This window comes from Salarias fasciatus, chromosome 6, assembly GCF_902148845.1.
Source record: "Salarias fasciatus chromosome 6, fSalaFa1.1, whole genome shotgun sequence".
NCBI classification, from domain to species: domain Eukaryota; kingdom Metazoa; phylum Chordata; class Actinopteri; order Blenniiformes; family Blenniidae; genus Salarias; species Salarias fasciatus.
This window is the reverse complement of record NC_043750.1, coordinates 19,961,015-20,104,354: the sequence shown is the minus strand read 5'-3', so window position 1 is coordinate 20,104,354 and position 143,340 is coordinate 19,961,015. Positions and strand designations below refer to the sequence as shown.

The 143,340-nt window shown below is 43.2% G+C and overlaps 5 protein-coding genes, 1 long non-coding RNA gene and 1 pseudogene across 11 annotated transcripts; 2 read left to right on the top strand and 5 right to left on the bottom strand.

Annotated features, from left to right (window-relative positions):
• The first annotated feature begins 47,153 nt into the window (after positions 1-47,153).
• On the top strand, positions 47,154-89,199 carry lef1 (lymphoid enhancer-binding factor 1). 6 transcript variants are annotated; one of them, XM_030093244.1, is made up of 12 exons: positions 47,154-47,157; positions 48,362-48,593; positions 49,754-49,786; positions 50,552-50,618; positions 51,846-51,973; positions 70,321-70,450; positions 73,634-73,724; positions 75,261-75,380; positions 76,208-76,370; positions 77,208-77,315; positions 79,097-79,145; positions 88,343-89,199. In XM_030093244.1, exons 2-12 carry the CDS (start codon positions 48,384-48,386, stop codon positions 88,420-88,422), a joined length of 1,179 nt encoding a protein of 392 aa, XP_029949104.1. In that variant the 5' UTR covers positions 47,154-47,157; positions 48,362-48,383; the 3' UTR covers positions 88,423-89,199. The 6 variants fall into 6 exon arrangements, with proteins under 6 accessions (XP_029949104.1, XP_029949106.1, XP_029949105.1 ...); XM_030093248.1 differs by lacking the exon at positions 47,154-47,157 and adding an exon at positions 79,716-79,757 and having other exon boundaries at positions 47,805-48,593; positions 79,103-79,145; XM_030093247.1 differs by lacking the exon at positions 47,154-47,157 and adding an exon at positions 79,716-79,757 and having other exon boundaries at positions 48,347-48,593.
• LOC115389719 (uncharacterized) lies at positions 77,471-90,659 on the bottom strand. The gene is made up of 3 exons (XR_003931627.1): positions 90,650-90,659; positions 78,043-78,053; positions 77,471-77,544 (listed from the first exon to the last, which is right to left on the bottom strand). It is a non-coding gene; the product is annotated as an uncharacterized LOC115389719 (long non-coding RNA).
• Positions 90,660-91,564: 905 nt separating this feature from the next.
• On the bottom strand, positions 91,565-95,825 carry hadh (hydroxyacyl-CoA dehydrogenase). The gene is made up of 8 exons (XM_030093976.1): positions 95,618-95,825; positions 94,563-94,691; positions 93,112-93,269; positions 92,683-92,809; positions 92,391-92,480; positions 91,959-92,031; positions 91,765-91,881; positions 91,565-91,690 (listed from the first exon to the last, which is right to left on the bottom strand). The coding sequence occupies exons 1-8, from the start codon at positions 95,732-95,734 to the stop codon at positions 91,572-91,574; spliced, it is 930 nt and encodes a 309-aa protein (XP_029949836.1). The 5' UTR covers positions 95,735-95,825; the 3' UTR covers positions 91,565-91,571.
• Positions 95,826-96,566: 741 nt separating this feature from the next.
• On the bottom strand, positions 96,567-101,364 carry cyp2u1 (cytochrome P450, family 2, subfamily U, polypeptide 1). The gene is made up of 5 exons (XM_030095085.1): positions 100,818-101,364; positions 99,659-100,309; positions 98,291-98,452; positions 98,041-98,208; positions 96,567-97,933 (listed from the first exon to the last, which is right to left on the bottom strand). Exons 1-5 carry the CDS (start codon positions 101,230-101,232, stop codon positions 97,728-97,730), a joined length of 1,602 nt encoding a protein of 533 aa, XP_029950945.1. The 5' UTR covers positions 101,233-101,364; the 3' UTR covers positions 96,567-97,727.
• Positions 101,365-102,815: 1,451 nt separating this feature from the next.
• On the bottom strand, positions 102,816-104,314 carry LOC115389772 (uncharacterized; annotated as a pseudogene).
• A 412-nt stretch (positions 104,315-104,726) lies between these two features.
• Positions 104,727-112,880, bottom strand: sgms2a (sphingomyelin synthase 2a). Its single transcript, XM_030094232.1, has 6 exons — positions 112,767-112,880; positions 109,188-109,691; positions 107,972-108,089; positions 107,334-107,487; positions 106,828-106,994; positions 104,727-105,353 (listed from the first exon to the last, which is right to left on the bottom strand). Exons 2-6 carry the CDS (start codon positions 109,634-109,636, stop codon positions 105,168-105,170), a joined length of 1,074 nt encoding a protein of 357 aa, XP_029950092.1. The 5' UTR covers positions 109,637-109,691; positions 112,767-112,880; the 3' UTR covers positions 104,727-105,167.
• Positions 112,881-113,381: 501 nt separating this feature from the next.
• papss1 (3'-phosphoadenosine 5'-phosphosulfate synthase 1) lies at positions 113,382-133,717 on the top strand. The gene is made up of 12 exons (XM_030094714.1): positions 113,382-113,629; positions 115,904-116,018; positions 116,189-116,424; positions 116,903-117,041; positions 119,088-119,206; positions 119,471-119,584; positions 119,757-119,868; positions 121,446-121,651; positions 127,415-127,550; positions 127,764-128,032; positions 130,109-130,338; positions 132,635-133,717. Exons 1-12 carry the CDS (start codon positions 113,570-113,572, stop codon positions 132,771-132,773), a joined length of 1,875 nt encoding a protein of 624 aa, XP_029950574.1. The 5' UTR covers positions 113,382-113,569; the 3' UTR covers positions 132,774-133,717.
• Positions 133,718-143,340: the final 9,623 nt, after the last annotated feature.

The following is a 143,340-nucleotide window of genomic DNA, read 5'->3' as shown; positions in this document are numbered from 1 at the left end:
AAAATGTTCCTTTTATTGTCACTAAGGGCTTTGCTCCCCACTAAGCAGTACAGCTGTACATGTTTTTCATGTGTGAATTTTGTTGTGTCTTTGTTTGTGTACAAGTGAGACAGGAAGACGGAATCTGTTCAATTCGACACACAGGTTTCAAAATACCTTACTTTCCTCACTTGTCAAGTTAGCAAACATAGAGGATAAGTATCAGACTGATCAGATATCAATGAATATATAAGCAATTGTGGGGAATTTAGTGGAAAACAGCAATGTGAGGTTATTGATTAGTCAATTGTCTTGAGAATAGCTGGAATTTTTTCGTGGTCACTTTAACGTTCTAAAATCTTGGTTATTGTAAATGGGACTGGAATTACTATCATAATTTTTATGCTTTTGTTAAACTTTAGGCAATTTCAGTGAGGATAGGGTTTTCAGAGATAGTATATTCATCAAAAATGTACATGTTCATCTTTTACTGTGAGTGAATACATGTGCAAAATCTGGAATACCTTCAAGACTTCTGGGAGATAAATGAACATGCTGGGAACAAATGTTTCCTCACAGACATAAAACAGTTCCTTCGGCACAGAGTTCACACTGGAATGAATACATTGGAGTTATTGGTGTCATTTTGTGACTTTATCTGTGTCAAAGTGAACTGGGTATTTGTCAGTGTTTTAACCTCTCAGCGTGTGTTTGTGTATGATTATTTTCCTGCGTTCCTTCCCCAGAGGCTCGTCAAGCTCCACTTCTGATGGTGCACTTATAGAAGCTGGACGAAGAAGGGTGGACACCTACTGATGAGGGAGGTAAGCGCTGCGGTTATGATCCAGCTGCAGACAGATCCAGCCAGTAGGGGTCAGCATCAGATCACTGTAACACCACCGCAAACAGCCACGCTGTGTGTTTGTGGAGCTGCAGCTAATTTGGAATCACATGCTTTGTTTATGTTAAATTATTCATGCAACCTTTCATTAACACCCTAAGCAAATACAAATTGCACCGAGCTCAGTTGAGGGAATCATAGCAGTCACACTGTGCTAAGGAGTGTTTTTTTTTTTTTAAGAAAGTGTCTGCTTGTTGATTTGTGAACCTTTTTACTGTGTTTTTTTAATTTTTTTTTTTTTTCATTGAGAACCAAGAGATCCCAGCCAGAACCCATTGGTAGATTCTTGGTGCTTTCTGCTTACTAACTAGTTTGCAAGTGATTAGAATACATAAAATATGAAACGGTTAGAATTCAGACTGTTTGTTGCCCCTGGCTTATTATATCATCACACTGAATCCCATGTTTAAATTCTAAGAAAATATCTAAAATTGAAGCTGCTGACTGTTTCGTAACGGGTTACGGAATCATTCACCATGTCTTTATCTTTTCGCCCTTCTCTCGGCCTTCCTCCGACTCAGACATTGGCACTGTGCGGAGTTGCTTGGGCGATGCTCATCTTCTGAGCATCGCCTAGTTGCTAAATCTCTTTTAAGCCTAGCAATATATCAAAATCAAAGTAACTCTGAACCCAGGCTTTTAAAAGTTTAGTTTCTTTTCTTTTTTTGTTGGGGGAAATTTCTGGATTTTGGGGGGAAAAAAAACAAGTAAGTGAATTAAAAAAAAAAAAAAAGAAAAGAAAAGAAAAACTTCCCCGTTTGAGTTTCTTTGGGGAATAGTTCATCTGAAGCTGTCGACAAGGTCCATACAAGTCTCCTGATACCGCGGCGCATACAGACTGTCTTTCATGCTGTAGTGGTTTGGGACCAAAGAGGAAGGGCCGGCAGAGAGGAATCTGTCTCGCTGAGCTCAGTGTATACACTGCATGTATTTTTGTAGACATCGCTGTAGACTTCACTTAATCTAAGAGTACATCAAAGCATCCTCTGCTCCTCTTCTTCATCTAAATCCTTCTCTGGTCCTTATTACCAAAGTGCTCATAAATGCCTTTTGGGAGTAGAAAAGAGGAAAAAAACACAAACAAAAAACAAACATGTTTGCTTTTATCTTTCAAATAACTATTTATGCTGGTACAAATGAGCATTCGGAGAGGACTCGCATTGTATCACTGTGGGTGAAGATGTAAAGAGTCATGCTGATTGAAAAGAACAAAAGCGAGAGAGCCTACATCGCCGTAAATTGTTTCAGTGACGTTTGCCAGGATGTCATCATCGCAGGCAGCTTTAAAGTGGGCTGCCAATCTCAGAAATGGCGTCTTTTGATTCAGCAAGTGGTTTGAGAAAAGTGCGAGTCGAACACGAGATTAACAAATGGCCCGCTCCCCTCTCTTTTTGATTTATTTTTGATGGCTCTGATGTGAGCATGGATTTGAAGGGACTGGTTGTATACTCCAGTGGAACGCGGGGCCAGAGCCGGAGAGTAAACAGGCTCTGGGCGGCACAGGAGTCTTTCCATCAGGATGGAGCGTAACCCCGTGGAGATGGTAGAGAGTTCTGAAGCCAGAGATGGTGAATAATAGAACAAAGTGAGGATGAGTCTTCTGAGGTTCCACTGCTCTTCAACATCCCTCCATCGCCGAGAGAAGGGATGTGTTTGCATGTGAGAAAGACCGTTGAGGGCTGCAACTTCCCCGTTCATCCTCGCTAAACTATGGAGAAAAGTTACCTGGCATGTTTTTGTTTTACCCAGACTGTGTCACCAAAACTTTTTTTAATCTTTTTTTTTTTTTTTTTTTTCCAGAAAACAGCTGTAATTGCAAACTTTTAACACTTAACATGGGTACAGAATGACAGAGCTGGCATCCAGCATGACAGCACCCAGTTCTAATCTCATGGGACTGTGGGCCCCTTCTCTTTTCGTTTTTTTTTTTTTTTTCTCATTTTGCTTATGAAAAATTCACCACAGCCACCCCCATACGTCTCTTCTGCGCATCTTCAACACCAAGAACTGACACGCGGTAAACGCAGAAATATTCAAAGGCAGGCTGGGCCCGCCTGTCTCCCACAGGGGTCTTCTTTTTACCCCCTCACCACTGCGGAGAAATCAAAACTGGTTGGACGTCACACAGCCCGATTGAAGTTCGGTGCCTGCTCTTGAGTGGTCCCTTGCTTGACGATGGCAGCCTTCATTAGAGCTGTCAGTCAGGCCCCAGCGACAGGGCAATGCTGCAGGGCACCCTGAGGGCCCAATCAATTTTGGGGTCCCCAGGAAAGGGCCATCAAACAACCTTATAAGACGATGCTGTAACCCCGCGTCGTCGGGATTCATACTCATCCCCCATTGATCACATGATTAATGGTTGAGCTCCACACTTTCAGCTCCGTGTTTTTGAACTCTGATGCAAAGCTGCGGTCTTGTATTTTTAATCACTGACTTCCCATTGGCTCGGGTATGGAAATGAGCACCCTGGAAGTCTATATAGCAACGGTCTCACTGAAAGTCTAATGATGAATGAGAATGAAACTTCTCTCACAAACAGCACCCCAGTCGCGGCAGTGGGAAACAGGAGCCAGTTGTTATTTTCTTTGCATCATTTCAGCCTGCTTTTTCCCAGTGTGTTGCAGTTACAATGAGTCACATGATGCAATGAAAATAAATGAGCCAGTGGGTGCTTCTCCGTCCAACAATCTCAAAATCCTGGAACAATGAGATATCCACGAAATCATGGTACACAATTCAAATACAGGAGCAAACAAAACCTAAACAAAACAAAGCAAGCGTCTTTGAAGAGTAAAAAACTCAGACTGCCTAAGTTCCTTTCAACAATATACAGAGCGCAATATTCTCGGTACCACTATGTTATTCAGAGTGTTCCTCCAAATATTTGGAGAGAAGGAGGAGAGATGAAACAGGCGTAGAACAATGGGACTTTGGCTGTGTTATGGCGTTCGTGCACCTCACCCCGCCAGCCCTTTGTAGTGGGAGTTGTGTAGCGTCCGTGTCCCCAGTTGGTCTCCTGCTTGTTCCGAGTCCAGGTGGAGTCTCAGTACCCCCCATGGTCCCCCACCCTCCCCCTCCCCCTCCCACTCCCCTATCAGCCTGTCTCACACACACCTGCTCCATCTCTCACATACACACACATGCAGGCACGTACATGCAGATTAAAAAGAAGACACCGAAAAGTCAAAGTGCTGTTCTGGTTATTTACAGTTTCATAATCTAAGATTTAAAAAAAAAAATCTGTAAAGATATATGATTTTGATGAAGAGTTTGGATTGCCCATGAGCAAATTCACATGCTCTCATTGTCATAACATAATATTCTCTCTGATCTCCTTCAATGACGTAAGACAAAAATGATTTAAAGATTTCAAAAAGTACCCTTACAAAGAGTGTTGTTGTTTTTTTTAGGACAGCTTTTTAAAATGTAGTGTATGAGTGTATATCATATTTCTATATTATTACATCCATATATTATTGGTTGTAGTTATCAACCGGATTGTTGTGGCTAGATTTAAGAAAAAAAAAAAAGGTTAAACTAAACTACTAATCTATATGGGCTCTCAAGGAAATGGGTAAAATATTCAGTAACGGTGAAAAACTCCACAAAGCTGGTTAAAGAGTTCACCCAACAAAAAGGCCCAAAAGCAACACATTTCAAATGCCAAGTTATCGGTTTTATTTTACGTCATGCTCAGGTCAGATTGAGATAAACCCTTTTCCCACTTTTACCCAACCATGTAATAACCTACACTGACCACTGGGTGCTGCTGAGACGTACACCTCGTTAATATGAAGTTTTTGAGTCTGGAACAAAGAAAATGAAGTAATGATTTCTCTGTCAGATATTTGGCTGTGGGTACTGAGTGCTCCTTTTAGGAGAGGGCGATCATTAGCAGCTACGACACCTTTTTATCCTGCAATCAAAGGCACGCAACAAAAACGAGGTCTGACCTATATTCACTCTGCAGCAGCAGCATCCCTAAGGAGTGACAGGTACCAGGGCTTCATGCAGCTCCTCACAATACATTTACTCCTCACAGGATGTGAACAGTGTTTAAAAAAAACAACAAAAAAACAAAAAAAAATAGAAGCAAAAATCATAATCCTCACAGAGTTTTGTGTTTTATTTCTCTAGCTTTGCGAACAATAAGAAGCGGCACCATCCAGCACAGAATCAGTAAATTAAGCAATTCAATAATAAAAGCTCATTTCACCTCCCCACCTCTCACCCTCTCTCTGTGGGGGGAGTTGTGGGGGTGTCTATGGTCATCGTGTAGAGGCTATGTCTGGTGGAGGTAATCCTGGGTGATCTGCCCTAATCTGTCACAGATATGCAGCTGAAGCGCAAAGAAGCTGTTAGAGGAGAGCAAGAGAGGGGGAGATGAGAGTCAGAAGAGGGGGGAAACTGGATTATGGCAGTACGTCTGCATTAACTCACTGGCCTTATCTCTTAAATGCTCTGCAAAAACAGCTTTGGCGTGTACACAGGGAATGGTGCGGCACACGAGCTCAGTTGTGTGTGTGTGTGTGTGTGTGTGTGTGTGTGTGTGTGTGTGTGTGTGTGTGTGTGTGTGTGTGTGTGTGTGTGTGTGTACACAGGCGTGAGTCATGTGAGCTGAGCTTATTTCATGCCAGTCGTGCAGGCCTGAAAAAAATAAGTGTCCCTATTACAGAGAGGAGAGGAGCACACCCTGTTCTACCTTGTGCTGGTTCACAGATGATACAGTTGCCAGTTCTCCCTCTGCGGTCCGACTCAGTGACCAAGTCACTTCTCGGAAAATGGTTTCTGGATTGCCAGACACAGATATCAGCTCTCCTTTTGACCCCATATCTGAGAATTACATGCTCACTACTTATTTTTTTTACTGCCAAAGTCACACATAATTGTGTTGTACATGGTGGATAAATAACTATTTGTCGACTGTTGCGGAAGAAACTCTTGCACGGAGTGCGGCGCCTGATTTTCCCAAGACTGAAGGGAAACACACACACACACACACACACACACACACACACACCTCAAAATCAGTAACATGAATGCAGATTCTCTACCATAATGCCTGCAAGTGCTCTGAAAAGCTGTTCCTAAACAACTGTTATTGAACCGATATGTTGATTGATTGAATCTGTGCAGTTCGCTTTAACAGAAACGGTATGACTGGCAGGAGCACGCACGGTCCTGTGCTTGTGCGGTCCCTCATCTCCAACCACGGGAGGGTCGCCCTTTTGGCCCTGAGAGAGAGAGACTGTGTGGATGCTCTCATGTTTATGTTTGGGAGATTAGCAATGATGAAAGAATGCCTTTTCAAGTCTGGGCTAGAGGGGCCCACTGTTCAATGCCCCACCCATTCACTGTGCACACACATGCACACACATGCACGCACACACGCACTCCCTCTCTGACATCGAAGTATGGGTCACACAGAAGAACACAGGCGCTCGCTGAACTTTTTGATTTCATCATCGATCTAACTCTGAACGCCATGACTGCTGCATGTTCACCGCATCCCAAGATTTGCAAGGCCGAAGAAACGTTGATTATTTCAGACCCGCTGTTGGGTTGGCCGTCTCTCCATGTCCATGACTGCTGTCGTGCCGTCTGTGGAAGCAGTACTGACACTTCACCCTCATCTATCGTCTTCCCTCTCGTCTTCCCTTCATGACTGAGCCCCAGTGAAAGAGCGTCATTGTTCTGCTTTGCCTGTATGTGGTCTCTCAGTCTTCCCTCTGAGATTTGCTTCCACCCATACTCGCCATCTAACTTGCAGCCATATGCTTGCCAGTGTTCCGTTGCTTTTTTTTTTCTTTTCCCTGTGTTGTGTGCTATTATTCATCTTTGGGAGTTCCCATGCCTTCACCAGGAGCCATGTCCACTGCGTTGTATCTTTGTTGTCATCAGCCTCTGCCAAACCCAATACACAAAGTCATGAGGTCCAAAGTGTTGTCTGTTATGGATTTAGCTCAGGGAATCCCAGAGTTTCAAACAATTTGTTTCCCATTAGTTATGAATGGGGCTTTCCAGACAATACAGGATTACCATTGGGTAAACAAACCACTGCATCTCCCAGAAAAAAATATCTAAAGACTATTTGGTCACAGTCCCTATAATGCTATTCGCTCTTGAACTGCTCCATTGTCTGAAATGCATCAGTCACAGGCTTGTTTGACCAGGTATAACAGGCTCTATTGTGTAACTTTTATCCTTTATGCAAAGCTGATTCTGTTTTCATTGGCTTCTTTTCAAGTACACACATGGCAGTTTCACTCACTGCTGAGATTCATGCTTGGGGAACGACTCATCAAATACGCCGGAGTTCATGCTTGTCTTTAAAACTGACTAAACACTTTGATATTCGCTGGTTTTATTACCCAGCTCGCTGACTGTACCCGGCTACCTTCTCTGTTTTCTTGGCAAGTAAACCATTCATTCATCAAATGGTTGGAACCACAGATGTAATTGAAGTTTTTAGAATGAACTGTGATTGTGGGGGGCCCTGACTGGTGAGTAACAAACTCCCTCAGGTCTTACCTACCAAGCAGTGGAAAACACCTTTGCAGGTCATGAGAGAGTAGTTCTGCGGTGGATATGGGGAAATGGAAGGGTGCTGTTAGAACGTCCTGGAAACTACTTAATTAAAAAAAGGTCCTGATTATAGTCATTATCTCCTGATTGCCTGAATAATGTGTTAGCACTGGGCGCGTCGGGCGTCCTGTTCATTACACAAAGAATGCGAAGGTAGGACAGATACATGCAACTATCAAGGGGGTATAAAAGAAAGAAAAAGATGAAAGCTGATGTAAATGCCACCTGAGCGAGCATCAAACCTGGAGGCTCTGGTCGAGCTGCCTATGTGCAACAGGATACGGCCTCTGTGACAGGTGCTGATTCTGCTTGATGTGTTGACTCAAAGGTTGTGGAACTAGTCAGGAGCTGTGTAAGTGCGGATGGCTGTGCGAGTGAGTCTGTGTTGTGGCGGTGTGGGGTCGTGTTTGGCATGCTTATTCAAAAATGCCACGAGGCAAATGATACACCATCCTCCATTTTTAGAATTGCTACTCGCGGATTAGATTGCATTCCAGCGTGCCCTTCACTCCAAGAATGAGACGTCTTGGAAGTTGCGCCCGCCGTCAATCACTGTCGCGGCTCTTGCAGTTAGCGACACACAGGAATGCGATGTCACGAGGAGCTGACCCATATCAGCATGCCCTTAATACAGATCATTAACACTGTATACGCCGGCGCACTGGCCGGGGCCTGCCTGTTCTGCTTCACCACTGCAGTCCAGCAGTATTTGTGTGCGGCACAACGTAAAGGAAAAAACATATTGTCTCGATCAACAGCGTCCTTCTGAGACATCTATACAGAGCTGAATAAACATCCTGGATGCATTACACAGTGTAAGCTTCAATATAAAGCCTATTGAGCGATCAAAGCTGCAGTTTGAGGAGACAGTCCATGCACTGGGAAGAGTATGTGTTTGGACGGCGAGGCAGTTTGTTGATGTAGATTTGTAGTATTTGTTGTACATGAGGAGCAGATGGCACTACCACTGACCCCTTCGTGTGTCTTCCTGTCCCCTAGCTGAACCACAGCGTGAGGAGGCCCTTATCTGGTCAAACTGGGCGGTGGGGAGGGGAAGGCTTTGAAGGCACGCTTGTGTGCCGATGCAATCAGGCAGACCGCTGTAGGGCCGCAACAACTACCCCCACCGATGCTGTCCAATACCCCTCTTCTGCCTTTTGAAATCACAGAAAGAGATGCTCATCATGGGCTCCGAGTCCCCTGGACAGACCATTGGAATTATGCGGACAGCATCACGTAGAGTCCGTCCCAATCTGCAATCGGAGAAACATCTCGAGAAGAATATCTGCGTGATAAAACATTTAAAGATACCCCAAGGATTTGGTGCAAATTTTCCACCCTGGACAGAAAAATAAATAGAGATTATCAGCAGAGACAACAGGATCCCAGTGGTCGACTCCCCTTACGTTACCCCTCTGCATGGAGGACATAGATAAACCCTCCTAGATATCAGTGAGAAACATGAAGCTTCTGAGGTGAAAAATGTGTACAGTAGCTATTTTACATTTGCATAACAGCCACTAGACAATGCTGGGAACTTTTTATATTGTTTCTGCCAGCTGTCAGAATTGTGTGGGCGAGTCTTCGAATTATGATCTCACTGATGTTGTTGTACATAACATTTGTTTATTTTTATGTATCCAGGGGGAAAACGACCTTCTTAAAGCTGTCAGTCAGGTATGGGAGTCTAACATGTCTTCTGGGACTACTTCTTCCACTCCTCACACAAGTACATTTGCATGTTTGCAAAATTGTATGCTGGCTCTCCCAGATTTTTTCCAATTATTTCTCATGATAAAAAGACATAATTTCATCTAGCTAACCACTTCGAAGCTTTCATCTTCCGCTAATGTGTTCCACACTAGCATTGTAGCAACACTCTACCACTCACAGATATTGATTTGGATTAGGCTCTGTCACGTTCGGGGATTGCGTAAATGAGGCTTCTATTTTTTTTTCTTCTTTTTTTCTCCCCTCACTCATTTTCGTTCCCCCTCTTCCCTGTCACATCTCCATGCTGCCTCCTCACAGGCCCTTTGATGTGCCTGCTTTAATTTGGAGCTTAATGGAATCTATGGCACTGCTGTGCCTATCGGTGGCAGGATCGCAGATCCCAGGGTTCATTGCGGCATGCCTCCATTCTGGTGAGTGGGTGTCAAGATAGCCGTGAAACAATGGAGGAGGGCCTGTAGCCCAAGGAGATGAACTGCATTTCCAATGCAGATCCCACAGTATCGGAAGCCCCGTTCGGGTTATCGCAGTATGCTGTACAACGCAGGAAGTCCCATCTGTAGCTCCGTGTTACAAACTGTTGACTGAACAGGGACAGAGCAAGTCACACTGTTGGTTTATTGACCAATCTCTTATTAAATCTCAATAATAACCTTGTCTTTTATTTGCGTCTGTGAATCGAACCACCTGTAATTGAGACAGGTGCATCGTGTGGACACACCTTTAATTTCTTTCACAATAAATTCCGACACTGTGAAATATTACATAAGTCAATTAAAATACAATATCTGGATGAAACTGCCAGACTGTTCAATTATTATAATTATATATTATTAGCTAAATGGAGCTCAATGAAACCACTCTCTAAGAGTGTAATTTTTGTTTTACAATAACGGACCTTAAACATGCTGAATACTGCAGGAAACAGCCTGAAGTCAGACTGTTCTTCCTCTTGCCACCATGTTGTTTGAACATATTCAGTGTTAATTCCCCCAACGATATATATTCCAACTTTCATCTGTAAAACAGAAGCTGCTGTGTTGTATGAATTTATTGATTTATTGATCAGGCATTTCACCTCAAAGACACTATACATAGTAACAGAGAAAAAGATAATGAGGGAAAAACACTTATCAAAGAATCTGATGATATTTGATGATAAAGTATTCCTATTTGTCGAGATAGATAAAAGTGAAAAACTGAGCATTTTGAGGTTTTCATGATGACAATTTGTTGAGAAATTTTCAGCACGATCATGGAAACAGTAATATGATTCAGATATCATGCAACCATGCATCGTAACAGTCGTAACTAATTTAAGAACTTGGGTGGCATGCTTATTTTTACTCACGTTGATGAAATCGACCGGTATTGTCAACTTTTTTCACCATGTTGCACCATTTCATTGCAGTGCCTTGAATCGTGCCGTGCACCTTTTAATTCCTAAAATATTTAAGAGAGAAGTCCGTGTTCATGTCTGACTTATAATTTAGCCCATCAGGTCTGGACTGCCCAGAACCCAGCAGAGATGTCAAGGATTTCACAAACCTCAGCCCAGACTGCAGCTTTCCATCCATGGGGGCTATAAATCAAAGCAGGTGGTTTCCTCCCCAAAAACCTCTCCACAGGATAGAGTGCTTGGGGCAGTGGACTATGAGTGAGCGATGATAAAAGTGTGGTCATAAATCAATTTTTCATCCCTATCAAAGGCATATTTCAATCGCTGTATGTACCGTTTAACTAGCATGCTAGTTAAAAAAAAAAAAAAAAAAAGCGGGGAGAAACAGAGAAAAGAGAAGAAACTTCCATCTGTGTGTGGAAAGACGACAGGATCAGGGATCTGAAGCCTGATGAGAATACGCCCTCAGCCATGCAGTTGTACAATATTCAAAGACACTGGCAGTCATGTTCAGACAGTATGCTAGCAGGGGGAAATCCCCCAATACAGGAGCCTTTATCTTTCCTCACATTTCTTAGCTTAATGAACTCCGCTGCATGTAATGGCACATACAGGAGCTGTATTGGAGGTGCTGTGCCTCGGCCTTTCATCCATCTTTGTATTTGATGTCAGTCTACCAGATCATTACTGTATGTGCAGGGAGAGTTGCTTATGGCTTTAAGATCCTGTCTTTTGGGTATTTTGCTCTCTATAATATGATCTCCATCTCACAGAGATGTAGCAACAAGCGCCACGATCAACAAGATTAACTATCTGAGAGATTAGGGTAATTGCAATAAAGAGACTTATGCAACGCTGCAACTGAGAAAAGAATATTTTTGACATTTTGTCCTTTTAATCTCTCAAGACGTGGCTTCTTGTGTAGAAATTGCTGAGGAGAATCTGATCTTTCACGAGTTTACTTAAATTGTGAGACATGTAGGTTCTCCACCCTAATGTGTTATGTGAAACAGCATGGTTGTTACATCTTGCCAAACAAGTCGGACATTTTTGAGCCTGCACATTTTAATATTTTGCATTAGCTTTAAAAATTCTTTAACAGTCAAAGCAATTAATTCTCTGAAGCTGCCTCCATTCCTGTGGGGCTCAGATTAAAACATTCTACTGAAGCTGATTCGGGGGGAGAAAAAAAAAAGACTATTATTACCAGCTCCTGCATTTATTTGATGTCTGACAACTCCTCACACAAAGACCTATATTATATTTGACTTCAATGCAGTTCAAAGTAAAATGTGTTTTATTTTTCTCACTTACAGTGGTTCTTTTCATGCAGATCAAAACAGAAAAGTTAAATCTTAACTTTGGTCAAACTCAAATTCCAATACACCCGCAGGCGTGTAAACAACATTTGCTTTATTTGTGTAGTGTACCTTATGCTCCATCAAGTTAGAAATCAGTTAGGCTGGACTGACCGCTGTTGGTAAATTGAGCTCTCACTTCCTGTCATCCCTCTCACGTCTCCCTGAATGAACTCAGTGATATTTAAAAGCCATGAAGATAAAGGCACACGGGCAAATTGGTAATACCATGAAGCAGTTTATTGGCTGTAGGAACATGCTTCTCGGCGCTTTGATGTGCCGATGTACAAACCTTTACGGCTGTTCGTGGACACACCACCTCAGTCAACCTGTGCTCCGGGACTCCGCGCTGAACTGTTTGCACTCTTGCTCATAAATCGATGTGTGTAACAAACCCAACAATGAACCTGTTTTAGCCGAGCTGTCCGAGCTGTCTGTTCCATTCAAATCTGACAGATGAGGAGGTTGCGGAGCTGCTGCTCTGCTTCTCTTGGCCCTACCTGTGTAGGAGAAGCCTCTCCCTCTGATGTCTGTCTGTAAATTGACTTGCCTTTTCAGGCTTTGACCCTGATGTCTGATGTAAGACCCAGACACCCACACATCAAAGAGAACTGTGGGTGGAGGGGAAGGTGGGAGAATGGATTTCTATTTTGGAAGAAATATTGACTTTAGGCATTGGAGTGATGAAGCATCCAGCTTTTCGCATCCTATGTCATATTACAGAAGCTAAAAATTACTTTTCTTTCTTTTAATGGAACTATGATGTACAATTATCAAATGGATTCGCTGTGAATTAGAATGACTTTGTTTTGTTTTATTGTTTTGTTAAATTCTACTCAGAGTTTTTAGACTATATTAATTTTCTGCATGGGGGTAGGAAAGGTGTTTGTATTGATATATTCAATATAGAATTTAGTAATGCAATAATATAGAAGATGACCTCCTCATATTGCATTTTTCATCCAGATTTGCGTAAAGGAAACACATAAAAACATACTCAAATTCATATTTTGCATTGTTGTCTTTGAGGAATATTTAAGAAAATGAATCCAAAAATAGAGAAGCACTGTCAACAAATCAGAGCCGTTTTTAAAATGGTAAAGTATTAGGTTTTTATTACTGAATCATTTATATGTTAACATGTTTGTATTTTTAACAATAGTTGCTAGAGTTTCATTTACCAAGATCATGTTGAACAGCTCACAAACCGATTATGTTTATAAGATTTCAATATGAAAATACACCTGTCTGAAAATAATAATTATGCTTCTAAGAAAAGTTAAATTATAAAAATAAAGTTTGAAAGCAGTCAAATATTGGAAATTGTGTTTTATCAAAAGAATAATTATTACTTTATAAATTAGCTGTTCAATTAATGAGTTTCTAACGCTCACTATGCCTTGACGAAGTAACTTTGTTGGGGGAAAATAAGTATCACGCTGTAGAAACGTGCACAGAGAGGCTCATCTTCTCAACATTAGTCTTGAACACTGAGATATGGTGACGTTTGACATCCCACTGAGTGAAGAAATACTGCATGAAGCCTCCTCTGCTGCAGCCCAGTATCAACAAACGGGACCCAGCTGTAGTCACCAGAGATGGAAGCCACCTGCCACGTATCCTGCAGGCCCATTCTGTTGTGTAGCATAAACATACCTGCACCGCTGTGGGACTGGGGAACATCAGGGAGACGGTGCAGCAGCGGACCCGTTCTGGAGGGCCTACAGGTGCTGATTTCTCCGATACCTTTGGTCATAACAAGGATTATCTCTGCTAGATTCCAGTAAAGACTTCGTTGAGAGATAGATGAATCAGTGAATCGTTGGATAGACAGTTTGTGGGATTCTGTAATGGCACAGGTTCACTCTTTGAGACTTAAATTAATAGAATTAATAAAGCTATGTCACTATACGACGCTAGGTCCCCATAATTTAGATCATAATTCCCACGCATGTTGGCAGTTTCTCTGCTTCAACTTGGGTTAAAGTCTTAGACTTACTCTCCTAACTGTGATCTCTACCGAGCAATCATTTTATGTCCTCGCTACTATAGAAAACAAGAACAGAGGCGCACACCATCAAGCTACAGTTACATATAGGACTGCACAAAAGCCTTCTGATCAGACTTTGACACACACACACACACACACACAAACATGCACGCGTACGAGCGCATACATCTAATGGCACTGCCAAAGCTCCCAGTGATCTCTGTTGTGAAAAGTTAGCTGAGACTTTAGAGCCGTCTTCAAGGTTCCCTCAGCCGCTGCGCTCAGTGTGGAGTTTGCGGGATGGAAAAGCATTTAAGCTGGATTCACTGTGGGGATCTCCACAAAGCGCGCTCAGAAGACAGCAAAACCAAGTATAATACAGCCCTCTTTGAAGAGTGGGAAATACCAGTTGTTATGTTTCCCCAAAATAAGCAGCGCGGCACACTGTGGGTTTGTACCTCCAATTTTTCTGCATGTACAAATAAAACGAAACATGGGGGGGAAACGCAAACACGCAGCCATGCGTGAGCACACAGGGAAACTCTTTAAGATTCGCGGGCACGCTGTATACATGAGAAAGCCTCAGCGATTTTCTGTACTTGCACACGCGCACACACCGAGCACACACACACACACGCACGGCAAACCACTTCCTAACCCTTTACCACTAACTGAAGTGCGGCAGTCTGGGAGTTGCGTCCCACCTCTGGCTGCTCGTCTCGTAATCGCCGGCTGCCTTCAACCTCAGCCACAGCGCTGCCGCTGCCTTGCTCAGGAACCTCACAGGGAAAACAACCTCACAGGTGGCTGGCTGGCTGGCCTCCTGCCAGAACAGAAAACAGATATGAAAGGTAGTACCTGTGAAAGCGTCACACTCGAGCGCAAACCGTACACACCAACACACACAAAAGGGGGGATAATTCCCCCGGCCACATGAAAGCGGGAGGCGGCGGGCCCAGTGCCAGGCAGCGCTACCTGGAGACAAAGGAGCAGCACCTCTGGGGGGAGGGTTGATGTTCATCTGGGATTCAACATGCTGATGGATCCTGCCTGCGAGGGGGAGAAGGAGACGTGTGTGTGTGTGTGTGTGTGTGTGTGTGTGTGTGTGTGTGTGTGTTTGTGTGTACGCAGATGAATATATTTGAGCCTGCGAGCGATGTGTGCTCCCAGCATGCTGCAGCTCCGTAGTCTGCAATTAATCTCTCCGACATCAGGCCTTCCCCCTGGGGGGGGACAGATTTCTCTCTGCTGCTACTGATCTCCTCCACATAGCGGGCCTGGGGGTGTGTGGGCGGTTTGAGATCTCAGCCAGGCTACTCAGACAGGAGGGGATGCACCTGAACGCCGAGACACATGAGCAACGGCACGGCTCACCTGGCCCGGCAGAGCACAGAGTGTGATGTGAGATTAGTTTTCTTCATCTGCTAATTAAGTGTAATAAAGCACTTGGGGTAACGTCATTAGGGTCCGAGCCCGAGGGCGAGGTGGCCTCAACTGAGGCCACCTTGCCCGGAGGGCAAGGACTCTATTGTTCTTCGTCCGTTTCTTATTATTATTATTATTATCGTGCCGCCGCTTTGAACCCTAATTTGACCCCCTAAACATGCATGAAAACTCACCAAATTTGGCAGGCACATGCAGACTGGTGAAAAATTTCATAAAATGGAAAAATTAACCCCATATCTCCATCCGCTCTCTAGCGCCACCTAGAAACGTGAAAAAAGCCCACCGTAACTCGCAGGAATGTCGCAGAGAGATCAAACCAACTCTCATGCGTTCGTCTCCTTGAGATCTACAAAAAATGATCTGTTTTTTTTTGGCTAAAACCAACAGGAAATCCGCTATTTTGAGTTATATGTCAAATTTTGATGAAAATCAGCCGAAAATGACTCCTCCTTTAAAAATTATCTGTGCCGAGACCGCTTGTCGTGGAGACGTCAGAGCAGTGCCAAATAAAAGAGGACAACCTTCTCTTCCGACGATGTTCAAAACTTTTTCAAAAGTCTCAGGGTGTGGATTTTATTAACCCTTAAAGTTTGAAGTCTGAAAATGCACTTGCAACACTACAATGGACAGTGCGACCCGCACGAATGTCGCAGAGAAATAAAATTGACATGGATGAATTCGTCTCATCGAGATCTACAATTTACCAAGAGACATACCTATACCTAAATCCAACAGGAAGTCCGCTATTTCCTGTCAAATCAAATGTGCCTGAAAATACTCCTCACCCCAAAACCAAGATAATGTATTGTTTGTCTTTCAGAATGTCGTACAGAGAAAAGAAACATATGCATGCCTTCATCTCATCCAGACCTATAACTTTCTCACTCGTGCCTATGACCTAAATCAAACAGGAAGTCCGTCATTCACACTTTCTGCTCAAAATTTTGCTCAAATTTTGCTCAAAAATCTCACCTTCTTCATCAATTAAGCCTCCCGTTTCAAAACTATAAGTCTGACTGCTCTGAAAAGCTCTACAGTGAAAGACAACTAAAATGCCTATCAAAGTTGAGGGTGTTTTTTTCATTTTGGGCAACGGGAATGCCAAAAACCAGCTGTTTTGACCAAAGAGAAACTGTGTGTCTGCCGAGTCACACTCTAACATCATGTGACCTACTTAAGCCATATATGGGCATAGCAGCTGCTCTGGGACCTGCTGTAAAACATTCTGCATGTTGCACCTGCTTTCCACAGTAGATGGCGCACCGTGACCACAAATCACACATGACTGAAGCAGCAGTGCCCCTGCAGCAGCAAGCCACTGAGGAAGCAACACTTGAAACACATTGGAATGATCTAAACAGATGTCACCCTGCAGAAATATCACCTGATACACACCATACACCTGAAATCAGTCTTTAAGTTGGTGGATAAATGATGGATGGATGGATACGTGGATGCACAGACAGACAATGGGATGTATGGAATAATGCTACTCTGACACTCAAATGGATATATTGGTGTTCGTGAAAGCAAAGAACACATGACTATCAAAATAAAAGCCTCACACCCCTTCAAAATAAGTCACATGTTTGCAAAAAATGACATTTTTAACAAAGCATGTTCATAATTCATGTTCATAATTTCAGGTTCAACAGGTTTTTTTCTTTTCTTTTTTTTTTTACTTATCTTTGAATTTTCTTTTTGTTCTGATGGATTTATTTCTCAGTTTTATATCCCATTGTAGTTTTTATTCTGCTGTGCAGCACTTTGGAAACATCTGTTGGTTAAATGTGCCATAGAAATAAAGTGGATTGTATTGTATTGAATGTTGTTAGTGGAATCACTTGCTTCTCTGCTGGAGTGATGGCTGAGTGGTAGAGCATCCGCCTCACAACCACAAGGTTGTGGGTTCACGTCCCGGACGGGTCATACCGAACACCTTGAAAATAGTACATACTACCTTCCAACCAGTTGCTCGGCATATATAGAATGGGGCAGTGTGTCGACCACAGCCCTCCCCCCCCCCACTGCAGCTTTCACTACTCACAGTGGCTGTGTGGCATGGGGGTAAGAAATGGAGATAGGTGAAGCCTCATGCACTTGTGCATAGGGAGACTTTGACTTGCAGTTTTTGCAAAAGTGGAGCAGACATGACTACCAAAATAAAAGCCTCACGCCCCTTCAAATTAAAAGTCACATTTTTGCAAAAAATGACATTTTTAACAAAGCAGCTTCGTAATTTCGGGGTAAACAGTGTTAGTGGAAGCTTGTGCTACGTTTCCAAATTATAAGGTCAAAATTCCTTCAAAATAAAAGCCCATTTACAACACATAATGAGGTCAAGTCATGTCAATGGATGTTTATGGAGGAGCAACATGTATACATTGGTCTTTGCTAAAGTGGAGCACACATGACTGTCAAAATAAAAGCCTCACACCCCTTCAAAATAAGAGTCACTTTTTTGCAAGAAATGACTTTTTTAACAAAGCAGCTTCCTAATTTCGGGGTAAATAGTGTTAGTGGAAGCATGTACTACGTTTCCAAAATAAAAGCCCAAAATCCCTTCAAAATGAAAGGCCATTTACAACAGAAAATGAGGTCAAGTCATGAAAATGGTTGTTTATGAAGGAGCAAGGTTCCCAGTGAGCTGGACTTCGGTCATCAATGTACAAGGACGGCCTCAGTCAGGCCACCTTGCCAGAGGGCGAGGTCCCGTCCAATGCCGCTTGCGGCTTTAATTACATGTTCATCCCTCTCGCTGCTGACTGATCCTCATAGGGCTGTTTGTCACTGTAGCCACCTGTCTGTTATCTGAACTTCTTGTTTAAATAAAACTTTTTTTTATGAGCTGTAAATGTTAACTCTGAATGTCTGTTTCTGCAAAATGTTATTTCTGCTTTTGTATTTATCCTTTTCAAACTGGTTTGACTTTGATGACAATTCATCCAATGAGCTTTTAGAAAGATATTTAATAGTTTGTGTGTGTCTAAACTTCTTTAATGAGAATCAGAATTTTAAGCAATACCAGTGTAAAGCCAGCATTTACTGTACACATGTGGTACATACACAGATAGATCTCGGTGCAACACAACGTCAAACTTTCCTGTATAACTTGCGAGGTAAACAAAATAATGAGCTCACCTCAGACCACGCTATCTGAATGATACAACTGCTCCGCGATAAGGAAACCCACCATGATCACAGAGGACCCCTCTCATCCTCTGCGTCAGTCGTTTCGTTCACTGCCGTCAGACAGGAAGCAGAGAAAAACATTTCGTTAAAAATAATCTGTTGCTCCTTCCATTTCTCATCTGAGCAACTTGCACAAGATTTTCCGAATCTGGTGATTTTGTTTGAAATTAAGTGTAGTTTTCCATATATTTTACTGGGTCTTGTCTGTAAATGTCTTTTGTTACAACACTTTCTTGAGTTGTGAGTTGTTTTTTTTTTTTTTTTTTACTGTGCTAAACATGGTGAGAGTGAAAGTTTTGTATTGTGCTGATCTGCAAAAAAGGTTTTTATTAGTGGGACAGACAATGAAATGTATCTTACAAAACATATTAATCTTTGACTAAATTAGATATTTAAGTATTACACACAGCTAGAAAGTATCAGTAAACACGATTTGAGCGTGAAAGACTATGAGAGAGATCAATTGCATGCATAATAGTCTTTATAGCAACTGATGATCGTTTTGTTTTCTGCCATTTATTTGTGTCATCAATTTACGACTTGTTTGTTCTTTAAGTGTCAGAGGACATGGAGAAATATCCATGATAAATTTGGAGTGCCTGAAGGGATGTCTTAAGCATGCTCGTATAATTCAACCACTAATCGTATGGAGTTTTTTTTCTTTGTTTGACATGAGGACAGAGCTCAAAAAACACAATATCATGTTAATCAGCTTGAATTTACCCAAACTGGTTATTTTTGTGTTGTTACATCAATAAAAATCAATTGAGACACCAAACATATGACAGCAAATATTGACATTTCAAAAACTCAAAACGGATATTTCCAGTGATTTTTATTTATTTATTTGTTTTTATGTGCAGAAATGAGTTTCTGGTAAATACAATACAAAGGTCTGACAAGGTCATAAATCTTTAAATCAACATTTTACCAGTGGATAATGTAGTGATCTGATCCTGTGACTCCTTTATGAAGAGTCTGTGATCTTTTACAGTTACATAATAAAAACCAAAGGGAATAAATGCACAATCCAAAGGATATGAAGACTCTCAGTCAGCCAAGTCATGGTATCCACGAATCTTCTCTTAAAAGGCACGTATATTAGTTTTGGAAAAGTTTCACCTCACATCCAAAAGGCCTCTGTTTTCTTCTTTTTAAAGAGAATCTGGGATCCCTCAGGATAACTCAATTAAATCCGAGACCCTCGGTTCTGGTCAGTGCACGTTACAGCCTGCTCAGCGGCACCAGTGAAATGGGCGGTCCCGTTATATTTTTTGCCGGTATCGGATAATCCCGAGTTTGTGTTTGCATGTGTATACTGAAACATGCACAGTGTCACTCCACATCAGCACAAAGGACCTGTGATGTGAGGATTACCACACAGAAGCCACACGGCGCTTTTGGTTTCATGCGGCGGGCTGACGGCTGGCTGCTGCGCACCGGCAGCCTCTGTACTGTCCTAATGATGTTGTCTGAGCACTGAGGGGTGGAGATGTGGGGCTGCGTGGAGGAGGAGGAGAGGGGCTGGGAGTGGGGAGGACAGGGGGGAAACGGGGGAGGCGGCGGCGGCGGCGGGAGGGGGGGATGTTACTTATCTCCACTGCTCCCCAGCATTTCTCTTAATTAAAACTCCTATCTGTGTCTTTGAAGTTCATAATGAGTCAGTTTGGTTACGCAGGGGAACAGGGCAAAAATAAGGCCAGGGCTGATATTTATTCGGTTATTTCTCCACCTCTGATTCCTCCTGGTGTTCGGCACCGCATTGGATGTATGTTAACTGCATGTTGTTACAAGAAAACGAGGTACTGTTTTGCTTGTCTTGTCCGTTACTTAAGTTATTTACATGAAAACAACTGAGAGGAGAAACAACGTAAAAAAAATAAGGCTGATAGAAAGAAAGAAGCTGGAGTTGCTCATTTTTCATTATAGGACATGAATGGGTTTAATCTTATCACTGGCTGCTCCTCACAGCTTGTGCAGCTTGTGCTGATTTCTCTCTCTCTCTCTCTCTCTCTCTCTCTCTCTCTCTCTCTCTCTCTCTCTCTCTCTCTCTCTCTCTCTCTCTCTCTCTCTCTCTCTCTCTCTTTCTCTCCCTTCATAGGCCTTTCAGATTACAGTCAAATATTACAGCCCGTGACCAATCTCCAATTAACCAAATGTTGTAGGGGTATAGTATCACCCTTGGCTCCTTTCATGCTCCTTTAACGCCTTTTCAAGGGGCTTGAATATTTTTCACTTCTTTTCTATGAAATACCGTCCTGTTAAAGCCTCCTTACTCGTCCGCAAGGCACCAACGGAAGCTTAACCTAAATAAATCAGTCTTCCGGTAATGTATTCCAAATCAGCTTGGAATTAATTGAACCTCAAAACTGTATTCCAATCAAGTAAATTACCACCACATCCCAGTTTTGAAAGGCTGACCAAGGAATTTGAGTGTTTCTAATTTTTGACACACACCACTATACATAATCATGCATTACATGAGCCGATCTCGTTCCTGGTCTCCACGCATATGCATCTCCTTTGTGTTTGTTCGATGTGCTTCGGTTGTGGTTTCACTTTGTCTTTTTGTGTGTTTTTGCCTGTTTTTCATGAGTAGATGGTGTCAGGACTGGTCGGCAGCAATGCTGCAATTTATCAGGCAAATAAATTACAATTAAAGATGAAATCTGCTCAGCCATTTTTTTTTTTAAAGAGTGTTTGTAGCGATATTTGTCGACCTGCGTGTGCTTTCATCAGTATCCGACAAGCACAAAGCCTGTCTTCTAGTGAAACTTTTCCTCAAGTCTTATTTTTCTCCCTTTACTTTGTGTTTTCTCAAACACGAACCTCAGTCATAACCTGAAGAACTGCTTTATTCTTTCACGTCTCTCCCACTAAATGCCGGTTGCTCAGAGCTGGCGTCTTCTGTTTTTTTTCCCTCCAAACAGAAATCTGAACCTTCATGTCCAAACACACTGGATACACTGAAACTCCTGATAGCAAGTTATTTATTTCTCCATCTCCTTCTCGAGCCGAAAGAACTTCAAAAGCACGCCCAGATAGTGTGAGGCACGTTTGATGTCACCAGGGACAAATATTGCAAGCGAGACTGAAAGTTTGGTGAAGGCGAAATGAAAAGCTCAACATGGAAGCAACAAAATGACTCGGTATACGGATGTCAGTGTGAAACCAAAGGTGTAGCTCGGCATTTTGAATGAGTTTTCTTTATTGTTTGAGCTTGATTGGCGTGTACGTGTCAGCTACGGTCTCAAATAAAAAACCCAATAATGGGAAATCATATGGTATCCTTCCGTCTGTCTGTCTGTCTACCGTGTTTATTTTATATTGCTTCTTCCAGCTCTATCTTAAATTTTCTTCAACTTTTACATCCAAAAGTTTCAACTCCGGTTCTGCGTTTTCTGTGTTGCATTGTTTCAAGTCAACAACACACACCTCAACACTTGGAGAGGCTTTATGAATTTAGTCCGAAAAAGGATGAATGTTATAACTTTTGTGGTTTGATAACAGAAGTTTTGCCAAGATTCCAGGCTGTTGTGTCTGTAAATGATTCTCAGACATTAATAGTAATTCTTTCTCTAAAGGTAGAAGAAACATGTCGATAATAGAATAAAGCTCTTTGACTTTGACAGAGAAGATAAGGCAGATTTTTCATCTCGTGTATTGTTATCTGACAAAATCCTGGCTGTCAAAACACAACTGCGAATGTCAGCGCAGACAGGAGTGAAGCTAAAGCTCTGTAGCAAAAGATTACCAGTGCAGTTTGGCGCGATCAATGTTGGGGTCAGAGTTTTAAATAGTGGAGCAGATGAAAATAAAGTTTATGAATTTATCGTTGATATCTTAAAGCCCACGTCTGGAGCCCTGGGCAGATTTTCCATCACCTCTCCGACTGATACACACAGCCCGCGGCCTGGAAATTGCCTTTCTGTGTCCGGAGGCAGACATCACTGGAGCATTTTTGAGAAAATGCATCTGCAAGGACACAGACGTCCTCTTCAGGTCTAAACCTTTGATCCTTAAGAGACCCCCACCTTCCTTTTACCCCTTAGGTACTGGCATCAGCGTAATTGAAGATCATTACTATCCCACAATGCAACCCTCTCAGCGACTGTCTCCATAATGGAAATGAATTGTGCGGCGCGGAGCAGCTCACAACAGCAGAAAATGGAAGCCAAGAGGTAGAAGGAGCAAGGGACGTATTCCAAATTGAAATGAAGTGGAAATATCCTGTCCGTGGTGCCATTGGTTAGCCAAGGAGCCGAAACGAGCAAGATTACTGGCTTACATTTGTAGCTCCTCAGTGTTTTTGTTTTGTTTTGCTGAAGTGGGGTGGTAGGGAGGGGGTTGGGGGGTGGGGTGGGGGGGGGTTGTATGCGCACTTCAAAAGAATTTGTAACAAACCTAATTCATCTGAAGCGTAGGATGAGCTGGTAAGAAAGATGAAAGATGAAAGTGAGTTGGCATGGAAACAGAAAGCACATCAGTGCTCGCTGGCACACAAAAGGGCTGCCTGTGTTGCATGTTGCATTTCTGCGGGAAGGGATCCAGAGAGGCTTTAAGTGCTATCATGACCTTACAAACAAAATTAGCCAATTATGACTAACTAGGGTGCACAATTTCCACTTTTTTTTATGAGACTGTGTTTATCATGTTTTTTTTCCCCCTCTATTTTTACATAGACCTATAATTAGGAGCATAAAATCAACATTTTTGTTACACACCTTTGAGTACATTTTCTCCACACTAGTTATGCCGGAGTGATTTACATGAGAGAAAATCCAAGATTTCCAAAATACCTGTAAATCTCATTCCATTTTCCCGTCACAGTTTCTTTCAAGCACTGTCCAATCTCTACGGTTATCTTATCACAACTTTGCGTATCGATTAGAGAGAAGTTAAAGCACATATATCTCAGTTTTCCATTTGATCCCTGATAGGGGATTTCCACAAGTCGCTCCTGTGCAGACCTCCAGTGCTGCTCGAACACTCGACACACACCGCGGTGCAAGTTCATGCATGTTCGTTTTGCAACTCAACCAAAAACGTGCCCAAGAAAGTGAAAAGAGCGCAGGAGAACAGTGGAGATCCCAGAAAGTTTTTCTGCAAACTGCAGCAGTATTTAGAGAACAAACACAATCCAAGTTTAAAAAAAAAGAAAAAAAAATACAACAACAACAAAAAAAAAAACATTAAAGCCAGACAGTCATTTCCAGAAAAGCAAACATTGTACAAGACTTGCCCCCAAACATTTGTGGTCAGAACACTTGAAACAAAGAGGGCCTCTAAACAGGTAAACCGCCAGGACACAGTGTTTACCTTTTCATGTTCTCTCTGTGCGGAGGAGTTTGATCTTTTTCTCCTGTATATCCCACAGTGTCACAAACACAATGCTGTGTCTCATAGCTTCAAAGGCCCATCAGTGACAGGTTCAGGGGGAAAAGATCAAATATTCATTTCTAAGACACAGAATGGAAATTTAAATGAAAAACAGCAAAAAATAGGAAAATAACTACGTGCATCACCCTTGACAGGGACTCAGGGGGTGAAAACCTTTGGGCTCTCCCTTTTTCCAGTGTTTTTTTTTTTTTTATTCCATTGTTCAGTGAAATGACAATTGTATTTATTTATTTATTTTTCTAATTTTATTTCATGAAATTCGCTTGCACAGAGTTTTAACTTTAAAACCAGCTCTTTGTTTGACAGTCCCTGAAACATTCAGATGCAACTCTGAGCCGGATTTTAATGATTACTCCCATCCAAAAACATTTCTCAGCCCATCATGAAACCTTTGGGCTTCTCACTCCCCTCTGTGGCCAACTGAGTGTGTCTAAGATCGCAGACTTGTTTTGCCCTTAATTAAAACTTTTCAGTTTGTTGCTTGTTACGGCACTCAATGTTCTCGTCATATCATCGCATTAACTGGCAATCCTCTCCCGGCTCACTTTTTTTGCTCTCTGCATACCATCAACAAAATATCCCTCTGGGCTTCCGTGGCATGCCCAGCAAAGAGCTAATTGAATTAAACTGCATAAATATGACATACTGTATGTCCTTACAATCAAAGATGAACATCACTCTCTAATGCCCTCATGTTTATGATTATACGGGATATTGATTCCAGCACTTAAAAGAGATGTGCATTTTATCATATCTTCCAAACAGCTCTCTCATGGTTGCTTGTTTACAGCAAGACCCCGTCTAAATCGTAAACACTGATAACAAACATACGCATGCAATAAATTCCCACAGCAATTTGAATACCAATCCTCGGCAAACACTCTTTTACTCCTTCCATGCTCTTGCTGAGGGAACATCTTAATCTCCCGCCTCGCAGAGGCAAACCGGGTTGTTGACTGAAATATGGGCGGGCTGCGAACCCAATTGCAAGTACGAGAGTTTCATCAGTATGACAACGATAACAATGGGGCTGACCCTCCGAAGCCTCCAAAGCCAAACTTCATAGAGGAAGGAGGAGCTCCTTCCACTTCTGTCAAGTGTGTGAAGAGGTGGAGGGCTTTAGTGGATTATTGTGATCCCCGTCTGGCTGGCACACGCAAGGGAGCGTCCCGCCGTTGTTTATTTATGTCCTCGTTGTTTCTTTGTGTAACTCTTCGTTATAGATTTTAAATCTAATCGTAATGTCGCAGGTAGGCTATGCTGAGGAGCATCAACGCATAGTGCTGAGCAACTTCACAGACGTCTTTATTGTGCGAACTCTCTTGTTCTCCTCTTTTTTTTTAAAGCGCGCCACGTCTTGTCTTCCTCCCATTACTTTTCGTGTATGTATCAATGCATCTGAAACATGGGGGGCTGCTCCAGCAGTGGGAGAAACGGAAGGGAGACCAGCCGGCACATGTTGAAAGGCATGGCTGCTCTTTAATGTGGCTCCAGCTCGGGAGTCCTGGGCCTAATGAGGTGCTGTGGAGCTCTGCTGCTGCATCTCCCGTCGACTACACACACACACACACACACACAAACACACAGTCCACATGCTGCCATTGCTGCGCCATTCAGGATCATTATGGAGATGCCCCCACAATCGCTCTAGGGACATATGAAAAGAAAAGGGGGGAAGAATACCCCCTTCAGATTGGCTCTGATGAGTTTGGGTGGAGTGAAGTTCCAGTTGCCAGCAACTTCACCACACGCCAGTAATCAAACAGTCAGCAGGAACCTGTCAGTGTTGACAGAGGTGCAGCCGCCACCTCCCAATGGGCAGAGACAGAGGTACGTAGGTCCAACAGATCCAGGATTGGACTGTATGTTTCATCTGTAATGTAGTTTTTCTTTATTGATGAAACTCGAACATCCATGGCTCCAACAAAGACCGAACTTTCCTGCTGACTGATATAGTTGTATTTTATGCAACATCTCCACTAATTTTCCATTTGAATATTTGATCTGAATGTCACTGACCCAACCATGCCCAGTCAGAGACGACCAGAAAGTCCCTTGTGCCCAATGACCACCGCTATTGGGGCATCATTTACTGTAACCTCAAAATCTGTCTTTTCAATAGGATATATAAATCTGAATTTTACTAACCAAATATATAAATCACATAGGATTTCTATGAATGCATCATGTCAAGTTGTTGCATCACATTTTCAATAAAAGTTGAGCACTCCTTTGTGTTTATTATTGAAGCATAAATACATTTTGATTTGTCACGCTAAAGTTCTCATTTAGTGTGCTAAGGGCTCTCATTTGTAGTAATGTAAACAAGTACTTTTGTGTAGATACAGGAGACAAAAGTGGAGTAATGCGTGTTGTGTAGTGAGATCCACACTTGCTGTTCTGGTTTTGAAAATGTAGTTTGTGTTTATGTTGTTTCATGACAAGTTCCTATGCAGGATTTAGAAGTGGTTCATGGTAACTTGTTCTGAAAATTCAGTGTCAGTACTTCACAGTTTTAATTACATTTTTGATTTAAAAATGTTCCAGAAACAAAACAAGAATGTTTTTCTTTATTTCGTAATAAATATTATTTCCAGTTAAGACGAGTACATTACTCTGTAATTAGAATTTTTCTTGTTGCTTTGCTTAAAAAAAGATAAATGCAAAAATCGCTCTGCTTCCAACATGTTCGGCCAGTATCGAGGAAATGCTGGCTGCACTATGTTGATGAGCTGAGAATCAACAGTGCATCAAAACTTTACAATATCTACATATCAACAGCTGTTACAACATCAAAGTGTTGCTCTGAGGAAAAAGTCAAAATCCCCAAGTGGGAAATGTGAGCGCAGTTATTTTTGAGAGTGCGACTTTATGTGTATGTACATGTATGTGTTGCCGCTGCCGCTGTGTGACAGTGAAATACGGCCCAGCGAACAGGATGAATAATCCCCAACACCATCAAAGGCTCCTCAACTCGGGAGCTCAGGCCATGACAGCGGCACATACAGTGAATCTCCCAGCCTGTCTCATACCCCCCGGGGACGGCAGAGGCCGAGGAGAAAGGGGAGAGAAATGGGGAAAATGACAGGAGAAGAGAACGCAAAAAAAGCCAAGAGGGGGAAATTGGAAAAGGGAGAGAAAAGTGGCAAAAAGCCAAAAAAATAGAAGGGAGACGTTGTTGTGGGGAAAGTGACAACATGAACTGCAGTGAGTTGAGTTGGATTTAAGAGAAACTCCTTTGGGATATTGAGACAAAGTCTAGACAATCCTGGTTCGGATCGTCCAGAAGGAGTGTGTAACCTCTAATACTGAATAATCTTCGGGTTCATTCATTCCAAAAAAACAAGCAGCGGTACGTTAACCTTGACTTTTAATCTACCGTGTCATTTTTCGGAGTCGTAGAACTACTGACTTCTCAAAATTGGCAACTGAAAAGCTTTAACTAATGTAACTTGGAATGAAAGTTGCTGGAAGTTTTCTTGGCGGATCGAATTAGAGCAATAATCAAAAAATGGTACTGACAGGAATTGTGCACATTACATCTATGGATGGACAAGGTGTAAGAAATCCATTCAAACAAGTTTTTGACCACTACTGTCAGAATACAAGAATCCCAAAGCAGAACGGCATTAATCACAGTTTAGAAATCTAAAAGGGACTCCACCAATCCTCATGGTTCAATCCCCATTTGCACCAGTACATCATCCAAAGTGTCCATGAGCACAGAACCCCACATCGCTTTCATTTGTGGGTAAGGACCATAGATGTGCCAAAGTGTATGTGAATGATTAAATATGGTTGATCCCTTAAAGTTTTGTAAGAGAATTGTAGGGATCAAGTGCAAGTTACAGAAGTTTGCAAAAACAGTCCTATCCCTTGTACTTCCTCACATTTTCTCACATTACAACCACTAATTTAAATGTTTTTGTTCTGGCATTTTATATGACGTACCAACACAACATCTTCCACAATTTTGAAGAGGAAAATATTTTTTCACAAATAAAAAAATGAGAAGTGTGGTGAGCAAAATTGCTTATTCCCCCTTGAGTCTTAATACTATGTAGAGCCACCTTTAGCTGCAGTCACAGCTTTTTCTAGACTTCATCAAGACACTGAAATTTGATTTCTAATGTTATAAATGACTCTGCTGTCATTATCAAGAGTTGAAACTAAACTTATTCATTAATAAGTCCTTATGCAATCAATATTAAGCCAAAATAAACTATCATGCTTGCCTAGTATGGCAATTCAATCAACATGTGAGCATCAAAGTTTTTCTGTGTCCCTCAGGGTCAGAAGCTCTGAAGAATTCACCCAACAGTTGCCTCTGTTATTTATTGGTTATGATATTTTTGTCAATGATCCACATTCCTAGAGGTGGTTATTGGTCCATATATAACCTGAAGGATTAATGATGTGGTTGGACTTTTGTTGAAACTTGAATTCAAACTTTCTCTCCTTGAAGATCTCACTCAGTCTTCTGTGATAAAATGACAGAATTGTTGAGGCAAACCTCAACCCTACATGTAGGTTTTTTTTTTTTATGTCGGCAGGTTTGAATCCCACAAATTAGCTTTCACAAAGTGCAGTGTGTTATTTAGTCATGCTTGAAGCCGATGAGAAACCTTTTCAAGGTTGATAAATGTACCAAAACGCTAAATTAACCCCGCTTGTCTTTTGCCTCGCTTCCTTTTGTTAACCCTGATCACCTCTTTCCTTGATGGCTTTCCTTTTTCCTAAGCTCCAAATTCTTGCCTCTCCTCTTGGCATGGGAGCGTCACTGGCTTGTGTGGCAGGGAAATACAGTAGATCACAGCTGGCTTGATGCCCGCAGATACAGCGACTCCCCAGCTTCCCCACTCCGGTGCTTCAGATCCCGGGCCAATTCTCCTGCCCCGCCTCGCAGGTCAACCTTGGCTGCTCTCTACACCCTCACACTCCATCCCCATGAGCCGGTGCCCATCCCATCACCCCTGGCATCGACAGTCCTGTCTCTCCCTGCCAACATTTTACACAAACCAAAGAGGATACAATGTAGAGTTTTTGTTAAGAGACGGACATGGAAGTAACCTTGGACTGCGGCTGTTTTTACTTAGTGTCCGGCTTTCTGGAGAGATCTGGAAAGCAGGTGAGCAAGCGGTTAGAATTATTAGCAGGATCTGAGGGAGGCTAAATGAATTTGAAAAAAAAAAAAAAAAAAAAAAGCCAACCATTAACCTTTGTGGCTCACTGGCTGTTCGCTCCACCTAGGTTTCTGAATGAATCACAGTAAACAGCATGACTGTTTAGGCTAACACCTGTAGCGGTTAATGGATCAACGGGAAATAAATGAGATGATGTATGATAATTAACTGGAGTTTAAGAATAATAAGTATAAATTGCAAGAATCCCCGTCCCACCTTCTTGATCATAACATAACCTGCATCTTTCAGTTCATTGTGCCAGATTTATACCGTGTTAGACCACCATTAAAAGAACAAAAAGAACTTGGACTCCACATTTCATTTCTGAAACCTCATGAACACAACTCTATATCTTTCGCTAATCAGGCAGTTTTGCTGTTATCGATGGAGGATGACTGGTTTTAGAATAAATGGTCAGTACAACCGCTCTCCAACTATGTCCAGTTTCCTTTCACCTTTAATAACCCCGAGGTCCATGGATCATCCAAGAAGATAAAATTAAATTCAAATTTGCACTGTCATGCAGCTCAAACACTGTTTCCACTGTAAAGATGGATCTCGTCACACAGTCTTCTGAGCTGTCCCTCCCCCAATCTGCCAGTTCTGTGACATTGTTCATCAGCAATTACATAAAGCCCTCACTGCCACTGCTGATGTTAGGCAGGATCTATTCACATGCAGATGCTACTAAATCCTCCTCTTGTTTTGTTTTGGGAATGGCTCATTTTGTTTTGGCTCCCTGCTCCCACAGCTCCCTCTCTTCCTGCTTATGTGTTTCCTTATTTGTGTTTCTAACCAGAGAAAGGAGGTTAAGCCCGAGTGTGGATGGTACAGAAATGTTAATTGGCTCAACGACCTATATAATCAGTCCTAACACTGGTTCGCTGTATGGATGATGACTGATAAATATTTCATTAAAAGCATGGGGCTCCATCTACAGCCCCCCCCCCCCCCCCCCCCCCATCTTATCTCGGTGACAAAAAAAAAAAAAGCAACAATAAGACCGATATGTTTCCCTTGAATCATTCATTTTCCCCTCTCTTCCCTCTCATTCTTTGCCATCCAGTCTTAAAAAGGGTCTCACAGCTGCCCGATCAGCAGGGGCTCCCTTTCATCATATGCTGAATCCATTGCTCACCATTTTTTTTCTCGTATTGCTCTGACAATGAGTGAGGGATCACGGCGACATTACGCAATGTGCTGAAACACTATTACCTCATTGTCACATTTTAGCGTCGCGGTTACGGCGGGTACAGTATCCTTCAGCGCCGTAATCCACCGAATTCAGACGTCCCCCCTCACGCAGACGAGACACACGCCGTGACTTCCTTCCTCTCACCAGACAAGTCACACTGTGGCTGGTCGGCCATCTCTAATTATTTCATGCCCCTTGGTTCTGCGCGTTCAGGACGACACGGCATAGTGTTGGAGAAGAATAAAGATGATTGACAGGCAGCCCTCATCCCACAGGAACTCATTAGGCTTCCTGACTAAAAGCTAGTGGGCATGCTCATGCTGCTCTTTCCTTCTTCCTCCTCTGGTCCTCCTTTTAGTCCTACATTCAGTAAGTTGGAAAAAAGAAATGCCTGAACTCAGCTGCAAGCGGAGAGTGAACTTACTGTGCTCTTATCTCATCTGATCTGAGGATCAGCTCAGAGTAAAAAGTTTTTTTTTTTTTTTTTTTTAGTGGGGACTTTGCAGTCTTTCATTTTGAGTTTCTTTTTCTCTACGAGAGTTTCTCTCCTCATCTCAGCCCCTATGACTCTTTTGCATTTTGGTTTTAGAGTGTTCTCCCTCTTGCTTGCTGTCTCTTGCGATCTTTTTCTATTTCTCTTTGGCCCTCTTTTCTCTCCCTCTCCCGGGGTGATACAAGGCAGTGGTGCGGGTTCTAAGAAGCCCTTGAAGTGTTGGCTCCTTTGAGAGTACTTTAAAAGGCCATTTCATCATGTTCATGAAGCAGCACTTGAGACCAAGCTCAAATATGACTTATGTGAAACTCGCATAAACTCCCTGGAAAGTTTTGCTGCAACCTTTACAGTTACCACTTTTCTGTGCAGGGTATATCCACTCCTGCTGCTCGTTTGTAGACTTTTTTTTTTTTTTTTTTTTGAGCCTTATAGGTAATGTATCTTGCTGAAGAAAAAAAAAAGACGGAAATATGAGTTACAAGATGCTGATGAGAGTGAACAATCTGGAATTGAAACCCTGATCTGGGTCTTTTGGTTTTACTCAGTGTTGAATTGCGGGTTTCAAACCTCACATTTCCTTACCAGAATTGCAGACAGATCGGGTTGCAATGACGCCTTGCTTTTCCCAGACATCATTGGGCTTCATGGAGCAATTACGACATGCCAATCAGGCAGAGAAAGGAGAAGGGATGTGTATCTCTTCACTTCCTAGTCTGCTCCCAAACTGGGAAATCCAAAGACTGGACGCATAAAATTTAGATCTCTCTCCACCACCACCGCATTTAACTCATCCGTCATCACACGAAGGCAAGGATGTCACACAGACATACAAATACACACTACAGATGAGTAAAAAGGTGTCCACATTCTCGTATTGGCAAATGGGCTTAAACAGCCCGTTTTTACGTATTTCTGAACAGGATTTCTTTGAATTTTGGGGAGGCATAAATCCTATAAGAGATAACAGTTACTCTACAGTTATCAGTCATCTAAATATTTTCATTTTGTCTCCATAAATAAAAAAATATTCTGATATGCTTCCTTCTCTCTGAAGCAGTAAGTCACTGGTCTGCAACCCACACATTTTCAGCCTTCCAGTCGCTTTGACAAAGTCACATTTAAATTTTGTAATTTTGTTGCTCAGCAGACTCTATATTTAGTCTGTGTAATTTTCAGTTTGAGGACACAAATGTAACATTTATATGAAGGAATGTTTTAATATTTTGTCAGCTGAAATCTGTGTCACCTCCTCTGTTTCTTTCATTGCAGGTAAATAATGTTGAATTTCCTTCACCAACTCTGAGTAAGCAACACAGGGATAAGTCCACAAAAACAAGTTTTAAAAGTGGAGCGTTTAATGCATTCTTCAATATTTGGTATAGTCAGAGAAATTCACAAACAATAAAATAAGCAATGTTTAATACTATTAAAATATCAATTAAACCAACCATTGTTTTATCTTTGTTATTTGAAGACGAATATATATTTTTTTCAACTCCAAACAGTTCATAATATTATTGGGGCAACAGTGCATTTTTTGGTGGAAAAAGTTGCTGACTGCAGCTTTGAAATACAACTTTAATTTAAAAACGATTTCACTGAAGCGCCCAAACTCTTTTCTTGTGTACTATTTTGTGTCAGTAGGAGATACACTAGATTAAATCCTTTAACCATACTATTTTGGACTTTTGTGAAAAAAATCTAGTCTTTCCTAAAAAAATAAAGCATGAAATGTTAAAACGAAACTGTTTACTACTGACGAGGTACACACTTGCTGGCACACACCTGCTATCCTGTCTGAGTAGTTGTCGTTCCGTGCAATTTTATTTAAGCAGAGTTTGTGTTGTTTGAATTTACTCCGACTCGACTCTGCTCATTGAAGCTGTTTGCCGTTTCTGTCTGCCAATTAGTTTCCAAACACATCTGAGCACGTTCTCATTTCAGCTCATGCAATTCATTGTAGACAATTACTTCTTCTCTTTGCAGAGTAGTACCGAGACTTTAAGGCTCAACAGCTTGTTGTGGGAGCGAGGGTAAACACAGTGCCGTTTGAGGAAATGTTGATGGTGAAATCACGGAGTTTCATCTGCGATTAGCATTATTTATGACATTGTTTGGACTAGAGTTAGCAGTAAGAAATTAATGATGGATTTTGGGAGGCCATAAACACATTTTTTTTTTTTTTGGGTGCCAAGCCAATAGTTAAATATAAATTAAGAAGAAAGCGAAAGATCAATGGGGTTTCTATCACTCTCAAATCCTCATTGCTTTCCTTTCTGTTTGATGTCTCAAGTGAAGAGCTCATTCACGCTAAAATCAAAGACCTGTCGTCTCGGTTGCTGTAAGAGCAGATAATATCATGGTACGGGACTTTGGGCACGGGTTAGTTTTTAAGCCTTTTGGAAATTGTTGTTTCCACTGGAGGGTTTTTTTTTTTTTTGGGGGTTTGGTTTTGACTGTGTTGTTTGCTGACCTGCATATTTACACCACTGACGAATCATCCTCAGGGACAATTGAACGGTCTCGGAGGAATTTTAACCAAACAAATAACTGCTAATTTATTTTCACTGATTCTACATGGACTATACTGAATGATTCTTTATGAGGGGGAATTAGTGAAGCAAAATCGGGTGCAGTTTATAAAAAAAAAAAAGCAAAATAACACTTTCAATGTTCTCAAATCATCAGCTGTAGGTCTTTTTCTTCTTAAAGCAACGGGATGGCATACAATTTAGAATTTACATATACAAGTGAATTAACCACAAAACTCTTCGCATACGAAATTTGTGAAATATGAAACTTGTTACTCTTTTAAAAACCTAATGCTACCTTGTCCAACTTTCTTATAGGATAATATCAATTATGTTTTTCTTCTTTTTCTACCATCTACCATGTCCATCCTGTTGAGGGTCGCAGAGCGCTGGAGCTGATAGTTAGCAGACAGGTACGCCCAGGACAGATCTCCAGTCTGTCACAGAAAAAAAAAGCCAGACACACACACTCGTATTCACATCTACATTAACTTTCATTCACATTAACTTTACATGCATGTTTTTAAACTATGAGAGCACCCGGAGAAAATCCACAGCGATAACATGCAAACTCCAGTGAGAGTCTTGTGTTTTGTTATTTTGCTTTGGAACTGTTCCCCTGTCACGGTGCTACTTTCCACTGTGACCTTGAAGAAGAACCATATTTACAGCTGGTGCAAGTTCATTTACTTGGATAATCCCTCCAGTAGATAAGCGTTATCTGAATGCGTGCTTAGATGGCACACTGCAACGTCATAAATTGTGACTTTGTAGAGAGGAATCAGGTGGTTATCTCATCTTCAACTTTTAGTATAATTCTCAGTTTGAAAATGTGGGTAGATTTAATTATAGAAAAAACAGTGTATGTCAGAGGGAAATTAGTTTGTCACACTACATAAAATATGTTCTACAGCAAAAAATATCTGAAAAAATGCATGGAAAATCACCAAAAACCTGAGCAACATTTGCACAGTACAAAGAAGTGGTTTCAAAGAAGTGTAATTTCAGTGAATTTACCTACTTTGATTGCCACACAAACAATGTATGCATGTCATAGTGTATTATGCTGTATAAAGGCAGAAAATCTCTATATTTGTTTACACAGACTTCTAAAATGTTACATTGCATTATGTGCACAGTTGTGGTTGTGATCCCTTGTGGAGCAGGATACAGTCGTGACAGATGTGAAAACGCAAGCCTCCACTTATATCACTCTTGTAAAGTCATGGTGGAAACCCACATAACACATCTCCGCCAATCATGACATGAGAGGAAGAAGGAAAAAAAAAAAAAAACAACCGCAAGTTGCAACAGACCGACTTCTGGCCCTGCTAGACTTCATGACAGGCCAACTGAATGTAAACGTGACCCAGAATGCCTCCACCAATCAGAGGGATTACTCTGGCACGCTTCAGGGTGACCGCAAAGGAACAAAAAAAAACAAATTCTGGGCAAACACGCCAGCCCCCAGTCTGAAGCCATTGAGCCTCTCCTGTTTTAGCTGCAACAGAGCTGTCACAAGACTTTCAGTAACAGACCTCCAATCATCTACGCTGTCTCCTTTCACACCCCCCTATCCCGGTTTTCCTTTAACCCCAAATGTGTCCTTTCTCTCTTTCCTTTCCTTCACTTCCTTCTTCTCTTTTTGACTTATTCCCGCTCCCTTTCTAGCTCGATTCTTTGGGCCCCCCCCCTCCCTCCCTCTCCCTCTGTGTCACTCAGCCCATCTGGGCTGTCTGGTAGAGTTGGGAACATCGGTCCCTGTCAGGGGAGCTCAGTGGGGCCCTGTTGAAGACACAAAGGGCGGATTACTGCAGCTGCCAGTCACACTAAGACCCATACAGCAACTCTTCAGAGTCTATACCAGTGTCCTCAACCCTCACACCCATCCCTATCACAAAGGCACATCATTAGCTCCGACACAAAGGAGCCCCCCCCCCCAACTCCGTCTTAAGCAACGTTGCAATAAGGCTCACAAATAGTGTGATTAGTGAAGATAATATGCATTTGTAATGTATGCTAAAGTAGTGTCATCTGCTTGAAATAGGCAGAAGGATTTTGTTTTTCATGAGCATCTCTCACACAGGATTTCCATTGTCTTTTGTAATTGCATGTTTTTGTTTTTTTTTGTTTTTTTTTTTGTGTCCTGCCTTTAAGATTTGTATTTTTAAGTGATATCCTTACATGTATGGCGTTCAGACACAATAAGAAATACGCAATGTAATTATTATGAAAACAGAAAGTTATGTGTTTACATCCTTTCCATTGCTTTACAGTTCAAAACTTTAAAAACAATGTTGGAGTGTCAGTGGATTAAACTTAGGCCTCATAAAATCATAATACTTAACTGGAAGGTTATATTATATATTAAGCAATTTTAATTATACATCAAAAGGTGTGTTTTAATTGGACTTTCCAGTGGAATTTCACAATTCATCTTGATGACGGCACCTGCAGATAATATTTTTTTTTTTTTGTGTGTGTCTGAGAAATCATTACACTTCGCAAGAACAAAGGGTTCCCCGCCCATCGCTCTCCCATCATAAAACAACACGCATAGTGTCCTTCTGTTTGTTCTTGTTATCTCATCGTTCCTCGTACAGTTGAGTATACACATTAGTGTGGGAGTTTGATTTTCACCCACTGTGACCCAGCCCGATCCCCCGTGACAGATCGGACCGGGCATCTGGCCGAATCTGCTAATGCAGACGAGGGAAGCAAAAGCTCAAGAAGCCTAAAACACACATCCGCTGGTCCAACACTCATGCTGGGTCGCCGACACTTTCCAACTCAGTTGTGTGTAGTGTTGGCTGCAGACTGAAATGTCTTCATTGATGCGGTCTGTCGACTTGCATGGAGGGTTTAGCTTGGATATGAAAAATTTTTCACCCCTCTTCTGACTTTGGCCGTGTTAGTCCACCAACACTCTGCATCCAAGCTGCAACACGAGGATCAAAGGGTCAACAGCGCTGGTGTTCATGCCAGTGATCATAAGAAATTCAGGCAAAACGTCTCCTTTACTTGATGTTACTTTTCCTCCGGGTGTTTCCTCGTACTTAAAAAAAAAAAAAAAAAAATGCTTTGACATTTGGGGCAATCATGTATTTGCTTGCTGTTGGAAAATCAATATCACTTTCATATTTGTTAAATATAAGGCTGCAGCCATCACTAGGTGAACTTACCTTTGCTTAAACACTGCCAGTGTGTGTTTTGCTCTGTCTGAAGTTAGAAATGTATACCAATGAAATCAAATCTCATAAATTAAAAAAAGCCCTCTCTGCTTAGTTTATTCAGGAAGAAAGACTGATTTTTTTCCACCAAAGGTTAGCTTAGCAAAAAGTAAATATCAGTACAAACACTTACATTTTAAGTTGTTGAAGCCTGATACAGGTTTTTTGCAGGAGCCCCATAGAGCAAAACAAATTAACAGCGGTAAACACCATGTTCTAATATTTTACATTGGCTTCTAACAAAACATTAAGCATTTCCTCCTTTTGGTTTGCTGATGAAATTTTTCCATATTAATTGTTTTGTTAATGTCCAGGGGAATTCTCATAATACAACAACAGTCCATGAATGTTGGATTAAAACAAGGAACTTGAAAATGGGGCTCAAGGGCTCAATTCAGTGTTTGGGAATGCCTTTTATGTCTAAACCTGGCTGTCTGTCAGGAGAGGAAAATTTCACATTGTGTGTGAAATAGAAGACTTTCTGCTTACAGAAATATGTTAACATTTTGATATTATATCGCCAAAGAATTGCTTCTCACCTCCATCTTTGTCCATTCTCCTGCTTTCTCTCTTCTCTGTCTTTGACTTGTGGAACGTTTCAGGCCGGAATATTGCTGGATGAAGATGAAAACAGAAAAGCACAAGGGACGTGAGTTTATGAGTGTCAGTAGGAGTCTGGGTAGGTCGAGTGCAGCACTTGAATCAAAGGGGACAAATGGCATTAACAGTCCTAGAAATCAGCGAACACAGGAAAAATCAACAGTCGGTCACCGCTGAACGAAATACCGTCTTCATACATGTGAGCTAAACACAAGGAAGTCTGGAGACATGGGACGAAGGTTTGCAGAACATTTGGTCAGGTCTCACTTTGCGAAATGTCTTTAAGGTGTGGTGGCACTAAATCTCAGTCTAGCAGGCCTTTTCGTGACTAGACTTTATGAAGCAGATGGCTGGGCATGAAGGCTTTTGGCACAGCCACTTTAATATACATCCTTTGGGATTTTACTGTTTCAAATTTGGCTCAAATTGAGCCACAACTTGGGTGAGACCGAAGCCAAGAGTTCAAACGCTCTTCTGGCTGCATATTTAAGCAGTAATAAAATTAGCAACAAGACAAAACAAGCCGTAGATTTACAGCAGTCTGTTGGTCTCAGGCCCCCCATATTGTCTGCGCTTCCACAGAAATATTACCTGCAACCACATGTCAGAGCTCAAAGGAACTGGGAGGGGAAAATATGACATTTCCAGTTTAGAGTCAACCCAGAAACGAAGCCCAGTTACTGAGAGATGAGGCTCGCCTTTGATCTTCCCTCCCAGACCGACTAGAACAATACCACACTCATTTACCAACACATGAAGTCATGCATGCACACAAACATAAACCTCAACACACATTTTCCAAAATCCTTTTTCTGCACTCACATGCACAATCCCAGACAGAACGTTTAAACTGCTGTTTAATGTGAACGTTGTTTAATACGACAAAAACACAATAGTTTTCAAGAGGTACTTTTTTTACAGAAAAAAATGGACGCAGAAACGGGTAATCGCTGCTTTTATCAGGAGTAATTAAAAGTGGTGACAGGCTAAGTAAATCACATTTGTCTGCTGCAGATTATGGCCATTCTTTTTTTACTCCCTTGCCTGGGGCCTGCCAAGAAGAAATGACTCATTTGCAACAATTTTTTTTCACGTTGGAGGACGTGGGGGGAAAGTCCTTAGACAAAGGGGGGGAAAAAAAGAGTTGTTTCCCCACTCTCAAAGAGTCAAACAGAGTGTATAAAAAAATATTTAAATAAATAAAGAATAAGTTACTCCTCTACTGCTCTTTAAACACAACAGAGGAGTGGAGCCAGGGTGCCCAACTAAACCTGTCAAATTGGCAGCGTATGCCTGTGTCTGTAAATGCTTTCCTCTCTAGTAACAACCTCTGGGAATTACAGACTTTCCCTCAGTGAGACGAGAAGAAATCAATCAGCACGAGTAAGTATCACACTCCAGTGATTTTAACAGTTAATATCCTGGCGGTAGAAGCTGGCGCACACAGGAAATCAGCTAGCAATCTGGTTAAAGATTGCCTGCCGAGGCTCTGCACACAGGCCCCCTTCAGCTATGGGCTCCCACACCGCCGTGATCTTTTGAAATCACGCCGACAGACGCTGCATTGCACGCCGTAACAGACCAAAATAGTTGCACGGGTACAGATTACAATACATTCAGCTATGCTAATAAAAACGGACTATTTTCTAAAATTAAAGTATGTATCCGGTCTTCACTTCTTCAAGAAAGGTTTGTGCAAGATGGGCAGCTTGGAGCAACATGTCTTGATAAAACAGTGCTTATCGTGTCTTCTGTAAAAGTCATAATGATTAACAGGAGTCGCTTGAATCCAGCTGGTAGGTTCCAATTTTTGTTCTACTGGAAATGGTCTAAATTTTAAGTTTGTCATTTAGAAAAAATAACACGCAGAGATGGAAATGTTTTGATAATGATTGCCACACAATCGGGATAACGAAACATTGTAGTTTCCATGGTAAGCCACTTTAGGTTTTTTGTTCTTTGTGTAGCAAGTACATGAGCATGACACAGTGATGGTGTCGTAAATATCAGTAAGCACATACCCTTTGTTGAAGAAGAACTGATAAATTAACAAAAGTGAGCAGAACAAGCAGCACTCGGGAATCCGTCATTGTTACTGATTTTTATTTACAAACGCAGCCTGGAGGCTACCAGGTGTTTCAGTAAACTTGCTTTTTCCCTGTTCAGACAAGATGGAGACTGGAGACTTTCAAAAATATTACTCTTAAAGTTGTTTTCAAATAGTGTCATGTCAAATCAGCAGTGTCATAAAGAAACAGCCAAAACGCAACAAATATTATGGTTTTCACTGAAAAGCTCTTTTAAGCAGGGCCACGGTCTCATCATGGTCAAATGCTATCAGCAAGGGTGTGAAAGAGTAAGTTTAGTTAAATTAAACATCTGAATTTAATATGGAGTTCTTTGCCCAAGTCGTTTATTAGAGACAATCTCACTTTTCATTTTTGCTTCATTTCAGTCCCCGTACTGATGTCTCTCAGTACCGACTGCTTTCCTTCTAAGGCCCTGTTTATATGACAGCAGTCGTTTGAAAACAGCATTGTTTTTCTGTTTTTGTTTCAAGACTGTTCCGCACTCAGATGACAACATTTTTGCTCAGGACAGAAATGCTGTAAACACTGTAATTTGCCTCTCAGACATTGAAGCTCTTCTATATAACACTTATACAGCGCTTTCCACACTTCTGCAGCAGAGCCCAGAGCACATTATCACTTTCACCCATTCACTGGAGTCGGCTGCCATGCAGGGCGCTCAATCTGTCCACTGTGAGCAGTGTGGGGTTCAGTGTCTTGCCCAAGGGCACTTTGGTATATGGAGAATCAAACCGACAACCTCCAGAGTATCTTTAGGCAGGTGAATCCAGAATCCAGTCATAAGGTGAAAAGAGGTCAGAAATGCGAGAATCCAAAAACACGAACAAAAGCACAGGGAACACGAGGAAGTTGCAGTATGTCTGATCGTATGAAAACAAGATGGTCTGTCAACTGAAACACGAGGGAGAGGGGTCGAAATACACAGGGGAGGGATGCATTAACACTATCCGATGCATAGAGGAGGGGCCGATAGGAAGGATAAGTGGACAGAGATGTAGACAAAACAGGAGAGTAAGAAAATAAGACACGGAATGGCTAACAGGTAGACAGAGAGGACACCTGACAGGTAGTGTGCATTTCATATAAGTTGCATTTGCATTATTCTCACACAAATGAAGAGGATGCATTTCAAAAGTGTTGCACTCTGGCAGCCATTTTTTAAAAAGTACCATTTTAAGAGACTCATAATACTGTTGTTGTGCAGCAAAAACCCAACAAATATTTATTGTTATCTATTGAAAATGTTATCCCTCTCACCTGAAACCAAGAAGAGCTGGGTTTTGCTTGTTGGATGTTGCCTTTCTATTTTGAGTTTGCATATTCTTCTGTCCTCAAAGGACATATAACCTATTCAGTTCACTGCTGACTCTAAATGACTTGTGAGTGTGAGTGGGTGTGTGGTTGAATGTCTCTGTGGTAACACGGTGTTGGGCCTGTCCAGGATTTGCTCAGGCTGTCACCCAGTGTCATCAGACCCCGAGACCCTGACCTGGACAGGAAGCTGGCAAATAAAAGCAGGAAATAAAGAACAACAAAGAAACAAAGAATTGCAGTGACAAGTGGAACAACAACTCCATCTTTGGTTTAGTAAGCATCAGTATAGATTCAACTGACTTGATTGAACCTAGTGCTCAAGTCACTGTGCTCATATTTTTTTTTTTAGAACATTTCAAAGCATCCATAGGCGATGCAAATGCAAACAGCAAATAGAAGTGGCTCTGTAGGGGTGATCCTGCTTTTGGAAGTCCCTAAAATTGCCCGGTATACAGTAGATTGCACTGCCCCAAGTGACAAAAAACAGGTAGGGCATGGTAGAGTTTTTTTTTTTTTTCCTTGTTCTTTTTAGACATATTATTTACTTGGTCAAAAAAAAGATTTAAAAAAAAAAGTAGCCAGAATTGTCCTGGAGCCAGAAATGATAAGTCAAAATGTTGAATTTAAATTGATAAAAATCAACTTTTCCCAATGCAACCTTCATGTGCAGTCACGCAAAAGGCTCCCATACTGATATGCTGATACACACACACACACACACACACACACACACACACACACACACACACACACACACACACACACACACACACACATACACACACACACACACACACACACACACACACACAGATTGAGCCAACCCAGGCTGGCTGTGTTTACTGTTTAGCCCGGCGTGTTGATGTGATGAGACACCCAGGCTGATAACACAGGGCCAGAGGTACTGCCGCTCCGTGTTTGATCTCGGGCAGCTGAGGCTGGGCGATGGGCACAGACGGAGGAGTGGGGTCAGCGAGGTGTGCTGTGTGCTTGATTACAGACTGGACGTGGGCCCCGTGACCTCTTAGCAGGTCAGCTCTGACCCCCGACCCTGACACAGCGGGCCTTGACGCAGTATTCAATGCTTTCTCCAATAACACAGTGTGATGAAAGGAGTAGCTGTGTGTGTGTGTACGAGCATTGAGAGGACTGGACCACTTCCCCTTTGGACCTGAAGAATGTGGCACAGCACAGCAGCGCACAGTTGAAGACAGCTGGAGGTGAAGCTGGGCCAGCCTCTGGACATATGTAGGCCCTGGAGGATAAAAAGGAGCCCTGTCATGCCTCTCCAACCTGATCAGCTACACAAGTTGGAACCTTGCCCTTTGTAAAATTGTAACCAAAGGAAATACCCCGAAAATATCACGTAGAACAGAGGAAAAAAGGCAAAAGTTGTTGAAATACATCTGTAGTTATTGTAAGATTAATTTCAGGTAATTTACACAAATAGGTTAGACTGCTGCCCCATCAACCATAAACAGATTTCTATAAATGTCTCTCCGTAGAGTCCATAGAATGGATCTCTGCCCCAGACGGGTGAAGTTTGTAGGTGAACACCCTCACCATCAGTTTCACTCTCTGGGTCAGCCAAGTGTTAATCTGCCCATTAGTCATCAGGAGTGACAGTGGGACGGGGATGCATGTGCACACAGAGAAGAAAAAGAGACAGCAAAGAGACTGCCTTCATATTATAAGCCCCCAAGGATTTTTCTTTTGGCCACAATGCGGCAATGTGGACGCACTGTGGTTTGAGACGGTGCGGAGAGCCAAAAAAAAATCTCTTTTTTGTCTGTGCATGTTTGCCTAACGCTGTCTTGTGATGATGGCAGCCGGCGTGCACTCTGCTTTGTGAAGCTCGAAGAACGTAAGTTAACACCATCTTACCTTGGAGAAGAACGAACTTCTGAGATGAAACGTGATCCTCAACTCTCCCTTTCTGCCAGCATCACTGACTGCTAAGAATAGATGGGTGGAGTTTAGTGCTGCTTTGTAGAAATCACATTAAAAGGCAATTAAGGAGTCTCTAGATTGTAATGTGTGTGGATGGTTTAAGTATATCGAGTGAAATTTTGCAAGAACATTTTTTTACAAGAATAAAAAAGCTCCAGTGTCAAATTTTTTATTGATCTATCAGAAAGTTTTTGCTCTTTAAAAGGTGCCTTGACAGTTTGGTCTGATTATCATGAGAGTTTATGAAAATATTGATGGTAAATAGAGGATTCATTGAATTAACGATGGTGATTCTATCGACCAATCCAGCACCTCAACATTCAGGTGAAATACTCCTGTGTTTTGGATGAAATCCTAAAATATATCAGTTTGCAGATCAATAGCCATAACGACATTACCGTTAACCCCTGCATGCTCAGAGCAGCTGTGGAAACAACTGTTGGTTTTTCAGTCAAATTCATGCAGACAAACTACATTTTCATGCAAATTAGGCTCGTAGTATGACTGTGGGGGAAAAAAAACAGATTTGTTGCCACGGCACAGAAATCTGCATGAGTGTCTTGACGCTTGTTGTCTTGCCCATATTCTTAAATGTAATGTCTCACTTCCTTTATTTCCCCTTTCAGATACACACAAAATATATACATAGGCTGACAAATTCCCCTCCTTTTCCATCAGGGAGATAATTTCATTTTAATGACAGGTTGTCTGAGACAGCCTCCTGACAGAAGGTGTCATAAATCAATAGATCACAGGTCTACGCTTCTCTTCCTTTACATTACCCTGAAGACACTTTCCTTCCCTTCAAGACAGTGACTCATCTTCTACCAGTTAAAGAGAGGAGAGGCACCAATAATCACTCACTTCGGACCTACTCCAGTTTTGATTTGCACCTTTGATAAATGGTGTCTTTCTCAGCTTTAATTGCACGCTCTTTTCATCATAATTTAATGTTTGTTTCCTGTCGTTTCCTTGAAAATGGCTGCAAGCGCAAGAGCTGTAATTTCTACATCAAGGAAGTTGTTATGAATGACTAGCAGGTGGAATAGACAGCAGAGTCACAATTTCACAGCTGAAATCACCTGGCAAGTGATTTTATAATCTGATATTGACAAATTGTCACATCGACTAGGCTCCATATCACACACAGATGCAGAAACACACACTGTGCTCATTGAGGGTATGGTAGATAATTAGGATAATTTCTGTTTGAAGTATTATGCATTGCAATGAAAATAGAACAGATAAAAGATGAGATAATAATAGATCTAAAGAGAACCTTGACTGAATATTGTTCCAACAAAGACCATTTTGTTTGACACAGTTCACATTGTATGCTAAACTGATATGCTCTCCCATCTTTATAAGAGGAGGAAAAAACTGCATATGAAATTAAATATGCTAAATATGCTTTATTATGATCTTCAAAACTCTGGATCGTACCACAATGTGCAGACCATTAATATATTTATTTCCTAGCTGAAATCGACGACTGATGTTAAAGGAGGGGTGATAAGAAATTGAAATGCACTGGTGATAAATTATGCTGTAGATATATTTCTTCCTTTATATAACATGCAAAATGGAGTATCTAAAGTGAGAGACAACTGAATTCAGGTCACAGCGCAGCAGGAAATCTTCCTTTTCATGTGAGATCCAGAGGGGTCACTCTTATGAACTCATTAGGAGAGAAATGCTAATGTAGCTCTGTTTTTTTTCCTCCCCTTATTCCCTTTCTCTCTTTTCTCTCCACTTCAACTTTCCTGGTTATCTGAACAAACGGGGCCGTGATGCATCGAGCCTCGCTGGAGAACATAATGTAGTTTGATGTCAGGGGAAAGTGTGTTAGGTGGATCTGACAGCGGCTTCATTAGAGAGGATGCTGTTTGTTGCCTTGTCATCAAGTCGCAAAACTAGAATTATTACACAGCAAACAAACACCTTATCTTTACCTGTGCTAGTCTCTTATCGGTCTGGTCACTCGACATAGGATAGTCAACAATAGATTAAAAATAAAATTTATATTAGCTGGTGAAATGTCTATGACTCTAAAGTATACTAGAGGAAAAAAAGTCCTTTCCTCTGAGGCCTTTTAATCACCAGGGTGGACTCATGTGCAGTGATCTCTCATCAGAAACCATTAAATAATGAATCTCCGCTAACTTATGACTTCCACATACTGTACCTCCCTTTACGAGACCAGAATATAAAATCACAGTATTTTGAAAAGGTTTCCGTACATGCAAAATATCAAACTGATATCCAAACTTGTTTTCTCTATTCTTTAAATGTCCATTTAAATTTCATGATGTGATAATTTCAGCAAGTTTCATATTAAAATAGCGATTTGCTGGTTCCCTCTATGTTTGCGTGTTGTAATTCTTTCATTGTCTCACACAATTTAATTGCTTAAATACAATTTATTTCCTGTTTTTACTGGGGTTTTTTCTGGAGTTGAGACATTTAGATATTTTATTAAGCTTATGGAGAATTTATTTGTGCATCTCAACACTTCTTTTACATTATTTGAAATTTTGACCTTAAATCTTCTTTGTGTGTGTGAAAAAAAATGTGAAGAAAGTAAAAAAAAAATGGAATGTCAACAGTGTTCTAAAAATCTAATTTATTTTCAATTACTTTTATTTAAAGATAAAGCACATTGGATAATTATAAAAACAGGTGACATTATAGAATACAGGTGATAAAACTTAGAAAGAAACATTATTTTATGAAACAAAATAGTGGATTATATATCGGATCAAACATTACACATTTTACATACCATTATAGATCACAAGTAATGTGCCACAGTGACTGTTTTCTTCCACAACCTCTTTTGTGAGTGTAAAATCTCAAGCAGATTAGCTAAAGTGGCGTTTATTAAAGTTTAAAAGTCACCACACCTGAGACCACATAGAGAAGTAAAGCATTTAATCAGCTCAAACTCATGTTTGGAATAAGATAACATGAAGGTAACAGCATTAGGAATTTGCAACATACCTTAAAAAAATGAGGTTGGCAAGCCAAACAAAGTGGTACATGTTGTATTTTTGCATATATCTGAATGCCAATAAACCGAAGAAAATAACGTGAATCATTTAGACTTGTGATTTATATAATCTCTTTCATTTTTCACAGTTTGAATCTCTTCACTTCTTAAAGCAGGCCCTGCAGGCCTGTACTGTCTCTTTTTAGTATCTTAATAGGCCTTAATGCTACCAAAATCGTTTTTTCCTCTCTAGTTTCCCCCTCTTTCTTCCAATTTTATGATTTAAAACCATATCCAAGGTGAATGCTGAAGAACACACACAAAGAAAAACACGTGTAAAGGAAATGAGGTTGCTCCTGTTAGCATGGTTTTAGGGCTGTGGTAAATGTAGGTAGCATCATTTCAGAAGGAGCCAGAAAAAGTGACGGATAATTAAATTACTGTAATGAACTAAGGTAGAATCCACACTTCGTAAAAGTAGAGAGGGAAAAAGGAAAACAGCCAGATTTCCACCTTGTATTTCTTCTTCTTTTTAGGGACAGAAAGAAGAAATATAGTGTTAAAAGATCTTTCAAATGAAAGGTTTTCGTTGTTGTTGTGTGAAATCTTTTTAATTAACTCGCTCTCAGTCTGTGCGTATTTTTTGCGCGTGTGTCTGTGCCTGCGCGCTTTCCGCTATCCTCTGGTATGCAGCCAGTCTCGACTCTTTTCAATCCAAAACCCAAAAGCCTTTGATCTTTTTTTTCTGTCTCCTTACCCGGAAGAGAACCCCTTCTCTGTTTCTCTCTCTCTCTCTCTCTCTCTCTTTCTGTCTCTCTCTCCCTCTCCCTCTCTCCCTCTCTCCCTCTCTCTCTCTCAGCTGGGATGAACGCACACGTGGAAATGTTGGCCCGACTCCACACTCGGGCCAAATTTAGTCATACAAAGGCGAAGGGGGGAGCGCGCGGAGGGAGGGAGGGTGGAAGCTGGAGGAAAAGGAGGGAGGGAGGGTGGTGGAGGGGAAGAGCCGGGCGGCGGCGGCGGCGGCGGCGGCGGCGGGGGGAGTAGGGGATGAAAGAGCCAGCCGCCGCAAGATCAAAGGCAGCCGCGGCTCCGCCCCGCTAACCCCACCTCCGCGCTTTATAAAGATCTGCCTCCCCATCCCAACTTTGATTCTCACGCAATCTCACAGGCAGACTCACAAGGCACGCCACTTCCACCGCGACTGTTTTCTCAACTGCACTTCCCTGCATTTTCTCACCAGCAAAACACACAACTTCTACCTGTTTTCACACGTTTTTAATTAAGTGTTATTCTAATAATAATTGGGTGAAACTATTTTTGGTCGGCCGTTCCTGGAGCTGTCTAGTGTGTGTGTGTTTGTGTGCGTGTGTGCAAATCATGAATGAAAATATAATAATACCTTTGTATGTAGCTATTTCCTGAAGCCATTATATGGAGTTAATATCTTGCCAATGTGCCAGGACAATAATTTGATTGAATGGCACCAATATAATGCCTGTTTACAGTTGGGAAACGTGGGACAAAAACACACTGATACCTCAGGTGATGTCTGTACCAGGCTATTCAACGGAGAGAACAAACAAAAGCATATTAAACACGTTACCTCAAATATTACCGAATAAATAATTATGCTATTTATAAATCCGTGTGAATGTTATTTTCAAACAAGTAAAAGGGGTTAAATTGTTCTACGTATTTACTGCAGAAAATACCAGTATTGCCCATACAATTTAATTTCTCCTATTTCGCGGGCACACACCAAATCTCCTTTTCCTTCTTCCTCCATTCTAATTTATGCTCCTCCTAATTGTTTTAACGCAGCGCACACGGAGCGCGTGTCGTTCTCGCCACTTCTTCTCTTTCCTCCTCTCCTGTCTGCCCATTTGTTGTGAGCTGCGTATAAATCTCTCTCTCAGGAGGAGTGTCAATCGGTGCGCTGTCAATCAGAGCCCCGGCTTTCCTTTCATCTCTCCTTCCTCCCAGTGACTGAGGAGAGAGAAAAAGGAGGAGGAGGGAGCGCGGCTACATTATACCAACACACACATACACACACTGGTTACATTACACTGTGGAAGCAGTGCGGGGAGCAGTGGGAAGTCGGTCCGTGGCGTTTTTACACTCTATCTCCCTCTTTTTTTTGTTTTTATGACTTTTTGCTTTTATCCCTCCACATCCGAGCAGCTTTGAGGATGTATTTTTAAGCATCACGGCTTTTTTTACTGCGCTGCTTTCTGGTCTCGTCCGAGCGTTCAAACCGCTCCATTTACGCATCCATTAGTTTACCCTTTTCACCTTTTAGCACACTTTTTTTTAAATTCCTCATCTCTGAAGGACGCCTGCATCCTCCTCTTCACTGGACCACCGAGGAAATATTTTACCACTTTTTTTAATGCACTTTTTAAAGTCTTTTTTTTTTAACATGGCTTGTGTGCGTTCTGAAAAACTAGTGATGAAATTTTAACTCGTGGTTCGTCTTTCCTTTTTTTTTTAATGTTTTCCTCATGACATTGAGTCGTGAACCGGACTCTAATTTCCGTGTAGTTTGACAGACGTGCTTTATTTTTTAAATTGAATGTGGTGGCGGTGATCGGGCTCCGTCCTCCTGTTGCTTCAGTGAAAACACACCGGCAGCGTGTCTGCACGCCGCCTCCTCTCTCTCCCTCTCCCAGACGCACGGTCCACGCTCCGCCGCAGAGAAGGGGGGGACGCTCTCCCCGCACTCCGTTTCGGGGGGATTTCACCGGGACTTTTTTTTTCCCCCCTCCGTAGTTTCGGAGCCGTCTCCGGTTCGTGAGCGGACAGACAGAAACATTTCATTGAAAAAATGCCACAGTTATCAGGCGGCGGCGGCGGCGGCGGAGACCCGGAGCTGTGCGCCACGGACGAAATGATCCCGTTCAAAGACGAAGGGGACCCGCAGAAGGAGCAGATCTTCGCCGAGCTGAGCCACTCGGAGGAGGAGGGAGACCTGGCGGACATCAAGTCGTCTCTGGTCAACGAGTCAGAGAGCAGTCCCAACAGCAACAGCCACGACGTGAGTAGCGCAGTGTGTTCGGGGAATGATGAAGGAGAAGGTGGGTATCAACTCCTTCACAGAGGGGAAACCAGGCTGCAGCAGCCCACGACCTGAAGGGCTTTCCCCAATTTAATCACAGTCAAACCCGCTTGGCGTGTGGCGTTTTGCATCCTTGCTTTGAGTTGACCAATTGTCAGTGATAAAGATAATTTCCAAAGGCCGAGGATGTGCCTGCCTTTCGAGCAGAGCTTTACTTTTCTGTGCAGTTTTCTAAAGAAAAAAAAACGCATTTGTAAATTTAATTTACTTAAAATTGTATTTAGGCTGAAACATATACATTTGTTTTTGACTTCATGTGTGTTTTATTTTTTATCAAAAAAAAAATAGTAGCTCTAAATTTGGTAATTTTGAAGCGTTTTCTCTGAACAAACCACAAGCAAACGCTCAATAATCAAACCAGAGACACCACAGGCCCAAACGTTCACTTGGCCTCATGTGACAGCAGTAGTTTATGTATATATGTGGAAATTTGTGTGATCAAATAAAAGCTTTCTAATGTTGTAACTGGGGCCTTGTGAGCAGCCTGAGAAGGCAGGCTGAAGCTGTGTTTGGTGCTCTATAACCTCATCAGCTGCAATATCAGTGCAGAAATCTGTTTAGCCTTTGATTGAAATTATTTGGCTAATGATATAATTTATATTCTCGAATTCTTCTATGAACCAATGTTATGCAGTTTTGTCTCGACCACAATGTAATTTCTTTCCCCCACAACTGTGCTAATTCTGTGTGATGTTTTGAACTGACTGTTAAATCATGTCTATTAAAATTCACTTGGATATTTTCGGGATGAGAAAAATATTTACAGTGACTATATTGCCACTGATTAGACAGAAAAGGCTTCAAGAGGAAAATAAATTACCTCATGAGAGCAAAATCCTAAACATATAGAAAGATGTGTTGATTCCATTGTCAGTGTAAATGTGGTTGAATCATCTGGCAGAAGAATTATTTACAATTCACTGTTAATGTTTGTGAAATAATTACTGTCATCGTTGATTTTCTGTGCTTACAAAATGGTGTTTTATAACCGGTCGCTGAGTGAGAACATGAGATAAAATTTGTTTTGTTTTGTAATCATTTTTTTTCCCTACATCCCTCTACCCATGCACTGACCCAAGGATGCAGACTGCAGCTTCTTCCCCCATCTCGAAGTTAGTGGGCTGTTTTTGTTATTAACTGAAGCATTGATGAAATATTTTGAGGGGGCCACAACCTGAATAAAACTATACACGTTCCCCACCGAATGTTGTCCTGGAGATGCACGAGACTGAGGCTGAATGTTAATTAGGAATCCAGTGAAGTTCCCTCGCTCAGCTTGAAGCCATCCTGAGGGGTCTGAACTCCCAAAAAGAGGTCTTCTTCTCAATTCTGATTGGAAAAAAGAGAGAGGAAATGAATGTGCAAAGTGCAGATGATTATTTTTTTTATATCCCAAAAAAATAAAATGTCTGCATTTTTTTTATTTATTTATTTTACATGACAATTTTATTTTGCTTTGCACAGAGCTTTTTTAATTTCCAACACAAATACTCCCTCTTTATTTGAATTTAGAAGGAGGCTTAAACTGAGAGAGGAAAATGAGAGTGGACCTATGGTCCTGAAAACAAGTTAATTTGTAAGCTCCTTAAGGACATGAAGCTTAATTAAGTGGTTCTTCTGAAGCTTTGATGCAGACTGCTCCATCACTGCTGTATAGATAGAGATGTGTGTATGTGTGTGTGTGTGTGTGTGTGTGTGTGTGTGAGAGAGTGAGTGTGTGAGGTTGTTTTGCTTTGGACATGAGCAAAGAGACGACATTTGTCCCAGCAGTGTTTGTGGCTGTCTGACCGTGCCTGGGTGTTTGTGCATTTCAAGGCCTTCCTAATTGATTCACTCACCATCATTTCTTCCTTTCTATTTTTTTTTCTCTCACACAGGCAGCTAGACAGTCCCAAATACCGCAAGATTCATATCATGAAAAACACAGAGACCATCCGGAAGATGGTAAGTGACACAGCCCTCGGTAAACACTCGTGCTTTGTTGGACAGCCAGCATGCAATTCAACTGCAGTCCAATCCCAGATATTTATTTGGAATAATTTGCGGTTGCTGAAGAAGTTGCTATCGAGTGGACGGTGTGGTTAAGTGTCGCCTCGTTTTGCTCGCAGTCACACGGCGACTCCTTTTCTTATCACAGCCACTGTTTCTGCTGATCCAAGTCTAGTCAGGACATGCTACACCTTCATAAACACAGCTGCCTGTGACCTGCTCCACAGATGAGGGTGCCAGCAGAAAACAAAGAGCAGCTTGGTCCAAAGGAGGGAAGCGGTTACTTCCTCTCATTTTAAGAACATGCTATTATATACCGCAAGCCTCCACTTGAAAATCATGCAAAATTTTATTTCTTGCCTCATCTCTGTGTCTGGAATCAATAAAACTTATGCTCATCTGTATGGGCTCTCCGGGTGTCAGAATCAACATGCTGCTGATGCTTGGGGCTCATTGCTGTGGTAAAGTGACCCCGCTGCAGAGGGTCATCATTGGGGCTTTGAAGAGGAGTGTGTTTCCCCTTTGTTCCCCTTTCACTCCTGAGTAGGACCTCCTCACACCAAACACTGGCTTTCTTCACAACAAGACCCACGTTTTCATCAGGTTGTATACAAGAAACACTCCCAGCCCCCCGGCCTTATTACGCGGCGCTCAGTGGAGTGGCGACTGGCGCTGCATTGAGGCCTCTTGTATAAACCCCCCCCCCCCCCCCCCCCCCCCCCCCCTCTCGCAGGTCAAAGGCATAGAGGAACAGTTGGGGCGTCTCCTGTTTTGACACAGTCTGTATGTTCTTCTAATTGGTGCTAATTGGCACAGAGGGGATCCATTGTTCCCTTGTATAATACGACCCTCCTCACTAAGTCGGAAAGAAAGGGCACAAACAAAAGGTCGCGGCAAAATAGGGCAGAGGTTAAAGCGATAGACAGCGATATCATTACAGCATCAAAATGGGCTGGTGAATTTTGAGCTCAGCTTTTGTTGGTGTTATTTGTTCGATTTGATGGCCGAAACGCATTTGGAATTCATGGTTTTAGCCCCTCTGTAAACGAACAGTTCTGGTGTTTGCTCATTATAAAGTTTTGTGATTCTTTGTATGATGAATCTGTATTTCTTTTGCCAACCTCCCCCCCCACCTTTTTTTTTGTTTGTTCCTTTTTTTTTTTTTTTTTTTTTTTTTTTTAGGAAAACATCAAGACATGTACAGTAAAGGCCATCCATACCCCAGCTACCCAGGGTACATCATGATGAGCAACATGACCAACGACTCCTACATGAACAATGGCTCCCTCTCGCCGCCCATGCCCAGAACGGTGAGTCTCAACTCTTTCGATTCAACTTCAATCATCTCATGACATCGAGTACTGCTGGTTTGACAGTGAACTGTTGCCAGAAACGGGACATTAAAAGTATCAGCACCTAAATGAAACATCACAGTTTAAGCGATTTAAGAGTCGGCAGGATATATTTACTACGGGGATAGCGTTCATTTTGAATGGATAAATGTCTCTATAATCTGTTGTGTTTTCAGCGAAGAGTCGGGAGAATTATATTTGTATTGCTTTTCTTAATTGGTTAAGTGTGGCGCCTGCCCTTTCCGTTTTTTTTTTTTTTGTTTTTTTTTAAAGCATTAAAAGGTAGTTCTGTGATACAAAGCACTGCTGTTTTCAAGATTTATTTACGAGCGTGTGTTGGATAGGAGCCAAGAGTAAACCTGAGAGGAAGGCCAGCAGAGGTTTAACTTCAAATCGCACCTGTTCAGGTTTTATATGAGTACGTTATTGTCAATATCAATGCACTGGACAACAAAGTTAAATGGCTACGCCATTTAGAAATCATGTGAAATATTGCCATTTATTGTATACTGCGTTCAGATCGAGGAGGCCGAAGTGAAGAAGAAACTTGTTGCTTTACTGATCCTCAGTCTGGCAGTGAAACTGTTTGGGACAAACGTCCTTATTTTTCAACACTTAAAAATACTAGTAATTATTTTTTTTAAACCGGGAATGGTAATGGGTTTGGAATGAACAAACCAATATTAAATGATTCATTCATCAGAGTGCTGTGAAAAGTTGACAGCATTTCATCATTATGTCACCTCAGTAAGCTGAAATGCAGAACAAGCTCTTCTCTCGTCATCAAACAAGTCAAAATATCAGTTTCAAAGCTTCTCATGTGCAAACGTTTGCTTTCTCATTTCCATTTATCGATATAAATTATTACCTGCGGTTGCTGGTTGTTGATCCATTAAAATGTGAGATATTGTTCTGAGTCGCGGGGATGTTCAGTGTATGTTAAAGCCTTGAATGCTTTTGAAATCAAACAATAATTCAATCACCATTGTGAATTATTACTAAATTAAAAAATAAACAATGCTTTATATTGAGGTTTTTTCCTCATGCATGAGGTGTTTCAGGTATAAAAGAAAATATGAGAAATGATCTTTACTTATTGTATGAAGGCATAGATGGAATGAACCAGCATGCTTTGTGAAGAGAAACATCTGTAAGATTCATTCATTGTATACAGTGTTTGTCATGTTAAAATCTTCGGTCATGTAGACAAGCATCAAGTAAGGCCTCTGATTAGCCCGGCATGACTGACGAGGCCCAAAGGCAACTTCAGGACTCTGAGGCAGAGGAGTTCGCCATGCTGAAGAGAGGTGGCGTGTGTTGCAGATACTGTCCCTGTTACGGTATTAATTTCAGGCCAGCTGCAGGTCGTTCACTGCCGGCTTCCTGTGTCTGTCCCGTTTGCAAATTTCTTCTCTCGAGGCAGACATGAAATGCAGGGCGCACCAGCAGCTGTCCACTCTAATCGTGTTTTGTCCACGTCTCTGTATCACACTTTGGGAAGAGGACCAGCCTCGCGTCTGCCGTCTGTGATTTTTGTGCCTCGGCTCAGGAAGCACTCGCACATGGTGCGGAAGAGCCCGAAATCCCTCGGTTGTTGTGCCTTTGCAGCGGCGCACGAGTCGGTTTCATCAGGGTGAAGTTGTGAAATCGGAGTCCTGTGTTGTTGTAAGAATCGGTTTTTGGAGGCAGATGTGATTATCGGGGGCAGATGCCACATGCTGTGTATAAAGGAACTTCATTCACACGCAACTCTATCATGGAATGATGTTAAAATTGCATTGCCTCACCCTCTGCCAAAGTTGCACCGGGTGAAAGTATGTGACATTGTGGAGAAAACACGATGGTGATTACCTCATGTCTTCACCCTGTCGGTTTTACAAATAGGGGAGTACATGAAATATGGGGTGTGATGCTTTCCAATTTCTCTTTTATTGGCTTGTTTTATGGTCAATTTTATCAATTAAGTCATCGTACTCAGTCGTACTGTGTTGGTCGTAGAGGTCTATATGGAGGCCAGCTGAGTGTGTGAGAGGAAATTACCCCTCAGTGCAGATGAATTAGCCCAGGCAGTTAGACGGCGGACTTGCTGCCAAAACTTCTAAAAGCCCCGCTTTCATTTCATTTACCATGGCTGCTCTCCCCCCCCACCCCTGTCTTCAATATAACGGTAGTCATTTTATATACGTTTCTCTCACTTATCCAATAAAAACGAGCCGTGGCTCGTTGGAAGGATCGCGGAACTTGAGTCCTCTGGCTTTCTCACTGATGTCAGCCTGCTGCCTGTGCTGCTGGCCACCGCAGCCACAGTATCTGCAGGCCTGGGATCGGTTTTCACTGACATCAAAGGCACATTCTCCCTTTCATTCTCTTCCATCTCCAGCCACACCACCGCCCCCCGATCCCAGTAGTTTAGATTGATTTCCATTGACCATGACATTCCTGCACATGCCGTCCAGTCACGACGGAGCTGTTGGGAGTTGCTGATTGTCAGCAGATTTTTAGGACTTTGAGCTTGATAAGCTTCCTCCCCAACAGGAGCTCGCATTCTGGTGTGAAGATGCCAGTTGAAAAATACATTTGAATCGTAAACACTGACTACCTCAAAGAGTCACTGGTATTTTACAAATACACTGATGTTAATGTAAAGCCACGGCTATTTCTGAATGTGGAGTTTATGGTTATTCTCAGTGAAAAGTCCAATGACTCTGGAGCGCTTCATTCGATCTGGATGCTTCGCTAAAAAAAACAAGAGAGCATTGTGTTATCTTTTTGTTGAGTGTGACGAAATTATTAGATTTTTAATTTAAAATTGGGGACTGTTATGTTTGCTTATGATGGGCGTTCATTGTTCAGACTTTTTTTCCATTATTGTATATGGTAAAAGTAAATAGCAACAAGTCAGCTGGTGTAAGTATTTTTTTCTTTGCATATCAAAGCACTTCACAGACATCAGTGTATTTGGCTGTAGAAGAACATTTGTCAATTATTTTATCTATAGATCTACATATACTTGCGCTGTTCCTCACTTCCTCATCAGAGTCAAGATCTCCCCTTCTGTTAAAGGAAAAAGTTCCACCCTGTGGTATTCACTTCAGATCCAATGATCAGTTTTTATATAGTATATCAAAATGCTTTGGGAGCAGCTATGATACCTGTAGACCCAAAGAAATGTTTTCACTGCCGCCATTCTTAAACCAGAGCACATCAGACCTCCAAACCAAAGAAATCTGTGTCAGTGGCTCGCCAGCCATAAGCGACCGTCTCATTAAGAAAAAAACAAATATCAGAAATGATTAAGATGCAGGCAATAAGTGATATTAATATTTTTAGAATATGTTTTGATAAGCAGTCGTGTAGCTATGTGTTGATTATCCAGTGGATATTGAAGTAAAAAATGGTTTTCATTCTTTTCTAATACAATAGAATCGTGCTTCAAAGGTTTTGTGTTTATGGTCATTCCATCCTTCTACAAATCAAATCAATGTATTTCAAAGATATTTTTAGTATCAATGAATAGATCCATTTAAAGCTTGGTCACTGTGTGACTCCGGTAGGAAATAGTGCGTTTTCTTAATATTTCTTCATGTTGGTCTTATTTAAATGTATCATATTTAAATGTAAAGCGCGTTGCCTCGATGTAATGATTTATCTTTACTCTCTTACATACTTGGAGATACAGTGTTTAAAGCTTAGGAAAAAATGTTGAGACTACAGAGAACAATCCTCCCTTTGGCGTCTCCTTTTGTGACTGTATTGACAAATGAAAGCAGGCTTTTGCCATTTTGGTCAGAATTAGCATAAAACCTTTCAAAATGTTTGCAAAGTATGATCTTCAAAGCAATTCCTACGTCATCACTCCGGGTTTGATGTGTGGAGAAGAAAAAGCTCACTGCTTTGAGGGGGTTTTGCTTTATCACTGAATCGGTTGCTGTTTAGTCTCACAAACCCAGGGCAGGATTTAGAAATGACAGCTTCTATAAAAAGATCACCATGCGTGTGATGGGCAGGACATATTTTTAAATGACCCAAAATCTATCCTCAGAGCAGGCTGCAGTTGTCACACAAATGCATCCCCATTAGTAAAAACCACAAAGCTCCTGTTGTACATCCTCTTCTATGGGTTTAAACACGTGCCCCCCCGAATCCCAAAGACCATGACATCCTGCCACATCTTCGGAGTAAACCCATAAATGCTTGGTTTACGAGATATAAATAAAACATTGCTACATGCTGATAGTTTTGAAATGCTGATAGTTTTTCACCTGACTATGAAGATGTGTTTGTGATCTCTGGCTGAATTAGAGCAGTCGGAGCAACAGCTCGGAGAGCGAAACGGAATAAAATCGCTGATCTCTCTTTTTTTTTTTTTAAGCTCAGTTTGTTGTTATGGTGGGAGGGGGGTTAGTTTGGGAGAGCTCCTTCTCCATTGCTGTGCACTCTTTTTCCCTTTGGACCCTCAGTTTGAAGATCCTCATGGCGAGAAGGAGGGGGTGGGGGTGGTGGTTGGGGGCTGGAGAGCTGCACTTCCCTTTGATGTAGTGGGAACGTGACGGATCTGCTAGCCAGTGTCTCGCAGCGTGGAATCACTAACCCGGGCTTACCTAACGGGATTGGTAGGACCGCTCTGGTGTCCCTCAGTGCCATGTGTGTCCTGAGCTCATGCCCCCAGCACTACCGTGGAAGATCACTGTTAAGGAGAACACTGCATTTACCAGCGGCCTTCCGTGTCCACACATAATGTTCTAGATGGCAGCTTATGGCACCTTCAGTACTTCCTTTAAGTCTCACTACAGGCTGGACATGCTGTGTGAAGTTTACTGCAGCTGAGTGTAGCATTTTGCCTTCAAGCAGCTGGATTCCATATGATCAGTTGACTGTCAGCTCATCGCAGACATGTACGTTTTATTGGGAAAATAAATCAAATCAAGGTGTTTGTGACATGAATGGAGATTATCATTCAACTGTTCAGAGATGATCACCGTATTTGCTTTATTTAAGAACATGCATCCGGTCTAGCTGTATGCAGATGAGAGCCAGGCTGACGTCGGTGTCATCTGCCGTGCGAATCTGTCACTCGGTGACTTATGTGCATACACATGTGAAGGACTCCATCAGGGGCCTCACACCACAAAAAAAAAAAAAAAAAACTTTGTGTCCCAGGCTTTTGTAGTGCTGCCCAGTCCTTGTGTTTTATAAACAGTCCCATTAACGCCAAGGTTTTTTTTTTCCCTCAGTCCTTCTCTGCACAGTGACGCTGTTTAACACATTTACTCCATATGCACTGCGCCAGCGAGACCATGTGGCTGCAATCATCTTATCGATGTTTTCATCTTGTTTAATGGAGCTCAGCAGAGAAGTCGTCCGCTCAGACTGAGAGATATGGGTTGATGCCTAAGACACGAAGTAAAGAGAAACCAACCAATCCTGCAATTAATGTTTTTTTTTGCGGGATTATGTGTGTATGTGGGGGGGGGCTTGACATACTTTCTTTTATTTACAAAGTTTTAATGCCTTGAATAAAAGATAATTTAAAAAAAATCCAGTCAGTTGAGCTCCCCCAAAAAAATCTAATTTCACTTGATTTCCATTTTAAAGAAATGCCCGATACAAATGAAATGGAAACAGCCAATGAGGAAATGAGCACAAATAAGCATTCAAACCACTGGAAATGCTCGCGTTTCAATCTGTTTGATGAAAGCATTCGACAGCGTCATGGATCACATGCAGACACGCACTTGACACACCCTGCTGATGTTTATTTTAGCCACGCGTTACTGCTTAAAGCAAAGCGCTCCTCGAGGATGGCACTTTCTTCACTCCCGTTTCTCCCCCCTGAATTGGTTGAAGCCCCGCTTTCCAGGCTGTGTTGCCTGGGGCCAGCCGGTCAGGCCTCTGTGGAAACGGCTGCCGCTGGTTCAAACCCCTCGACACCTGCTCAGAGGGCTTCACTCTTCACCAGCAGGCTGCCGCTGATCTCCAGGGGTCAGTCGAGGGCCTCACCAAGGTTGTCCCTCATGCCTAGCTCTGGGCGTGTAGTTCTGTTAAGGATGGCTCAGGAATGTAGAGAACATGGAAGCGCGTGCATTTTCGAAGTGTTTTCTTGTAACTGCTGCTGCTGTTTATTTTATGACTGTATATTGTAGAAGAGAACAGTAGGCGAAGGAAACATGAGATTTCTCGGGAACTCGGTTTCAACTCTGTAGCAATATGCAAATTGGAATACATTTCAAAGCCAATGCATTGAGGTGGATTTAGGCTCATTGGCGGTATCTCAAATACAATTTATATGACCCTGCTGCACAAGTTGAGTTTTTAAGCCATCATTGGTGCTTGACAGTAGTCCCTTAAAGCTGATCACAGTACCTCACTGTTCCCTGACACAGCCATGAAATGAGTTAAAACATGAATAGCTGTATTGACTTCATTCTGACAGCTTTTAGGTCTATATAGAGGCGAACAGTGTTCCAGCTAGTAAACTGCAGCGAGGGGAACAATAGGATCACAGGAGTGAAACATGGCTACAAATCCTGCTGGCTGTGTCCAGACTTCAGAGAAACTCAAACAGCCCTCACTTTGTCCAGCTAAGAAATAGAGCTATGATCAATAGCTGCACTGTTTTATGAAGTTGGTCAGTCTTGGGCGTGCTCTCGCCCTCCCTCCTTTCTTTTTGCTGTTTCATATTTTTCAGAAGCTCATTATTTCTTTCTGCTGTGGGTGTGAGTGCTAAAGAGGCTCACACATGCAATGTGTATCTGACAGCGCTGAAATATTAATGGTCCCCAGTGTAGGAGGTTGGTATAGGGCCGGCATAGTTACAGTACAAAGGGTGCCTTCTCGCCACCAGGCTTTATTAGCTGAGCTATTAAATGAGTAGATGGATATAGCTTGCCGCTCTTTTTCTTCGTGCCTGCTTTTGTGTTTTTGCGCCGAACATCAAACCGCTCTGTGTTCGTCTGACGGCTTCCAACACATACTCTAAACGGGTGTCAGATGCAAACTCACATGTGAACAGACGCACACACACACACACACACACACACACACACACACACACACACACACACACGTGTGTGTCATCTAGAACTGGAGTTTTCCGTGGGAGGACAAAGAGGAGGGCTTCGCTATCAGTTCATTTTGTGTGGTCTTGGCCATAAAAAAACACCCTGTTCTTTGACTGCGAAAAAAAAAAAGCTGTCTTTAATTTTTGGGAAACCCATAAAACTTTGTCGCTCCTTTCATATCGGCAGCAGAATTGAAAACAAATGCTACGTTCTCCCCTTCTCCTTTGAACTGGCCAATTATGGAGTTGTGAAAATAAAAATCAGTCTGTAGATCTCTTTACCCCCCCCCCCTTCCTCTCCTCGCTTCCCTTTCGCCCCTTCTTTCTTCCTCGTTCACGTTCCCCTCTTTTTTTTTTTTTTTTTTTCTCCTCCCCCCTTGTTTTTGAAGAAACCGAAGGGGGATCACTGATGTCAAAGTCAAAACCAAGAGCATTAAGAAAACTGGCGAAATGCAATACAGCTGCAATCCAACATGACGCTAGAAAATAGGGCTGAGGAGCAGAAAGCCTCTCTCCCGTATTCCCAGGGCGCGCAACTGCTCCCGGCCTTGGCTTTGATCTCTTCAAAGCCTCCTGCCTCCTACTAGATGGAGAGTCTTGGCTGCCGCTCGTGAACGCTGGAGAGAGGCAGGGAGGGAGGCAGTGGGGAGGTTTGGGGTGGGGGGGGGGTGCGGTGGGGGGGCTGCATCGTCTTTTCCTTTCCAGGGCTGAAATCAATCACAGTGCCGAGGCAATTATGTGTAATTCAACCCCAGCCAGATTAGTGACTCTTGTTACCTGAGCGACCAGAGCTCTGTAATCTGTGAGACACACCGGCCTCACCGGCAAAAGGAGTAGCCAGGAACAGGCGAGGGCACTTGAGGGAAAGGAGGGGATGCAGTTGGGGGGGGGGGGTTGCAGAGAGGGGAGAGGTGCTGAAAAGCAGGCTGCCATGCTGCTGCCCAGCAGAGCAGAAAATCAGAGCACAATGGAGTGATTACACTTGCAGATGTAGCCATATTTATGACGACGTGGATAGAGAGAGCAGAGAGAATGAGGAGCGCTGATTGCCATGGAGCTCTTTAGTTAGCGTGCTAACGAGCCAGGTCCCTTTTGTGTTAAAACATGTGCGTAATGTCACCTCCACTGCGCTTCCAGTCCACCCCCCACCATCTACGCCCTGTGCCCCCCCCCCCCCCCCCCCCCCCCCTCCAGTGCCATATCTCTATCCCTCATGCCCTCCACAGTCGGCTCCGAAATGCAAGCTCGGCCAAGGCTCCTGCCCCAGGCGCCCAATTTACTATGGCTGGAGAAAAACTCAGTGGCCCCAAGTCACAGAGGAAAACAGCAGAGCTGAATGCTGCTCTTTCCCTGCTGCTGCAGTTCGTCTGATCTGAGCAACTGTTTCAGTGTCGTAACACACAGCAGTGTAACAATTTACACCCTTCTGCTTTTTTATGTGGCTTACTGTGGAGATTTATCCCAATTATGTTTGCTCCAAGTTTAGGCAAATCTAGAACGTGGTAGGAGATGGAAGTGTATGACTAATACTGCCTTGAGATTATTTATGTCTATTTTTTTTATTCCTTCATATACTTTGTGGGGCATTACGGCAGCAATTAATTGAAGGATGGGCAAGAGGGCAGCTGGAACAATTGACAGATTCACATTTTTTTTGGACAGCTTAATTGGAAATATATGATTGGCCATGCTTTGATTCTTCTCTTGCTCCGTGTCTGTAAGCACTGATGTCACAGGGATGAGAACAAGGCTTTGTTTTTTCCCCCAGCAGTCACTTGATGCAGGATGATGAAACCCACAAAGATATCTAGCAAGAATGTGTTTGTTCATCTGATGAGCTTGCCTTGTGCTCGGTATTTTCTTTGATCATTGGACAGCTCGGTCGGTGATGGAAGTCTCTTATTTCCCTCATAGGATGCACACATTAAATAAATGAGCTATGCCATCACAGAACGCCGTCGACCGGGACCTTTTAAATGCCGTTGATTGTTTTTAGCAAGGCAGGCTGACGGAGAAGTAGAGCTGACTCTAAAAATATAAAGGTCACGCTGAATGGATTATGTGGCGTGAATGGAGCCACCGTCCGGCGCAGCAGGAGCCCTTAAATCCACTATCAGCCGTAGCCCCCTCGGCTCAGGGGCCAGGTGACGCTTTTCATGTCCTCCAATGGAGAGACATCACAGAGGCATCCTCCACTTTGAGCTGCCCGTCATCAAACAATGCATCAAAACATCAAATCAATCCACCCCCACTGTACCCCTATCTTTGAGATGAAAGACGTAGGGGCAGATAGGAGTGCCCACCACCACAGCCCCCCTCCCCACACGTCAGTTCTCCATTTGCAGCTCTCCCATCAACAATGCCCCTTTTTAAAAAGACGCAACAATACATAAAAAGTTATGTTTGAGATTGATTTGATAAGTTAACAATGAATATCTGACCTTTGGCCACAAATCCTCACCGGATTCATCGTGCAGCCCCTGCTGTGGTTTGAAAGAGCAACACCGGCTTATTATAGCTCTGGGATTGTAACACCGTGTTCCATCAAACGCCATCATGGCCACAAATTCTACTGCCCCGGAATGCACAGATGTGTGAACATGACCAGATTTAAGTAAACCTAGCATTAACTCCTCCTGAGAGGATAGAAAGTTTGAAATGAGTTTCCAGATGTTGACTGTTGAAACATAAAAAACATATATATATATAAAAAAAGACTCTTAGCTTTCATTGACAAAAATACCAATTACATTTTCTGCTTTGGAACCGTGGAAGCTTTTCCACTCTCAGTGTAGCTGTTGAGTTTTCAAACATTCAACAAGGGGTCGGGACCACCTAAATTGAATTTTAGTAATATTTGCATTGTTAAATCCCTAAAAAAAAAAAATCCAGTTTCGGGTTTCAATGTTTAGTGGAATAGATGATCAAAGTAGACGCTCGCATATTTTCTGCTGATAATTAATTCTATTAAACATTTGAGTAGCTGCTATGAATAAATCCAGCTAAGACCTGAATTAAAACCTTGTTGTGTCCATTATATGGCTGATCATTGCATTTGTGGCGTCAGGTGCATGAGTGTACCTTATAATGTTGCTGTAACCATATGCCCCGAGTCTAAGAAGTCTCTTTTGTGCTCAAGAAATTCTCTATTACCATTTCTTTAGAGGTATTGAGGGATAAGCAGACGTTGTCCACTGTCGTGTTGTACATGGTCATTGTTTTGTTTGTGTTAAAGCTCACAAAAGCCTGCCACAAAGCTAATTGATGGGGCGGAGTTTTCTTGTGACCGATCAGATCCTTGGAGAGGTTCTTTAAGTGTTCCGTGCTTCTGCGGGGAGGGAGAAAAGCCATTTGTTCGGCGGGGATCAGATTTGAATAGCTTTGTGCTTGCCATTCAGATCTTAGCAGGGGCGTGTGCGCCTGCCTCGAAAGAAACCCTAAAATGTGTGGTTTGATTAATGACTAATTCCACAATGAAAGGCAGTTGTTGGTAGTCTTTACCAGTTAATCCCTTAAAACGTGGAATCGCACCCAAACAGTGGGCCGCTGCTGGTATTGTTGTGCATTCAATAGTGTGAAGGGGAGGAAAGGTTTGCAATGCGATCCCACAACCGTGAATGCTCCTCAGACTGTGGCTTGAGCCTCGCCTCAGTTGTGTATTCTGTAGCATACTGAAAATCTGGCCTGAGAAATGACTGTGGAAGTCCCAGAGATCAAATGCCTTTGAGTTTGGAAGCACCGATAATGTGACTGCTCGGCCAAAAGTTCAGATGAAAGCCAGGACACAGGTGTCCTTGACACCTGGGGCAAGATGGCTTCTTGTGGCCTGCTGCTAGTAACGCGTTACATAACCTTACCCTAAATTATGATCATTACATAACTTTACTGAACCCTCACTTGAACTGAATCTCTTTACAAAATTCACCCTCATTCTCATCTGTTCTCCTTTTTTTTTTTTCTTCATTAAGTCATCAATGGTAAAGACTCACTAACCCATCTTTTTTTTTTTCCCTTTCTATTCTTACACTTCATGTGGGTGGGTGCATCTGTCTGAGTGAAATACAGAAGGAAAACTAGGTCAATACTCTCTTCAGCTCAGGCAGAAGCAGCTCTCATTCAAATCACCTCCCCATCCACGTTTTCCTGGTGTGTGCCATTGAAAACCTTCTCCGCATATGCAGCAGTGGCTCCACAGCCCGCTCCGTGCCCACCTTCATCCACCTCTTGATGGCTACCTCGCGGTGCTAATATTTACCCCCCTCCCCTCTTTTCCTGTTGATGTAATGTGAAATTTTGCATTGGCGTTTGCTGGGGCTTAGTGAGAAGAGTACTGTCTCTCGCGCTCATTTCCACAAGTAGAGACACACAAAGACCCCCACCAGACTCTATTTTCCCCCCTCAACGCTGAGCTCCCAAATCCAAACTGACAGCCATTCATGCCCAGAATACCTGGGCGAAAGCTGAGGGGGGGAACACTATCTAGGTGTAGCAGGCAAATCCGCTCTTGTTCGACGGATGCATGAAGCTCCTGCATAAGGCAACTCATCAGCACTTTTCCTCTCGTTCCACACTGTGTATTTCTCCCCGTCTGTGGGTATTGTATGGAGGCCTAAGGTTTCTGCACACTAGCCGCACAAGGTTAGCTTGTGCTGCGATTTTATTTGTGTACATCTCGCAGGGCCTTGGAGTGTTGTTGTTGAATGTGGATGTTGGCACCGCCGCGGCGCCTGGCATGAATGTAGCTACTCAGCAGACCAGAGCTGGCTTCTAATGATAAATCATGCAGTGTGTTAATGCAGCAGCGGGGTTGCTATAAATAGTTTCTGGTGAGGGATGCCGATTGATTCGAGAAGGAAAAGGTGCACCGAACGTTTTCTCTTCTTGTGGTCAGCTTTGAAGGGTGAGTTCACACACAGGGCCTTGAGATTAACATTCCTCCTGGTTTGAAGCACACAGCTGATCAGGTAAATGAGGCAGACGCTTTATGAGTCAGATCTTCGGGAGGTACGCACAGTGACGGATCCCACCTGTCTGTGTTTGTCTAGGTGTTGCGATTTTCCTCAGTCGATCCAAAGCAGTTGTTACCGAGAGCAGCCCTGATCTTTGTGGGGCACAGATGCCTAGTGGGTGCCCGAGTGTGTGTGCGGTCTGCCTTTTTGTGTACATGTTTGCGTGTGTGCTCGCAGGCCTGCTGACAGTGGCACTTCAGCAGAATGTTTGCCCTTTCCTCAGTCCTTTGATGTGACCAGGTCCTGCTGTGATAATGAGCCCTGTGCCCCGACGCAAGGTGAGCATCCTGCGGTTCGCCCAGGGCTCTGCCAGAGCAGCAGCCCCACCCCCACCACACACACACACACACACACACACACACACACAGACACACACACACACACACACACACACACACACACACACACACACACACACTGCAAACACAACAGTGGAAGAGCATAGGTTGAACCTAAACACTGTATTTTCGTAATGTTTGTTATCACTACAGTTCGCTGTGTGACTAATTTTAGAAGACATCAGTTATTTCATTCTGTCAATCATCACAGTTCACAGCACAATTTGTGGAATTCTAAAAACTACCTCATGATGTTTTTAGAAAAACAAAGTGTGTGAGAGATTGTCAGAGTTTACACCACTGACTACTACGATTGCGATATCAAAATGAAATCGGTTACTTCAGCATAAAAGCCTGTTAAAGCCTTTCATGACGTTTTAAAGTTCTTTGCTTGGAGAAAATTGGATCCAACTCTTAGATTCACAGCATGTTGAGGTATTGATAACCAGTATATTATGGAATTAATTAGTTTTACATGCGTGCCTTTTCCTTCACTTTAACTTATATAGTTATGTAATCACAGCCCAATTTCAGTAAGATTGTAAATAATGATTCCTCACATGGTCTTTTGTTAAATCTTCAAATTTGGAGCCTTTTGACCTCCTGTATATGCGCCTCTTTAAAGCCTCGGCTCTATAAAAACAGACTCCCTGTTGTCACAACGTCACTGTTCCTACTTTCTGTAGCTTAACGCAGGAGAAAAATAGCAACTGATTCATTTCTAATGTTCTGTTCCTTTTCCTCTCCTCAGTTTTTAATAGCACCGCGACATATAGAAATTAAAGAGTTGAACACTTTAAAAAGCGGATAAAGTCTTTTCATCTGGGGCAGGCACATTTCACACAAATTATCTCCTTTTGCACGTTCAGAAAGTCAGAGCTAGCATGAATGGTTTGCTCGAAGCACACGGTCTTCATGCCAACTGAAGGATGATGGGTAATCCAGCTCGTCCTATTCACTTGCGCTTGATAGCAGTGGAGAGAAAGATACTTGGCTGTTAATAGCTCCTTTGTGTTCATACGCAGCATGTATGTGTTAAATTCATTAGATGCATGGTTATTGCTGTCCCTGATCCCTGCACCATGAACATATTTTAAATGTGTGTGTGTGTGCACAGCCTGTGTGTGCCTTTGGTGCGAGAGTGTGTTGGGTGCGTGTGTGCTCCGTGTTTATACAGTGGCATGTGTCAGTCATGTGTGTAAATATGAAATGTTATGGCTCGCGTGTCTGTGTGGGTGCAACACGGGTATTTAGAGGACAGCATGACAAGTTGCTCACTTGATAAATTCGTGCTGCTACGTAGCGACTATATGCATAAAATTGAGTATATGGCACGTTCCTATTTTTTGCTGCGTGGGTAATTCACCAGATTCCACAAGTTTGTGTCATCGTTTATACCTTTTGTGTCAAGTGACTTTGGCCTTCAGTGTCGCCTCTTTTATTTCAACTATTGGACTCTTAGTAGCACCGAAGGATTTCTGATTGAAACGAAAGGAGGAGAGTGAGGGAGCGATTGGGGGGGCGACGCAGATGTATATTTCTCTCCAGGGCAGGCTTTTCCTGTTATTCATAGCCTCCTCCGCTACTGTCCCTGTGGTTGGCTCCGCTTGTTCGTCTCATTACCCTGGGCGCGTGGCGCTCCATCGCTCGCTGGCGGCCCAGCTTTCTTCTCCATTAATTGGGTTTCGTTACATTAAGCCCCCTGGCCACGGGGCCATCCTGCCAATAAAACATTCCATTTTTAGCACTCTACTGGAAGCTGGTAGGGTTCAACCTGCTCTGCGAATGGTAATTGGTTATTTATTTAAGCTTCCTCAGGTTGGTCTCTACTGGTTTTGGTAAAGAGGGAGGAGAAGGGAGCCGTACAATGCTTGTACTTTACTGCGCTGCGAAGCTACTGCAGGGGAATGTTTGCTCACTTTTGTTGGGAAAAGGTTGGACAGCTTGTGCAGAAACACACCTGAGAGAGAACACCTGGTCTGAGGGCGACTGTCAGATTTCAGGCACACCCAAACTGTTTGCTCCAACGTTCAGCCTCGGCAAGAGCTTTGTCTCCAAGATCTAGTCCTTTGCTAAGGATGCATTGTTGTTGACAAAAAAAGCAGCCAAAGACAATCCTGATCAATCATAGGAGAGCGTCTGCTCCCTCGCTGTGATTTGGTGTTAATTTTCAATAATAACTCGAGCTGTAATGATGTCGCTTTGTGGGTGAAATTCAGCAGTAACTGTTTTTCTTCGTGCTTATAATCGCAGAATAATGCATTGCCTCCTCTTTCCCTGTCTCCTCTGTTGATATCCTGGGACTTTTTTTCTGCACATCTATTTCCTCCAGAGTGCAGAAAATCTTATGAGTAGGTGAGGTTTGGGTTTCAGGGTGAGGAGGGCTTCTTAGTGAATGGATTTAGCAGCATGGGAATCCATAGCCGCCACTTTAGCTGCCATCTCCCCAGCTGTTTGTGAAACACCTCACATGGTTTCTACACACTTGATTGTAGCTGCAGGCAGGAAGAGTCCTCATTGCATATAAATTACAGAAGTGGGAAGTGATTATTATAAAATTCCTGCTTTCCCTTTTTTCCACTCCACTCTGCAGAAGTGGTATAATTGAGTTGAGTACAAAAGCTGTGCTGAGGGGGGAAGAGGGAGAGTGATGCTAAAAAGGCAAAATAGCAGGGACAGTGACTCCATATTCCTCACAGACTCGCATATAAACACTCAAATTTATGCTTAGCAACCATGGCTGAGTGCTGGTGGTGTTGGACTGGATGTGAGCAGACATCGGCGCGACTTCAGGAAAGACAGACAGGAAAAAAAAAGAAAAAGCCCAAACAAACAAAAACAAAAAAAAAAAAGAGAAACAAAAATGAAATGTCCCATTTCCCTCCCCCACCCCCCACTTTCTGAGTCTGTGCCAAGTCACTGGCTCCCGATGCTGAAACACACTGGAGTGTCTCCTCCACGGAGGGCTCCCTGCCAGCTCCAGTTCCGCACAATGAATTTCTCTTAAAACCACATCTGAGGGGTTTTTTTAAAAAGGGCTGGCCAAGCCTGGATATGAAATTCCAAATGGAACGTTTTCTTTTCAATCCTCGCCGCCTCTCTTCTTTCGCGCTCCCTGAAAAATATGAATAGAGAGATTCTAAGCCTATTATTTGTCCTATACAATAAAAGGGACCTCCAATATGGCTGCCCTTCACTGCAACAGTGCCGCTGCTCCCGTCGCTGCTGACGGCTTTTCGAGTCAGAGCGGGGATGACGGGGAATCAGATTGCTGCAGCGTGGCGTGACCCTCTCGGTTGTGGTCACTCGAGGGTTTCTGGACCTCACTGTCCAGGAAACTGCTTGAAGGAATGTCTTGATTTCTGTATGTAAACTTTCCAGCAGCTGTGAAGTGGGCACAGCCGGCCAACAAGCCTCCACCTGGTGGTAAACGGGTGGCTCCGTGACCAAAGCTGGCACGTCAGTCCTCGTAACCTAGAAATAGAAACGCTCGAAAAGTGCGGGAAGGGTTTTGCTTAACCTTGATGCAGGCTTCACAGTCATATTTAAATGTATACCCGGAGAGATGTGAAGCTGTTAAAGGCTGTTATTGCTCTTTCTTTCTTCTGAAAGTAAATTATGGTTAGTTAGGTCAGGCACTGTGTGTAAAAGTGAACCCAAACAGCCATAAATTATTTGTTGGTCACAGAGGCCTGCAGATTTCTCCCCGGTGGATTTTTTTTTTTCCACAATGGAAGCCGTTTATTAAGAAGTTGAGCAAAATGAGATCTGACAGCTGTAACTGGAAAAAGCACACATGAGGGGCTTCTCTATTCTAGTAGAAACCTCAAGTTCTCAGTCGCGAAGGAGTCAGTCAGCCACCTTTTTTTGCATTATTGCCGCTTATGTATGAACAAGTATACGAGACTAACTTCAGCTGTTCTGTCCGTTCTCTTCAATACAAGTTTGAGAGCACTTCCAGCTAAAATGATAATCTTCGAGATTCTTATCTCATTCCCACAGGATAACAAATGAGTGTGGAGAGGCGTAAAATAATATAGGCGAGAATCGCTCAGCCCCTGGTGTCGGCATGCCCCAGCCACTTCAGCACCTTGTTAGTCTCTCTTTTCAGGTTTAGCAGCCTTATTAATAATCCCTCCTCTCTGTAGTGTGAGGTTGGACACTCCCACGCTCCCAGATTATCCCATCACCTTTGGCTTTTGTTGACTGGGTCAAAGAACCTGGCTTACCTAGGGCAGTTACATAAACCCTGTGCGCCCCGGCTTGATTGTTAAAGTGTTGTTGTTGTTTTTTTTTTCTACTTCTTCTTCTTTGTTTTTTTTTTGCTGTCCCCGTAATGTAGTGATTGTGTACTTATGTGGTTTGTGCTCAAGTGCTGCTTTGCTTTGAACCAGACTAGAACGTGCAGCTGAACTGGATGCAGGAGATGAGATTCTCAGCCCTGATGGGAATGATGCTTCATGTGGCTGGTCACCCACACCACATATACCCACACACACCGCACACACCAACACATACTGCCCTTTGTATTCCTGGTTATGACATTCCCAGAAGGTGGAGAGAGGGAGATTGGGGCGGGCGGGGGGTCTTAAGTTGAAGCTGGTGCCAGTCTGTGAGCGGTTCGTGGAAAGTCAGACATTCCAGACTCTCCTGTGCGTGTGTGTGTGTGTGTGTGTGTGTGTGTGTGTGTGGTGGGAGTGGGCGAGGAAGGGCACCAGTCACCACTTAGCACTTGCAGGAATGTTACCTTGGCACACACATCATTGCACAACAAAGTACGTCCTAGTAAAGAAGAGCCGTCTCCTTATATCTCAAATGATACGCGGGCTCGCGTTCATTCGGAGCGTCTTTGACAATGCTGCTGATCAGGTGACTTAAATCTGATCGCCCTTTAATGACTCTCAGGCTCGTGGGAGCTGCTCGGTGTAAGACGCGTCTCGGCGCGGTGCGCTGCCGTCTCTCTGATTAGCCATACGTCGTGTGGAGGTGATATTTTGACTCCAGCTCCGTTCCGGGCTCAGATTGTGAATAGTAGATTTAGCGTGGCTAAGCGTTGCCATGTGTTCGGTGCAGCTGAAGCATGTAAGCGCCGTTCGGTGGGGGTTGGGTCGAGTCGGGGTGTCAGCCGGGGTTTTTCGGGCTTGGTTTGGTCTATTTTAGTTGTCGGGACGTAGGTCCGTGAGTCAGCCGGGATGAGGGGTCTGCGGCCAGGCCGCTGTTGACGTGATTACCCCTGTGTTAAGTACCACTGCAGACATCTGTCTCACTCGCGCTCTCTCACCATAGTCAACCCTCCCCCTCCTCTCTCCCCTTCTCCTCCTCCTCCATCCCTCATCTCTCCTTCCCCCGGCTCTTGCTCTGTAATGAACTCCCCTTATTCACCAGCTAATGACTGCCTTTGATCTCCCGCCTAAGACCTCTGCTCTAACTCTACCCTGTAAGTCTCTCTTCTCTCTCCCCTTTCTGTGCTCTACCGCTGGTTGGCTCCTGTTCACCTCTGTTTGCATCTCTCTCTCGTTCTCCCTCTTTTTCTGTCTCAAACATGCTCACGCACCCCTTTGACTTGTTTTCCCTCTTTCCTTTAGGGAAGGGGGGGGGGGTTTCAATCCTGCTGACCTAGGCCAAACAAAGTTTGAGCTACTGGGTTCAAGCTACTAAAGGAAAAGAAACGAGAGAAATGTTTTTATTAGTCACTTCTTGACCAAACTGTTTGCCATTACTCACATCCGTGTGGAGGCTTCGCGTCGCCGCCACTGCATGAGCCGCACTCGTGCTGCACACCTCAGATCATGTGACAGGGAACAGAGCCATGAAATAATACAGCTGGAGCTCGTGTGGAATGCCATCTTTCGTTCACATTGTTTCATCTTTCACTTTTTTTTTTTTCTTTCTTTACAGTCCAACAAAGTCCCCGTAGTGCAGCCGTCCCACGCCGTCCACCCACTCACCCCGCTGATCACGTACAGTGACGAGCACTTCGCTCCCGGGTCCCATTCCGGCCACCATCCCCAGGACACCAACAACAAAGGTAAAGACCCTGAAGACAGAAAAAGTCAGATGTAATAACGTAGGAACACCCTTACTAAAAACAATCATGCTGATTTCTAGCTTACAGTGTTGTGAAAAGTGATAAAAGACGTCGTTCCAAGTTGGAATTATGTCAAATTTGAAGCACGACTGCTTGAAATGGTACAATTAAAAATGTAATCTCTGAGCAGGCGTGTGTCAGCCGAACATTTTCCTCAAACCACCTGAACACTCTGTAATTACCAGTCACCATGAGTACCACTGATATGTCATTGCTTTGGTTTTACTCTTTTCAAAATCAGCTCGCTTGGCATCAATTCTGTTTTTTTTTTGTTTTTTTTTTAAACTGAGGTTCACACAAAGTCGGGAATTGATCCAAAATGTGCTGTCGTAATTGAAAAAAATAGCAAAATCGCTAAATTTGTGTGTGAACACATGAATTGAAATCCTTTTCATCATAGAGGAAATCTTTTTTTATCGGGACATTATATACCTACATATGTTGACGTGGAAGTGGGATTATTGTGGATGTTGTTTCATCTTCTAGAGCCTGATTTGATTGAAAACTCAACTAACAAAAAGTGATGAATCTGTTTTTACAGCTTTTTTTGTGTGTGCGCTGCAGTGGTGAGATTTTCACTTCATATGATATTTAATGGAACTTGAAGATTTTGTACTGTCCTCAGTGAAACAGTGTTAAACAAGGTTGCAAAAAACTTGAGGGTTGGAAGTGATTGTAGGACTGCAGTGCAACCCGAGTTTCCATTTGGAGCTTGTGTCGCGACCTTGTCAGAAATGGAGAAACAAAGAAACCAAAAATGTGTCGTAGTGAAGCCACCCTCCTTATCATCCGCGAGTACAAACTCATTTGAAGCAGCCTGTGGGATGGCACGCCGAGCTCCGCTGCCCTCTCCCTCCGCACTCTCTGCCTCTCAGTAACAAACATCAAGCTCCAGCTCTGACAGCTGCAGAGGAGCTCCGGAGCCGTTTGGACGCGCTCCTCGGCCCCAGCACAGCTGGAGACTCTGGCAGCTTCTCTCCGCCGACAGAAAAAGACGTGGGCCCTTCATCATTTTTGTCCTGCACCTTTTCTCTTTTTCCCCGCTTTCTTCTCCCACGGCTGCCAGCTGAAAAGAAGGGGAGGGATCAGACAGGATGTAGGCGAAGATGATAGTGATGATGATGGTGATGAGGCTCGGAGGTTCTGAGAGACCGGCTATAAATAACAATATAAAAACCGAGCACAAGAATACACACAGTGCTCAGATGAAGGGAGGGGGACTATCAGAAAATTGTGCTCCACATATGTCAGATGAATCATTCCATCTGACACATTTTGAGAAAATATTTTTGTAATGAAAGCGCGAAAAGAATAGAAAGGTGACGGAAATAAACAATAAAGGCACGTTCAAGATTGGAGAATTTGTTGTCATGTCGCACACTTCAGGAGGAAAAACTCTCCGTTTTACTGTTCATGCTGGTTCCTGACAATACCGAGCAGATAGGACCCCCTGGAGGTCTTTTTTTTTTTTCTTACTATTTGATCTTTTGCACTTGCAGCCCAACAGAAATCCATGTCCAAGCAATCCAAGATGCAGAATTAGCTGCAAATGATTTCCCTAGGCATATTCATGCGTGTATACGAGTCGAGCCGGGCTGAAGATGCTTAAAAAGAAATCTCTCTTATTCTCTTTTTTGCTGTCCCTCTTGCTCTTCCTCCCTCGTATCGACCAATTGCTGCTTAGCTTTCCTTCGTGGGCTCAGACTTTGATCTGCTCGTTAATTATGAAAAACAATCATGGATTTTCTCATTATGAGCTTTAATATGCACAGGGCCGCAACGCAGAGAGGAAGGTCGAACGGCGGGTGGGGTGGAGTTGGGGTGGGGGCGGGGGGCTTTGATCATTTTACACTGAAACCTTTATTTTGTTGAGAAACCACGTACAAAACACCTGGTCAGATCTGAGCGGTCGCACCCCGAGAATCTTGCCGGCGCAACTTGTTTTGAGAGGAGAAGCGAGCGCCAGTCTTTAGTCGGACATCAGTGAGAACTTGCGAAAGGGGGAGTGAGTAATTAGGCACCTAAGGGGTGTGAGTGACAAGGTTAACACGCCGAGGCTCCGTCTTCCTCCCCTGCTGCTTCAACCCCGGCCTCCTTCTCTTTTGCCCCTCAGGAGGGCCCCGAGGAGTGTTAGGTGGTGGATTAGCGGGCAGGGAATAGCGCTATCCGTGCATTGAATCCGGCATTGCAACATTGGCTTTGGAGATATAAGCCTCCCACCCGGCCAGCCTCTCGGAGGAGGGTGGCCCCTTCAGACTGCAGCCTGATGTGAGAGAGAGCAAGAGAGAGAGAGAGAGACAGAAAAGACTCAGTGGGGATTAGAAGATGGTGCTAATCTGCAGGCATTTGCCCTTTTTTCTTTATGTGCGAGTGTGTTTGAGCACACATGTAGACACATTCCTCTTGTCTGTGTATGAACAGTATTTCCTGTTTTCCTTAGACTTTCTGTCCTATTATTACTCTCTGTGCTCTAAAAAAAAACCTGAATAGGTGTTGAGCTTGAAGTGTTGCACATATCAAGTGCTTGTCCTCTTGTAAAAAGAGACCCCTTGACCTTGAAACCTAGTTGGAGCCTGCGAATGGGAGGCGAAGGAGCTTAGTCCTGGAGATCCACCAACAGTTAGTTCAAGTCAATCTGGTGTCTATAGAGAGAGCTGCAGCCTCTGCCATGAAGAGGAAGCCTCAATTATCCAGCTTAAAGATGCTGAAACACACGGGATGAAATCGAATTAAGAGGACAAAATAGTTTCCTTTTCTACTGGTCGTCAATGTGAGTGAGGTCCGGGGTCACACTGGTGCCCCTGTGTGCACTGTCGCCAACTTATGGTCAGGCAGGAAGAGCAAGGTGGGGATCAGGAGGGTTTTTATGTTTGAATAAAACTGTTGAGTGAAAGCGAATTATTTGTTGTTCATACATCCTCAAACAATGAAAAGCATTTTTCTGAAAACCACAATGGATGAGAGTTTTCTCAACACAATATTACTACAAAAAAGTTACAAAGGTATCTCAAGAATACACAACGGAACCTGAATGAAAGAACCTTTGATCCTTAATGTAGACTAATTTGTTGTTTATTTGTGTCTGTTTTCTGAGTATTTATTGTCTTTTCCCTGTTTGTTTAGGAATGCCGAGGCATCATCCCGGACCAGACATGCCCAATTTCTACTCGCTCTCTCCTGGAGGAGTCGGGCAGATCACGCCACCGCTGGGATGGTGAGTCCCCAGCAGCTCTCGCTCCCCTGTCTCTTCACGTCACACGGACACTGACACTGTTCCCAGCTTTGTGTGCTGAGGAGAGGACCGCTGGCCTGCAGCAGCGGCGGCAGCGGCAGCCGGCTCCTCGGGGAGGTCCGCCTGTGGCTGTTTCTGCTGCGCTGCTGCGGCTTCAGACACGCCGCCCCTCTGTGTGCCCAGTACATGTCAAACACATCAGTAGTATACGTGCCCCTGCATCGCCATATGGCTGCTTGACCCCCCCCCCCCCCCCCCCCCCCCCCGATGCTCTCTGGAAGCACTTCTCTCTCCCTTTCTGAGACCCACTTTGTCTCAGAAAGTTAGTTTTTTCCCTCTTTTCTCATTGCTTTTTTTCATTCCACCCTCGTCACTTTCTCTCTCAGTGCTATTTTTTTTTCTTTTTCCAACATGTCTTACTTTTCTTTCCCTCACTATCTCCTTCTCCGCTGGTGTGATGGCTTCAGGCGTGCGCTGAGTGATGCCAGATGTAAGGTGCAGACCAGACGTCGTCTTTCTCAGACCCCCTCAAATCCGAATGCTTACACTTTATTTTCACATTTTTGATTTAAGACCGTTTCCCAAGATAGGAGCTTTCATGGAGAAGTGGCTCTTGATCTGTGATCAACAAATCTACTGGGACATGGTGTCTGCAGGAGTATACAGTGATGCACAAAGTCATGTAAATGTATACTGCAAACACTTTTTTACAAAGTGTCCACATAATTGAAGCATGGCTTTAGTTTTATAAGCAAGCGAAATGAGATAAACTGTAAATTGATGCTCAAACTTTTGGGGGCCTGCTGTTGATCCGACGACAAACCGCCATTTATCATGCCTGGGGATCGATCTGAGAGAATTTAAGATGTGACGAGGGATGAAAAGAATATGGAAAGATTTCCTCATGTGTAGCACAAACCATGTGCGGGTGAGGAAATGCAAACAAAATTGAAACGGAATTCGAAAAGAGCCCGGCGAGTTTCTGCGAGTTGCCCCTCTTTTCAGCCCGATGTCGATTGTTCTCGTGGCGCAGCGGGAACTCAAACACCAGCACCACTTGTGCTTCCTGACTTTATTAGCGACTGTCGTTGAATCATTGCACGCACAATAGACTATCATGTGAAACAAACATGCAGTTTCCTACGCCATAGAATCATAAAAAAAAAAACACCAATGGCTTCCAGCCTTTATTTGTCAGTGACCCTTTCATACGAATCAATGTTTCCTTGTGTAAGCAGTTCAGTTGGGATTTTCCCCTCCCAAAGTGTTTCATGTAACTTAATTTTCAGACGCTGGAATGAGTACATTTATATTATATCTCAAAGAACGAGGTCGAAGAGTTGCAGTTTTTTTTTTTTTATTTGATAAAAACAATGGACTTTTGCATATTTCTTTATGTGCACAAGTCGTTTTCATCTTGTTTGGATGCACAGTAGCGGGCTTTCTCCTCGGTGGCGTTTAAGTGACCCCAGTCGTCCTCCGCTTGCTTTTATTAATCAGGCTCTGCTGCTGTTGCAGGTTCTCACACCACATGGTGCCCGGCCCCCCGGGTCCACACGCCACAGGGATCCCTCACCCGGCCATCGTCAACCCACAGGTCAAACACGAGCCTCCGCATGAAACCGACATCATGCACATGTGAGTCCCGCATCGAAAAGATGCTTTACTCCACTCTCGCACACAGTGGCTTTTTCCAGGTTTTTTTTTTATTTCTTCTCTTGAGCTCGCGCCTGACACCGCCGCCCCCGATACTTCCAGGTATTTGTGCTCCGTCGCCGCAGTAGGCCTGCGCCGAACAAACCCATTCTCCTGATGCGAGCAGATAAATGGCGGCGGCCCGTGCCGGACTGATAACGGGGCCTGTGCTTCATTCGGCCTCAGGGATCACAACACTCTTAGCTGGGAACAGATACAGGCCCCAGATTAGTGCTCAGATGAACTGAATTCACTTCCCCTCTGTGTGTACAGTGGGAAGTGCTTTGAGCACAGCGAAGTAGTTATCGCTGATATTTTCATTATTCATGGCCATCCATGTAGCACGACTGTGCTGGAATTAGGGGGAAAAAAAAAAGGTTGTTAGAAAGTAATTCGACGGTTTGAGCAAAGCGTCTCTGAGTGTGAGCATTTGGTTTTAAGTAACTGCCAGCGTGCCGAGGACAAGAGGGTTTGGTTGCCATTACTGGTGAAGTAATCTCTCCGCATGAAGGACTGCGCCTGCACAACTGCACATGATTAAAGAGGCCGAAGCCCATGGCGTGGCAGCCCCTCTCACGCTGCCTCGCCAGTGGTTGAGAGCATCCAGACCCTCGCCGCATTTTGTCGCCAGTGTGGCACCACAATTTCCTCTTTCAGTTGCTTTGCTGCTTTTTTTTTCCATTTAATTTTCTCTTGTTTTTCAACTATTTCTTCCTTTCTTACCTCCATACATGCTGTTGTTTTAATTTTTTTTTTTTTCCTGCAAACAGGAAACCCCAGCACGAACAGAGAAAGGAGCAGGAGCCCAAAAGACCGCACATCAAGAAGCCGCTAAACGCCTTCATGCTCTACATGAAAGAGATGCGTGCGAATGTGGTCGCCGAGTGCACGCTGAAGGAGAGCGCCGCCATCAATCAGATCCTGGGACGAAGGGTGGGTCGTGTCATCGGTCCGCCCCGATGCGCTGGTTCTTATTTTCATTTCTCTTTCGCTTTATTTTTTTGTTTATGGACTTCAATCACTACCAGATCACAATTTATGCCGCGGCTGTGTAAAGAGGCCTACATGGACTCGCTTCCCAAGCCCAATTACTCAGAAAAGTACAAAGATCTCTCGCTTTATTAACATAGTCTTTTATGAACCAGTTGTGATTATTGTCATAATGATTGCCCGGGCCAATTACGTCCCTTTCAGCAGCGCAGATACAGACTGCCTATCTAAGTGACATCTAATCAAATTGGCTTTAATAAAATATGCCTGGATAATGGCATGGTTGGAAATGACAAAATTTGTTCCTTTTGAGGATTGGGAAAAGAGTGGAACCACAGAGCCATGTTAAAAAGCCCTAACGAATAGGCCCAGTGGTTGAGGCAGCCAGCCACAGCAAAGCCGGGTTTGTGGCCTGCATAGGGTAATTGCTTGCTGACATAGTTTGAATAAAAAGCGCTGCTAAATTGGAAGCAGTGTTTTGATATGAAATCAAAGTTTTTTTTTTTCTTCCCTTCTCTTCTTTCCCTCTCCAACTCTTGTGCATGTTAATCTCTTCATCATGTTTCCGCCTTCTTCTTTGTGTCTTTTATCCGCCTCCCCCTCTTTTTTCTTTTTTCTTTTTTTTTTCTTCTCTACACCAAACGTTTGGAAGTTGAAAAGATCTTTTTTTTTTCTTTACCAAAACACGAGCACACTTCTCTATGCAGGGAACATGCGAGTGCATGCCAGTAATTGACTGTATGCTATTTTCCCCCCCTAATCTCCTTTGTACTGAAACAGTGGCATGCTTTATCTCGGGAAGAGCAAGCTAAGTATTATGAGTTAGCCCGCAAGGAACGGCAGCTCCACATGCAGCTCTACCCAGGCTGGTCCGCTCGAGACAATTATGTAAGTATCAACAGAACAGATTGGAAGAGGTGCGTGTGCGTGCGTGCGTGCGTGTACTTGTGTTGATTTGTGGAGTTTGTTTGTGTCAGTGTAGCGTGACTTGAGCTTTAAATGGCCCACAAAAAAATGACATACACATTAATTCACACTGGTCTCCTCCATGCTAATGGGGTCCATTTGTGGGACCCTTTGTTTCAGCCTAATGTGTAATTCATAACGCCGCGATTCACTGTTTTTAGTACCATCCACATTCAAATGGATTGTTGTATCGCGAGCGCTATTATTGCCACGGCGAGTGAAAATTGCCTGGTAATGGTGATGCCAGTCTTTGATGTTCCATATCAGCGCAAAGCTCCGGATGTAAAAAGCAACTGTTAGACTGAGTTGAGGAGGCTGGATTGTACGTACAGCAGTCGGCAGCAGCAACCTCTGCTCCCACAGCTGCCCATTTTGTGTGTGAATGTGGGAGGTTCAGTTGGTTTTTGGGACGCAGCCTCTTCGTGGAGTGTGTGTATGTGTGTCTTTCTGTCTGTGTGTGTGTGTGTGTGTGTGTGTGTGTGTGAGGGAGACTGGAAGTTGCAATAATCCGTCTGTGCGTATGTGATGCGTGTGACTTTTTGTGAGCGAGAGAGAGCACCAGCCCTTTTATTAAAAGTGTGGCTCCGGCACTCACATTCACTCCACCACCGAAGTGCTTTGTGGTGTTTATCTGCCTCCCCTCGGACACCGGCGGCATCCCTCCTCCTTCTGCCTCCACTGCCCCACTGCCAAAATGCCTCACTGAGGGAGGGGACACTTCCACAACCCTCCTCCTGCTAACTCACAGTTGGAGAAACGCAGCATCAGCTAGTGACAGTTAGCCCAGATCCCATTTAATTTCTAGCTTTGTCATTACAAGTGTATTTGGCGGGTGCGGAAAGGGGGAAGAGTAGCAGAAAGATAAAGATATCATGAATGCAAAACAGTTCTTACAAGTCGATCCAGTGTTCCTGTGAGAGCTGCACTGAGGAAGAGCATCATGCCTGGAAACACCCGAGATCGGTAACCCACTGGTGAGCGCGGAGCATCCATAGTTTTTTTTTTGCCGCGTACCCCCCTCTCCCATCACTCCTCTCACCCACACTCAGTCGGTCTCTCCTCTTCCCTGTCTGCCGCAGCAGTAGAAGGCAGATTAGCTCATGAATAAGTGGATTAGCAGACTTTGCAGCAGGAAACCAAAGTGCTGCTCATATTTGACTAGAACGACTCTACACTGCTATCTATACCTATAGTCTCCCCCCTGGGGATTTAGCATAAGCTATAAATCCTTACACACTCCCACCACCTCGCTGCGAAGAGCGCCGCGCTCGTCGCCATCATTGAGCTCAACTAGCCTAATTATACCGAGTGTTTTTATTTGCTCTCAATATTAATGTAACTTATTAGACGGGCTTCGTAGGTAGACACACACTCTCACACACACACAGTGGTTTTAAGGGCTTTCTTTGTTTGAGTATGATGGTCAAAAGTCCAATCAGGCCTTAATGGTTGGAAGCTACTTGTGTTTTAGTGTTGTAAAATTAGCCGAGAGCAGGTAGAGTGCACTTATCTGAGCTCACACTCCCGATTGGCCAGTCCCTCTCAGTGCTGCAGTTTGCGGTGGGGTTCGGAGTCCGGGGGATGCTGGCTGGGTGCCCAGCAGGGGATGAGTGAACATGGCAGTCAGCAGCAGGATATCAGAGTGGTCTAGTGAGCGTGAGTGCTGGAGCCACACTTTATGTGTTCCTCTGTATATTTTTTAGGGAAAGAAGAAGAAGCGGAAGAGGGAGAAGATGCAGGAAACGGCCACAGGTAAGAAACGCGTCCCAGCCGGCTTTGTTATTCTGATTGCCTCTTGAAGCTGGGAGTTTCACCATCTTCCTGCAGCCGATACGTCATCCTTTACATTGTGTTGTTGCGTTCAAACCAATGCACAGCCTGAGAAGCCGTAAGGCCGAATGTCTTATCTCACAGTTAAAGAGGGACAAACTCCTTTTCTGCTATTCTCATCGTGGCTTCAGTGGACGGACTGGAAAGTCCTCGTCTCCATCCCTCCATCCATTTCTCCTGCACTTGTCTGCCATCCTGTCTTGACATATTACACCTCCTTTAGGATTAGTCTGTCCATTCTCTGCGGCTACTGACAGATTCTGGGCTTTTGCACTATTTGTTTGCCTGCTGCTCTACACTATATTTTTCTGCTGACTTTGTTTAGCCGCGCTGTTCAACCACCTCTTAGCTCTGCAACTGTAATCCACTGAGAATTATATCTTTAAGTATAAAAAAAAATGTCAGTATTTTTATCGGCCTGTGCACTGTGTAGGCCACATGGATGCACAAATACCACCAATTTTTTTTTTTTAAAGATGCGATTTTCTACAGGTACAGGCCAGAGAATGAAAACGGCGTACATCTGAGAATATGGTAAGACAACCCCTCCATGCCCTCCCTGTCTGATCCACTTCAATAAATGTCACGTTTCTCTCTCTTTTAAAACCTGCTTAACACTGATTTGAGAGTTTGTACTCACAGACTAATCCTAAAAAAGGTCCACCCTAACCTCGCCATAGTCATTGTATCAGTGGTGTTAAGACCTGAAGAGGGATTGTGCTTTGTGTGTGGAGTTTGCTCAACGGCTCAAAATGCATTGGATTTCGTGTGTGTTTGTGTGTCTCTCTGTGTGGGTGTGTGCGAGTGTGTTGTGCTGGTCAACTCGATGTTTCTGTCAAAGCATTGCTTGGATGAAAGGTCCGTTGTGATGTCAAAAGTTTGTGGTTCATTTTCTTTCAGCCATATGTCAGGAAAAAAAAAAGAGAAGTTCTTATAAAATATATAGCCTAATAAATCAAGCAGCTCGTTCTCTCGGTGTTTTCTAAACATGGGCTAAATAATACATCTGAAAACAGTTTTACAAGCCCAGAACATTTTTTACTGCTGGTTGAGGCTAGCATGTCAGCTCGGCTCCATATGGGCTACATGTGTTGTGTTTCTGTGTCTTTGTGCAGCAGAACGGGGATCCAGCAGCTTGTTTGGCAGCAACTTAATGAGATGCTATACCTTAATAAGATTTCACGGTATCTGGGGTTTCAGGGTGTCGATAATACTTTCATAACAAAGACACTCCGTGGTTGCTCTCTCCCTTTTTTTTTTTCCACCAACATGCGAAAAGTATGTTGAGATATATTGATTCGGATCAAATGTCAAACCTCCACTAAACTGTCACCTGTCGGGTTTTTTTTTTTGTTGTTTTTTTTTTTCTATTTTGAAAGGAGGATTAGCACTCCCAGTGTGAGGTGAAGGCAACTCTATTTCCCCTCTCAGTCTTGCATACTCTCTCCCTGGATCTGCCTCCCGTCTCTCTCCCTCCCTGTGAGTCTGGGAGCATCCTGTTATTCCGCTCCCTTCTGGCTGCAGAAAAACCCAGGCAGATGTGACAAATCTGGTCTTACGTCGAAATCGGCCTGACCAGACAAAGGTTTTCCACTTGATCGATTCCTGACCCAGTGGCTCTTTCTGAACCCGAAATTGGGGCTGCCTTTTCTTTTCTTTTCTTTTTTCAGCCGCTGCCGGTTTTCAAAGCACCAAGAGCGCAAGTGCAAAAAAGCACTTTATCTCTGATCCAATAATTAGCAGTGCCTAGCCGCAGCGGGATGGACACCCTTGCTGATTCTCAGTGACAGCCTTAAACTAATATGCATAATACCAAGGATACTGCCACAACTCCCCAAGCCCTCAATTTATGCAGATCCCAAAGAGCTGGATTGAGGTTAGCTTGCTGTAGACGCCAAAAAACATCTTTAAATGAACTCGTTTGTCTGTTTCTTTTCATCTGTCCTGGCCTCTACCCCATCTGTCGCTCCCCTTCTTTGCAAAATCCATAAGGAAATTTGTTAATGAGTTAATTCCAAAGACGCAATCTGGACACCTTTTTGTACCAGTGATCAAACGCAGTGAACATTTGCTCCGTCGGGCTTTTATTTATAGCACTTTCGAAGTCGTCATGAAGAGCATTGATTATCAAAAGTGACATACTTCAGCGCTGTCATATGACGATGGGGGGAAAATATTTGTATCAAAGTGCTTTAAGGGTTTTGTTGTGCTTTCCGGCTCGTGAGGCAAACCAGGGGTTGGGTTGCGGAGCAGTATTTTATCAGTTTGTTTTTCTTTGTCGTCCTTTGCATGTCAAACAGAAAGCCCACCACACAGCTGGCTCCCGCCGCAGCCCAACAGCTCTGAGAAGTCATTACTCTGACATTGTGAAATTAGAGTTTCTGTCTCTCTCTCTCTCTCATCACTGCCTCTGCCCCCCTTTTCTTTTCTTTTTTTTTTCCTCTTACGCTGACTGGAAATGTGCGTTTTTACTCCTCCCATTCTTCACCGGTTCCTATGCCACTTTTTTTTTTTTTTTCTTTTTTTTTTGCTTCTCTCCGTCTCGCTTCCTCTCGTGCTGTAAGTGTTTTGTCTGAATGAGCCCACTGATTCACGCAGCCTTTGAGATAGCTATCTGGCCGAGACGCATACATGCCCTCCAGTCTTTTCTCCCGCTTCTGCTGCTGCACATTTTTTGCACATGGGGGAGACAATTCTAACAAAGGTGGCTTTTTCATCAGGGCAGCAAACACTTGCCATAAAGCTGCCGTTGAGTCACATCACTCCATATTTTATGAAGTTGCCCTTTCGTTGACCTGTAAAATAGATTTTTACTCGAAAGCTTGCAGAAGTGATTGAATTTTTGAACCAGCACGTCAGGACTTTTTTTTTTTTTTTTTTCTCCTTGAGAGATGATAGGGTACGATGACTAATGCCTATTAATTTCATCAATGGCCATCTCTGGCCCATGCCCCGCTACAGAAACATAAAAGAAAGAGTTGTTTAGGCACCAGCTTTGGTGGCCGCTCTCTCATCCTCTCTAGTCTCGGCCGTGCCCCGGCTCGGCTCCCTCTGATGTCTGCAGCCGGCAGTCAGCTGTCAGGAGACTTTGATGAGTGAGAGGGAAGAAGAGAAAAGAGGGAGTGAGTGTATTAGGGAAAAGGAAGGGTGAAGAAGGGAAAAAAAAAAAGCTAGAAGAAAATCCCACGTTCTCGAGAGTTCTGAGTTTACCCGGTCTCGCTCAGCTGCCACTCATCCTTCAGTCTGCCTCATTTCTTTTCCCCTGTTTTTTCCTCTCTTTATTTGTTGCCTCTCATCCCGTCTCTCTCAGACCCTCTTCTCTCACACACCCACACACACACACACACATGCACACACACTTCCATCTGAGCAGCCAGCCACACACTCCCAACTGCAATTAGGCGAGATTCAGCGTCTGCCTCCATTTCCCGAGCCGTTTCAATTTGGCACTGAGCCTCGAGGCCACTGCGGCACAGCCCACTGCCTCCACACCCTGCCTTATTAGTGACCTGGGATAATTGGGGAAGGAATCTGGATCGCCAAACTGACTGTGGGTGTCGCTCTGAGCAGCGTGCGGGAGATGAGAGAATGCTTTTTAAACTGTACTTCTTCCCAAAATGAAAAAAAGGCCAGCAGAAAGATGGGGTGTGAAATCGGAGGTAGGAGGTTGAAGGAGGGGGATTGGGACTCGTATCGGGGCCGTGCCCCAGCAAACGTTGCTGTCGTAGGAAATGAAATAGGAAGTGTTCACCCCGACAGTTCTCCTGTTCCTCGGCCCATCTGATCTCCACAGAGATCTGTGGAGAAAAATGACCCTCTCAGCTCTGAGCGTCGGGATATCCTGCCGGTGGCAGTATGTCAGACCTGTAATTAAAGCCCTTATGTGGTTTTGGCTTAAAAATACCGATCTTTCACTCTGACATGGCTGTCTTATCCTGGCCGGGCAACCTCATTTGACACGTCTGAGCAAAAGGTGGGGGGCCGTAACCCTTTTAAAACTCTGTGTTTACATGAGAGCAAATGCAGCCGTAGCGCTCCAATTGTTTAGACTGGGGCTTAAAAATTTGTTTTGATTGAGTCACGGGCCTATTGTGTTGTGGTTTGGCCAGCTGCGGTGACACTATGAGGGCCCAATCTCTTTGCTTTTTGTGATGTCTTTTCTACTTCCTCTCTTTTTCTGTGTGTGTCTCTAACCCCCCCAAGGCTCCTTGAGGCACCGCCGGCCTTTCGGAAGAGGCGGAGATATATGACCTTATAAAATGCTTCCCTGCGAGATGCTTATCGCTGAATAAAAGGCCCCCCCAGGTAACACGGTGCAGGCAGGAAGGGGCTAGTGGAGCTGAAGGGAAGCACTGTTTATTTTTCTTCTTCTTCTAGCCGGTCTGGCCATTGTTAAAAAAAGCCAAACTCGAAACCCCGGCTCCTCTTCTTCCACTCATTTTCTGCCTCTTTACTCCCTTTTTTTTTCACTCCTCTTTCCTGCGCCGGTCCTCTACCCCGATGGTGAATATGAGTGGCGGCGGAGGCCTTTGAAGCGAGACCACAGCAGAGGGAACAGTCATTGTGCAGGCCCTTTGAATGTGCCGCCCTCCACCCCCCCTCCTCCTCCTGACGTCCCCCCGGCCTGCAGTGGCTCAGACTGAGCCGTGCGGGGGCACACGGCCAGACTTCAGCTGCCCAGGCCCCCAGCAATGCCGCCTCAGATGTGGGCAGCGCCCCCCCCTTCCCACCCCCACCTCCTCCTCCCATGCTATCCCAGCTTTACCCACACATGCCTGAGGTTTGAGGTTTTGGTGACTCCCCCTTCCCATTCCACTTTTGACCACAAGCAGACCCCACCCTTTCCTATCCTCCAATATTTAACACAGGCGCTGTCTTCCCTCTTTTTTTTTTCTTCCCCCCCCCCCCCCCCCCCCCCCCCCCTCTCCTCTCAACCTTTTAGTTTCAGCCCCTCCTGACTCACTTGTTAGTTTCTGATAGCCCCTGCGGTAAAAAGATACAACATCCCCTGAGCCTGCCTTTTGATTGGAGGTTAAAATTTTCAAAGCATTTCTTAAAGGGTGATTTCTTTTATGTTGGATGTCTTAGAGCTGAAGAAAGTGCTGACAGCACAGAGCATCTTGTTTCAAACATCGCCCTCTCGTCTAGGTGCCTTTTTTTTTTTTCTTCTTCTTCTTCTTTCGAATGGGCTGTCCGTTTCAGTTCCTCCTTTTGTCTTTAGGAGTTGCGCCACAGCCACCGTTTTATAGACTTGGAAGCTCCTTTGAAAAGGTGTCACCAGAGCCAGCTGTTCAATCCAGGCCAAGGTCACTGCGAAGACACGCCGGCACGACCGACTCTAATCTTAACATGAGGCCATTTCCTTACAAGACCCGACGGATCTGCTGGAGCCAGAGTGAACTGACATCAGTGGATGTGGAAAGAGTCCGGAGAAACATTAATTTATTGTGATGAGATCACCGAGACGGTCGCAGAATTTACCTCAGCTAGTGGTTTCAAGTATGTTGCAGACCCTTTTTCCAAATCACTGTCTTTGTGAAACATCACAGTGAAGCCAAATGTTGGCAGATGAGGACAGTTTCCCACCTCTGCTTTAGAAGAAAGGGTCTTATTTTGGCTTCCTTCCTTCCAACACTTAAGTTAATGAGTCTGTCAGATCAGTTTCTAACATTACTAATATAACATGGTCATACAAAACTGTTATAAACAGTAATTATCTAATTTCCGGTCATTTCTCCTCTGAATCCCTCCTCCCATTTCTCTCTGCTATCATTTGCGCCTCAGGCAGAGTTGGAGACACCTCTGTCCACTTGGCTTATTTTTAGAGTAATTTGTCTGCAGTGTTTTCCTTTTTAAATGGCACCGAAGCCGGCCCGGAGCTGCCTACAGGGAGGGGAGCAGCCGAGGGGGCGGGAGGGCTGGTGGGACAGAGGGTCGGGGGCTCCGAAGGCGTGCAGGCCCCAGCTGCGGGCGCTTTGATTCAGCCTGGGAGGTGAAAGCGGCGATTGAGGCGCGAGGCTGTGCCAGTTATCTTAACCTCCCACACTTCAAACGCCGGGTGAGAGCTCGCCCGACTGGTCCCTCCCTCCCTCCCTCCCGTTACATTGAGGCGAGAGAGAGAGAGAGAAAGTGGGGGGGCTAAACCTTCGTACGCCCTCTGAACAGAGGAGCGTTTCATTTCCTGCTAAAAAAGTCCAGCCAGCATTCCTGAGCGCTAATGTAGAAGGAGGTGGAGGAGGAGGATGGAGAGAGGTGAGGGGAGCGGAGGGGAGGGGTCAAGTTGCTCCTGAATCCCAGTGTTTGTGTCGGCTGGACCTTGTGAAGCTCTGGCCTGTTGCCCCCCTACAACCAACCACCAGGCAAGCGCACACACACACACACACACACACACACACACACACACACACTGCTCGCCCGCAGCCCCTCAGGACTCTTCCCCAGGCAGGAAGGCCGGTGCTTTTCATGTCTGCGGTGGGGGGAAGGAAAAATGCTCCCCAGGAAACTGGGTGCAGGGCCGGGCGTGCGGGCCTGCTTTGAGATTCTGGGATGAAAAGACGGAGGCCGGCGGAGGTAAATAAAAGCGACAGGGGCTCTCGTTTTCTGCGAGCGCCGTGTTCCTTTCAGTTTCTGCTCTGTGCGGCTCGGGGTCAGCTCTCCTCGGGAAAGGTGGCCTCTGTCCTGTTCCCTTTTATCCACATGTGGTAAAGCAGTCTGCCGGGTGGGGTGTGTGTGTGTATATGTGTGTGTGTGTGTGTGTGTGTGTGTGTGTGTGTTCAGGCTTTTTGAGTGTTAAGATGCAGCAAGCAGCAGGGTTCAACTGACTTCTCTCCTACAAAAACACACTCGGCTTCGCCACGAGGGAGAAGCAAACTAATACTGCTTCTTTTCCCTTTTTCGTTTTCACAAAACATCCATCTTTTTAGTCGCAGGAGGCATCTATCCACCTCTGTCTCTGCCTCTCCACTTTGATCACAGATTCTATTTGATGCTGCTCGGGTCTAAAATAACTCTCCATGGCTTGTCAATAACTCAAGCTAACTCTGTTGTGTTAGCTAAAGCCCTGATCACGGGAGGGAAAACAACACTTGACAGAAGCTTTTTTTTTTTTTTTTTCTTCCCCTCCTGTCAAGGGGACGAGGCCAGTTTCATGAAAGTCCTGTGAAGTGGATTCAAGTAACATTTTTTCACTTTGCTGTCAGCTAGCACCTGAACCTTCCCGTTGAGGTAATTACCAGCAGAGGTCTCCCCCCGTGGGTTTTGATAGTTTTAACCAGCTGGGTCAGTGTGGCTTTACTGAGCATTACAGATCAACACTCATTAAGAGCGTTTGCTGAGATTCATGACGAGTGGCCGAATTTCAGTCGTCAGCGTAAATAGTTTGTTTCGCAACAAAGTAAGAACCGATATCTGTGAGGAAACGAAACGTTCAGGGAGAGCTGCGTGTGGTGTAGTGTGAAGCGCTTTCTTCTCACAGCAGGAAAATCCCTGGTTCAAGTCTGGACCTTACAGTCCAGCTGTGTGGAGATTGCATGTTCTCCCTGTGCATGCATGGATTTGCTCCAGTTGCTTTTTTTCACTCCGCCCTGTCTAGAAATATGTTTGAGGTTAATTGGTGACTGTAAAATAACTGTAACATAACTTGCTTTTGTTTTTATTAATAATAATTATGTTATTCTCAGCCAAGATACAGCCAGAGTTTGTCCTTTATCAACACACAGGTAGCGTCTCTCTGAAATAAGCTGAAGGTTCATGTCTTTAAAGTAAAGTGAACGTTTTCCTGGATGTGTCCTGTTTTCATGAAGGGGCTGCTGTATTTTTCATCTTTTACATTCATTAGAATAATATTCTATGCAAAGAGACAAATCAATTCATGCTCAATGACGATGAAAACATTGGTGTAAACTTCTAGTATAATTTTAAGGATGTGCAGAGTCCTTTTTTTTTTTTTTTTTGGAAATCAGAAGGTGGTCTTAAAGTATTTCCTCTGTCTTCTGCCATGACTCCTGTCTTGCAGTACTACATCAAAGGCATTTTTATGAAGAACAGACCAGTTATTCTGAGATCAGCAACACCGAGCCAGTAAGAAAGGCTCCGAAGTTATTGATGATTCAGTTCATAAGTTGATCTTGACAAAGTTACAACAACTATTTCCAATAGCAACCAAAAACTCGTAATATTATTGAAGTTATGCCACAACTCTGCAGTGTTAAGACATGAGCTTTATAAAGCATAGTACATCAGACATCATAAAATTCTGCATCTTCTTGTCAGTTGTTCGGCTGTGAAACCACCATCAACAGCCGGGCTGCTGTGGTGAATTGTGGGATACATTGGGGTTTGTTGAGTTACTTGGAAGTGGTCTTGAAAACGTGTGTAAGTGATACTGCGCCTTGGCGTTTCTCTGATGCGAGACTTTCATCTTCACACTTTATTATCGGTGGACTCGCATTTCTGCGCTCGCTCAAGACCTCAACCGAGGTTGTTGGTTCGAACCCAGAATTTCCCTCTCTTGTTTTCCCCCATCGCCCACCTACAGCGGTAGCTTAAATGTCAACCAGAAGCAACACAATTGGGCGCTCGCCTCGGGGAGGGGGGGCAAGTGAGAGAGCGAAGGCAGGAATGAGCGAAGACGAGTGTAGCTCTGCCAGCTGGGTCACAGCAACCCCAGTGTTAGACCAGATCAAAGCCAGGCCGGCCCACATCCTGTCGCTGACCTATAACCCCCCCTCTGTAGTTCAGTGCTTGGTTCAGCGCCGCTGCGAAGACCTCCATTCAATCAGCTGTAGCAGACGGGGTGAGAAACGTCTGATTAATTGTGTGACTGGTGGCGACAGATCGCACTAGGTGAGATTTTTGTGCCACAAATGAGAGAAGATGAGCAGGCTTTTAGAATGTAGTTGGTGTGTAAAGAAACATAAAACATTAAAGTGTGATTTCCCAAATCTTTTACCATCCAGTGCAGTTTGTTCCTTGAGTCCGGATATCATAATGAGACACTCTGGAGTCGCTCTGACTCACCCTGACATGTCTGTCCGGGTTTGGTCTGCATGATGCGTGTGTGAGCAACGTCTTGGTGCGACGTGTCGGTTGATCGAATCATCTCTCTGATTTCTCCCCAGGAGGAAAGCGGAACAGTTTCTCCACATGCAAAGCGAAGGCAGCAGCTACGGGCCCTCTGCTCGAGATGGAGGCCTGTTAGATTCCATGAAGACCCTTAAAACCTCCAAACCGAAGCCTCCAGTTCTCAGAGGACCCCCCCCCCCCGCCACCCCCCCACCCCTCCCCTCTCTGATACTGACCCCAACCCGCCCCACCCTGACCCCTAGGTCCAGGCCGCTTACTCCCTTTCCTTTGACACAGTCAGTCGCCCACCGCCGCCAAAAACCCTCCACTGTTGGACTGTACTGCAGCCCTCTGCCGCGCCCCCCGCCCCCCCCACACACACACACTCCTGATTCTGAAGGCGCCTGCTGTAGAGACACTGAACTGAACAAGACAATCATGTTTAGTAGGAGCACTCTCACGTAAACCACGATCTCTCACTGAAAGCATCGATTTTTAACGTCTGTGTTTCGTCAAGTTTCCTTTCTGAAAATCAGCTTTACTGCAATCCGAAGCACTGCACTGAAAAAACAGCAGCAATTGTGATGTGCGCACAAACTCCCGCCCTCCCGCCCCGCCCAAACACTCCCCATGCCTGTTACTAAGTTATTTTAAGTTATTTGTCACCTCTGTTCCTTTGTATAGTTTATTAGGCCCGACATTGACTCTCTCAATGCCCCCCTTTCTCTCTTGCTCTCTCTCTCTCTCTCTCTCTCTTTTTTCTCACTGGATTTTTGAGACCATTTGGGGTTTCACCCAACTGACCAAACACCTCTTTTTAGACTGCACTAAGGAAGATCGAGGGATCTCATCTCACCCCAGAAACGTCCTCAAGATGCCATTTCAGTTTGTTGCTGACCAGTTGGTGCAAAAATGGATCAACACTTTTGATTTGCTTTTTAATTTAGACTGAATTTTATTTTGAATGCTTTTTTTTTTTTTTTTTTTTTTTTGTATCTTGAACCCTTGTTTTGATTTCATGGTGTATATTTTAGTGATTTATGTTGTTTGTTTTTTTAAATACTGTTTTTTTTTATATATATATAGTGGTATATATGGAAATAAGCTTTGGACACAGGAAAGCCATTTTTCTTGTTGAAGCGTCTTGCAGAAAATTGAAACTTAAGGCTTCTTTTGATAACTATTTGTAACAAATAGTGACCTCGAGTCTTGCTCAGATGTAAAATAATGCTCAGTATGTGTACTTTTTAAAACTGTCAGGATATGTCAATTTTCTTGGTATTTTTGCAGGCAACATTAGGACAAAGGCGAGAGTGACAGCTCAAGAGGCCTATATTTTATTGTTCTAAAACATGACAAATGAAGCAGATATATATATTTACCCCAGCACTTGACAGTCTTTCTTTTATTGCAATGGACCTTTTGTCTTTTTCTCTCTGGTAGCTAATAGTGTGGTCTTTATCCATGTTGTTTATTCCATGCAAACATCTCTGTAACATTTTGATTTTGATGCTCTATTTTAGTATTACTTGATGAATTCCTTTTTTTATTATCATGTTTTGGGTCACTGTCATCTTGGCGTAGCATTTTTGCTTCCCAAGGGGTCATATTTGAATGGTTTTGACATGTTTTGTTTTGTTTTTTTTAAAGAAAAATAAAAAGGCACCATTGGCTCATTTGATCACACGCGTGGTGGGAAGTCCAGAGCTGGATGTGCCAGATCCAACAGCATGTGTGTCGTCATTGGAGGAAGCCTAAAATACTGAATTAAACAAATCGAACTGAATGCAGCAGCAATAATTTGTTAATCTCCGTCCATACATTTCCACATTCATATTGTGAGAATAAATCAAACAATCATGGGTCATGTTTTTCTGTGAAGTGAAAACAGGAAAAAAGTTTTAACTCTCACCAGTTAGTGCTCTTAATTCGTGTCCTAAAAGTAAATGTTTTATTGAAAACAGGCCAGTTTACTGATTTGAGATCCCATTGCCAGGGGAACAGCACCACCTTGTGTTCATGATGGGTTAACGTCACTTTGCATAAATGAATCTCATCAGAGTGAGATAATCTTTATTAATGTGTCCAGCAGGAATTCAGGTGATGCACTTCAAGCATTTTTAATCCACAAAACAAAATCCAGAATTTTTTTTTTTTTTTTTTTTTTTTTGTGGCACGGTGGATCATGTTTCTCCGGCTTTTCCGTTCTTATTCGTCAGTTTGCATGTTCTCCCTGTTACCTCCAGTTCTTTGAGCCTCCTCCCACAATGAGAGGACATGCATGAGATTAGTGAGTGGCTTTAAGTAGTTGCTTTAAGTGACCTCTACCTCTACGTTCATTAAGTAGAATTAAAAGTTCATACAACATTCAAAGTGCAGCACTGGAAGACTGTTTCCTGCTGAAGCAAAATGCACATCCATTCTTTGCTACAGGCTGTGAATCCACCACTGAATGAACATGATATTCTCAGTGCGGGGTGAGAGTTCTGAGCACTGTTCTCAGCAGCCTGGAGGAAAATTTAATCGAAGGAAAGTGTCCATAGATGTGTGAAAACTTGCAGTGCACATGTTTTAAGAAAGGACTTATCAGTGATGGAGAAAGATGCAGAACTGATGTAAAGATTCTTTATTCCTATGAATCTGACAAATGAAAACCAGGAAACCTTCATTTCATTTATCTTTGGGGGCCATTAAAGAGGAAATGTGTTCTGTCGTAGAAGAGGCGCTTCAGTTTCTCACAGCAGGATTGACATATGTCTTTCAGTTTGATATTAAAAAAGTGACATATAGCCAAAAAAGGAAACTGTTTCGCATCCATCACATTTAAAATTACATTTTTAACCATTTTAATGCCAGATTCAACTTTTAGTTCTGAGAGTTCTTCAGTGACATGCTGCTGCACCTGGGCTTTGACAGGACAGAAATCCTCTTCAGACCACTGTAATGAAACTCTGCTTCTGCTGGTTTCTGAGTTTTCCAGATGTCCCAACTCTGGAGAAGTTAATGCTATGAGAAGTACACATACCACACGCTGTCAGCTGTGGTTTACTGATGCCGTAAACAAATGATCCACATCTGCAACGAAGTCAAAACTTTTCAGTGAGACAATGACAAGAGACCCCCGGTTCTTTGAAAAACTCTTTTGATTTCATTTAATTTCTTCACACATTCGGTGACGTCAGGAGACGGAGGACACAGAGAAAAGAGGTCAATTTTAGTGTAATCGTCACAGGCACTTTTCTGTTAGTTTGTCCAGCAGTTGTCGGCTTCTTGGCTGGTTCACGTCTACTTGTACTTGTAGAACCCTTCTCCCGTCTTCCTGCCGTATTTGCCTTCTGCCACCAGTTTGTTCAGCAGCGCACTCGACTGAAAGAGCGGGTTGTTGGGCTCCTTTTCACACCAGCCTGAAGACACACAAGCAGAGAGTAAAGGACCAATCGTCTTACGAGCTTCAATACTTTTCATTAGTTTTCCTCACCATCGATGATGAACTTCATCGTGTCCAGTCCGACGTAGTCGGCAAGCTCAAAGGGCCCCATGGGATATCCAGCACCCAGTTTCATAGCAATGTCGATGTCTTCTTTAGACCCATGACCTGGTGAAAACAGAATCATACCCTCAAGGAACAGACAATAGGAATTATACTGAACCAGATCTAATGGGTAAACGCACCTCTCTCGTGCAAACGTATCGCCTCGCCCATGTAAGGAACAAGTAGACGGTTCACAATGAATCCAGGCGTGTCCTACAGGAGAAACACATGAGGCACTGTTGGATCACAAAAAAAATCACTTGGGAGGAAAAAAACACTCTTCCATAAAATTACATATTAGAAAAGCTCAATCTTTAATGGTCATGGTTCATGTAACCCCCTCAACATAGGAAATAAAAACAGCCAAAATGCATCAATAAAACACAAAATTTTACTTCTGAATACATTCGAGAATGAAAGCTTCTTCAGCTGAATTGGTGCCTTAACTAACGTCTGTTTCATTTACTTCCACTGAGGTGCAGAAACAGAGTGTTTACACCCCCATCAACAAAACGGAGTGACGCTTTTCCAAACTTTACAACTCAAATGATTTTATGCACAAAAGCGTTTACCTTGCAGGACACTGGTGTTTTTCCAAGGGCTTTACAGAAGTTCATGAGCGACTCAAAGGTCTCTTTGCTTGTCGACGAGGTTGCAATAACCTGCAGATAAAAAAAAGAATTAAAAATGATTTTTTTTTTCCTTTTAATTTAAGCATGTTACTGGTTATTCTCATTCTGTCTGTGTAGCAGCAACCCACACAACTAAAGCGCTCCCTTTGGTGCTGTTTTCTCCTCTGTTTGCGGCAGCATGCAATGTCCTTTTACTCATTTGAACAAATGGTTGAATTGTTTTCAGCCTCACCTCCACCAGCTTCATCATCGGCACCGGGTTGAAGAAGTGAAGGCCGCCGAATCTGTCCAGTCTGCTGGTGGGGCTGGCAATGTCAGTGATGGGCAGCGAGGAAGTGTTGCTGGCAAAGATGGTGTGTCTGGAAGACCCGAGATGAAACAAAACAAATATTAAAATACACAAATAATGTAGACAGCAGTAAATAGTAAAACTAAAATCTGCTTCTCTACATGTTCCTTTTCATTGGTTTTTAAAATATTCACCACATAATGCTTTGTTCTCAGTTAATCATAGTGTTCTGGATGGATAATCATAATCATGTTCTAGACAGTGTATCGAGCAAGAACACTTCAGAAACGTCTGGCTGCCATGAAAGCTCTGCTGAACAGTCTGTATATCCAACCAGTGGTAACAAAAAAAGAAGCATGAGTCAGAGCTTACGCTGGTGCCAGTTTGTCAAGCCGACCAAAGAGATCCTGTTTGATTTTAAGGTTTTCTACAATAGCCTCCAGCACGAGATCAGAGCTCTGCACAGCAGACCCGACGTCTGTTGAAATCGACACTTTCTGCAGGACCTTCTGGATGAACTCTTCTCCTGCCTGAAAAACAAAAAAAATAAAGAAGTAAAACTACTGACTATTCTACCAACTTGTGCACATGCAGCACTGTAACTGATTTAGCCTCACGCTTATGTTGAATATCTTTTTTTTCCTCAACATCTGTAGCGGAGCCAGAGTGGGGGCAAGGGGGCGGCCGCTCCAGGGCCCACAAGGTCATAGGGCCCCGTTTCGTGATGTGTTCACATTTAATCGTAAATAAATTATAATAATAAAATGTGCAGTGTGTGCGAGAAGGTATACGCATCTGAGTGTGGGCTCCAATTTGCCAATTCTCACATTTACCACTGTCCACGAACGCATCAGAGCTGTAAGCCAGCGCTGATTGGCTGTGCGGCATGAACGACTTTTTTCTTCGCACTTGATCTGAACTCTTTGAATGGAGCAAAAATGAAAAAGAAAAAACACAAATCTGGCGCATTCAAGAGAAAAGCAAAAGAGAGAAAAGAGCAGTTGGTTGCTTCTTGACATCAACTAGCGTCTTACTTTTTATCAACACCGCACCATGGCCGCGAGAGCCCGACAACGCCGGTTGCGGTGACTGAAGACGAGGCTATGCTAGCCGCTAGCGGTAGCAGAAAGTGGTCGGCAGGTTTGCCGCCATGAAGGAGAGGAGGGCAGAACTTTAAAAGACCACAACAGCATGTACAAACTTCTGAACCCCGTTTTCCACGTTTCCTGGATTGTTTTGTTCGAGGATGTTCAAGGATTATGGAGGAATCAACTGAACTGCGGGCACCAACACAGAGAGTCAGTGAAACCTTCGAAAATATTATCTTCATCAGAATGAATGTGCCTTGTGTTGCTCTCAACTATAAGACACCGCCGAGTCTGTACGTGAATTCCAAAAGATATAGATATCTATCTGAAAAGATTGTGTAATTTTAGATCAGCTGTGTTCATTTTGTTTTTAAGCTGTATCAAAGATGGTACAGATTTAGCCCGTGACTTTTTAATCAGAGCTTTCAGCACCATGGACAGCGGACGCTCTGAGATTGACAGCTGTCAGTGACACCAGTATGCTTCCTCGTTGCTGCGACGGGGAAGCATACCGAGGCCTTCAGGCTGCATTTGTGTGTGTGTGTGTGTGTGTGTGTGTGTGTGTGTGTGTGTGTGTGTGTGTGTGTGTGTGTGTGTTTATGTATTTGTTCTTTAGAACAAGTTTGTGAACTGGTTTGTTTGAATGGTAAAATTACTATCATAAGGGCCTGTCGAGAATGCTGAGCCCCACGCTCCGCCTCTGCTCAACATGTTTGTTAATCCACTACATCTCACCTCTGGTTTATCAGCAAACTTCTTCTTGACCACTCTTTTCAGACTCCCTTCAATGCCTTTGACAGACTTTTTCAGGATGTCTTCAGACGTGTCCACCAGCGTCACCGAGTGGCCCGTTGAAGCAGCAACCTTTGGGGAGACAAAAATAATTTATGACTGAAAACACTGCAGGAGTCTGTGAAGCGTGTTTTCAGTGCTGCTGATGGTTTGCAATGAAATGCAGCAGCTTAAGAAAGTAAAATCTGGAATATTTTCATCCTATTTAAATTAACAACAAATATAAAGAAAATTGCATTAATATAAGTATACATTCCAAACTTGGCAAGGTTTTTGGCTCGCCCTCCCCAGTTTAGTCAAGATGACACCATGAGGTGGCAATGCAGAGTCAGTCGAAAAAGATTTCAGTTAATATGTAGCTAATTGTTAACACAACAATGGCTGAAGGTCTTGGTGATATAAACCATTATGATAAGCAGGTTTACAACATTTATTCACTGGATCCCTGCAGCTCTCCTCCACTAACAAGAGACAAGACTGAAAATCAGGAGGCGGACTCAGTATAGGTTTCTCGTATGCCAGAGACACATCTTCACTCTTACATTGTAGACTAATCAGAAATGAATGAAAGGGTTGTAAACATTGACAAATAAGCTAAAGCTACAAGTTTAGACCCAAACTATACAAGTTCGGATGAAAGTATAATTATGTTCTACATGAAGTAGATGATGAAAGATTTAGAGCTTTAAAACAGTAGGTTTTCTAATTGTTTTTCTAGCACTAATTTTCTTTATTGACAGCTAAATAAAAAGGCACGACCACTGGACGGAAACACAGGAGGGTCAAACTCAGAGTGCAGTAGTTAACTTTGGATAAAATCTCATGAAGACATGAAATAATTGTGTTAAAAGTTGCTCATATTCTCTCGACAAAGCTGGACTCTTTGCAGAGTTTCCAGCCTAGTGTCAGACTGGGGTTAGTTGGTGTGACAGCTCTCATGCTAACACAGAGTGGCTACATGCTGAAGCTAACCGCAGCCACCAGCTCTCGGCTCTTACTTGTGCGATTCCTGCTCCCATCTGCCCGCCGCCGATCACCGTGACCTGTTTAATGACCACGTTTCTGACGGCCGTGGACGAGAAGCCTCTGATGAACTGGCGCGTGAAGAAAGCCATGCTGGAGCCGTGGGTGTGTGTGTGGTGTGTGTGGAAGTGCTGCAGAGCTTTTGAGCTCCGTGTCCGCCACGTGAACGCGCACTGTCACACCGGTAGTAGACACAGGGACTTCACAGGTAGGGGACTACGTTACAAAATGCTGTTTTTGTATGTAGACCGCATGCTCCACTCAGAGAAATGAGAAATGTCATAGAAATAAGTAAAAGAAAAATAAATGAGTTATATATTGAATTCACCATCCATGCTAAAACTGCTTAAAGACAGTAAGTTAATTTTTATTTTCACTTAAATTATGCTCTCGCTTCAGCTTTGCGCCCTCCCGCGACGGGAGGGCACTTCTTAGCTGGCGGGCAGAATTCAGCGCAACACCGGGCCGAGGAAGGACCACTGTCAGGGAAGGACACACCGGACTGGCACGGCGGGGGACGGTCACGTGACCAAGCAGACGCTTGACGACCTTTCACATAGATCCACTAGTCCCGGGGTGAAACTGAGGTAAAAGCCAAGTTCCTCCTGTCTGTGAGCTCACTTTAAAAAAACAAAACAAAAACAAATCAGGCACTCTCAGTTAAAGATTGAACGTCCTCTTGATATAAAGTCATTGTAAAGAAGCAATTTAAACACAAACAAACGAGAGCAGTGGAAGCAATGGCATTCTTTTAAGACTGATTTGTTATGAAACAAATTGTTGCTTCAGGCAAGTAAAATTCAAGTACAACAAGATATATAATACCAGTACAAGGCGATCTTATATTATTCTGTCATTTGTCCACACTTTCAAAGCATATTTCATACTTATGAAAGATTAAAACTTGTAAATGACAGACTGGCATCATTATTACAGCGTATTTATTGCTTCAGCAACATCAAAGTGCTTTAAAATGTTTGATACATTCAATGCCATGAAAGGTGCTTCACCTCCATTATGAGTAATGTAAGTTTCAGACACTAAACAGAACTACTGGCCTTGGTACTGGAAGAACACACATTTTAGCCCCACACAATAATAAGGACATAATTGAAAATTAGGACGTTTATCTCTTGACAGTTAATTGAAGAACCACAGAATAAATTCGAATTATACTGTGGTAAGTAGGAAATATTAAATGTTTAAAACATACAGTACATTTGCCAAATGTTACCAGTGCTGAAACACAGTTGTCCCTCTTGTATTATTCCAGTTTTTGTGGTACAGATGATAGCATATCAGGGGCAAATCTTTATTAATTCCTGGTTCTCACAGGGTTGATTAAATCATATTGACAAGTGTAGATAAACAGGCCCATAAACACTCACCCTGTGGTTTCTGGACAACTTTATACTTTAATCAGTAAATGACTATAAAAAGTGCAACAACGGCCTCTGTTGGTGCAAAATAGACATGACACTCAGGGATGTGTATTTCCAAAACTATTCCACCATTCTTGGACTGTGCGAGGGGTGAACATTTTCACCACTACTCCGTTTTTAAAAGGTCAAAGAGTGCTATTTAGTTAATGCAATGATTTTTCTTTTTTTTTTCTTTTTTTTTTTTGCCCATGCATATGCATCATAGACAGTGCAATTAACAAAGCAGCAGTAACAGATCCAGGACATTTCTGTCAGTCAAAAAGTTGTTTTTATAGAGAGATTTTTCTTTTTTTTACTATGTAGTAAAAAATAGTAAATACATGGAGAAGAGACTATAAGAACCTGCTTTATTTACTGGAAATGTTTCAATTATCAAAGCACTGATGTAAGAAAATAAACTCTTCTCTATCAATACATTAGTGGAGCACATTGATGAAGTTACAAAATATTAGTTTAGATGGTCATCCAGTCATTTTTTTAAAACCCGCTTAATCAAGAGATGTCAGAAAATGTCTAAAAAGGGCTCAGTTAATATTTTTGAAAATAAAAGGCATCCTTAAACACACATCTTATACTTTCAAAAGAATAAATACTGTCAGATATTTGGAAGCTTTTGAAAGCCCTTAGTATTAAAGCAACCTGTTTACTGAGAATTGCTTTCACTGTTCAAAGTCCGAGCGCTCACACACACGGTGAAGGGGCACGGGGCCAGAGTCAGACCGAAGCGACCCCGCAGCGACGGAGGAGGCTTCCCCTCAGGTAGTTCAAATCTGAAAGCCTGCAGTAGAGTGGTCACCGTCAGGAACAGCTCCATCTTCGCCAGCTGTTCACCCATGCACACCCTGCGGCCTGAAACACACACAGAGGGGACATCATCAGATCCTGCTTTGAGTGACTGAGATAATTAATGCAGCAGTGGTTTGATCAGGTGAGGGAAATGAGAGAAAATCACACACCGATCCCAAACGGCATGAAACACTCTTTCCTCTGCAGCTGTCCCTCGTCGTCCAGGAAGCGCGCCGGGTTGAAAGTGTCTGCGTCGTCCCACACGGTGGGATCTCGATGAACAGACCACAGGTTGGGCACGACCACAGTTCCTTTGGGAATGGTGTAGCCTCTGAACTCTGAAAGTAAAAAAACAAAACAATCGGATTGCATGCCGCTATCTTGTTGAGTGTCATGTTGGGGGAGACCGTTGTTCTTCACCTGTGGTCTCTGAGGCCATGTGAGGAATCGCTAGCGGAACTGCAACAGTCAGCCTCTGCACCTCCATGATGGTGGCCTCAGTGAACGGCAAGCTTCCTTTATCCGTCAGCGACGGGACTCTGTGTCTGCCCACCACCTCGTCCATCTCTGTTTGGACTTTTACTGAAATCAGAACAATGAAAACAATACTAGATCAATAATTACTTTTAAAAAGACATCAGCACATCGCATATAAATAGAAAAAGGAAACCGAGTATAAAATAATTTTAAAAAAAAAACTTATAAAAGAACATTAAATCCATCAGTCAACACAAATAAACAAAAAATACACAATCAGTAGGAACCGCTCTGCAGTCTGAGTCTGAAAGATCTTGACAGGAGTAACAATTAGGGATATTTGAATTTTTAAGTCAAACAGAGCAAATAGTTGAAATGCATTGTGACTACAAAACAATGGGAGAAGTGGTTGAATGCCAACACTTAACCAAAATTGTCCATTAACCAGAAAGTATTACAACAGATTATTGCAGGTTGTCTACTTCCCTTTTCCTGTAAATAAAAATCAGGTCTTTTACACACACACACACACACACACACACACACACACACACACACAAAAAAAAATCTCTAAATACATCAATGTGTATTTTTTCCACAGTTACATTTCACATAGTAATAGACACAGGTGTGTGTGTGTGTGTATATACGTAACTAAATCTGTTTACACATTCACATTACAGGGATTTGTTGACCTTGTGGGAGGAAAAACAGGTCCCTCTGAAATCAGTCAACTTTGAGGTCAACATGTATCTTAAGGCCAGGCTAAGCTTCGTACGGTAATAGTGACGATTGAGTTTCTATATGATTGAATTAAAATAAGTCAATGCCATATCTCTGACAGGCTTGAAAGCTCAACTTGTGCATTTCTACTCTGGAGAGGACATCGCCCAGTATAACGCTGATCAGACAACAGCCGACTGCTTGTTTTAGGGACAGAGCATAACGAGTTGATTCAAGGTCATTGTAAGACTTATGGGTTAGTAGAATTTATTGTTTACAATTTAGTGTCCCCATTATTTCGCTTTAGTTTATGGAAAAAGGAAGAACAAGAAGCATATCTGCATTGGAAAATCTGAACAGAGGTCATCCTCTTGTTGTCTGGTAGAAGACGTTACCTTATTGGTTCCTTAATTTAAGATATATCAGGGGGAAAAAAACCCCCAAAAAACAAACTGATGAACCCCAAACCCTGAGATTTTCATACTGCTCTACTTAAGATCATTTTATTTTGAAGAGCAAATAGAGTGAAGTGAGCAGCATGTTAGCAATCTGCAGAGGTTATTTTATATGAAGTGATGCTAAATTCACCTTGGATATCAGGATGTAAGGCCATGTAAAGCAGGATCCACAAAACTGAATTTGTGGTTGTGTCAGTGCCGGCAATGAAGAGATCACCGACGATGTAAAACAGATAATCCTCGGTGAAGCTGCTGTCCAGCTCTCCAGCAGCTTGTCGGCCCATCATCTCTATCAGGTACATGTCTACGAGATCCCTGGGGTTGTCTGTATCTAAAGTTTGGCGGTGCTTCGTGATGCTCTTCTTCAGAAACACTGTCATGTCTCTCTCCACCTGCCTCAACTCCCTGAAGACGCCAAAAGGCCAATAGTAGAGCAGTGGGAAGACGTTGATGAGGACAGCGGGGCTGTTGACGCAGATCTCCAGGCCGCGCACCATCAGGTCCAGCATGGCGTGGAACTCTGGGTCCTCGTGGTGGAAGCGCTGGCCTAAGATCATGGAGCAGATGACGTTGGACACGGCGTTGCCGATCAGCGGGGTGAGGTCCACGCCGGCCGCTCCACGCTCCTCGCTCAGCCGCGTCAGCTCCGCTTTCACGGTGGCCAGGCCTTGCTGGATACAAGGCTCCAGGCTCAACTTCCCCAGGCCGAAGTTTCGGAGGGTGGTGTGACAGAACTTCCTCTGTTTTCTCCACACCGGCCCATAAGGTGCAAAAACTATGCCTGGATTGAAACATAAGCAGAAGCAGAATGGGTTAAAGTTCAGGCCAGGAGGCTCAACACAGAGAGGGTCTTGGTTGATGACAGTGTTAAACAAGCCTATCTGCATGGAGCTTGTTAAACTTTAACACAAAAACAGGCTGGGGAGACAGTTTGTAATATATCCGAACTAAATGTTTAAATTTTCTTGTTGATTATGTGAACAGAAGCTGTTGTGAACTTGAGTCCACTAGATTTCAAAAGTAAAGCATGAAACACTTGATTTTAGAGTATTTCCTGTCTACCTGGGAGTAGAGATTCAGGGTGGTAAAGGTATTTGTGCAGTCATAAATAAATCTACATCAGCAGCAATAAGAAACGCTACAAAACGGACCGTTTTATATCAATGCAGACATTAAATTTATTGCTAAATCATGTAAATCAAGAGAACGCAATTATCTTCCAACTCTTACAATAAAGGATGCGGCATTAAACGAGTGACATTTCAAGTCACGGCTTGGTCACAGCTCACCTTTGCGCTTCGTCATGATGCTGATGGCGGGGATGTCCGGTCTGTCGGAGAAGACCTCGGGGTGGTGGGACAGCGCGTCCCTCACCGCCTCGTAGCCGTTCAGCACCACGATCAGCTGGCTGCCGATGAAGAGGCTGTACACGTCTCCATACAGCCTGGCCAGCTCCGCGAAGGCTTCCGTGGGGTGCAGGTCGGGGCGACCCGTCCGCTGTCCGAACCTCCTCCGGATACAAGCCGGGACCAGAAACCCTCCGAGGTTCCCCACCACTGGATATGGCCTCGGACCCGGAGGGATGTTTTTATACACGCTCCACCGGTTCCGATAATAAACAGCTATAAGATACGCCACAAAGAAGGCTGCGACAGCCAAAATGTTTCCGCAGGTCAGATGATCCAGCCATGACTGCGGCACCATAGTGTCTGAGGTAAGTTATCTGAATTTAGAGAGACGAAAATAGTGAGAATACATCTCTAGGGTTGATTTCTCAACATGTTGTGCGATGATGGCATTGAAGCGTATTTAAGACGCACGCACGCTCTTCCTGTGTTGTTGTGAAACAGCAGTGGTCCTCGTTAACCTTTCCCGGCCTCTTATTGGCTGGCAGCTCTGTCCTCTGCTCTGATTGGTCCGTTCAGTCAGGAGAAGAGGCGGGGGTTTGGTTCCCTGAGCACTGTCTGACAGGACTCACCGCAGCCTGACCGCTGGAACAATCTATCAACAAATCCTGTTTTCTCTCTATCAGTGTGTCAATATCAGGCTAAGACTAAATTGAATTACATTATGACACAAAATACAAACCTTTCAAGGCAAATAAAATGTCTATTCACACATAGAGTTCACATCCAAGCATTATTAATGATGTTTTCCTCTTTTTTTACAACATTAAGCACTAATGAAGCCTATTCCAAAACATTATTTTTAGACATTCAGTTGAAATACACTGTGTCAAATATCTAAACAGCCATATGTTAAGACAATAATCCAGTGCAGCTTGAGGCAATCACCTAACAAATAGACATTTTCCTGTTTCATATTATTAGATTTTTTTAAGCAGTAGAAAAATGCTTAAATTTCAATACAAGACGGGTTTTTTCTTTTATGTTTTCAAAGGTACATTGAACAGAGAGGCAATATCCAATATAATGCATCATAAAACATGTATTATGTATGGAACATACATAATAGCTTCTTACGAACATGTTAACAGCAACACATTTAGACAACCTGCCCACAGCTTACATTCAAATGTTTTCCTATATTTCAAAATGAGATTTAATATGAATTATTTATTTTTTAAGCATTTATCCTGCTTGACTTTGAAAAACTGGTTCCATCTTCGATGAGTGATATTGAACAATAAGACTGCTGTGGCATGCCAACTGTGGCACTCTTGCCTGAGGTTCCCTATGCCCCTGTCGTATATCTCAGCAAAATTAAATTGAACGGAAACATTAATAAACAATTTATGAGTTGCAAACATTAAGATTAGTAATAATTTATTGGCACATTGTAGAATACTTAAAAGCAAACAACCTCAGAGTTACTTGACTGTAAAACTCAAACCACTTTCTGCTTGCTGACCAAAGTAACTTTTGATCATAAAGGGGATGTGAAACTTTGTTGACTAGGAGCAATACAGGAATTCAGAACCAGGAGTAATTTATAAGCTAATTATTTTCTTATCATCAAAATTGTAGAAATATTAAAATCTGCAAATGGCTTCCTTTTGGCAGCTCATTCAAAGTGAAGAAGTCCCATCACACGTCAGTGACATTTATAATGTAAAGCTCCTGACCAGAAACACCGAGCTGCATTATTACTAACAAACAGAAACGAAGAGCCTGGTAAACAAGTTCTTACATACAGCAGAACCTTCTGATGCACCTGAACACATCATCAGTGATGTTACCTGAGATCATCGGATGTTTCGGATCTTTCGAACATCATACATCCTACTCAGGCGACCCAGCCACGGCTGATCAGACCATGACTTGTGTTCAGGTGGCATTCACTTGTCCCCACGGTTCTCCTCTCCGAATCCAGAGCCATCTCGAGGCTTTCTCAGCTGCTTCTGTGATGTTCTTGATGGCTCTGCTCCTTGCTGTTCCTGTGATGCCCAGGGCACTTAGGGTTTTATGGAGCGAGTGTCCCACAAATCCTCTACTGCCCACTTCGATGGGCATACAACTTACCTTCCAGCCTTGCGCACGACAGTCGGTGACTAGCTGTTCGTATTTGGTTCTCTTCCTTTCATGAGCCTCCCCCAAGCGGTCCTCCCATGGCACTGTCAGCTCCATAATTGCGATGTTCTTAGTGCTCTCTGAGACCAGAATGATATCCAGCCTCAGGGCAGACCTGGCAATGTGCTGGGGGAACCGTAACTGCTTCTCCAGGTCTACAGAGAACTGCCAGTCCTGGGCTGTTGCTAGGATCCCGGCTGGTGGTTTGTTTCGGCCTACCTTTGGCTGGTCTCCTGCTTTGACAAAAGCGATTGCACAGGCGTTCTTGTGCCCTCGGCCTGAGCTGCTGATCCGTTTGCTGATGGCTTTTGCAATTGGCTTCAGAACTTGGTTGTGACACCAGGTGTAACGGCCCTGGCCGAGCGCTTTTAGGCAGCAGCTCAGAATGTGTTCCAGAGTGCCTCTTCCTGAACACAGTTGGCAGTTCGGGGTCTCCACTTTACCCCAGGTGAAAAGGTTCGCTGGGCTGGGTAGGACTCATAAACTTCCCGAAACAGGAAGCTGATGCAGTGTGGTTCACTCTGCCAGAGATCCGTCCAGGTGACTTTGCGGTCCATAGCATGTTCCCATCTGGTCCAGGCCCCCTGCTGCCTCAGACCAGCCGCTCTGCTTGTTCTTCCTTCCTCCACGGCAGTCCTGACCTCCTCCTGTATCTGCCTACGCTTCTCCTTCCCTTTACACTCCCTGCGACGAGGTGGTGTTGGGAACATCCCCAGGCCTGTTCTGCCTTGGGCCACTACTCCCACCAGATCTTTGTGGCGCAGTCGTGATTCTGCGTCCAACACAGCTATCTGGGCACTCCACTTCCTTCCAGTCTTCACCACCACCCCTGCCTGGGCCACCTTCGGGTCCCTTGAGTCTCTGTACATCAGCACCTCTCATGTCCATGTCACCTTGAACTCCTCTTCCAAAGACTTCAGGGGCAACTGGAGCTTTTTGGTGTTCCCATAAAGGGCAATGCTGCTGAGGCTTCTGGGCAGCCCCAACCATTTCCTGAGACAGGTGCTGACTTTACTCTCCAGGGTCTCCACAGTGGAGATGGGTGTTACGACCCAGGGTCGGTGGGAGTATACGGGGAGTGGTCTGTTTTGCTTTGCCGCTGCTCCCGCCTCTCCCCTCTGCACAGGTGCTCCGGGTTAAGGTGATTGCTCCGTGGACTGGTATAAAAGCCAGAGCGTGCACGTGCTCTGGGTGGTCGTTGTCACCGTGGGTCGTCGTCGCCGCCTCTCTCCTCCGCTCACGCCTCCTGATGGCATCCTCCCGCGGGGTCCTACTCCCGCTCGCCGGCTGCTGGCACCTGTCGACCTGATGGCATCCACCGTGCACTTTTGAGTTATGTCACTGGATCTTTTGCGTACTTTATGCCATTAAATTTTTCCTTTTACACACGTTACCCGGTCTCTGTCTCCCTCGTTTTGTTGCGGCTTTGAGCCGGCCGTAACACTCCGCAGACTTCACAATCATATTCATTACCAGTGCGAACAGGGTCACAGAGATTGTACAGCCTGTGATTATCCCCACCCCCAACTTGTGCCAATCTGCCACTCAAGAATAACCATTAAACTATCTGAATCTTCAATTCAGAAGATTTTCATAAAAAAGTCAGACAATTCTTGTATAATTGTTTAATTTTATTACAACAGTACAATATTGAGAATACAGGCGAGAAGTTAACACTAAAGGCTACAAAATAAAAGAAAAAAGTATTAACTATACTGATATCAAATAAAACTACCGTAATACTCAAAGACTAATAATGATGCTTTGGTACGTTTACAAATATTTGACAAACTAAGGCACCTTGTGACTTGAGCACATTTAAATATTTAGATAGAATTCATAAAAGCAAACAGCATGGAGGAGTTATGGCAGCAAGTCCAAAATCAATGTCAATACTGCAAATACTGCAATCCTCCTGAAAAAAAAAAACTGTGAAATACTTAAAAAAAAACTTAAGGTGTGAAAATCCATTGGATTGGACACAAGTATTGTCTATAGATAGTATAATTATTTTCAAGATTTCATTCATAAATAAATCACATCATAGACAAGACTGAATGAACACTACAGTGGATGTTGACGGTTCACTCCGGTGGCCTCAGAGTGGCGTCACTCCTCTCGTGTGCTCTGCACCATGGAGTACTTCTTGCAGGGATTCTTCAGACAGGCGGGGGGCCAGGTGATGGGCCAGCTGTACGAACACGGCACTGAGGTCTGGACGTTCCTCTCCATGAAGTTGAACAGCGGGTTCCACCAGGTGTTGGTGAGGTAGTTGTTTGGGGAACATTTCAGGGTCTGCAGGGGAAATAAATACCAAACACAACAAAAAACATAATGGAGCGGCACGTAGATTTTGTGTGGACATATGAGTCTGTATGAAACAACTATATCAATGAACCTGTGAAGGTGTTGCACAGGGAAGAAAGTTTTAAATGTGTTTTTGTTTTGTTTTTTTTGCAAATAAAATGTTTTCAAAAAATTCTGATATGATCAAAGCAGCACAAAATAATAAAACCACAAAATTCATATTTAAAGTAAGTGTTCTCTTTATTTTCTCAATATCAGCCTGTTATGTCTGATTAATACAGTTTGGAAACTTTACTGAAGAAACTGAACACCACAGCCTACAGTGTATATGTGTGAATGAACGAAAACCAGCTCTTTATATGAATATATAGCTTGATGCATTTATTAGAGACAGCACGAACTTTCTGCACTGATCTGATAAACTACTGTTTGTTCTGGTTGGTGCTAACAGTGGTCGTTACAAAATTCCGCATTTGTTTTGTTTTTATTTTTTATTTTTTCCAAAGATATCACAATCCCACAGCATGCTTTTTAAATGAGTCTGAACTAGATGGAGGTGGAAATGTGATTGATTGTCCCTTTGTGTTGTACTGGTGACGTGTCTAGCACATATCTTTTTTTATTGTTAGCTATATATCAGTAATATTTTCATGAACAGCTCAGTCCTTTCTGGATATAAAGGATTAACAGATGGATTAATGAAAGCACCTACAACTTTAATGTATGTGAGAGCTTAATGTCAACAACTTACATCCTTACAGTGCATAAGCACTTTGAGACCTGGAATCAAGTGCAAAGTGCGTTATAAATAAAATCTATTTTTATTATTATTATTATTATTATTATTATTATTATTATTATTAGAATTGAGCAAATTTTGTATTACAAAAGAACAACTTTGTGATCCCAATGTTTTGAGAAGAAAACATTTGAAATACTTTGTCATAGAAAATAAAAAAGCATAATGCCAAGCCAAAGTTGTATTTCCTCTTCCAAAATGTGTCATCTTGTTATTGTTGTTTTGCAATTAAGGTTCAGTTCAATACAGACTTAAAGCAATGAGTTTGAAAGAGTGACAAAGTAGAAATTTGTGGGCACAATAAAAATGACGTTTTCTAACATTAAGCAAGGTAAATATTATGATAATTTATAAGCTATTTGCTCTCAGGAGATTTGATAAGGTTACTGTCTCAGCAAGGAACATTTATCTGGTACACATGATGTACACTTCCTCAAGAAAATGGGCCGTGTGTCATCAGGCAGACAGCTCACATCCTAAACACATAATGATTAATGGATAATGAGGTTTATTGAGCAGGCAGCCCTCACACAGACACACACACACACACACACACACACACACACACACACACACACACACACACACACACACACACACACACACACACACACACACACACACACACACACACGTGCACACGGTTCAGCTCTGTACTCAGACCTGCAGGTTGGCCATGGTGTGATACCACCAGAAGAGACGGGAGGTGATGAAATAGGCCACGACCACATCGACGCTGTAGTGCTCATGTGCCACCAAGATACACACCACACCCACAGCGCTCAGCAGCCAGCACATGAGATGATACCACCAAAACGACCGCGGCGAGTCTTGAGGTAGAAGAAATGAAAGACAGCAGTTTGGTCAGTGCTCGAAACAACATCTACTTGTGGTTTGTCTTCCATGTTTTTCACTGTAGAAAAAGGAAAAAAGCTGACTGTAGCACAAAATCCTGGCTTGAAAAAAAAAAGCTGTGATAGAAGAAAATGTAATAAAATGTAAGCAACGTGTATCTTTTTATAGAAGGCTCATGTGTAGCTGTAAAATACAATTATGTGGGCTGTATGGAATGAGACGAGAAATGCACGACAATTCATGCATTATTGAGGAGAAAAGCCTATAAATTATTCCACACATGCAAACAAACAAGGAATGCTTTGAGTACTCACACTCCTTGATGAACAGATAGGTGAGCGTGAGCATCACAGTGTGGCCACTGTACAGGAAATCTCCACACAGGAGATGGGAGTTTGTGATGGAGAGCCCGCCGCCTGAGATCAGCTGCAGAATCCGCTGCATTTTTGCATGGGAGTCTCCATGAAGCTAACGAGGGACAGGGAGGACAGAATGAGCGAGATAAGGAGCAACGGTTGCATGAGATGTTTTAGAAAGAGAGTTGCTTGATAAAATATAAATACAATTTTTTTTAATCTGCAAAAAAGACCAAACCTCCATCTTTCATGTGATTCTGTTCCTCTATCTGTTGCACAAATATTGATGACAGAGTAAATCTTGAACAAAATCTTTCACGCAGTCCTCAGCATTCAAATTTTTAGATGGTACAACTACATATCCTCTTCCCACAACAGAATCCAGCAAACAAATGCCTGGAACACATGTTTTTGATCAAACACTGATGCACCTCAGTACTGTGGGTGTCCTGCGGCAGTAAAAGCTAAAATGGCTTTTTTTATGGGCTGCCTCTCTTGAGTGGTTGAGCAAAACAAGCCCCAGAATGCCCGAGGGTATACTCTCTTGCACTCTTTGAAAAACTTTCTACAATTTCAGATGCTTGCATGCCACTCACCTTTGGAGCACAGGTCATGTGCATGCCGGGCACAGGCAAGGTGGTGATGTACATCGTGACACAGCGGTACAAGTACAAGGTGCCAATGAGGAAGAAAAACCGTCTGCAAGCTATTGACCTGCAAGCAGACAATGCAACAGGAACCATGGAGTGAAAGAGGTAGTGGCAAAGTTGTGCTCTCTCATAATGTGAAAACATGTTAAATAATATTTAGATACAACTCAAATCTATAAAATGGTAACATAAGACAATGATATTCATGGTAGTCAGTACTGTGAAACCAGCCAGTCACATTGAACTAACCCCAAACACACACAAAAAAGCTTTATCTTTACATAATGATGACTGAGAAAACTTAACTTGCATTGCTGATAATTTCAGCTGTACCTCTGTTCACAGCCTTATGTGACTATTCTAATTTAGATAAACCGTTAAGTAGTACAAAACAATGATTGTCTGGTTCTGGTATCGCTGCTCATGATCAACAGTTGTATCAAAAACAATAAAATAATCAGAAGGTGGAAACATAATTTCATCAGTGTCACCATCAAAAACGTAGTTTAATATAATGAATGTTCTTCATAATAAGCAAAGGATCTCCAAGTAGCAAAGTCACAGTACAAATTACTTACAAAAAGAAAATGTATTTGCAGACATGTGAATGTCAATGTGAATGTCAATACTCCAAAAAATATGTCCCTGCTTAGATTTAACCAGTGTTAGGAGCAAACTTGACCAACTTAATCCACAGAGTAACAGTCATTGTGACTGTGATGAACAATCACACAGAAAGACAATAAAGTAAAGGAGACAGGTAATATGGTCTTATATCAAACAAAAAGCACCATAACATTAGTTTAGTAATAACAACCAGAAATATTATGTTCTCTTCATATAAGTGAAATATCCTGATTGAACTCAAGAGTGACTAGATCACAAAGTGTGCATGCTAGCACAAACAACAGTGGTTTTAAGTGCCTGATGTGGTTTCATTCACATTTATTGCTTGATAATATCTGATTACAGCAACTGGGGAGAGAAGTGGGGAACGCTTCCGCTGCATCATATCAATGAGACTGATCAAAATCAAGTTACAGTCATTCAGCTGAAATCTGTAGCTCATCGTTGCTGCCTGATCAACTTTTGTTTGTGGCACAACATGATTTCTACAAATCTCTAATTGTTCAAAGCAAAAAGCAATGTAAAAGACTCTTACCTGTATCTGAAGAAGAACAACTGGATAATCCAAATGACCAGCAGCACCATGCCATTGATCTCCGTCACTGTAAATGCCCATTTCACTCTGTCAATATAGTCAAAAAACTTGTCAGGAAGAGGTGGGCTGGTTTCTTTGGGTGGGACCCTCTCGTGAACGACTGTGATGACCACTGTGGTCAGGACCAAGTTAAAACCAGCATAAAAGAAAACAATAGCTGTTTTCCACCACTCCATGGGCAGACGGTTGACCTTGGACTCCAGCAGAGAGATCTTCACGTAGTCATTATGCCTGCTTATCGTCTTCCGAAAGCCCCTCTTCGTATCCTCCGCCCCTGCAGCGTGGACGGGGCAGGTTTTACCACTGCTGGGCATCGCACCAGCTTCCATCCCCGGGCTCAAAATATCAGCGCTGGTTACTCTTCCATCCATGAGCTCCTGCGATGCCATTGGTGCCAGTCCTGTCCATCCACGGGCGCCGTTCCTCTGAAATCAGGCCTTTTGCCTATAATGACAGAAAACACAGAGTGTGAACTGACGTGTTTCTTAGAGACAATAAGCACCAAACTTCCACTTGCATGAGAGAAAAGCGCATTGGTAAACAGACGCAGCTTGCTTGGATTAAACGCGTCAAATCACTATGATGAGAAGCACCGAGGAGAGAAGCTCCTGTTTAGTTTTGTTTATATCCTTCTCTATTTTAAGAATAAGCGGTGCATGATGTAAAGTCTTTATTGATATAAAAGTCTACGCCGGCTGAAATGGCCACGTCACCCAGAGAGGCTGTTTTTGACTTTTATAACACCCAGCTATTCTCGAGGTGGTTGCATGAGTTAATGTTTTGACAGAGAACATTCACCAGAACCACTCAGTCAGTTTTCCGTTTAGATGTTCAGTCAGACTGGTATTTTAGTTGGTCCGGAGTCTTTGGTGACACACAGCAAGCAGTTGCTATGGTCACACCTGCTTTAATATTTAATATAACTCCTAAATACGTCTATCTGTAACATTGTTGATTGGAACTCGAGGTCCTAATGACGCCCAGCAGACACATAAACTTAGAAATGGGCTAGCGAAATGGCTGTTTTGCTATTTTCAGTTAATGACTTGAGAGCAACGCTATAGCATCACTATTTTCACTTTTCACATCCAAAAGGTCTCTTTGTCCCTTTAACAGATCCATTAATAGATTTGGGCTTTTGCTAGCAGTCCTGAAATGCACCACAATAAATGTCATTTGGGAAACACGTGGAAAGCTGTGTTTCTGCGGGGAGAAACCTGGCAGGGGGATGAAAAGACGGGACAGAAATAGGGGATGGCAGCACACAGACAGACTGCTGAAAGTATCGCTTTCCTCCAAATCAATTTTGAGGAAAATATTATTACAGCGGAGAAAGGATTAGAGGAGAATGCCCTCTGACTAACCCAGGCTATGTTATGCAACTGATAGATGGCTACAAAAAGCAGAGTCTGACAGGCTTTAAGAGCTCGTATGTTGTGTTAATACTGACCAAGACGGCTAATAAGATCAACAAAAACAAACAGCATAAGCCAATTACAATGCAATCCCCTTTGTTGTGTTCCATCTTTATATTATATTTATATTATGTTATGTTGCTGATCTCCTAAACAGTTTGCATCATGAGCATACAACATTAAATCTATGCGCATGTATATCTTATATTTTGTGCTCGTACTATATGACAAATTGGTGAGGCCATCAGTACAAAGCAGAAGGAAAATATTTATTTTCCTCCGTTGCCCTGTGAGATTGCAGTGCATGTCCTGTACATGGGAGGCGAGCAGAGTGTCTCCATTAGGCTCATTTTCCAGTGCCCTCCTCCCTAGTGTACAATACACTGTATTTTCCCACCGGCCGGAGCACTGAGCACTCTAAAGGGATGGGTGGTGATGGAAAACTGGCAGAAAAACCTATTCCACATGGTTACGGTCCGTAATGGACAGCTTGGCTGCCGAAGCTCACCCGAGCTATTTCAAGAGAAGTCAACCAGTTGCCTCGAAGGCTGCATTTTGCTCCCGGGAAACTCGGGTTTGACTCCATTTCTGGGTCTGAATAATAACATGCTACTGCTGCTGTCCACTCGTTTCTGGGGACGTTAAAGGGGAAGGACTAAAAATAAGTTACATCAGATGTGACCCTGCCCTCCAGGAACTGTTCACACCACCAAGAGGAAGAGCCTTTGATTAAAATAGTGGAAATTATGCAAGATGAAGTGAACATACTTTACTACCAATCAAGAAAGCTGCACAGATAGGTCATACTTAAAGAAAAGTACTTAAAGTTAAGATTAAAGTTTCAGTGATTGAAAAAGCTTCCTCGTATTTCATGTTACATTATTTAAAGTATAATTAGTGCCACATTTCTCTCCATGCTTTTCACATTATGTTGTATTTCCACACAATGCACACCAAAGTCTTTGTAAGATCTACATTAAACTGACTACACAAATATTATCTGATCAACAAACCTATCTATGTAAATGGAAACAAAACAATTCTGGTTTGTGAGATAAAATAATTCAGTAGAAGGTAAAATATCCTTTAACACAGTGATTTTTTTGCACTTATAAGAAAATGAATTACTGAGTAAGCAGCAGCAGTGATGCTAAGAAGGTTTCATAAAATAATCATGCTTGAAGTAGCAGACTTTAATTTTATAGTAGAAGAAATGTCTTTTGTTTTTGTTATTCACTTGTAGTAATTTACAGACTATCCTGTCATGGCAAAATTGTGAATGCAGCTGTAGAAACATCCACATCTCTCCATCCAAAAACAGAAACACAGTGACAGAACAACAGTTCCTGCTCTTCTGAAAAGACAACCCTTTCAATGTAAAAGCAAAAATAGCCCCACTACACATGCACCCACACCCTGACTTTCTGTGTCCCAAAACCACATGTAGGGTGGAAAATGGCAGTAAATGTCAGGTTGAGGACTGGGTGTCTCCCAAGCTTGCTGTATATTACAGGGTGACTGGTCGGCTCTGAAGTTTACATTTGGGGTGTAGCACAGTGGACCCACACACACAGCTAAACACTGGGTTCCACATGAGGCTACTGGGTGGGGCAACAGGTCACTGCATGTCCTGTAATTAAGCCGTTTACTTTCATTCAAAGCAACAGCTCTTGGGAAACGACAACCGGATTACTGAAAGAAAATAAAAGTAGGATTTATGACGAGTAAGCACTTGATATAATGAGTATAACAAGCTACTGTCTTGCTCTCTGACAACTTGCTTACAGCCCATTTGTGCCAGCTGATGTTCCATCTCCACCACATCCTCCCAACACGTAGCTCATTAATCGAATACAACTTTTTATGCTTCATTCACGGGAACATACCAGCTGCAGATGAACAGGCAAATGCGTTAGCGCTCAAATCTACTTGATGTTGCATCTATACTAAATAATGATTAAAAAAAAGTTGAACTCGTCATTAGAATAAAATCCAGGCCCGTGCCATTAAACATTATCCACAAATAAACCCTTATGTGAAATCGAGGAGAAAAGAGGACCATCCCTGAAGTGACATGCAGCAGATGCGGCAGCATCCCCCTCACCTGGCTCCCCGGGCCTCCGAGCAGCTCTTCCTGGAGTTGCAGCTTGTTGAAGCAGCGGCGCTGCGCCTGTCTGTGACCGCTGCTCCTCTCCGGCTGCACTGACTGGCTGCGCTGCGCGGCACCGCCGCTCGATTTGGAGAGAGCGCTCCTCCCCGACCCGACCAGCCCAGCATCCAGACTCCAGACTCCTGCCTCATGCATCCTGCCTCCCAAACCCCCTTTAATTGAGAGAATAACGGTCCTGTAATCAGCGCCTGCTACTCCGTCTCCATTTGAAACAGATGCGCATCTTAAAGCAGCATCTCTGTGCGGTTTTTCTATAAGTGCCTATTCATTACTAAGAAGCCACGTTTGCTATTATGTTCACTTCAATAAAAGAGAGATTATTTACATTTATATACTTTTCTAAATACTCAAAACGTAAGCGAAAATCCCTTTATTTTTTAATTTTTTTATTTATTTTTGGAATTGCGCACTCATAATATTAACATGTCTCACGCACTTTCCTTTAAAACACACGCACATTTTTTTTTTTTTTTTAAGAATAAAACTATATTTTTGCCCCCCGGTCGCCGGAAGTGCGTCACTGACCTCCGATGACGCCCCGGCTCGATCTTTTCCTGGTTGATGAGCCAGGCTCGTCGGCTGCAGGCTGCCTCCATTCACCCCGCAAATCCGTGTCAGTACCACCGAACCAGCCGCTCCCCGTGCAGGATAAGCCGCACCAGGTCGGTTTGGTGAGCTTCTCCCCCCGGTGCACAGTGAAAGGCCTCGGTTGAAGCAGCCGCTCGTCATTCCCAGACATGGAGACACATGGCAACTCGCACAAGAAGCCGAAGCTCAGCAACGCCGCCGAGAGCTGGGTGAGTTTTCTTCCCTGTCACGTCTTTTTTTCCCCTCCAGCCCGTCGGTTTATTGCTTTACAGCCAGAGAGGCCAAAGAACGGGCGTGTTTGCAGACCCCTCCATCATGGTTTCCTTCATCGGCACAGTGGACAGCAGCCCCGTTAAAAGCTAACAGACCAGAAACCTGCTAACTGCTCAAAGGCTCGCGTCAGCGTCGAGCTCTGTGGTTTCGCACCTGTGATAACATTAGTTCTGGTATTTTTCACGCCACAGTGGTTTTGAGCCAAACACCTGTCCTTTCCATAACAGTGGTGCAGAAATCTTGCTGAAATACGGCCTTCAGTTATTCTAGATGCCATCTAAACACAGCAGAGGTTTACAGTATAACAGTAATATACCAATATACTTTATGGGCCCGTGTTTTTATGAGGCTTTATACTTTTATTTGTCCATATCGACACCTGTGGTCTTAATGTATGTGTCAATTCGGTTGTAATTGTTTTACCTGCCTGTCATTTTCATCCTTTAACTATATTATCTTGCCTTGGCTACCTATCTCCTCCTCCGCCACTTAATGCTGTGAGGGGGTCAGGAACCAGTCCCAGGGCAGGGACAGGTCACCCGTCCATCACAGGGCAAAGATCACAGGGATAGGTGGTGAATCTCACCTCGGGTCACCTTAGGGTCACCTGTTAACCTCACATGCATGCATTTGAACCGGGGAGCCCACAGACAGAACATGCAAGCTCCACTCAGAAAGGCCTGGGCGCTAATTGAAGTCAACTATTTTTTTGTTTTTGTTTTGAATTCGAGAAAAACATTACTTGCTGCACAGTGAAAGTCTGTGACAGAATTCTGTCATCTTCTACATGTATCACACTAGTTATTCTGTTATTTACCTCTTCTCTGCTTCCTCATTGATAGAGATAAATGTAGATATAAAACATTCTATTGTAAATATTTATTAAAAAATAAGATTGTTATTGTGACTAGGTGGGGCAGAACTGGGAATAGAAGGTGTGGCCTAGGCTCCAACCTTTAATTTTAACTGGCACCACTGTGGCCACAATCTGATTGGCTACTGATCATGCACACATACATATATATAGTCTTCATAATAACCCTTCCTTTGTTTGCTCATTCTTTAACCCACTGCATACTAAGAACGAGCTGTGCCTGTTCATAGCGGTGAAATAGTTTTGCTGCTCCCTGTACAGTACATACTTGGAGTAGCTTTTCAGTCATAGTGCGACTTACTGTGTTGAGGTCATTAATTTGATCGTAACAGCTAAAATGACAATCATCATGATTTGATATGTATTTGAAGAGAACCTGATTGGGTGCCAGTTAGGGCTGAACGATATGGGCAAAATTTCATATCTCGATATCCATGCCAGATATCTCGATATCGATACGATATATTACAATGGATTCAGTGAAAGTTAAGCATTTTTCAGAAAAATAAAAACATCATAATACAAAAGGATGTAAAAAATAATTCAGTTTTATTTATGAGAACTCACTGCCACTAACACCAAACTCGTTTGTGCAGATTCTGCAACCGCCCTCTGCCATCAGCTGTCAACCAGTAAACGAGGTTTGTGGTTGGCTGGCCTTTCCTGTGCATGGGCGAGCTGACATGCAGGGCAAGCAAGGGAAATCTTGATATCGTTGATTTTGAGAAACTAATGTCCTGAATGTTTATATCGCGATATCGATATGATAACGGTATATTGTTCAGCCCTAGTGCCAGTCACATTTAATAATTGGGTGGAAGCAGCTAGTAATCAGAGCAACCAGCCTCGAGGGGCTGAACAAGACATTACTACTTTTTTTAATGTGAGATGAAGCCTCTGTTCATCTTTTTTCTCATAGTTTGAGTAGATGTAATATTTGCTCCAAGTAACTAACTTGCATTGGGTGGAGCAGGGGATGAACATCTGACACTGGAGGGGCCCTGTTGGAGGTTTTCTATTTTGGATATTTCTGCAGAGGTTGCGCTGCTGGTCTTTGGTTTAACAAGAGCTGTCGTCTCCAGTGTTGCTTTCATGTAACTTTGTTCATGTACCAAAGAGCATTTGCTACAGTTGGTGCTGATGCTAAATGTGAAGCAGTTAAGATTTATCCTTCATATAGAGCAATAAACATTTATCTTAAATAATGGGAAGATATGTTTTAAAGCATTTTTCTTATGTGATGAAAGTTCAGTTGGTATGACGACTTTATTTTTGTTGAATTTGTAATGTTGGTCTAATAGTGAGAAAATACTCACTATGCTTACTTTACTTTCAGGGAATGCAACGTGCAACTAATGTCACCTATCAAGCTCACCATGTGAGCAGGAAAAAGCGTGGGCAGGTTGTGGGCACCAGAGGGGGATTCCGAGGATGCACTGTCTGGCTCACCGGTAACTTCTGACATGTTACTAAAATCAAATATATGGAGACTTTGAATAATGCATTTAGGTCATTTCATAGTTTTATCGGGGGTTAATTTGCCATTACTCCTCGAAGCTGAAAACTGGAATGTCTGACACTACTTTTCTTTCTACTGCATTTATTTTTAATGTATTTAAAGGTTTCTCCGGTGCGGGGAAAACCACGGTGAGCATGGCTCTGGAGGAGTACCTCGTGTGCCACGGCATCCCCTGCTACACCCTGGACGGGGACAACATCCGTCAGGGGCTGAACAAAAACCTGGGCTTCAGCCCAGAGGACCGCGAGGAGAACATCAGACGCATTGCTGAGGTCGCCCGGCTTTTCGCTGATGCTGGGCTGGTCTGCATCGCCAGCTTCATTTCCCCCTACAGCAGGGTGAGTGTAAAGATGGCGTCAGCAGGTTAACGGGAGAAACACATGCTCAGTCTGTACAAATGCAGCTCAGGGGAGACTGTTAACCAGTCTGTCTGGATTTGAACTGCATTTTTCAGACTGTTTGGAAGTTCGATTCCAGAGCCCATCTTATTTTATTATGATGACCGAATTATTACAGTTGATTTGCTCATTGTCTTCTTAGTTAAAGCTTTATCTGTGCTACTGTTGAAGCCCCAACAATAGGAGGGATTTCTGAAGGAGGGATCAAATCTCTTGTGCTCTCTTTAAAATCTACTGCCCTCACTAGATATGTTAAGCTTGAGGGGGGAAAAAACACATAACAAAGCAAAAAAAATATTTACAGCCATTTTCACAGTCCATTCCTGACACATGTGACGTCTATATCATTTTCATCAGGATTACATTAATTACCTGCTATGAAGTCATTTTGATGAACTAAACTGTCATTTTCTCTCAGGATCGCCTCAACGCCAGGAGGATCCACGAGGCTGCAGGTCTGCCTTTCTTTGAGGTTTTTGTGGACGCTCCGCTGGACGTGTGTGAACAGAGAGACGTGAAGGGGCTGTACAAGAGAGCCAGAGCAGGGGAAATAAGAGGTAGAATACAATTTATATCTCTTTATTTTGCCAATGCGGTGTGATTAAAACCTGAAGCAGTCCTCTCTATCCTTCACAGAGTCGGTCATAATGCATTTTACTCTTAGGGTTTGTGCTCAGTTGAAAAAGTGTGCAGTTTCAAATGTAATTGTTGCCAGGTTTGCATTCAGCCACCCAAGTCAAGCAAACAGTTTTAGTTGTCTGCTTTGACCGAGTGATCTGTTACATGTCAGATCTTCTGATGGCTATCGTCAACGATCAGTCTGAAGCATCTCTGGACAAGGAAGCACTTTGTAGTGTAACAGTATGTTTCCTATCATTTCTGTAGAGTAGATGCAGATTTTAGTTTTCTTTTCATCCTGTCACTAGTTAAAAGTCCAATTCATAATGATAAGAATTGCAATCATTTATTTGTGCTTTGTATTTTAATATTTGTGAGTTGTTTTAAATGGCACCTTCCATTTGTCTTTGTGGATAATTTTTTTAACTGATAAACCTACATGAGTGGATATTATAGTTGCCGTTTGTGCTTAATATGCACGTGGTGCAAAGTAATTACTTCTCACATAGTTAGGGATCGAGCCCGAGGGCGAGGTGGCCTCAGTGAGGCCACTTTGCCTGGAGGGCAAGGCCTCTATTTTTCTTCGTCTGTTTCTTTTTTTTTTTTCATGGGTATTATTATTCCGACGCCCAGATAAACGCACATTTGACTCTCTAAACATGGACGAAAACTCACCAAATTTGGCAGGCACATCCAGACTGGCGAAAAATTTTATAAAATGGAAAAATTAACCCCATAACCCCATCTGCCCTCTAGCGCCACCTAGAAACGGTAAAATAGCCGCCACGGCCCGTAGGAATGTCGTAGAGAGATCAAATCAACACTCATGCGTTCGTCTCCTCAAGATCTAAAATTCAAGTGCCAACATCCCTGGCCTAAATCCAACAGGAAGTCTGCTATTTCCCTTTCAGTGTAAAATTTGGCTGAAAATTGTCGTAGAGACGTCAGAGTAGCACGACCTGATAGAGGACAAGTTTCTCTACAAAAGCTGTTATAACATCAGACCCATTAGAGATCAAGCAAACCTTTATGCAATTTTATGAATCGCTTTACTCCTCTGATCACTCTCTGGATTCCGTTGATTTCCACACCCTTTTCAGTAAGATTGATCTCCCAGTTTTAAATCAGAATGTGGCTAAAGAGTTGGAATGTCCTATTACCCTGCTTGAACTTGAAACGGTAACCAAATTGTTACAAAATGGTAAAAGCCCTGGCCCGGATGGTTTCCCAGCTGTAAAACATTTTGGAAACAACTTGCTCCACATCTGTTAGAAATGTTGACTGAAGCTTTCAGTTCAGGTGTCCTCCCACAAACTTTAAATCAGGCGTGCATCTCTTTAATCTTGAAAAAAGGCAAAAACCCCTTACTGTGTGTCTCATATCGCCCAGTTACCTTATTAAATGTTGATTTTAAGTTATTATCCAAATTATTAGCCAGACGTTTGGAGCCCATTCTTCCTTCTATATTTCTTTGGACCAAACTGGGTTTATCCGTGATAGGCATTCTTTTTTTTTTTTATCTTGGGAGAGTATTTAATGTGGTTTTTAATCCCTCACCTAGTTCTCACCCAGAAGCCTTGATAGCTTTAGATGCAGAAAAAGCTTTTTGATAGAGTGGAATGGAATTATTTATTTTTTACTTTGGGAAAGCTTGGGTTTGGGGAGAAATTTATTTCCTGGATGAAAGTACCACTCTGACACTCAAATGGATATATTGGCGTTTGCTAAAGCGGAGCAGACATGACTATTAAAAGGTTACCTTTAATTACCTTTACTATCAAAATAAGAGCCTCAGACCCCTTCAAAAAAAGTGCTGGACCCCGTCCAGTGCTGCTTGCGGCCCAAGTTGATATTTTAGATTTACATTTCAAAACTGTACAATACACGTCTCATTTTAAAGATAAATGGACCTAGCTGTTGCTCTGGTGTTTTGCATCTTCATCCTAAGAAAACCCAGACTCACCATAAACTCCCTGTTTAATCAGGTTTCACTGGCATCGACTCAGAGTATGAGAAACCCGAGGCTCCAGAGCTGGTGCTGAAAACCGACTCGTGCAGTGTGAATGAGTGCATACAGCAGCTTATTGATCTACTTCAAGAAAGGGTGAGAAGATACGATTTGTGATATGATTGTTATTTTCATTTTTTTTAATTACTTTCATTGCCCCTAAGATGATGTGTTGTAGTTGCTTCTTTTTTTCTCTTGACCACGAGGGGGCAGGCTTGCATCTGCCATGCACAGCTGTTCATACCTCTGTGTTCATCTCGTTCATTTACTATGAACTGTAAACTCATGTCAGCGTCAGAAACACAAGCTGTCTTGTCTTTCTGTTTCATTGGCTCTAATATTTGACCGTTCTCTCTGCAGGACATCGTTCCTGTTGATGCCTCTTATGAAGTGAAAGAGTTGTACGTGCAGGAGAACAAACTGGACCTGGCAAAGGCCGATGCAGAGACGCTCCCTGCTGTACAGATTGGAAAGGTGATCATTGTTCGCCAAGTCATGTTAAATTTAATAGTAGTGTTCACTTTTATTGTGTCCTGAGCACGTTGTTGACCTCTGTTTATCTCCTGATGCATTTCTGATCCGCTGTGTAATGTGCAGGTTTGATTTTCTGAGTTTCTGATCAGGTGTGTGTTTGTGCTCTGCTCAGGTGGACATGCAGTGGGTTCAAGTGTTGGCTGAAGGCTGGGCCACTCCTCTAAATGGCTTCATGAGAGAGAGAGAGTTTCTACAGTGTCTTCATTTCGACTGCCTGCTGGATGGTAAGATGCTGAGTAAAAGCTTTTTTTTTTTCTCTCTCTCTCTCACAGAATTTTTTTTTTTCATTTTACCATCTAAAGAAAGCCACTAGGTGGAGCTAAACACTCAGAAATAGAATTGATCAACTTGTAAATGTTTTTCTGTGGTTGAGACCTCATTGTGTACTTCAGTATCATTACTGCTGCTTCTTCCTGCAGATTTAATTAAAGGTTCGCTAGACCGGATTTCTAGTTTTTAAACATTTCCTCCCAATGACGCTCTGTTGGTTAATTCCCCTGAGCCTCTTCCAAGATGTTGGCCCCAACCTTATGTTATTTTGGATAAAGTAGTATAGGAGATGGCGAGATATATGCTTAAATATACAAGTTAACTCTTCATTCATGTTTTTTTCTCCTTCTTAATTTTATTTAAAATGGATGAATTTCATGAATGTAGCATTGAATAAATGGGGGGAAAGTTACATATGCTGTAAAAACCAGATGCATTCCTCTAGTTTGAAGGTATTGACGACTCAGCTAAAGTAATCCTAATTGATAAAACTACTCGTGTGGATGATTGACATACAGATTTCAACAAAACGTCCTCTCAGGTTATTATCACGTTGACCCCCTATAGTCGGGAACGCTCCTATTTTTATCAGTCACTTTTTAATTTAATTTCTTTAAATTTGAAGACGTGAATCTAATTAGTGTTTGTTTTCAAACTGTTTTTATTTGCACTGAAAGTAGGATTTTATAAGACAGGGAAGTAAGTAATGAAATCCTGTTTTGACAGGTAAATCTAACAAATGCAGACTAAAACCACACAAGTTACGCGACGGTGTACTGATTGTATAAATAGCCATGATTCAGTTTGGAGTTAGTCACAGAGGAAGAAGCTTTTGTATTGATTGACACCGCACACCGCCATTTGTCTATTTTCACTTCCTCCCAGAGATTTGACAGTGAGGCACAGCTCGCCCACACGGTGATGCTGAAGCCAGTCGGGGAGCACAAGCCTGCATGTTTTCGCTAATCAAATAGCCAGAAAAAATAAACAGAAATCCAAATCGAAGATTGTGTCTCCTCCGTTCGGACGCTTGGCAGCCTTGTGTTTGCGTTTTATTGGAAGCAGCTGTGCGCTCAGCGCTGCGACAGAGGGGGACCGGGCGAGGGTCCGGGCCGAGGCGGGGGCCGCAGCGGGCGGCCTCCCCCGCTGTCTTCACCGTGTTCAGGCTGATGTGATGTGAGAAGCGTGCTGGTTTCTGGGTTTTCATCAACCTGGACGGCAAAATGAATCCACGAAGAGAATGCTGTCATAACGCGTATCAGTTCATGAGAGGAGAACGAGTCAAACTCCAGTGTAGCGAAACAGAAATCTTCCTCTCTTACCTCTAGAACGGCAACCCGAAAGACTCAGTGGTTTTTCCTCTACATTCCACATTCAGCCTGAGAGTGTGCAACATACTTTACAAGATCATCACAGCAAAAAAAGTCCAATTTATTATCCCTTTGTTCAGTTATTACAGGATGTTCTGATAAAGGCTCTCTCTCACCTGTTGGCTCCCGGCTTGACTACACCTCGCCTTCTCATCCCGTAGGTGGAGTGATCAACCTCTCGGTGCCCGTTGTGCTGCCGGTGTCCACTGCAGATAAAGAGCGTCTGGACGGCGTGACAGCCATGGCTCTCGTGTACGAAGGCAGGCGAGTGGCCATCCTGCGCAACCCGGAGTTCTACGAACACCGAAAAGAGGAGCGCTGCGCTCGTCAGTGGGGCACCACCTGCAAGGACCACCCCTACATCAAGGTGAGGGTCTGAGATGACTAGACTAGAGCATGCTGGGTGTTCCGGATGTTCCAATACAGTGGGCCATGAAGCACTGATACTATTGTGGTCTCTGGTAGTCTCAGCTGATAATATTAAATAAATCAGTAAATAGATTAACTAAAACCAGCATTTATTTATGGAACAGCTTCTCACCATACTTTTGAGCTCTTGTTCAGAGGCTTGTAGCCTGTTCTAATTTCACCTAAAAGTAGAACAACTTCCTCAGCCTGCAAATCACAAATAATTATGTGAGCATTTCTGTAGAAACACAGTGTACATTTGATTAATAAAGGCACATAGCAAAATGTTACCAATGACCATAGGTAGATTATTTGTAGTCATTTTTTCTATTCTTGTCTGTTCTTTTGTGCCGTGTGAGCACCTGTATGAGCATGTGGGAGTGCCGTTTCCATCCGTTCTTTAGAGAAAGTTCAGCAAAAAGCAGTATTTAATGGTAACACAAGACACATGGCCCTTCCAAGCCCGTTTGTGATCTGTGAAGGTAACTATCTGTTGTGCTTTCACCCCCTCCTGTCTGGATCAATCACAAACAAATGCAAAAGGCTGGAACAGCTTTTCCTGTTTGGCCTTTCTTTTCTTGGCTGAACTGACTGTTGCAGTTTCATTTAGCAGCTTTTATCCAGAAAGGCAGCCTTTAATATTTTTATTTATGGCAACATGACCGACTTACATCAACATTCTCCATGGTGATCTCGACCACCAGTTCACCTAACTGCTGGCTGTCCAGGTCAGTCAGAGCGGTGGTCCTCAGGTGGGACACACTGTCAGCAGTTTGAGAGCCACTGCTTTAAACCAAACTCTGTGTTGCCTCTTCAAGGCTGAGCTTTCGTATCCCGTGGTCTTTGTCTTTGAGGTCATTTCTTCTGTTTTGTTAAAGCCAAAGTGATCCCAGACATTAGATTTAAAGGGTTCCGTGGGGATTTCTTGGTGTAGCGTTTCGCACGCTGCTTTCCGTCATTATCACGCTGTAAACGTCCTCTTTTTCAGCCAGTCAGCCGCCATACAAGTTTCCGTCATACATTCGTTTAAAAAGTGTCGCTGTGGGAAGATGTGAACTTCTAATGTAGAAACGTTCAGTGCCTCCATTTGATAACAAAATATTGATGTTGGCCCCAGTAGGTGGATTTATGAATTAATGCAAGGCAGGATGGTCTTTTGCTGCCTTGTCTGTGTTTGAGTCCTTCACCAATAGCACCGATTTCATGGCTGTTATTTTTTTTCTAAATGAACATTTGTGGGAGAACTGAAATGGTCAAACAGAGCATGCATGTTCTCGTTGAGGTTTTCCTTCAGCTCATCCAAGTAGACGTTAAATCTCCCTTTCAGGTATGTGAAGAAAGTAAATTGTGTCTCTTGATCTCCTGAAAGAATGTGGCTGTTAGGGATCTTTCATGACCTTCATCAGGCCAGCGGTGGACAGGTTGGACCAATCAGCCTGTGGAAAAAAAACAAACCACATCAAGGTTTTGAAAGCATCTCGCATCAGAGCCAAATAGATACTGATCACATCTCATAGACACCTCGGCTGCTGACAAACCTCACATTTTCAGATGCAGTTTGCCAGATCAAACTGAAATCAGTCTATTTGTAAAGTGTGGATATCAAAGAGCTTTCACATGATAAATTACATGACAGTGAATAAGTGACACGAATGGCTTTATTTCATCTTTAGTTCCACTGTTGAACTATTTTGAGTTTTTTCTTCCTCAGTTATAGAGCTGTGCCTCTTTTACTGTCCTGTGTCTGGAAAATTTCAGCTTTATTGTCACACTTGTTTTTGAGTCTCTGCTTCTATGTGTTTACCCTCTGATTCATTATTTAGATTAACACCAGCTTTATTTCTCTGACACTGAGTATTTCACTTGCATGAGTTTGTGTCTCAGAGGTTGCAGTAATAGCCCGTGAACAAACAGAAATTATAAGGAATATTTTTGTAAGTTTATATTTCACTGAAATATGTTTTCTGGATTGGCTGTGAAGTAAACTGTTCCCCAGAGTCAACACAGAGGAACTTTTCAGCTTGAAGCCGATGGGAAGAATATTCCGTTACAAATGCAATATTTTTTAATATGATACCTTAATGTGCATGAAGTAGATCGATTACAAATTAAACCGTTCTTATTGAACCAAAGAATACTTTTTTTTAAATTCTGTTAGTCTATTCTTATGTTTTAAACTAGCATTGCATAAACCATACCAAAATTAAGGGAAGTCGTAATATTAAGTGAATTATTAAGTCTAATTCACTTAAAAAGGGGAAAACAAACCTTTCGACTCAAAAGGATCATTTGATTCCATTCTATTTTGAAAGTGTACTTTTAAGGGTGCTACTCCTTAAAGCTGGGGTTGGCGATTTGAATGAGATACATTTTTTTAAATACTGGTTAAAATGATCTTTATGACCCGATGGGAAACAATTCATAGCGTGTTCTTAAAGTAGTTTGGAAAATATCCGCTATCTACAGCAGGAGTAAAACGGGAAAAACAGCAACCAATCGTCTTGACGGGACACCTTTTTTTAAACCAATCAAATCCCTTCGCCGTTCGACCTGCCCCCTGCGCGTACATGTCAATGGCGTGCACTGACCCTGGTTCAGTGCGCGCGTAGAAGGACGGAGCGTCGTTGCAGAATGGCGGAGAAGAATGTTTGGGGCTTTACTTACCGGTGAGTGCGCCATACTTGGCATAGTGCAAATAAAGAAAAACGAAGAAACGAAGCGCTGAGGACAGGTTACGCCAGGAACGCACTGGACGCGGAAGTGCTGCGCGCATCGCGCGCGCGGAACGTCTCTGTGTCTCCGCTCCCAACGGAGCTCCTCCAATGGGGTGGGAGCTGGGCGGAGCCTTGGGGAGATGCTACATTCGTGCTACATGCTAGTTTTCCAAGATCGCCAACCCTAGCTTTAAAGGTGCTGTAGACAGGATTCCGCATCTCCGCCATCTTGCTTAGGTTTACCTAAGCATTTGACCCATCTAAGATGGCGATTTGAAACCAAGCACAGCCAATCCTGTCCTGTTTTCTCTGACATCACGCCTTTACGCAAGTTAAGCCCCTCCCACAAGAACGTGCGACGAACGCCCCTCGACCAATTATTGTTAGAGCCTCATGGGCTCTTCTGATTGGTCAAAGATACCTGGAGCTGTCGAGATTCCTTTTCAGCTCAGAACAGAGACGGATGAAAACACTGCGCCCTCGTGGTAGTGCAATTATGCTACACTCCTAAAGGATTGTCAATGGATACTCTAACATTTAATCCAAAGAAAACACAGAAAAATTAGCATTGACTAGCAAAATCCTGCCTACAGCACCTTTAACACACAATTCTTGTTCCAGTTAATTAAGAACAGCAATATTAATTTAAAAAAAAATAATAAGAGAAATGCAACAGGAAAAAGCCATTTGACTTTGAGCCATTCTTTTTTCGCGGTCAATGCTGCAAGTGATATAGAAGCACAGCCTTGGCAAAAATAGTGAGCAGCATGTGCGGCGCTCCAGTCGGTCTGTCCCGGAGTGCGATGTGATAAACACTCTGCATGTGAAAGCAAACCGCCTCCCTGGATCCGGCCCTGACAGAACACAGATCCCAGCTGGACCTTTCACGTTGCTTATGGAAAGACTGAATAGGTGGAGGAGTGGAGCGTTTCTCACAGCCTGTCAGGACGCCCAGTGTAATCACTTGATCTTCTTGGTCCGCAGTCGTGCTGCAGGTGTTATATTTGGATGCGGCGCCTCTCGCTCGGTCTCCACCGAAATGTGTTTGAGATTGTACCCCTCGGCTGCCAGGTCCCACCTTTCCGCTCGCCCTGCCCTTCTCCAAATATACCCAGGGATTGTTTCCATCTGTCTCGTATCGACCGCCGCGGGGCTCAGGTAGACGCTTCGGCCAGATAATGTCCTGAGATGATCCTGCACGGCCTGCGGAAAGCGACATTGGCCCGTGTGCGGGAAAAGAATGAATCTGCCTGGTGTTAGTGAGAAAGAACGCTGTCAGCCTTCCCTTTTTTTTTTTTCTGTGATTTCCTGTGTGAACTAACAGGACAGAGTTGCCTGTCTGGCTAATTTTAAACCTCATTGTTTTCAGGATTAGTGCAGTTGCTCAGCCACTTGTGCACTGGCAAAGGTTCAAGACGAAACCAATCATGGCCTTGATGGTATTTAGTGATTTCACTCCCTGGGGTCCAGCAGAGCGTAACCCTTGGCTCTCTGTAAATCTCTTTGCTGAAGGAGAAGCTGAGCGTCAGACAGCAGCTGTCTGTGTGTCGGCTCTGTTGGCAGTCATTTTCAATTTCAGTAATTTGTTGGAAGATGCATTATAAAGTGCAAGTTTCCTGAATTGGAATCGTAACTTTTCGGCGTCATCGCCTGATGATTTTTTTGCCCTGTGCTCTGGTATTCCTGCAACTGTCCTGCTCGGTCGGCTCAGCCTGCTCTGATTAAGGATTCTCTCATTAAAGAAGTGTACACAAGTGTGTGATTAACTCCCTGCAGCGGAGCCAGCCCGCCAGCACACCTCTGCACTGATTTTCATCCCGTCCCTTTCCAGCCAACAACACGCCGCTTCCTTTTAACACATTGTTAATCCACTTTTTCCTGTTTACCCGCCTGTCAGTCAAACAGAAGACCCCTCCGCTGGAAGCCACGCCACAGCAGCTGTTTATTTTGCTGGGCCCCTTTTTCTCGTGTGAAGTAGAAAGGAGGGCACTTAAAATGGTTAAGCGGATCACATGTGTACATGTGAGTCTCCGATTCAGTTTTCAACATCATATTTTCCGTTGACTCGTCAGGAAAATAAATTGACTTGCCTCCGCTGTTGATCTGTCCAAGGAATGAGCGCACTTGCCATCTTTCATGATTCTTATCAGGCCAAAGGTTGGATGAACCGGAGTGCGGGGAAACAAATCACCGGGGAATCATGAAAACATCTCACAACAGAGCCAGCTGGTTATTGATCACATTGCGAAGACACCTCTGCTGCTGACAGCCTCAGATCTTTATGCATAGCTTGCAAACTGAGACAGAAATCAGTCTGTTTGTCAAGTGTAAATATCAAAGAGCGTCCGTGTGATAAATTACGCCTCAACGAAACAAGTGGCGGAGATGGATTTTTTTTTCGTATCAGCTCCCAGTTGATCTGTTTTTATTTTATTTGTGGCCCTCTTCCGTGGTTTCTCTGTCGGTGCTGGAGCTGTGCTTCTTTTACAGCCCAGTCTGGGGAAATTTGTCACTTTGCATCACGGTAACATCACACAGAGCAGCGCTTAAAGAAACCCTAGCTGTGGTCTCCAGGGTGCCACGGGAAGCAGGCGAAAGATATTGCCTGAAACAATAGCAGCCTCTGCCTGGATCCTGCACACTCCGGTGACATTGTTGGAGGACGCTCATGAGGGGAAAATTTCCCTCCGATGTGGTCATGAGCTCATCAGCAGGTTGCCTTCTGGAATTCAGTCTGATTTTGTCTCCGCGCTGTTACTGACATTAGCAGTTGTGACCAAATGCAGAAGGCCGGGCGCGCCAGAGTTTTGTCGGCCGTTTAACGACGTATCCAGAGTTTGATTTATGCTGCCGGGTCCCTATTGCAACTGGGCAATAACTCGGGGGTTTTATTGGAATCCACGCTGGCCTGGTGCCAGCACGGTGAGGCTTTTAAGGACCGCGGTGTCTTTCGTCTGGGCTACGTCTGAGCTGTGTTCACTGTCACAGTCACTGTGGCTCCGTTTCAGATGGTGATGGAAAGCGGGGACTGGCTGGTCGGAGGAGACCTGCAGGTCCTCGACAGGATCCGCTGGAACGATGGACTGGACCAGTACCGACTCAGTCCCACCGAGCTCAAACAGAAGTTTAAAGAAATGAATGCAGGTACGCCTACAGGTCCTAGTTTCTGATTTGCCATGAAAAAAAGTACATACATGAAATTTGTCGGTGTCTGTTATATTTTATTCAGAATTTAGTTTAAAAAATGTGAACACAGGTGTGATTTTGTACGCTGTTGCCTTTTTGTTTCAGTTTTCACAGACGAACACGAAAGCATTTGGTCTCGGTTTATCAAGTCTTCCTCTCTCTTTCCTTTAGATGCCGTTTTCGCCTTCCAGCTCCGCAACCCAGTGCACAACGGCCATGCCCTTCTAATGCAAGACACCCACAAACGTCTCATCGAGCGAGGCTACCGCCGGCCTGTCCTGCTCCTCCACCCGCTGGGGGGGTGGACCAAAGACGACGACGTGCCGCTGCCCTGGAGGATGAAGCAGCACGCCGCCGTGCTGGAAGAGGGCGTCCTGAACCCAGACAACACCATAGTAGCCATTTTCCCCTCACCGATGATGTACGCAGGGCCGACTGAGGTAATTATCATCAAGAATGTTCATTTTCTCAAGAATTATGTCTGTTCTTATTGCTCGTCATCTTCAGAGTAGATTTACCCTTTAAGTGTAAGTACAAATTCAACATCCTGATAGTTTTAAACTGTGCATCCTGGTGCAAAATACAGTGAAATGTCTCTTTCAATCCTGCTGCAACTAAAAATGCAACAATGACTCAACTCTGTGCACAAGACTGGGTCGTCTGGCATCCCGGGTTTGGCCCACTGACCATGTGTTTGACAGAGCTGACCACAATGACAGAAAACATGAAGGAAACACTCCCTGCCGTCAGACACACACAGCTCGAGAGGGGGTGGAACTTTTGGTCAGAACATGCTTTTTGTGTTCTCCGCAGATTGCATTTTTCTGCTCAATGTCGAGAGGCTGAAATCCCCCAGTTCCTCTGTAAAGCGCCTTTGGGTGATTTGCACGATCATCCAGTATGAGAACTAATTAAGGATCCATTATTTGCACAAGACAGTTGGTAGATCGAAGTGTACCTGGAAGTTACAGGCCTCTGTGGTCATCTTAAGTGGAGAACCTGCACAGTCGGTGGCTGATTAAATACTGCAGTCCGAAAATGTTCTGCACATCATTGTTATGTCTTCACTTGTTCTGTATATAACAATGATACAGAGTCGGTAGCAGTTTAACAATTCAATATTAATTTATTAACTGCTTATCGCTGACTGTGAACATCGACTATAATACCCACAATGCCGTGAGTCTGTCTGCACTGCAGCAGGCCTATTAGTTCAAAATACCCTAATGCCGCATATGTATTGGTGAAAATATATATTATTAATCTGCAATACAGACGCAAGTGGTGTGTTGATGCTCGGAGGGCGCGATGCAGCTGCATCGGATCTGCACCGGGGTGAAACTATGAAATATTGTTAAACTGTTCAACATTTTAAAACGGTCACGGAACACAACAGTGAATTAGGACAACATGCATAGCTAAATACTTTTTTTTTTAAGTGTGAAAAACGACAGGAGAAGAATTTGCAATTCCTCTGAGTCTTTCTCTTCAGTGTTTTCATCCTATAGACAAACTTATCTGTGTGACTGAAATATAACCGTGTAGTTTGAAATCTATTGATCATTCATTATGATAAAAGGAAAATGATGCTGCAGGTTACTGCGAGCAGACATTGGATTTACTCCATTTCTAATGTTAATATAACACTGTGTGTTGATGGCTGCTCACCACCCAGGACTAAGAACCTCTGTCTGTTTGGTCTTTTAAAGACTTCTAGGCTCAGTCTGAATGCCAAATAGAGGTTTCACTTCATGTTGCAGTGCAATCTGTAAACTACACTGCTCTAATGAACCCAGCGTCAGTAGGAACAGCAGAGCAGCTGTTCAGGTTTAATGTGTGAATATAGAAATGATATGAAATGGTGAATAAAAAGTGCATCAACTGCATTTACCAAAGGAGTTGTGTTTCTCTCATATGCAAATTTTAGCAGCAGTGTTTGCTGTTTTCCGGTTTCAGCTATTGGTTCACATATCCGGCAGTGTTATCAGGCATTTTGAGTTTCGGTCAGTTGCTCTGCAGGACGTACGTTCTCGTTGTTGCTGAGTTGTCTCCTTTGCTGATTTGTTCACTTGATTGCAACTTAAAAGACTTGAATTTCTAAATTAGTTGTCAAATGATCTGAAAGTTTATGCTCTCATGGTTATTTGTGATAATCTGAAATTCCCCTGCTTGTTGATCCTTTTTAATTAAACAGTCTTCAGATGTAAATACTGCCTAACCTCACTTGTATGGCAGTGTTTTGGTTTGAGGGTGATGGCTGCTGTTTGATTGCTCTGTAGCCTTGACTAGTGATGGGTGGATGAGCAGCCGAGTACGTAATTGAACACTAACTGGCTTAACGGGCCGACCAGTGTGTGGTCCGATATGTTCGCCTGCTACTCGAGGCAGCCCTGTTTTTACAGCATCGTTATTTATCATTTTTAAAGTGAAGACTTCTGCCTCTGTTCATGGATCATTTACAAGGAGAATGTAGTTTTTTACAGCGACGGTTTGTTTTCCTTCCTCCTCGTCGGCAGGTTCAGTGGCACTGCAGAGCCCGGATGGTGGCCGGCGCCAATTTCTACATCGTGGGGCGCGATCCTGCCGGCATGCCGCACCCGGACACCGGAAAGGACCTGTACGAACCCACTCACGGCGCCAAGGTCCTCACCATGGCTCCAGGCCTCATCACGTTGGAGATCGTACCGTTTAAGGTCGCCGCTTACAACAAGGTGAAAAAAGCCATGGACTTCTACGACCCGAAAAAGTAAGTTCTCTTTTTTTAATACTTGGTCATTATTCAAGTCAGGATTAGCTGAACTTTTTTTCCCGACGTTTTCAACTTGTGTAATTCTCTATGGTTGTTGAGTGGATAATTTGCAATTTTGCAGCAGCTTTTCCCTCCACTCTGCCGCGTGTTATTGTTTTTGAGTGCGACTGACCCGTGCCAGCAGACAAAGGAGCGATTCAGCGAAACATTCCCATAAAAGCTCCATCAACGTTAAAATTCCTCAGGAAGTCAGCAGCATCGGGAGCAGCACAGATTTTAAATTTCCCGTTCATATTTCATAGTTCTGAAGGTTTGCAGACGTCACTCACTCATGTTAAAGTGAAGCACAAGCACAGCTGTAGGTTTATTTTGCAATTAATACCTCTCGGTAAAACCAATTACAACGGGTAGCTTAGGCAGAAATTACATTTTTAAACTGCTTTCTCATTAGACGTATCATGTTCCAAAAGCATCTCTTTGATCCGCTGTCTCTCTTTCTTCTCCTCTGTCTGCAGTACAATAGCAAGCCAAGAGTAACACTGATTGTTTTTCTTTATTATGGAGTTAGAAAGGTTTTTTGGATTAGTGCAAGCTTTGATGTTGCTCAAAATTACAGAAACCTGCCATCAATTAAAGCCTGTGTGCGGATACGGAACACGATGACGAAGAAAAATCCTGCCGTTTCTTTGCCTTCCCCTCTCCATCGGGTTATGCAACTGAAGCCGCGCTCAGCCAGCAAAGTGAAAATAAAATGTGGCCAGACTAATCAAAAGATTTTCTTTGTTTTCCATCTTGCATATTTGTTACATGAAGCTCGAAGAGAACCGATGATCAGGAACATTTAATACTCACCCGAAAAGAAACCATAGTGCTTCTAGAAATAGTAGTTTTGAAATATTAGTTTTTACGTTTTGTTGGGTCTCAAGCGGCACGGCAAGCCGAGCTCTCTGTGCTTCAGTTTTAAGGGAGAAAACCTTTGTTTCCTGTTAAAGGTTACCAATTTAACAGTTGGATTAAACATTTATTTATCATGAGAGGGCAGAGCATTAAAATTGGATTAAATCGCCGCAATTAAAAAGCAAGAAAATAGAAATTAAATCATAGCGTTAAAATAAAGTACTAAAAACTATACTGAGAGGTACCGAACTGGCTCAAGTTCAGTCAGTAGGCTAATCGTATCAAACACTCAGTAGTTCTTTATAATATAATTTCACACAGATTTCAGCAGGTCCAGCAAGAAGAGAGTCACTCAGTTTAATTCAAGAGCCACATTCTGCTCAATTGATTTATGATCTGATCAGAGTCAAAGTACTGAGTTATTTTGGTTTTGCAGTTTACAAAAGAATGTTAAAGGATTCAAGGCAAGTTTGATTAGTCCAACAAAACCATCTTCAGCTCTGACCGGTTTCACAGTAAAGCTGGAGGTGACAGAATCAATGGCATTCTGCTTCAAAATTAAAGTCCAGTGTGTATTCTGATTTCATGTCACATTTTAAATGCTAATGCCACCATAATGATTGCTGGATTTCCTGAAGCTCTCAGTGGTTACTTGGTCAGATTTGCTGTATTTGATGTTCTGAAGCGCGTTTTCCAGATTTCTGTTGGAATGTGAACGCTCCGCTTCTTGACCTGAAGTTGAAAGGTTCTGATCACATCGAGCTGTTTTTAATTTGACAGCAGCAAAACTTATTGCCTGATGAAAGTTTTGACAAAAGTGGGAATTGGCACGACTCCAAATGCATGTTGCTGTACATGATTAACGTAATCAATTTTGTTTGCTGCGAAGTTTGATTCCTCTGACGCAAAGTAGCTAAAAAGAAAAAAAAAAAAAAGCAGTCACTGCCACTTTTTTAAAACTTGTGTCCTTTGGATGGATGAATGTTGATTTTTGGCAGCTCCTATTGGTTGCAACCAAAAGAGCAGCGTGTCATTAGAAAAGTGCAGCAGCGTACGGTAAATCAGGGAGCTCCGTGTTGACAGCTGCTCTGGCTTCGCTTGCCTCCCTCTGCTGCGACGTGCTGCTGCTTGCTGGACTGTGACATTATCTCTCCTGCCACAGAGTGATCTCCCAGGAATTTCCTCCTGTGAAAAATGGAGATCATTCGTACACATACGTAAATAATCACTGGGTGAGAAGTTTTCACAGGACGGCACTGTAGTGTTTTCGAAATGTTTGATCCGTCTGATTCTAAACTGAGTCGCTGGCTTGAATCCGCTGAATCCACTGATTAGCATCGCGTCGCTGATTGAAACCCGCCCGTTACTCTTTCTTGTCCCTTTCTTTTAATCGCAGCCATCAAGATTACGACTTCATCTCAGGCACGCGCATGCGGAGGATGGCCCGCGAGGGAGAAAACCCCCCCGACGGCTTCATGGCACCGAAGGCCTGGGAGGTGCTGAAAGAATACTACCAGTCGAAGGAGAAGGCGTAAGAGCTGCTGAGTCTGTCCAGAAAACACGGGAACACGGAGGTTTCTACTAATGTTACTGATGAAGAATGTGGGGACCATTCACTGACTTTTACCCAAAACCTCACCCTGGCTTCTATCTGTCACTTTCACGGTCAAGCGTCATTCACACAACTTGTTTTTACTCTCGTCACATTCGTATTTTAGCCGTTTGTTCTTTATTTAACCAAACTTACTGATCATGAACTATAATAGGGGACGTTTGTGTTACATTTCAGAAGAATGAACTTAAATGTTTGCAAGTAGATGTGCGTGTTTTTCCACTAACTTAATGACTTGTATGTGCAGATATCTCGTGTGTGAATAAAATCTAAAGATCAAGCGTCGTAGCGGAGTGTGTGAGCGGTGCTGTTGACCAGTGCTTCGTTAATCAGGAGTGAATGTGTCGGCAAAAAAAATCAAGAAAATAAGCTAAATAAGTCCGTCTGACACACTTTTCAGTCGGCTCTAACCGAGCTGCTTTGACCTGCGAGTGTCTGAGTGGATCATTCGGTGTGCACGTGAACTGGAGGTGAAAGTTGAGTGCCTTGATCTTCAGAAAGTCATTTCACTGGATGTCTCGTTCGAATTTGGAAACGCACACACCTGCTTACTTACCACCTGTTAGCATTGAAGATGTTTTTATTGAGATAGCTTACCACTTTTACTTCTATAAGAATCTTATTTTACATATTTTTTTGTTTCCTAACATTATCCTATTCTTTTTTTAAACTGTTGTGCATGTAGTTTTTTTTGTGTTTTAACCCTACACAGCCTTGGTGTTTTGTTACTTTTACGTTCATGGCTTCTAATATTTTCCATGTGGTCACTTCATTTGTAAGAGTTTGCCTGTATAATCAGATGGACGGGGTTTCCTGGGATCAGATTTGTAATCCTACTTGTCCAATAAATGTATTTAGCAAAAAGAACAGTTTGTTCGCTTTTTTCCCCAATCTTTGTAATTTTTATACATTGTCTGTCTGTTTTTGTCTTCAGTGTTGTAAATGTCAACTGAATTTTGAATCTATAATTACCTTATATTTAGAGTTAGATCTTTCAGTGACTAAAAACTGATTAGTCTCTTCTTTGAGACCAACTTGGAAGACATCCCTGAAAATCCTTTCCTTCAGTTTTCTGAGCGCTGCCTGTTGGGGCCTTTGGCCTTGCACTTGGTCAATCAGCTGTACACAACGAGCCCGACCTCTGGGCGACCCCAATCAGACTTAAACATGCTGTATACAAAGCGCCGCAGCTGGATCCCAGATGCAGGTTGAAATTGAAATCCAGACTTTTGAGGAGTTGCTCGGTCAGAAATAGCCTGGATATTTCATCTAATCCAACTGTTGCGTTATAATGAAGCGACCTGCCAGCAGCCTTCGTGGGTTTTTTTTTTTTTTTAACCTTTGACTAGAACTTGTTGGAGTTTAAGTGGTGGTCAACCTTCGACCTCTTTGCAGCCTCAAAGGAATAGTTTTATTAGATGTGGAAAACAATTTCCGTTGTCTATTAAATGTTCTGTTGAGAGCTGTTATCTAATGCTTTTGTTGCTGTTTCAGTGGGTAGTAAATGGATACAGTAGTAAACCTGATAGTGCTACTTTCATTCTGTCTATTTGTTTAACCCTTTCAAAGATATTGTAATTCTCAAAACTTACAGAAACAATTGAATAACGATTTCATTTTGGATTCAGTGCTTTCATTTTTATTAGGTGGGATAATTCTGTTTCATTTCGTAATGAGGAGTTTCTTTAAATTTTAATAATCCAGTAGGAAGAAAACCAATAGAACATACTTTTCTTAATGGATGTGGTTTCATTTTCATCTTTTTTCCAAGCGAGACAGTGCGTTTATCTCAGTACAATGCAAATATGAGATTTTCTGTTCTTGTGTAAGACGGCCGTGGAACTGGCAGGAATAGTAATAATATTCAGCCCTTTGGTGAAGGTGGTGTCGTGAGTAATGAGACATTACATGCAGATATTCTGAGAATCTGGCAGAGCTGACGGAGCGCTATCATGAAAACATGTCGGTTATTAAATCAGGGGTAACGTTTATATCCTGCAGCGCTGTAGCTGTGTTCAAGAAAAGCATGAAATATTAGATTGGTTTCTGTGGGATAGAGAAAAGCACATGGTGTTTCTCTGACAAAGATGTCAGAGCAACTTTTTTTTTATCAATTCACGCAGAAAAGGACATTACAGTGTGCTTGCAAACTTTTTTGCATGAAATATCAGTGACACACACAAAATCGTACACTGCAGCGTCACACCAGATTGTGAGTAAGATAGAGCACAAGTCTGTCAAAGTGTTTGGATGATTGCAGAGCCGCTGAAGACCACTGCATGGGCTCAGGGACACTTCCAGGAATCACTGTCTGTTTACAGCATTCAAGATAAACTATTTATTTCTCCTTCAGCGCCAACATCATCTAAAGTGGCTTCAGTCATTACGCTGTGGAAGCAGCAGCTCTTCAGCCTACGTCTCAATCCCACCCTGGCAGAACAGAGGCTGACCTCTCCTGGTTCCTTTAAACTCAGCGGAGAAAATCAAATCAAGTTGGGTTTTTTTTTTTTTTTTTTTTTACGTTTTATTGTGATCCTGAACCTAACTCAACACTGTCAGAAACACTGAGACTCAACACATTCCTGGTTTTGCAGCTTGATGCATCGCTGATATCTTTTATTAAATATGTTTTGGTCCAAAGCGGAGTTGAGTCTCCTCCTCCGGAGCGATCCACGTGCGTGCGTCGCAGAACGTACGCGGAATGACGCCACGGCCGTCTCATCAAACCGTACCACCAAACGGTTCTGTTTCTACATCGACTCCAGCTGCATTTATCTCCAATTTCCTTCCATCTGGTTTGAATTCCATTCAAAGCCGGTTGTGATAAAAACAGGCTTTACTTTGAAAAATGCAATCCAGCGATATGGGACACGGTTAAGATTCAAGGGAAGCTGTGCGTCTCGCTGATGGCCGCGAGTGTGTTCAGGGCAGGGCCGGCGCTCATCAGCAGTAATGATTTTGTGTGATCATCTGGAGAATGATAATGGCGACGGAGAGAGCTCTCTCACATCTTGTTTTACGAACGCGGCTTTAAAGAAGTTCTGGCATATGGCACGCATACTGTATTGTTACGGTCCACGAGGGCATATTTCTTTCTGGACAGTACTGCTCCTTTAGAATCCCATTCGAGAGAAATTAAGCCACTGTCAGAGTGTGGTGAATTGGAATTTATTGAATTAATCTAAATGAACAATTCAACATTAAAAGAAAAAGATGTTGATCATATATACATCGATATCTTTGTGAAATTGGCACAAATAAGTCACAATTTAATTTTAAATCTCTTATATTCCCTATATGGTTACTTCATGTTGCAACACGCAGACACAAGTGTGTGCAGGCAAATCAGTGTAACCGAAAACACTTAATAAATCCTTTGATGTGAAACCGCATGATAGTAGCCAGCAAAAATCCGCAAATCATCAGTAATGCTGCCTCACACCTGCAATTGATATCGGTTTCAGGAGACGCTCATTACAACAAGATTACCACAGTCTGATAAATCCTCCTGCTGCATGACTCCCTTGTCAACGCGGCGAGTTAGGCCGAGGCCGCACCGCCTTGGGAACGTTACCTCGGCGGTCAGGGGCTCGACGTGCAGGAATCACACACACACACACACACACACACACACACACACACACACACACACACACACACACACACACACACACACACATCCAGAGAGATCGTGCATCACAGGGTCATTTGTGAACACATCAAAGCAAAGCATCTGTTTCTCAACCTTGAAAGTGTCTGGAGAAGACCGATCCCAGGCTTCGCACAACGTGGACGGCTTTTGAGCGAGTCCGAGGCGTCCTCGCCATTTTTCATGGCCCACCTCAGTGAAGGTGTGACCCACAGCACGCAGCAGAGGAAGAGGAAACCGTAGATCAGCACCTGTCAGCCACACAGACACTGGGCAACGCCGGGCTGAAAGTATGAAAGTTTTTGACGAATTTATTTTTAGTAATACAACTGACAAATTCATGAAAGAGTTTACAACTATAAATTTTGAAGCACAAGGTCATTTTGGTTATTTTTGCCTCTTAGAGTAGATTATATGCATTATATAATTATAATATTTAATTCTGTTTTGCTGACTCCAATAATAAAAAAGTAATTGTGAAATAGTCCATTTACAAATGTTTTGGTAAGTACCTTGAAAAAAGGACGAATCACACATCACTGACTTTCAGAGCTGTCCAGGGTGGAATTTACCTTCATCCATCGGCAGCTGGGATCAGCTCCATCCATCCATCCATCCATCCATCCATCCATTCATTCCATCCATCCATGCATCCGGTAACATTTTTACATTGTTATTCAGAAAAAGATAAAGTAAAGACACAGAAAAATTCACCAGTGCAACTTTATACTGAACCTCTATTTATATAACTGCAGAGGAAATCTTTGTTTTCAATCTATTCCATGTTTCAACAGCCTGAAATACAAAACCCTCTATTGTTGTGAGCAGCCGATGAATTTTGAAGTTAAATTTTCCACTGGGGATTGTATCCTCCATGATCTTGATGGGAGAAAATCCTCTGAATAGTCTCCAGAATGGTGTAATATCTCCAGTAATTAATTATTTTTGGCCATAAAAAATATCTGTGATGTTTGGAATTCCACCATATCAATGAATTTAATTAATTTTGACTTTAAATGTGAAGAGTTTATGCAAATCAGATATTTAACCTGATGTTTGACTCCTAAATCCCTCCAGAAACCCGTGCACGCAGACGCTGACAGGTTTGGAGGCGGCCTTGTGGTTTTAGAGAAGTGGACTTGGGATTGGAGGTTTGCAAGTTTGAATCCCAGTGTTGACAGGTCACCGCTGTGGGTCCCCGAGCAAAAACCTTGACCTCTGCCAGATTAAAGGACCCTCCTGGGTGGCTGTGGTTGGTAGAGTGGTCTTCTCTCAATCAAAATGTTGCAGGTTTGATTCCACGTCTCCCCCCCGTCCACTCGTCCTGTCCACTGAAGCCCAAAATTGCTCCCAGTTGTTGGACTGAGCCCCTTGCATGGCAGCTGTCTACACTGGTGTGTGTGTGCGTGTGTTTTCTGGGCTGCTCAAGTGCAGCAAAGCAAATTTAGAATAAAAAATGCAAATGCAGAGAAAGCATTTCTGAGATGAGTCAATAAAGTAAGCAAAACAAGAAATAATGATTAAAATCAAACAAAATTGCGCCATTGTTCACGTTCACAGATTGAACATTTCCAGGATCATCTGACCTCAGACAATTTCAAAAGAGGTTTTGCTCAGAAAACTGCCCCGTTTCTAAATCATCATCACATATGGCTCTCAGTCTCCGCGATATAGCTCTAACTTTTATTTATGAGTTGCACGCTGAACTGTGTTCACAGACAGTAACTGGTGGAAATGTTCCTGTTCGCATGCAGCTGTTTGAAGTACAGACTCGGGCCTTTTCTTTACTGCAGAGCCGCCCGAGGCCTCGGTTTTTACTGTCATCCAGACCTCACCGTTTATCTTTGCTCCCGCACACAGATTTCTTTGGGTTTCTTAATAATCTGATATCGTGGACTGTAGATGCTGGGATCTTCAAAGTCTTCACAATTTTATCTTTTTTGAGATACAATGGGCCTTAAATTTGAAAATGAGTTCATGGTTATATTTCCCTTTTTTTCAAAATTGCATAATCTTGCATAATAAACTGGATACAATCTGAAATAAACGACTTGATCTGACAAACATTTTTAAAATGTAGGTCTTGATATTCTTCACAGACTCATGTTTTTTCATGGTTGTGAAATAAGCGGACAGGATTGTTCTATTTCAGTCTCCCATGAACCAGTTTAACAGCTCATCTCTCCTCCGTGTGATGAAGAACCGCCTCAGCGTTTCTGGCTTCTCTTCGCCGGTGTTTAAATTTCAATAAACTCGGGCTGAGGTCCGATTGAACTGACTTTTTGAGAACTTTCTGATTTAGTTGTTTTTGGAGGGATTTTAAACATGACTAACGTTTTGTCAGGCCCTTCGACATCAATCACTTTTATTGAATCGTTCGTGCCAGTTTCTGTTTGGAAGGCGGCGGCGTATTGAACCTGGGTCGTCTGCGGCGGTCCATAACGGCTCCAACGATCAGCATGTATGGTTTTACAACGTGAGCGTTTTACAGCAGTGTGTACAGGTGCAGGTAAATAACCCCTGCTTGGGGATGATTCGACTGTTTTTGAGCATCAGCCCTCTGTGTGAGACATGTTGGCTGAAGCAGAACCCTGATCTCTGGGCTCAGAGAGAGCGAAGCTGTGTCGGAGGTTTAACAGATTATGAGTCAGCATCACCAGTGTGGGGAAAGAGGCTCGTTTCCATGGGTAATGCAACAAATGATTAAAATGAAGCCCCTCCTCCGGCAGCGTCTGTGCCAGCTTGTTTCAAAGGTCGAACCAGGAATGGAAATGTTCTGAAAATCCTTTTCTAGTGTAAAGTAGTTTTATCTTAATCAGAATCCCCAGATATTCATTTTGGTAATTTATGAGCCGCTGATGTGAATCAGCGCCGGGTGCATCTGCCCCGACATGATGGGGCAGAGCGGCAGAGCGCCGGGTCGGCTGCCAGCGGCCCACCGCCGCCCCCAGACTGTCACTCACGCCGCTCTCGCTGCTGTTGGCAGGAGCCACACCTGCTTTTGTTTCCCTCAGTTTCATAAACCTTAGACTGTGTTTATTCCTGCATTTACATTCTGCCTCGGTGTTGTTTACAGCGTCATGTATCCACATTTCTCATGCTGTGCTGCTGCAGGAAGACTCGTCTCTGAGGAGACAGGAGTCAGAGAGGCTCTTTTCTTTTAGAGAAAACTACGATTTGTCCCTGAACTTCTGCACCCATAAAGTTACACAGCCAATGTTTAATGCAGCATTGACACATAAACCAGACATTATTTTTCTACCAAATGTCCAGTTTTTCTTTTTTAAAATGTACTGAAATCAGAGGAATAATGACAAACACAGCAATTATGCTAAAATTGTCTTTTATGTTGACATTACACACAAAAAACTCAAATGGCCTGCTCATGCTCAACGTGTTATTTGATGAGATTAGCTGGGACACCTGGTAATTACCTGTCTGCTGGGATATCCAGACGCATCAGGATCCTTAAACAAAAGCAGACTCTTTGATTTTCGTTATTGGGTTTTGCATTACTTAAATTTCGCCCTCATTTCTGTTGTGGAAACAATTGTTTTTCATTATGTACTTTTCCATGAATTTGAAGCGTTTAACTGCTACATACATCTCAGCTACAATCAGTCACCCATCCATCTCGTGGACCTGCTTTAATCTGGGCGTTATGGCAAACTGGAAATAGGATTTCAATGTGCAATGATACTTCAAAATCATATAATCGTTATGAAAGGAATTCCTAAAAATATTCTCAACCTATTCTTTAAAGACGAAGGGATTTTAAAAGCGTATCCTTAAAAATCTGTCATTGTGTTTTGTTTTGTTTTTTTTTCAGAAATTGATTGTACTGCATGTTTCCAATCATACCATGCTGCGGTTGATAGGAGGCCCTGCATGACGCCGACGCTGTAATCAACTGGTGTGCTTCATAATTTATGGCCTTCGGTTCATGGCGAGTTCACGAGGTCGACTCATACTTGAAGACATAATAAGCACCTGTGATTGACTTGCAGGTGCTTTTGCCCTGCGAAAAACAGCGGCGATGCGGTTTCAGCCTCTCCTTTTGGCACGGCTCGCTCAGGCAATCTCAGGTTCCTCCATATCATCAGATGTTCTGCTACCCGATGCCACGATTGTATTTGTCTTGGACATTGTTCTAGCTTTGATCATAAATTGCAGTAATTACTTTGGGCCCTATCCTTCCCCGTGGAAACAATGCGTGGAACAGGAGAAGCCGGTGCATGCACCAGCACCCACACAGAGGAGTACAGTCTGTCAGGGCTGCAGCGACACGATGAATGGGCTGATTGAATGCAGCCATTATGTTTTTATGCACAATGGGCTTTACAGCGCAGCGATCAGTGTGCGGCCACTTCACGGCAAATCGCTTAAGTCCGGATGTGCTGACGAAACGGGGCGTTCTGTAAGGTGAACGGGATCGCTTTCTGCTTCCTCTCCTGCCTTCCTTCAGCTTCTTCCCCTTCCATGTCCGAGTACAAACACACAAACGAGCTGAACCTGAGACATGACTACAGGGGATTGTTCCTTATGGAGCCTGCAAAACAGCAATAATCAGCACTAAACACAGGCTGTGGGACTCATTTTGGTCCCTGAATAGCACAGGGGCCACACACTTAACCTACCGACAGCCACAAGGCCGCGCAAACATGTCTTTTGGAGCTTCTCTTCAATAGGAAGCCAACATGTTTGGATTCCCAGTGCATACCGTGATAACATTTTTAATGAGGATTCCTGACAAACTACCTCCTGGGAGATCCCGAAACTCTTTCTGCGGGAATTAAATATCCAGCTGCGGTGGAGCCTCGCTGTGGTTATCCAGAAATATGGCGACAGAACGTCCAAAAATCCACTATTTATAACCATAAAACCTTGAATGAAGTGAGAGCAAGACCTTCCGAGGGTGTCGAGCCACACTTTTTCAAGAAAGAAAGTTGGAAGAGACCTGATGCAGTGATTCTCTGCAGATTTTCACCATCCGCTATCAAAAAGTTGAAACTTGTAAAACTGAACCAAACCTCACTCCTTACTTTAAAAGATAAATATTTTATAGCATATGAGAAGAATGCTGTTTAAAACCTCTATGATCTAAAACTGTTTTTTCAGATGGATGATCCTGAAGCAGGTAAAAGTGCTCGCCACTACGACACCACTGAGAGATTTAAGATAGAAAACGCCCTATCATTGAGGAAGAATAAGAATAAAATGATTTCTCATACATCCTGTGCACTAGTGAGTTGTAAAAAGTATCCACATATGACTTACTGGACACACTGGGCTCATGTTTAAATGGGGAAGTTACCAAATACAGTCGCTTAACCACGTGGTTTTAAAGCATTTTCACTCTACAATTTTTGGCTCGACAAAACATGGACAATTGCTACAATATGCCGGGTCATAACACACGAACGGTGGTTTTATGTCATACGGGAGAGATTGGTGGCAGAAATCTTCTGAGATAATGTAGCAGTAAATGTAGTATTAATCAATGCAGAACTAGTGCAATAGAAATGACAGTTTTCACACAGTTCTCCGCTTGGTTCAGTGGAGGTTAACATCATCAACATACAGTTACACCAGAATGTATAAAATCCATGATGCACGATTAGCTTGTGATAAATATTAAATTCAATCCTTAAAATCTCAGTTTGTTGGAGACTTAACAGGTGATGACAGTCTGAAAAAAGAAAGTGTGTGTGAATGACCCAGAAATGACATTGAACCTTCTCTGAGTCAAGCAATTTCAGAGTAATTACCCACATGTCCCTTAGTCACCATCTACAACCCACAAACTGGGACATGCGCTGATCTAATCTAAAAGATATGACAAGGCTTTGACCATTGCTTGGACTTGAGCCAAAGGTTGGGAATGTCAGACTTCCAGGAACTAAAAACCGAAAATACCAAACACATCAGTTTGAGATAAAGTGTTCAATGTGTTCTCAGCACTAAACAGAGCCTTGTCGGGCTTTTGCAGTGTCCATCCTACCGGAGCTTCTCACGATGGCCGCAGCTCGAGCTTTAAAATAAAACGTTTGTTGAGAATAAAAGAAGAAAAGAGCTTAAAACTGAAGGCGATTTTAGAATCAGGCTCAATCCGGCAGTGAATTGAGCAACACTTGGTCTCTGCTGATTTCCGCAGGATTTCTCATTGGAAAACATCAGAACGCAGAGAGCGAAACATGCACCCACCAACAGTATCAAATGCGTATCCTGAGGGAGGTCATTACTTTATGATGTGGTGAGTTCACATGCCTGCATGTAATGATCCACCTCAAGACGGTTTGTTCGCCGCCCTCCGCCAGCGAACTTTGCTGTTCGACATAAACGCTCTCGACGTGTCCCGAATGCAGATTGAACATTGTTCATGGAGAGTAGGTTGGTCTTTGCGTGTCACTCAGTGAGTTAAAGATGAAACCATGTTGTCACATCAGTGCCGAGCTCTGAGTTTCACTTTGAACTCTGATAGAAACGCCATCAACGAGTAATGTCTCGTTTCTCTCTCAGATGAAAATCAGGATTAAAAAAAAAAAAAAAAAAATGTTGTTTTGCTCGTTGTCAAGAAGAATTTGCATCATTACGGCTGAACAGATGTGAAATCGTTGTCTGGAAGAAAGACATACTAAAATTTTTATTAGGAAATTGTTTTTGTGACTTGGGACCGCTGAGCCAAGCGTTCGTACATGGTTGACATCTGCCACTATAAAGGCAGAGTCGTCAATGTATCACAACAGGATCGTTATTTATATTCAGCAAAATGAGAATATTCAACCGCCTGATCAGTGGAAGTCTCACTGTTTTGTTCACTGTGAGTTTCCTCGTCACGACG

Bases quoted from the DNA above. Each gene is read 5' to 3' on its own strand.
- papss1 (XM_030094714.1), top strand. From the start codon at position 113,570: ATGGAGACACATGGCAACTCGCACAAGAAGCCGAAGCTCAGCAACGCC. The intron at 119,207-119,470 runs GTGAGAAGATAC...TTCTCTCTGCAG, and splicing joins TTGATCTACTTCAAGAAAGG to GACATCGTTCCTGTTGATGC. The intron at 121,652-127,414 runs GTGAGGGTCTGA...GCTCCGTTTCAG, and splicing joins AGGACCACCCCTACATCAAG to ATGGTGATGGAAAGCGGGGA.
- sgms2a (XM_030094232.1), bottom strand. From the start codon at position 109,636: ATGGCATCGCAGGAGCTCATGGATGGAAGAGTAACCAGCGCTGATATT. The intron at 108,090-109,187 runs GTAAGAGTCTTT...GTCTGCTTGCAG, and splicing joins TTGTTCTTCTTCAGATACAG to GTCAATAGCTTGCAGACGGT. The intron at 106,995-107,333 runs GTGAGTACTCAA...TTCTACCTCAAG, and splicing joins CTATCTGTTCATCAAGGAGT to ACTCGCCGCGGTCGTTTTGG.
- lef1 (XM_030093244.1), top strand. From the start codon at position 48,384: ATGCCACAGTTATCAGGCGGCGGCGGCGGCGGCGGAGACCCGGAGCTG. The intron at 49,787-50,551 runs GTTAGTGGGCTG...TCTCTCACACAG, and splicing joins GCTTCTTCCCCCATCTCGAA to GCAGCTAGACAGTCCCAAAT. The intron at 76,371-77,207 runs GTGGGTCGTGTC...GTACTGAAACAG, and splicing joins ATCAGATCCTGGGACGAAGG to TGGCATGCTTTATCTCGGGA.
- cyp2u1 (XM_030095085.1), bottom strand. From the start codon at position 101,232: ATGGTGCCGCAGTCATGGCTGGATCATCTGACCTGCGGAAACATTTTG. The intron at 100,310-100,817 runs GTGAGCTGTGAC...GTTTCAATCCAG, and splicing joins CATCATGACGAAGCGCAAAG to GCATAGTTTTTGCACCTTAT. The intron at 98,453-99,658 runs GTGAATTTAGCA...TTCTGATTTCAG, and splicing joins CTTACATCCTGATATCCAAG to TAAAAGTCCAAACAGAGATG.
- hadh (XM_030093976.1), bottom strand. From the start codon at position 95,734: ATGGCTTTCTTCACGCGCCAGTTCATCAGAGGCTTCTCGTCCACGGCC. The intron at 93,270-94,562 runs GTGAGATGTAGT...TTTGTTTTTCAG, and splicing joins AGTTTGCTGATAAACCAGAG to GCAGGAGAAGAGTTCATCCA. The intron at 92,481-92,682 runs GTGAGGCTGAAA...TTTTATCTGCAG, and splicing joins CGATGATGAAGCTGGTGGAG to GTTATTGCAACCTCGTCGAC.